The sequence below is a fragment of the Erythrolamprus reginae genome, chromosome 1, assembly GCF_031021105.1.
Source record: "Erythrolamprus reginae isolate rEryReg1 chromosome 1, rEryReg1.hap1, whole genome shotgun sequence".
NCBI lineage: Eukaryota > Metazoa > Chordata > Lepidosauria > Squamata > Dipsadidae > Erythrolamprus > Erythrolamprus reginae.
In genome coordinates, this window is record NC_091950.1 from 83,268,880 (window position 1) to 83,413,058 (window position 144,179).

Below are 144,179 nucleotides of genomic sequence, written 5' to 3' on the forward strand. Positions count from 1 at the left end.
TCACTTTTTAAGACCTCAACGTGCAAGATGTCAGTCTGTTGCTGGAGGGCAAATAAAATTTAAAGCAAAGGGTTTTCTCTATCTAAGCTCCATTAATTTACCATTCATGTTGACAGCTGGAACCACCATTCTTTTTGGACAATTGATTGTAAAAAAAAATATGGTGGTTAACGCTAGCTTCTATCTGAAGTAATGAAAGAATGAAAGCAAGAGCAAGAATGCAATGCTTCTGTATGCATCTCTTGCATACAGAAGCACTGTATCCTGGCAAAATTATGTCCACTGGTTCAAAAAAAAAAAGGTGGAGAAGGGTGAATAACTGGACAAAAGGAATGGTTCCACTAGCTGACTCGACATTTAAAGTTAGGCACCTTCGTTGACCAGGAATTCTAGATTCTAGAAGTGTGTCCCAAAAGTTTTTTTTCAAGAGGAAACTGAACTTTCAATTTTGAACAGTCCTCTCTCAACAGAGGGAGATGGATATTTATTTATTATTTATTAATTTATTAGATTTGTATGCCGCCCCTCTCCGCAGACTCGGGGCAGCTAACAGCAGTAAAAAAGACAATATAACAAATCTAATATTAAAAGTAATTTTAAAAACCCCAATTTAAGAAACCAATCATACATACAGACATACCATACATAAATTTTATAAGCCTAGGGGGAAGGGAATATCTCAATTCCCCCATACCTGACAGAGGTGAGTTTTAAGGAGCTTATGAAAGGCAAGGAGGGTGGGGGCAACTCTGATATCTGGGTGGAGTTGGTTCCAGAGGGTCGGGGCCGCCACAGAGAAGGCTCTTCCCCTGGATCCCACCAAACGACATTGTTCATGGATTTGAAATCATGTAACTCCGGTCAACAGCACAGTCTTATCAGCCGTTCCAAGAAGGCTCCACATCCATTTGCACTACTTGGCTGACCCTGAGGACACAGATAAATCTCCAAATGGCCTCAACAGGGCTCTCTAAAAGTATGCAAATGACCAGCTGTCTGCAAGGAATACAAATCCTTCCATTCCCCTCCATCCAGTCAGAGCTGAAGAAGCTTCTTGGATGAGAAGGAAAACGTCTTCAAAGAAAAAACAAGAAAGTCCAGTTGCCTCCTGAAAAAAGCACCTTTGGGACAACTATGACCTGGATGATTGAGCATCTCCATAGAGATTCTAGAAGTACCATAGCAACTCCCCTTTTATGACTCTCTAACCCTTTAATTCAGGGTAGAGTCTGGGCGACTGCAACTAAAAAAACAAAAACTGTTGTTATTCTGTTGCCAGATGTTCTTCGAGTACTGCATAACAGCAAGAAAGCCTGTAGGACAAATGATTATTTCAGTCCTTATATTTGTAATGGAGTGTTTATTCTTCTTATTTTTGTACAACTTGTTTTATTAAGGATCAAATCCCAGGTATAGTACAAGTCAAAAAAACTTTCTCAAATTGGGACACATAATTTGGATAGGAACTGGTGAGGTCGTTCTAGTCTTCTCCACCTGAATCCTTTGCTGTCATGGAGCACAAAAATATAAAATAACAAAAATTTGGATTGCCAACTACAATCTACTACAAGCTCTAGACTACAAGCTCTTGAGAGAGCCACTTTAGTATTGTTTTAAAGCATCAGGCTAGAAACCGAAAATCCCGTTTAGGCACTAAGGCAGCTTGCTTGGTGACCTTGGGTCAGTCACTTTGTCTTACCATTAGCTACCTTAAAGGTCCTACAGATAGAAGAAGAATATACTGAAACAATAAATTAGTAAAGGAGATAAATGAAGCTAACCAGACTAATAAAGTTTTACTCCTAACTTTCCCATCATTTATAACTCACTAGTTAAATGTTAATAATTTGAACTAGTTTTAGCCTCACTAGTTAAATATAATAGATTTGACCATCCAAGTGTGGATAAAGATAAATGAGCTAAATATATGCTATCTCTTATTCCAACTGCAATCTCATTAATCCTTACCTGGAAGTAACATTGTACTCAATAGAAGCCGCTTCTCAGGAAATAGCTGATGCATTCAAACGGAATAAAAAAGGACAAATGCCATTCAAAGCTAGTAACTTCAGGAATAAACACCCCCCCACACACACCAGAAGATTTAGCTTGTAGGGACCCACCTGCGCCAGGTACATTGCAGACAAAACATCTGCCAAATTTTTCATCCTTCCCTACCAAGGGCTGGATTTATGCCAGAAGAACCGGAGCAACCCGAAAGGACTAAGGGCGGCTTACAGCAGTATAAAAATTACAAAAACAATAAAAAGAAATCGAATATAAAAACTGAACTATAAAATCTTAATGAAAAACCATAATAACTAACCCATCAACATGCATACATAACCTTCATACAATTCATTCATGCATTTCCAGACAAAAGATTTCGTGAAGGTTTTTTTGGGAGGGGGGTGTTGGTCAAACCATCCCATCTCTCTTACTTTCTCTGGCCGGGCGCTCGCCATTTAAATAATTAGGAATCTAAATACACTGCTCAAAAAAATAAAGGGAACATTAAACAACAGAACATAACTCCAAGTAAATCAAACTTTTGTGAAATCAAACTGTCCACTTAGACAAACAATTTCACGTGCTGTTGTGCACATTCAACTTTGTACAGAACAAAGTATTCAATGAGAATAGTATTTCATTCCTTCAGATCTAGAATGTGTTGAGTGTTCGGCTGCTCTCCCCTCATCCCCTCGTCCTCAGACGCTTCCCTTCCCCTCCCCATCTTTCGCTTCAGAGCTGCAAGTCCCCCGCTGGGAAGTGAAGGCTGCACGTAGCCAGATTACGGAGCGAAGGGGAAAAGAGCGGAGAGGCGCGCGCGGGGGCGGGAGGGCGCGTTCCAAAAAAGCGCGCCCGGTGGAAAGCCGGGGACGAAACGGCCTCTCCGTCCCTCCCACCTACCCCACGGGCTCTGCCGGGCTCCCACCCCCCCACCCCCATCCCGGCGTCGGGGTTACGTCCGCTCTCTGTTGGTCTTTTTAAGGCGCGGGCGGGAGCTCCTGTGTCCCCCCCCCTTCTCTCTCTCTCTCTCTCACACACACACGCGCGCGCGCTTCGGGGTCCCCCCTCCTTTATCAGCTCCCGCTGCATCGCCCCTTTAAACAGCCGCTCGCTCACTCGCCGGTCCCTTCTCTCCTCGCGCCTTGCTGCCGCGAGACGGAGAGGCGCGGGCAGAGAGCGACGTCCCCGGGAAACAGCCAGGAGACGAGGAGGAAGGTTAGGAGAGCCGGGGCCGGTTGACGAGCTCAGCCGCAGCTGCTACGGCCGCCTCTGGGAGCTGTTGCTGCCGCCGCCACCACCACCGCGGTTCTCTTTCCCCCGAGGCCCTCCCGCTGCGCATCTGCTCCGCCGCAGCAGCCTCGGGCAGGTCGTGATGTGATCGCCGGCGCGTCCCTTGGGGAGGGGAGGCCCATCCCCAGCGGGAGCCTCAGCACGACGGAGAGGGTGGTGGAGCAGCGGGCCAAGGGCCGCGCCCCCATGAAGGAGAAGGAGGCGGGGGCGGCTGGGGAGCGGGGCAAGCCGGCTACTTACACCGGGGACAAGAAGGCGCGCATGGCGGCCAAGACCAACAAGAAGTGGGTCCGCTTGGCCACCGTGCTGGCCTACGTGCTGTCCGTCTCCTTGGCCGCCATCGTGCTGGCCGTCTACTACAGCCTCATCTGGCAGCCCGTCAGAGGCGGCGGTCAGCCTCAGCCCCAGCCGCCCGAAGCGCCCCCCAGCCCCATCAACCCGGGAAACGGCGACGGAGAGCGTCCGGCGGCGCCCATCGAAGGCGGCGGAGGTGGTGGTGCCGGCGGCGGCGGCGGCGACACTTCTGGTTCGGTAAATCCCAGCGACGGCTCGAAGCCGTGAGGATTGGTTCCGGCCCAGGAGGCCCGGAGGCACAACTTCCCCCCATCCATCCCGACTTATCAGACAGCACCGGCGGCGTCGGAGCCCCCGATCACCGGAAGGCAGGAGGCCGCCATTGGGAGAACCGTGCAGCCGCCGCGGGAAACGGGACCCTGGACTCGGCCAGCGCTTTCTTGCAACCGGCCCCGTCACAGGACCTTTGCATCCGCTGTTGTGGACTCCCAGGGCCTGGGACTCAAGAGACAGACGCCTTTCGTTTTACCTCGCCCTCTTGGAAAGACTCGGGCAGGGAAGACTGTAACGGTGTTAGCTTTTTTCCCCCCCTCCCTCCCTCCCCCCCCCCTCTCTCTCTCTCTTCCAAATACGGTTTATTAATCAATAAATACTGGGGGACCCACGTGAAATGGAGCTCAGGTATGTCAGCCTCTCTGAAATGTACCCCATGCATTTCCTTTGTATTCTTGTGTATAAAGCCTTTGTATACAGATGCACTTAATGAATGCATTAGAAAAGAGCTATAGAGTCTATATTCTGTACACACATATATTGGCAGAGCAGATGTAGAATGGTATATTCAAAGGGCTATTGCAGGGGGAGAAACCTACTATGAGATTCACATCCAACCTGGGGTAGAAGTTTGAGGCCTCTTCTTGGCCAGTAATTCTCACTTGACCCAAAATTTTATTCCTGTTCACTTTCACATGTATTTTTTTTAAGACAAGGGTTTATTGATTTTAAACCGGAATGAACGCTGGATGTCATCTGCTGTAAAATATGGTCAGAAAATAATTTATTTCAGAAGTGTTAAATGTTCTCACTTACACCCCAATCTTATGTCTGAAGACAGGGGAGAGTAAATTTGTTCCTGATCATTCTTAACAAAGCTACATACGATTTGACGCTCCTTTAATTAATTGTGTGCTATTTCTGTTGTTGCTCCCTCTGTCTCAAATCTTGAGACCATAAATGGGGTTAACCCAAAGGTTTTAGACCTTCCGATATCATCATTTTCTATTTGGATCAACTTCACTCTTTCTTCCAGCAGTCAGTAAAAAAAGAGTTAAAAGATATCTCTCCCGAGTCCCCACATCTTTCTTTTTCATTCACCTTGGTGTTTGGGACAACTGCTGGAGCTTCTCTTCTTGGAACAAGTAAATTGGATATTTAATACTTTGCTGGTATATCTGTTGGGGCTGCAGACCAGAAGTGATGAAAGCCAGCCCTATTAGTAGTTCCAGCATTATATCAGTAGTAAATCAGCTATGCAACCTCCTTCATATGTAGTTCAGCCTTTCTCAACCTGGCGCCTTCAGGTGTGTTGGATAAAAATTCTTGTCATCCCCAGTCAATTGACGGGTTGGCTGGAATGACAGGGTTGGCTGGAGTGTCCTGGACAACTAGAGGTAATAGGCTGAATAAGGCTAGCCTACTGCTTCCCTTGAACTAGTTTTAGAAGCCTTGTTTTTTATATTTTTATCTTATATATTAGAAATTTAACTTACAGTATGAGCTGACACCTTTCATGATATAGCTGAAGGATTTAATGATGCTGAAAGGCTAAAGCCCACCATTCAGGCACGACTGATATTCAGGCTTATTTACAAATAAATCTTTTTCTTACAGAACTCATACTGTACATTTCGCTAGATTAATTTTCTAGTAATGGGAAAGATGGAAGTCCTTCTAAAGGCTACTTTGTGCAACGTTCTATGTAGGCAGATCAGCCTTAGCATCAAACACACACATATTTGCAGAATGAATCTTGTGACCAATTAAAGGTTCTTTGCTATTTTGGATCAAGCCACTAATATGGCTGCCCCGCTGGAGTGTATACACTTTTAATGTGTCACAGATATGTTTTACTGGTGCAAGTGTTCAAGTCAAATAGCAACTCTGAATGTCAGCAACTAATCTGTGGAATTCCAGCAGAAAAAAACATTCTTAGAAAAATATAACCTATGAAGTAGCCCTTAGTTCCCTGGGCATCAGTAAATAAGACAGTGAAAAAGCATTGTGCAATTCTATACATGTTTATTTAGAAGCAAGCTTGGGACTTTATTGGCACAAGGTTATAAGTTGCTTTCATTCAGTTTGTTGCCCGATGAAATCCAGGAACCTGTCTGGATATATGTCTGTGGGGTTGGTTTCTTGAATTCAGCTTATTACCCAAACTAGGAAATCCCCAAAAGCCAATATTGTGCAATGAAGAATATGCTAGTACATATTACAAAGGAAGACCAAAGGCTTTTAAGTGAAAATAAAAGACAAAAATGCTATCTTTATTCTAGTAAATAAAAATGTGCCCTTAAAGGAATTTCCACTATATTTTTTTATATGTTGTATATTTAAAACTGTTAGTCATGTATTTTAAACAAGCAAAGACACTTGACGCAATTTTGGGAATGATTACATTCTTGGAAAGAACAAAGCAAAATGTTGAGAAAATTGCTATAATATCTAAGCCATCCAGCCACTTTACTTTGTATTGTTATCACTGAAGATCAGATTTAAGTTTAAGGTTGTAAACATGCTCTAATGTTGTCTATATCTAATTCAGCCATGTAATCTATGTCTGCATTCAGAAGTTCTGTATATTTTTTAAAAAAATATTTTTAAGGTTAAAAAAATACATTGAAAGATTTCTGCCTAAAAAAAATCATGATTTTTGTTTTCTTTTTCTAATCTCATTCATTCAGAGAATGTTATGCACGTCAACTACAGTAAATGGGAGCACATTTTTGCACAAGGTGCAAATTTCTTTCAATTTTTTGAATCTGAAAAAACACATATACCATACTATACCCACATTAATATTGTCTATGTCTCTTAAACAAAAAGTGTTTCTGTTATTGTGGAGAGGACACACATGGCAAGGAGGGAGGCCCTCTCTTGTCCTGAGATTATACAAGGCCGGGGTAAAAAAAAAAAGTTGCACTTGAAAAGAAGAAGTTATATTTTTGTAGTTTGAATAAATCTACACCTGACCTGTAGGTTGTGGCCACAAGATTTAACATGCCTTACTTTGCAAGCATAATCAAAAGAATAATAAAGACCTTGCCCCTTAATTCCATTTACCATCCGAAAAATTCCCATGTTTTCACATGATACAATAAGTTGTAGAATTTATGTAGGAGCACATTGCTGCTTCCCAACACATATCTGAAGAGAACACATGAGAAGATTGCTGGGTGATGATCATGATAACAACAACAACAACAACAAAGAATCTCTGTGGTCTTCTAGTCCAATCCCTTGCTTAGGTAGGTCTACACTACTTCAGACATGGTTATCCAACATCTTAAAAACTTCCAGTGTTGGGGCATTGACAACTTCTGAGGCAAGTTGTTCCACTGATCAACCGTTCTGACTGTCAGGAAATTTCTCCTTAGTTCTAAGTTGCTTCTCTCCTTATTTAGTTTCCACCCATTGCTTCTTGTTCTACCCTCAGGTGCTTTGGAGAATAGGTTGACTCCTTCTTTGTGGCAACCTCTGAGATATTGGAACACTGCTATCATGATCTTGTGCCAGTTTCTGTCTCTCGATCCATCTTCCCTCTTAGGATTGTAATGAGGATAAAATGGAAAATGGAAAAGTTTGCTATCCCAGGCACTTTTGAGGAAAGGAGAAACACAAAAGATTATTCTTAAAAAAACCCGCAAAACATTATTAGGTCCTACAGAGTTGGCCTTCTCTGGGTCCCGTCAACTAAACAATGCCGTTTGGCGGGACCCAGGGGAAGAGCCTTCTCTGTGGCGGCCCCGGCCCTCTGGAACCAACTCCCCCCAGAGATTAGAATAGCCCCCACCCTTCTTGCCTTTCGCAAGCTTCTTAAAACCCACCTCTGTCATCAGGCATGGGGGAATTAAGATATTCTTTCCCCCTAGGCTTCCACAATTTATGTATGGTACGTTCGTATGTATAATTGGTTTTAAAATAAGGGTTTTTAGCTTCTTTAGTATTGGATTGTCACATGTTGTTTTTACTACTGTTGTTAGCCGCCCCGAGTCTACGGAGAGGGGCGGCATACAAATCCAATAAAATGAAAATGTAATGAAATTTCTTCAGCAAAAAAATGATATTGTACATAAACGGGGCCTTATTACGTATACTTATGTTCTAAGAGGGATTAGATCTTTGTACATTTCAAACCAGAATCCATTCTTGGGAAATTTTGCCTGAATGATCTGGAATTCATATCCTCTTGCTCTCAAAAGAGTGGGAAAGAAAGGAAATAGACTCACCAGGAGCCAGAAGGGGTCATCCCCATTGGAGCGTCAGTTTACAGGAAATGTACATTCCCAAGATCCCGTGGGAGAAGTCAGCTCTCCCAAGTAACAGCTTGCTTTATGCTCTTCCAATATGTTTTATGGGGAGTCTGCTAAAGTCTGCCGACGGATTCCATTGTGACCAGGAGTCCACAGAGGGAGTAGATATTCTGGGCAGAGGGAGCTGATAGGCATATTTCCTCTTAATAGGTGACAACTTGCTTTCTGAAGAGTTATCAACAAAGCAGTTAATGACAGAAAAGGAATTAAATGCAATTGATGCCACTTGCGACCCGTAGTTCCTGAGCTACAAACAGTTTGTTTAGCCACCATTCTACGACAGCACTGGGAAAAGTGATTGATATTCATTCATTCATTCATTCATTCATTCATTCATTCATTCATTCATTCGACTTCTAGGCCACCCAATCCCGAAGGATTCAGGGCGGCTTACAAAATAGAATACAAATACAAATGATACAAAGTAATAAGCAAAGTCGAATATAATATCTAAAAGTAATCCTATAACAAACCATTTAGTATAAAAAATACGGAAATATATGCATACACACCATTCATACAGTTTGGCCTTGAAGGGTGTACAATTAATGGCCCCCAGGCCTGCTGGCAGAGCCAGGTCTTCATGATCTTACAGAAGGTCAGTAGGGTGGAAGCAGTACGGACATCGGGGGGTAGTTGGTTCCATAGAGCTGGGGCATCCACAGAGAAGGCCCTTCCCCATGGTCCCGCCAACCTGCATTGCTTAGTCAACAGAACCTGGAGGAGGCCAACTCTGTGTGCTCTTATTGGTCTCTGGGAGGTGTGTGGCATTCTTGATTTATGTCTGGCTGTTTCTTCTACAACTGTTGCAACATCTCTATGGGAATGTGACTTAGATTTAGATGCTTAACAATTGACTCATGTTTATGATGGTCGGAGTGTCTGACCTTTTGCAGTGTCCCGGGATGATGTAATCATCTATTTGTAATCTGACAAGAAAAATTCATGGGGAAACCGGATAAACAATCATTTTACGAACTGAACAACTACAATGATTCGCTTAACAACCGTGACGAGGGTTGTAAAATGGGGCAAAGCTCACTGAATAAATGTCTTACTTAGCAACGGAAATGTTAGGCTCAACTGTGGTCATAAGACAAGGATTTCCCGTTTATACAGTCCATTTTAAAAACTACTCTGAAGCAAGATGGATGGAATCAGAAGCGAATATTTGCAGCTCAGGGTTGAGCTTTGGAGTCCTTCCTGCTCCCTGAGCTTGGATGCTTTCTTGTGGATGTTTTATTACCCAACTAGGTAACATCATGGAATATGTTCACTCTGAGATACTTCCAGAAAGGCTGATTGCTAGAGAAGAGCAATTTGACCCACTATAAACTGGGTCAAACCCATTGACAACTATAAACAACAATTGCATGTTTTAAACCAGAAACAAAGAGTGTTCCAGACATTCCTGAGCTCAATACATTCCAAATATATCTCCAAGCTATTTTCTCTTAATATAAAAACAAAACTCTGTTCCCATAATTTTGCATTGCTTCATGATGGAACTGCAATTGATGGTAACACTAATGATGGAAGTAGAGTTATGCGAATTGTTTTTAGAATGCCATTCAAATTGGAAGGGATTACCGTATCATAGTAAAATGGTTAAAATGGTTAAAATTGCATGTTAAGAAGGTGGAGAACTGGAATTCATTGTGATCATCATGTCTTTTCTGAAAGTTTTGCATTTTGTTGAGATGTTTGGTTGGAACATACCGATAGAAGTAATCATTCTTGATTCCTGTACTTTCTTCCCTTCCTTCATTTAATTCTAAGCAGTTGAATTGCCTTTATATCCATAAGGAATTGGGCGGCTTAGAAATTTAACTAACTAATTAACTAACAAATAAATTTAATCCCATTTAGACTGTTGAGCTATTTCAACAACATTTAATGGTTGTACCTCAAGTACCAAAATCCTGATAAAGTACAGTGGTACCGCTACTTAAGAACACCTCTACTTTTCAAGATAAGAACCGGGTGTTCAAGATTTTTTTGCCTCTACTTAAGAACCATTTTCTACTTAAGAACCTGAGCCCAGAAAAATTTCCCAAGAAATTTGACAGCGGCACGAAGGCCCGGCCAGTTTCCTGCCATTCCCCCTTTAATCCCGGCCATCTCGGACTTTTCTGGGCTGCCAGAGGAGCCTTTCGGTGGCGCTTAAGGAGGCTTTGGCAGTCCAAATGAAGCATTTTCCTTTCTCTGGGTGCTTGGACTGGGAATAAACCTCTGCCAGCGCCCAGAGAAAGGAAACGCTCCCTTCGCTTTGGGCAGCCGAGAAGTCACCACAGCAAAGGAAAAGCGTCAGCTACAAAGCGGGCAAGCGAGAGGAGAGGGGAGCCCTTCAGCATGCGTAGGAAGAGGCAGCAGGTAGCAGCAGCAGCAGCCAGTTTATGGGAGATAGTGTATGGGAGGCAGCCTCGCGCCAGGTGTATGGGAGGCGCGTGCTCCTCCTCGCCACCTCAGAGTCCCTCTTTTTTTTTAAGCCTTAAAGTTTTGGATTTTTTTGATTCCCCTCACCTCATCTTCTTCCTTCGGCAGCGACTGTCCTCTTCCTCTTCTTCCTCCTCCTCCTCCCACCCAAATTCCGAGCTTTTATTTCTTTCCTAGTGGGTTTGCACACATTGTTTGCTTTTACATTGATTCCTATGGGAAAAATTGTTTCTTCTTAAGAACATTTCTACTTAAGAACCTGGTCACGGAACGAATTAAGTTCTTAAGTAGAGGTACCACTGTACTTTACTTGCAACCACAGTACGATCCATTTTGAAATATCTTTTAAGAAATCAACTGTACTTTTTTTTTACCCTGTGAAATGCCATATCTGATATAACAACATGACACCAATTAGAGATGGAATGTCAGACATGTCTGAATGACAAACATCTCACTGAATTGTAGCCATGTAGGTAAATTTTCCAGGTTGTTCCTAACGATGCAATTATGTGAACGATGTTTTATGAGCTTGGCTACTTTTATACTAGACAGATTAAAGCAGAAGTTGAGGTATGTTGTGTTAGATATCCAAGACTGCTATGGTTCATTTCATGACCTTGAAATTACGTACCTTATTAAAACGTAATGTTAGAACCATCTTTTCTGCGCCCCCCCAGCCCCTCCCCAAACAGTGCTGTTATGCAAACATCTGGATTATGCCTCATCTTTTTTAGCAAATGGAGTGTTCATTGTTATTGTCTCAGCTGTTTCAAGCATGTTATAGCAATTCATGTGACTGAAATAGCCTGTCTGCTTATTAAATCTTTAACACATCCAAATGTTTCAGTTCATAGGAGATGAGCTAACTGTAAATTATAAAAGCTGAATGGAGAATTTTGGTAGCTCAAGAAACCCAACCCATGAATGGCCTGTTGAGATCAGAGAAAGGAGGGACCTGTGCAATGCTTCCTCTGATCCTGGACCCAGTCATCCAATCACACATTACTCCATTGATGCTTGTTTCATTATTTCCATTAATAATAACAAAACCCCATTTCTTTCACTTGTAAACAATTCAGAATTGGAGATAACCATGAATTGCAGAATCTTGTTGTTCTGGATTGTTGCAATTATAGCTAAAATCCCAAATAATTTGGTAAGTCTCTTGAGCAAGGTGTGTAGTCTGACGCCTCAAGACAAAAAGCTTAAATATTTCACTTTACTCCACCATAAGGAGACATTTAATATGAATAATCAAATTACTTATCTTTCAATTTATATACAATTTATATGCCCTTAAACCAATGGACATAAAGCCAATATGCCATTGGTTTAAGGGCATATAAATTAAATTACATGAAATAAAATGTGTTAGCAAAAATTTCAGAAGAGAAGGATTTCTGACAGTCTCAAAATGGGTGAACAGTGTGGTCGGGCAGTAGGAAAAGCAAGTAGGATGCTTGGCTGCATAGCTAGAGGTATAACGAGCAGGAAGAAGGAGATTGTGATCCCGCTATATAGAGCACTGCTGAGACCACATTTGGAATACTGTGTTCAGTTCTGGAGACCTCACCTACAAAAAGATATTGATAAAATTGAACGGGTCCAAAGATGGGCTACAAGAATGGTGGAAGGTCTTAAGCATAAAACGTATCAGGAAAGACTTAATGAACTCAATCTGTATAGTCTGGAGGACAGAAGGAAAAGGGGGGACATGATCGAAACATTTAAATATGTTAAAGGGTTAAATAAGGTTCAGGAGGGAAGTGTTTTTAATAGGAAAGTGAACACAAGAACAAGGGGACACAATCTGAAGTTAGTTGGGGGAAAGATCAAAAGCAACATGAGAAAATATTATTTTACTGAAAGAGTAGTAGATCCTTGGAACAAATTTCCAGCAGATGTGGTTGGTAAATCCACAGTAACTGAATTTAAATATGCCTTTGGATAAACATATATCCATCCTAAGATAAAATACAAAAAATAGTATAAGGGCAGACTAGATGGATCATGAGGTCTTTTTCTGCCGTCAGTCTTCTATGTTTCTAATGTAATCAAATCTGAAGTTGTATTTTTCCTTAGCCCCACTCTTCTTTTACCTGGGTTTGCCTACTTTTTTTTGTCCTGGGAGATGTAGTCTAAACAGATAATCCTTGAATTATGATCACACTCAGGACTGGAATCTTGATTGTTGAACAAAGCGATCAGATGACTGCCTATGTGGTTGTTTCGCTCCATGATCACAATCCCAGCATTCTCAGTTATGGTCATTAGGCGATCATGCATTCATCAACCAGACAGAAGAAATGTGAAGTGTCTTGCCCCTTGCGCCTGAGCACCAGGTCTGACCCATGCTTGCCAGGGCCTCCCTCATCTGCTTGAGACAACCTATCCTCCTTACCTTACCACACTGCCTCTCTGCTTGGATTTCATCTCCCTCTCATCTCTATGGGCTGGCTTGTAAAGCTGCCTGCCAAAGTAGTACACCTCCCATCCATACACAGAAAGGAACTCCTTTGGTGGGCTACAGGAACAGAGCCAAAATCTTACGGATTTCAATTCCATTTCTGCACCCTAGCCATAGGAGTTCAGCCCTATCTGGACTGGGACTCATTGCTCACAGTCACTCATGTCCTGATTGCCTTGAGGTTTGACTACTGCAACGCTCTCGACATGGGGCTACCTTTGAAGAGTGTTCGGAAACTTTGGATTGTACAGAATGTGGCCGCGCGAGCGATCATGAGCCTCCCTAGGTATGCCCGTATCTCGTCAACACTCTGCGGCTTGCAATGGCTACCCATCAGTTTACAGTCACAATTCAAAGTGTTGGTAATGACCTATAAAGCCCTACATGGCATCGGACCAGAATACCTATGGGACTGCCTTCTGCCACACGAATCCCAGCGGCCAATTGGGTCCCACAGAGTTGGCCTTCTCCGGGTCCCATTGACTAAACAATGTCGTCTGACAGGACCTAGGGGAAGAGCCTTCTCTGCGGCAGCCCCGGCCCACTGGAATCAACTCCCCCCAGAGATCCGAATTGCCCCCGCCCTCCTTGCCATCAGCAAGATGCTTAAGACCCATTTATGCCACCAAGCATGGGGGGATTAACTCCCTCCTCCCTACCTTCTGATTCAAGAATTTGTGAATGGTGTGATTGTGCTGACCTGTATGTTTTTTTTAGTAATTATGGGTTTTAATTTAGTTTCTTATCATTGGATTTGTATTTTATTGTATTGCTTTTGCTGTTGTGAGCCACTCTGAGTCCTCAGAGAGGGGCAGCATACAAATCTAATGTTATTATTATTATTATTATTATTATTATTATTATTATCATCAGTACAACACAGCAAACGAGATCACTATGTTGGATTTCGTATTTCATCACCAATTGGACGCTTCCCAAGCACCTAGGACTGCGTGATGTAGCAGCGAATTATGTTTGCCGATCCCAGAAAAGCGGCCTTTTGCAATTGACAGATGGAGATTTTGTCAATTCCAATGGTTTTCAAATGTCCACTGAGATCCTTTGGCACTGCACCCAGCGTGCCAAGTACCACTGGGACCACTTTCATTGGCTTATGCCAGAGTCGTTGCAGCTCGATTTTTAGATCTTCATATTTCACTAATTTCTCTAGCTGCTTCTCCTTAATTCTGCTGTCCCCTGGGATTGCGATGTCGATGATCCATTCTTTATTTTTCTCCACAATCAGGATGTCTGGTGTGTTATGCTTCAGAATTCGGTCAGTCGGAAGTTGGAAGTCCCACAGTAGTTTTGCTTGCTCATTTTCGACCACTTTTTCGGGCTTATGATCCCACCAGTTCTTTGCCCCACTGGTAAATGGTAGTTCCGGCATTATTATTATTATTATTATTATTATTATTATTATTATTATTATTACTACTATTACTATTACTATTACTATTACTATTACTATTATTACTATTCTGTCAGGAGGCAGCTCTTTCAGCCAGGGTCCCAAAATGAGAGGAAGTCTTCCTCGCTGGCTTTCTGGGGGAGCCAGCAGGTGAAGATTGCAAATGGCAATCACATGACCATTTGTTAACTGGTCATAAGTGCAAACAGGTTGCCAAATATCCAGATTGCAAGGATGATGATGGGTCTTAAATCCAGACTGTCGGTAAACAAATAAGGACTAGCTGTAGTTTGGAAAAACATTGAATTTGTAAGCAATGCTTTTCTCCACTTGCTCACCCACCCCTTTTCCTAGCTTCAAATGAGTATGACACATCAATGAAACACAGCATGGAATTTATCCTGCACCAATGTACCTGTACATTGAGCCTACAAAACTTTTGCCAGACCCATCCTTGAATACAGCTCATCTGTCTGGAACCCATACCACATCTCGGACATCAACACCCTTGAAAACGTCCAAAGATACTTCACCAGAAGAGCCCTTCACTCCTCCACTCGAAACAGAATATCCTACGAAAATAGACTAACAATCCTGGGTCTAGAAAGCTTAGAACTACGGCGCCTAAAACACGATTTAAGTATTGCCCACAAGATCATATGCTGCAACGTCCTACCGGTCAATGACTACTTCAGCTTCAATCGCAACAACACAAGAGCACGCAACAGATTCAAACTTAATATTAACCGCTCCAAACTTGACTGTAAAAAATATGACTTTAACAATCGAGTTGTCAAAGTATGGAACTCATTACCGGACTCAATAGTGTCAACCCCTAACCCCCAACATTTCTCCCTTAGACTCTCCATGATTGACCTCTCCAGGTTTCTAAGAGGTCAGTAAGGGGCGTACATAAGTGCACTAGTGTGCCTTTTGTCCCCTGTCCAATTGTCTTTCCTTTATTTCATATATCATATATATTTTCTTCCTTTCATATATCTTCTCCTCTATTTTTACATATTATCTTTATATATATTACTTCATGTCTATTCTCTTCCATATATATTGTGTATGGGACAAATGAATAAATTAAAAAATAAAAAATATTCTATGGATAAGCACCAAAATCTATGTTTCTAATAACATTATAATACTGGTACTGCTTTTTTAAATTAAACAAAATCAAAACATTGTGCAGAAGTATATTCAAGAGAGTCATGGTGCTTGTTGCTAATAATATCAAAAGTAATATCCAGTAAATGATTGTGTGCCTTATGCGTAAAGAATCTCTATCTGGCCGTTGCAATTGCCCTGGGTACCCTATTCATAATGCAATTCCAGGAGGAAAAAAATGTGTCTTCTCTGGTACCCAGTGTGGGAAATGGGGAGATTTCCTGCAATAGAAGAGCAGCTTTCAACAGAGATAATTAGATGATGTTGTGCACAAGTGAGGGATAAGATTATGGGATGCAGAAAATTATGTGATGTGAAATTCCTAATTATATATGCAGCTATGAGTAGTTTTTAGTTGCTATTTAGCTTGATTGAGACAGAATGCAAATTTGTGAACTAACCTCCCCAGAATTTCAGAGGCTGATTGTAGAAACTGAAATGCACTTACAACAGGGATGGCCACACTGCCTAGAAGTCTTAGTTTCAGAATCCGTCAAGAACCCGCAGGGCTGATGTGAAGATTCTGTAATACAAAGGCTTTTAGGTGATGTATTTCGATGCCCTGTGAGGCACATGTTCCAGCCCTTGCTCAATCAATCAAGAGAAACAGCTGACTAGGGAGAGCAAAGAACGAAAAAGATTAGGATTTTGGTAGGTTGCTTTTGAAATAGCTCAGCTTCGGATCAAAAATAAAATAGCTCAAAGTAGAAATAGTACATTTTCATCTTCCGGGATACATTGATCTCTTTGAATTGTTCAGAACTGATTCACTGTGCGGCATAGTGCTTAATATGCCCTTGTCTGGTCCATTTTTAACCAGAGAAGCTCAATAGGTAGTTTTCCATTATTGTCAACCTAACCTACTTCACAGGATTGTGGGGAAAATTAAGGGAGCAGGTGCAGTTTGCACACAAGGTTATTGAGTTAATTATGGGCTATTGTTGTCTAATCAACAAATACAGTGGTACCTCATCATACGAACTTAATTGGTTCCAGGAGGAGGTTCGTAAGGTGAAAAGTTCATAAGATGAAACAATGTTTCCCATAGGAATCAATGGAAAAGCAAATAATGCGTGCAAATCCTTCAGGAAAATCCCAAACTTTAGAAGGGAGGCGAACAGAGGGCAGGGAGGAGCAGCTAAAGGGGGCGGGTGGAAGAAGCAAGGCTAGGCTAAAGGGTGAGTGGGAAGGAAGAAAGGCAAGGGGGGCGCCCCTCCCTTTTCTGTCTTCAAAAGACACGTTTCAGTGCCTTTGCAAGCACGTTGTTCTCTGCAAAATCTTTCCTACCCCAAGCTGCCCCTCCCTCCTCCCTTATCTTTCTTAAAAAGGCACCCTTTCAGTGCCTTTGCAAGCACGTTGTTCTCTGCAAAATGTTTCCTACTCCAAGCAGCCCCTCCCTTTTCTTTCTTCAAAAAAGGGAGAAAAAAGAAACCCCTTCATCCCAGCAGCAGCTGCTTGGGTTCATAAGGTGAAAATAGTTCGGAAGAAGAGGCAAAAAAATCTTAAACAGTTCGTTAGAAGAGGCGTTCGTAAGATGAGGTACCACTGTAACTGTAAATGTAACCTATAGCATTCCAAATGTTTCAGTCCTACAGGAATAACTAGATGGACCTTCCCAGCATCCCTAGAAGGGAAAATCAGTGGTGCAGGATGCTAGGAGTTCTACAGTGTTCCCTCGATTTTCATGGGTTCGAACTTTGCGAATAGCTTATACCAAGGGTTTCCCGCCCGATGACATCATACGTCATCACCAAACTTTCATCTGTCATTGCTGATTGGCTGAAATCTCGGCCAATCAGTGTTGTTATCGCAAAAAAAAATATTGTTAATAAATAATTATGTTTATAAATATCGGGATCACTAAGTGTCTTATTCAATGGTGAGTATCAGTAATAATGGTGAGTAAATGGTTGTTAAAGGAATGGGAAATGGTAATTTAGGGGTTTAAAGTGTTAAGGGATGATTTGTGATACTGTCCATAGCCAAAAATGGTGTATTTACTTCCGCATCTCTACTTCGCGGAAATTCAACTTTCGCGGGCAGTCTCGGAACGCATTCCCCGAGAAAATCGAGGGAACACTGTATTGCTGGAAACATTCAAGGAGGAGGAATTGTGATGGCGTGAAGAAAAATCAATAGAGCGGTGCCTACATAGTGACACTGACTTATGAAAGAAGTCTCCAGCTAGAAACTGTCAGGATTAGCAATCCTGAGTGATATTTCATTGTATAAGGGAAAAGGTAGAATGTAAGCATGCTAATGCTGAGTCATAGGGTGTGAACTGCAATGTGATTGGGCCAGAGCTTTATAAGATGCAAATCAACTTCATCATCATCTTTTTTCTTCTGTCTGCTGTTGTTGCTGTTGATGGTGGTTGTTAGTTGGCTGGCTGGAGCAGTTTGAGCGTGAGTTAAATATTGAGTAGAGTAGTAATAGTGAAACGAAGAAACCTGGATTGGTTTAGTAGCTATTTGAAACCTGGATTGATTGAATATCTACTTGTAAGTAAGCTGAATATAGCTAATGTTACGTTCCTGCATATAGAAGACTGAAGCAGAAGATATTTTGCACTGAAGAGTAAAACCATTGTTTTCTACAAACGTGTCTTTATCATTTATCTGGTTCCTTAATTGCCACAATATATTCTGGTATCTTATCTAGTCCTCCTGCATATATATCTGTTCTGTCGAGCTCTCTGGCAGAATCCTCCCAAAAATGCACAGATACAATTTCAGACACACACACGTTTGAAAATTCAAAACAATGTTCTGTATACCGAAAATGCAAATAAACGAAGCCCTCTTTTTGTATAGCAAAGAGCACTAGTCTCCAAACAAATTGGTAATTTGTACAAGTCCCTTATCAGTTCTGTGATACTTAGCTTGCAGCTGTGAGGCAATTCACAGTCCTTCTTCTTTCACAAAGTGAAACACACTTTGCTCTGGGTTAGTTTCAAAGCGGGGAAAAATCAGCACACAAAGATCAAAGTCAGCAAAGCAGTCACGAAACACAAAGATCAGATAATCCTCCACAATGGCTATTTATAGCAGCCTAACTAATGACCACAGCCCCACCCAACCACAGGTGGCCTCATTTTCTTTGATAATAATCTCTCAGTTGTTGTTGCCTATGCATCGCTCTCCGCATGCGTGGCTGTATCATTAACTCTTGTTCTGAATCCAAGGATGAGCTGGATAATTGATCTCCTTCTGAGCTGTCTGCCACACTCTCCTCCTCCCTGTCACTCATGTCTTCTTGGTCAGAGGAGCCTTCATCAGCAGATTCCACCGGGGGCAAAACAGGCCTGCAGCATGTGGATGTCTCCCCCACATCCACAGTCCTTGGGGCAGGAGCAGGGCCAGAGCTAACCACAACATATATCCAGACAGAAACTGCCATTTATATTTCTGGCTATAAACTTATCTAGCCAGTGTCAGTTGCTAAATCGGGAATATAAATGTGACCAAAACCTGTTAATTGGAAAGCTGATTTTAAAGGGGGGCATCATCTGAATGACAAAGACTGGTACTTAAAGAATCATCAGTTGTGATTTTGGTTTTGCTTTGGAAATTGTGTTAATTCCAAGCATGTTGACTTAGGGGGAAAAAACAATATTGTAACCAGGTGACATGTAATAGCAATGTTGCCATGGTTGTTTTAAGAATAAAACAAAGGCCACTAATTGCTAATTACATTGTTAAATCAAACATTTTGTCTACCCTTTTCCAAAATATTTTTTTTCCTCTAAAACAAATGTTTTCCTTTAGTTTTGTAATTTTGCATTTGCTCCTACTCTTACAGCCAGGCACTCCTGCAAATATTTTGTTCCAGTTCCAAATGATGTTCTGTCTATAAAAGGATCCCACTTCAAAGGACAACTTCGCTCTCGATACGGTACTACTGTAATACTATACACCAGTACTACACCATATAATACTGAGCCACAGTGGCACAGTGGTTGAAGTGCAGTACTACAGGCTAGTTCTGCTGCCTGCCAAGATGGCAGTTCAAATCTCACCAGGCTCAAGGTTGACTCAGCCTTCCATCCTTCGGAGGTGGGTAAAAAGAGGACCCAGATTGTTGGGGGCAATATGCTGACTCCGCAAATTGTCAAGAGTGGGCTGTAAAGCACTGTAAAGCAGTATGTCAGTCTAAGTGCTATTGCTATTGCTAATAATTGCTTACTTAACTTTCATACAGTCCTCTGTCATGAAAAATGAAAAGGCTAAGGGGACTCTCTTCCAAATCGGTTTTGGAAGATAATGCAATTGGGTGGCATATAATTAAATTAAATTAAATTAAATTAAATTAAATTAAATTAAATTAAATTAAATTAAATTAAATTAAATTAAATTAAATTAAATTAAATTAAATTAAATTAAATTAAATTAAATTAAATTAAATTAAATTAAATTAAATTAAATTAAATTAAATTAAATTAAATTAAATTAAATTAAATTAAATTAAATTAAATTAAATTAAATTAAATTAAATTAAATTAAATTAAATTAAATTAAATTAAATTAAATTAAATTAAATTAAATTAAATTAAATTAAATTAAATTAAATTAAATTAAATTAAATTAAATTAAATTAAATTAAATTAAATTAAATTAAATTAAATTAAATTAAATTAAATTAAATTAAATTAAATTAAATTAAATTAAATTAAATTAAATTAAATTAAATTAAATTAAATTAAATTAAATTAAATTAAATTAAATTAAATTAAATTAAATTAAATTAAATTAAATTAAATTAAATTAAATTAAATTAAATTAAATTAAATTAAATTAAATTAAATTAAATTAAATTAAATTAAATTAAATTAAATTAAATTAAATTAAATTAAATTAAATTAAATTAAATTAAATTAAATTAAATTAAATTAAATTAAATTAAATTAAATTAAATTAAATTAAATTAAATTAAATTAAATTAAATTAAATTAAATTATTAAAATGAATTTTTAGATATGAAGTTCAGACATTATCCAATGTTGCAAACATTATAGCTGAATTTAAAAGTTCTAAATCAGTGCTGCTCGACCTTGGGGAATTTAAGACATGTGGATTTCAACTCTCAGAATTTCCCAGCCATCATAATTAATTCTTACTTATTGCAACTGTTGGCCTACCAATTAAGATTGCTACCAATCTTTCCTTCCCTCTAAGCATTTAAAAATATTTTTAATTCTTATTTTTCCTGAGATTTAGACACAGGGCTTGGCCTTATGGAGTAACCATAAAGCAGCACTAACATTCCTTTAAGTCAGGGGTTGGCAAAGTTGACTCTTCTATGACTTGTGGACTTCAACTCCCAGAATTCCTGAGCCAATCGTGCTAACTCAGGAATTCTGGGAGTTGAAGTCCACATTTCATAGAACAGCCAACTTTGCCTACCCCTGCTTTAAGTTAATGGTGTTCTGGGTTTTATTCAGGACCCCAAAAACAAGGGTCATGCAGAAAGTAATGCACCACATTTTTTTTCTTCAACAATTATTTATTGAACACAATGAAACTAACACACAAGAAAGAATGATGTTTCTTCTACACTCCTTATTTTTCTGCGTAATCTCTCTCCCGTTCTATGGACTTCTTCCAGTGAGACACAAGGGTGTTTAGGCCCTATCGATACCACACCTTGTTGTGGTCACGAAGCCATTGCTGCACTGTGCGAATCACCTCTTCTCCTCACACTCTGTGCCCAGCGACTAACCGTACTTCTGTCGACTGCAGATTCTCTATAAACTGTACACAAACATTTGTGAATGTTCCCAACAGTATCTTTCTCCTCAGTGAGAAATTCATTGACGACACGCTGCTTGTAACGTACATCACTTCCAGACGCCATTTCAAAACATTGCTGCAGCTATGCCATCTGTCTGAAAAAACACAAAATTTACATACGCACTCCTGACAATTCAAGTAATGTACAGTGATACCTTGTCTTACGAACTTAATTGGTTCTGGGACGAGGTTTGTAAGGTGAAAAGTTTGTAAGACAAAACAATGTTTCCCATAGGAATCAATGGAAAAGCAATTAATGCGTGCAAGCCCAAAACTCACCCCTCTTGCCAGCCGAAGCGCCCGTTTTTGCACTGTTGGGATTCCCCTGAGGCTCCCCTCCATGGGAAACCCCACCTCTGGACTTCCGTGTTTTTGTGATGCTGCAGGGGAATCCCAGCAGGGAAATCCCAGCAGTGCAAAAATGGGTGCTTCGCTGGCAACGGAAGTCCAGAGGTGGGGTTTCCCAGCGAGGGGAGCCTCAGCGAAATTGCAGCATCGCAAAAACACGGAAGTCCTTGAAACCCCACCTCCGGACTTCCGTTGCCAGCGAAGTGCCCGTTTTTGCACTGCTAGGATTCCCCTGCAGCATCGCAAAAACACAGAAGTCCAGAACCACAGGGGAATCCCAGCAGTGCAAAAATGGGCGCTTCGCTGGCAACAGAAGTCTGGAGGTGGGGCATCACAGTGGCGGTGGCTTGGGTTGGGTAAGGTGAAAATAGTTTGGAAGAAGAGTCAAAAAAAATTTAAACCCCGGGTTTGTATCTCAAAAAGTTTGTATGATGAGGGGTTTGTAACACAAGGTATCACTGTATATCTAAAGTTTCACATTCGTACCATTACTGTAGGCTGAGGGGAAAAAATGTGATGCATTACTTTCTGGGCGGCCCTCATACAGCTGTTCATTGTCAACGGTGGCAAAAATTCTAGATTTATCTTTTCCTGTCTACTGTGGTTATGGGGGTTGAGAGGGGTAAGGGGGAGAATGCAGAAAGAAATATATAATACCTACTGCATGTGTGCATTTTTATATTCTGCAGTTTATATTAAATCGCGAAAAAGAAATCCGCCCTGAGTACTACTTGTCTACATTCCTCTCTGAGTTGCTGTCTACTTTCCTGAAGGTCAGCATGACAAATAGAGTAGCCATGCCTTATAGGAGCATTGTGCTGCGTTCTCGGCTTTCAATAGCCCTCCCTGTCTTTTATTTAAGGTTTGCATTTTGGCATTTAAATACTGAAGTGCTCCTTAATTAGAGGCTTTCTGGGTTTCTTCAGGCTAGCAAACCAATTAGTGTCAGTTTGTCCAAGGAGGAATTGATGTGTAAAAAAAAATGATTTAATATCACAGTTGCAGGGAAATTGATGCAACGAAATTGCAATTTTACAACACAACTCTACTGAGGCGTCATGCTGTAAAAGTGCCCTAAAAGGGCCCTAATTCTGCAATAGTTCACATTTAGATAAATTGAACGTAAAGCATAGCAACCAAGAGTTTCAAAATAAGATTTTGCCAAATGTGCTATCACTGTGTAACTGTAATTGAAACAGTATTGATCTGCTTGTTTTTTGAACTAAGCCTAGCATCCCATCTTCTTTTTAGCTGGTGCATCAGAATTGGATTTCCTGCTCATCTGTTAATTTATGGAGTCACCTTTGTTGTAAAAGAGGCCAGCTCAGATATTAGATGCCCCTAGACATAGTCACAGTTTATGACTAGAGGATGGGAGTCTGCAGGTTAGGGTGTGTGTTCTGCCCGGCTCTCTGATAGGAGCCTCCGGAAAATTCAAGGGTACAAATTTCAGACACACACACATTTGAAAATTCAAAACAATGTTCTTTATCACAAAATTCAAAATAAACAAAGCACTCTTTTTGTATTGCAAAGAGCACTCGTCCCAAAACAACCGGGTAGTCTGTACAGTTTCCCTTAAGCAGTCATTAAGTACTTAGCTAGCAGCTGTGAAGAAACTTCACACCCCTTCTTCTTCCAATGAAGTGAGACACACACACACGTTTCTGCTTTGGTTTCAAAGGCATGAAAAAGCAACAAAGTCCAGCAACAAGATTCCTGACGAACTCCGATCAGATATTCTTCCACAACGGCCAAACCCACATGCTGCTATTTATAGCAGCAGCCCTAATTACTGGAGCCCCACCCAAACACAGGTGGCCTCCCTTATTTCCTGTAATATGTTCTTACTTGGTCTCTTCTACACATAATTCTGCACTTGCATGGGTCCAAAACATCATCATCTAAATCAAAGGAAGATAAGGGAGATTGACTGCCTGGGCTGTGTGCCAAGCCCACCTCTGCCGAGTTACTCCCACCTTCTTCTTCGTCCGAGGAAACTAAACTCTGAACTGATTCTGTCGGCAATAACACAGGCCTGTGACATGTTGAATTTTCCCCTGCATCCACCTCCCCATTCCCTGGGACAGGAGCTGGGCCAGAGCCAATCACAACAGGGTGGGAGTTTTCTAGAAACTGCATTTTTCATGACTGATGTGCAATTGTTTATTACTGGGGATGATACTTCTTTTACTGCACATTAGATGGAGCAATGTTTCTCATGTAAGGCAGTCAAACCTCTCTTATTTTGGAGATTTCAGAGAACTGTACTTTATAACTGTTCTTTCAGTCTTTGCTGTAGCAAAAAGCTGTCTTTGGGAATTGGCTCAGGTTTTTATTCTTGTATTAGATTTTGATCTGCTAAAATGTTTGAAAAAGAAGAGGGAAAAAGATTCTGCCGAATAACTAAAACATGTAGTAACCATTCCTTCATCTTGTCTTAGCCTGGAAAATAAATAGGAATGGATTGGCTAATGCTCAGGTGGCAGGTCACCTTAATTTAGCTGATTAGAAAGTATAATAATAATGATCATCAACCTATTTCATACAGTCATTAGAAAAAACTAAATGAACGTGAAGCAAGCAGGAGTTGAAGTTAACTTGAATCAGAATTAAAATACAGCCGGAAGGGACCTTGGAGGTCTTGTAATTCAGCCCCATGCTCAAGCAAGAAATCCTAGACCAGTGATGGCAAACCTATGTCACGGGTGCCACACGAGCCTTGCCCTAGCTCACCTCCATCACACATGTGCACACTGGCCAGCTGATTTTTGGCTTACATGGAGGCTCTGGGAGGGCATTTTCAGCTTCCAGGAAGCCTCTGGAGCCTGGGGAAGGTGAAAAACCGGCTTAGCAGGCCCACCAGAAGTTGGGAAACAGGCTGTTTTTAATTATTTTATTTTATTTTTTTCGAAAGGCAACTGGACTTTCTTGGGGGGGGGGGGGGTTCTTTGAAAAAAGAAGGAATCCCTCCCCAAGAAAGTCCAGCTACCTCTTAGAAAAAGCACCTTTGGAACAATTGTGACCTGGATGGTTGAAAATATCTATAGATATCCACCGACAGATCGTTTTTTGCTCTTCCCTTTTGGAGGTCTTCTGGGAGGGTCTGTGCTTTCCCAGGCGGACTTTGGAGCAATTATAAGGAACTTAATGAAGAGCAGTTGCAGTAGTCACTTATCATTTTGTGTCTGGATTCATCAAAAAATGGTAGGAAAACAGGGCATTCTTTTTTCTTGACCCAACTGCTTTGGACTGCTAAAAAAGAATGGTGTGTTTTGAACTTTTGTGGCCAGAAAAACCACAGAGGCAGATGTGGGGTCTCCTGCATGGGCAGCAGGTTGGACTAGATGACCTACAAAGACCCGTCCAACTGTTAATTTGTTACTGAATTGCCTCTGATACTTCAGAGAAAACCCCCAAATGGGACCGCATATTTCTTTTCAAGGGAAGAGAAAGGATTTTGGGCAGTAGAGGGTTGAGATAGAGCACCATTAGCGAAAATTGCACTACGCCCGCAGCTTCTGTTCCCCTGTGTGCATTTGCGGTGTCCCAGTGTGTTTTTGCTTCTGCGCATGTGCAGAAAACAAAATCTTGCGAAGGGACGCACGCAAGACATTTCGGCAATATTTTGCTTCTGCGAATGCACAGAAGCAACAAAATAACAGAAATCTCTCATGCACGCAGCGTTCCAGTAGCAGCAGGAATGGGAATCTGCCCCTGATTTCGGGATGAAGAACTACAGGGCCACTACACTATTTATGTATCTGTGAGCATGAAGAAGACAAAGAACGCCACTCAACAAGTTAAGCTTGCTGTTAATTTCATGAAACTTTATATTTATTCATTAATTGAACGTGGTAAACTTTGCTAATCTCACATTTATTTATTTATTCATTCATTCATTCATTCATTCATTCATTCATTCATTCATTTGTCCAATACACAATACATATGGAAGAGAATAGACATGAAGTAATACAGTGATACCTCATCTTACAAACGCCTCGTCATACAAACTTTTCGAGATACAAACCCAATGTTTAAGATTTTTTTGCCTCTTCTTACAAACTATTTTCACCTTACAAACCCACCGCCGCCACTGGGATGCCCTGCCTCCGGACTTCCGTTGCCAGCAAAGCACCCGTTTTTGCTCTCCTGAGGCTCCCTTCCATGGGAAACCCCACCTCCGGACTTCCGTGTTTTTGCGATGCTGCAGGGGAATCCCTGCAGCGCAAAAAACGGGTGCTTTGCTGGCAACGGAAGTCTGGAGGTGGGGTTTCCCAGTGAGGGGAGCCTCAGTGAAATCGCAGCATCACAAAAACACAGAGGTCCAGAGGTGGGAGGGGAGCCTCAGGGGAATCCTAGCAGTGCAAAAATGGGCGCTTCGGCTGGCAAAAGGGGTGAATTTTGGGCTTGCACACATTAATCACTTTTCCATTGATTCCTATGGGAAACATTGTTTCGTCTTACAAACTTTTCACCTTACAAACCTCGTCCCGGAACCAATTAAGTTTGTAAGACAAGGTATCACTGTATATATAAAGATAATATGTAAAAATAGATAAGATATATGAAAAGAAGAAAATATATATGATGTTTGTTTGTTTGTTTGTTTATTTATTTATTTATTTGTATGCCACCCCTCTCCGAAGACTCGGGGCGGCTCACAACAATAAAAACAATATTATAGCAAAACAAATCTAATATTAAAAGAAGCATATAACACCCTATCATATATTTAAAAACCAAACAGCACATTCATACCAAACATGAAACAAAATATAAAGAAGCCTGGGGAAAAAGTGTCTCAACTCCCCCATTCCTGGAGGTATAAATGAGTCTTGAGTAATTTACGAAAGACAAGGAGGGTGGGGGCAGTTCTAATCTCCGGGGGAAGTTGATTCCAGAAGGAAAGACAATTGGACAGGGGACGAAAGGCACACTAGTGCACTTATGTGCGCCCCTTACTGACCTCTTAGGAACCTGGAGAGGTCAATCGTGGAGAAATGTTGGGGGTTAGGGGTTGACACTATAGAGTCCGGTAATGAGTTCCACGCTTCGACAACTCGATTGTTAAAGTCATATTTTTACAGTCAAGTTTGGAGCGGTTAATATTAAGTTTGAATCTGTTGTGTGCTCTTGTGTTGTTGCGGTTGAAGCTGAAGTAGTCATTGACCGGTAGGACATTGCAGCATATGATCTTGTGGGCAATACTTAAATCATGTTTTAGGCGCCGTAGTTCTAAGCTTTGTAGACCCAGGATTGTTAGTCTATTTTCCTAGGGTATTCTGTTTCGAGTGGAGGAGTGAAAAGCTCTTCTGGTGAAATATCTTTGGACGTTTTCAAGGGTGTTGATGTCCGAGATGTGGTATGGGTTCCAGACAGATGAGCTGTATTCAAGGATGGGTCTGGCAAAAGTTTTGTAGGCTCTTGTGAGTAGTGTGAGATTGCCGGAGCAGAAGCTACGTAGGATCAGGTTAACTCTAGAAGCCTTTTTGGCGATATTGTTGCAGTGGGCTTTAGCACTTAGGTCATTTGATATTAGTATTCCGAGGTCTTTTACTAAACTTTTTTTAAAAAGCCATAACACTTCATTTGTCAAACAGTATTCGGGCAAACCGATCTGACCTGGGAGGTACCCACCTCTGCTCCACTTAGGGCAGGGGTGAAATGGTCCTGGTTCACTTGTGCTTGTCGGTTGTTGGAGAGCTGGTCACGAAGGGAGCGTGAGGCATGCGCATAATGCTTCATGCATACGCAGAGGGTAAAAGAACCCAAATGGGGGTGCCTGGGCAGGTGGGTGGAGCTTCGCGCTCCCTTCGTAACCAGCTCTCTGACGACAGCCAGGCACAAGCAAACGGGGAGCATTTCACTCTTGACTTACTTAGAGTAAAATCAAACTTGAAGGAAGATGACTTGCTTTATTCCAAGGCTCCTGGGATAATTTCCAACAGCCTAATCTAATGAAGCAATTTGGCTGGTTCAAGCCTTTTATAAAACATGATTAATATACTTTAATGTATTGTTGGAAGAGCAAATGAATTATGCTTAGGATTGCAATAAGTGGTCACTACTTATGCCTCTTCCTGGCACAGATATATGCTCTGGGGAATGTTGCCCAAGTTGAATAGACAATTTCAGGACATTCTCCAGTGGACTTCCCTGAAGAAGGCGGGCTGACTGGAATCAGAAAAGTGCAGTCAAACGCAGAAGGCTAGCATTGAGGAGGGATATAATCTTCTGTAACCAGACTTGCTTTATCAATTTTTAATCCAAATTTTAATACATTATTGTTTCTAATAAATATAATATAATATTTTTTGATTTGATTTGGTTTGATTTGGTTTGGTTTGATTTGATTTGATTTGATTTGATTTGATTTGATTTGATTTGATTTGATTTGATTTGATTTGATTTGAATGCCTCCCCTCTCCGAAGACTCGGGGTGGCTCTCAACAACAAAAACAGTACAAATCCAAAATTGAAACCCATTAATATAAAAACAATCATACATCTCATACAAACCATACATAAAGCAGAAACCACTCAGGGGAATCAATTTCCCCATGCCTGATGACAGAGGTGGGTTTTAAGGAGTTTGCGAAAGGCAAGGAGGGGGCAGTCCTAATCTCCGGGGGGAGTTGATTCCAGAGGGTCGGGGCCACCACAGAGAAGGCTCTTCCCCTGGGTCCTGCCAGACGACATTGTTTCGTTGACGGGACCTGGAGAAGGCCAACTCTGTGGGACCTAACTGGTTGCTGGGATTTGTGTGGCAGAAGGCGGTCCTGGAGATATTCTGGTCCGATGCCATGAAGGGCTTTATAGGTCATAACTAATATACAATGCATAGGGTAATTACCTCCCTTAAACCATCCTCTCCCTCTCCCCCTCCCCCTCCCCCCTCCTTACAGATATTTCTAACATTTTGGGGAGGGGGGGAAGGACAGGGCAATGCAGACAATAGTACAGAGGGGGCAAAGTCATGTCACACACATCATTGAAGACAGGATTCTTCCTTTAGGGCAGTGTTTCTCAAATAGGGTGCGGAGTAATGCCCGGGGGGGGGGGGCATGTGACACTGGGGAATGTGCTTTTTTTGGTGCAAGGAGTAGGGGGTTTTGCATCAAACAATAGCACATAACACAGAGCAGGAGATATGAAGTGCATATAACAAACCCTTAAGAGACACCATGGAAAAATATTTAACAGGGATGAAAAGAAAGGAGGAGAGAGACGGAGATAAGGAGACAAACATAAGTCTCCTGAAAGCTAAGACAAATGTATATGATCACTTGGCTTCACTGTGACTACAATGGAAGGCAAGGAAAGACTGGTATGTTTATTGCGTCTAAAAATGTTGGCAGCGGACAGCATGAAACCAAATAAATTAAGGTGTCACTTAAACACATTACACCCCAATCACGCTGATAAGCCACTTGAGTTTTTTCAGTGAAAACATGTTGAATATTATAAACAATTGTCCCAGTGGAGAGTTGGGGGGGGGTCACAAAATGTTTACTTCTTCTTGGGGGGGGGCATAACAGAAAATAATTGAGAAACACTGCTTTAGGGGAATTGGTCATTTGAACATCTTTTTTAAACTGCCCAAGAGCGTGCTAAAACCTATGTGATGCATTTGCTTGCAATTCTTGAAAAAGTCCAGATCAGTGTGTTTTTCAAACAAGGTAACTTTAGTTTTCCCCCAGAAATGCTGATACTGCTTTTCTTGGAATGCACATGTCTTTTTGCATCAACATCAAAGCCACCCACAAAGTAAATATAAAACGTATCTGATTGATCAATCAATTATATGATATGGCTAAGAACTAAACTGTCTGTCCCCTGGAGTGTATCCGACCATAAATTTACTCTGATGAGATGCCAAGTGAGGAACATTTATTCACGTTTAACAGTATTGCTTCCCTTATTGAATTAGGAAGTTTAATTATAAATCACAAGCACAAGACCAGGGGGGGTTAAAGAGGATTAAGTATTATGGGAAAACCTTAATGAACTATACTCCTAAATTTGCTCTGCTCACCGCTGTCCATTCCAGTAATTCAATTCAATTCAATTCAATTCAATTTATTAGATTTGTATGCCGCGCCTCTCCGAAGACTCGGGGCGGCTCACAACAATAATAAAAACAATATTCAAGTGAAAACAAATCTAATATTAAAAAGCACATAAAACCCTATCATATTTAAAAAAGCAAACAACATATACACACCCAAACATAAATATAAAAAAGCCTGGGGGAAAGGTGTCTCAATTCCCCCATGCCTGGCGGTATAGATGGGTCTTGAGTAATTTACGAAAGACAAGGAGTGTGGGGCAGTTCTAATCTCCAAGGGGAGTTGATTCCAGAGGGCTGGGGCTGTCACAGAGAAGGCTCTTCCCCTGGGGCCCGCCAAACGACATTGTTTGGTCGACAGGACCTGGAGAAGGCCAACTCTGTGGGACCTTATCCGTCGCTGGGATTCGTGCGGTGGCAGGCAGTTCCGGAGGTACTCTGGTCCAATGCCATGCAGGGCTTTAAAGATCATAACCAACACTTTGAATTGTGACCGGAAACTGATCGGCAGCCAATGCAGGCCACGGAGTGTTGCAGAAACGTGAGCGAATCTAGGAAGCCCCACAATGGCTCTAGTGGCCGCATTCTGCACGATCTGAAGTTTTCCAACACTTTTCAGAGGTAGCCCCATGTAGAGAGCATTGCAATAATCGAACCTCGAGGTGATGAGGGCATGAGCGACTGTGAGCAGTGACTCACTGTCCAAATAGGGCCGCAACTGGTGCACCAGGCAGACCTGGGCAAACGCCTTCCTCGCCACAGCCCAAAGATGATGTTCCAATGTCAGCTGTGGATCGAGGAGGACGCCCAAGTTGCGAACGCTCTCTGAGGGGGTCAATAGTTCCTCCCCCAGGGTAATGGGTTCTGTGCAGATGAGATTTCGGCAATTATTTGCTTCTGAGCATTTTATTGCAAGGTTATAAAACTTGCAAAGCTGATAGCAGAAATCTCCTCCTATCTCTCTTGGTAAGTTGTAACTGTTATTACAGTTTGGTAAGTAAAGGAAGTTCCTTTCCAAGACTTTCTTTCTCTGCCTGTTATGCAACTGTGGGCTATGCTGCCTCTTATCGGATCCTCTTCCTCCCTGCCCCTTTCATCTTTCAAAGTTATTCTGTTATATCTGTCACGGTTTCCTCTTCTTTTTTTGGAGGGCCCTGTTGCCCACCGCCCATCCTCCTGCTGCCAGAGATGTGTGCTACGGAATGCTGCTAAAATTGAACAAGCAATTTCAGGATATGTGGCAGGCCTGTGGATCGAGTGCCCAAGATGGCTTCTATGCTTGAATGATGAACATTGCCTACAGTGGGAAAGGGGGAAATTGTGTTCTTGTCCTTTTGTAAAAAGACTTGCTTTATCAATTCTTTGTTCTAGAAATCAAAAGAGACCATTAGAATGATCTGTCTATAAAAGACTGCTGAATGATAAATGAAAACAACAGTCGGGTGTTTTCCCCATCCAGAATGCAGAAGTATTATAGATTCTTATCACTGCCTTTTCTCTATCTTGGTGGCCTTCAGATGGCTTGGACTTCGACTCCCATTGTACCCAGCTAGTGCAATGGATTATGATATGTATAGAGGACCAACTCTAGTTGGGGAAAGCTGACTTAGAAATCCCAATATTGTGATAAATATGCTGTAAGTGGCCCCTAGTAGAAGAAGATCTGAAACCTTTTCTATTCCTCTTACCACCCATCCACCCAAAACTAAGCCAGTTACTAGCCAAATGAAACAATTGTCCAGAACCAGGTTTTATAGCCCTGATTCTGATGTGCTAGCCCTTCAAGGCACCGGACCAGAATATTTCCGGGACCGCCTTCTGCCGCATGAATCCCAGCAACCGATTAGGTCTCACAGAGTTGTCCTTCTCTGGGTCCCGTCGACAAAACAATGTCGTCTGGCGGGACCCAAGGGAAGAGCCTTCTCTGTGGCGGCCCCAACCCTCTGGAATCAACTCCCCCCGGAGATCAGGACTGCCCCCACCCTCCACTAGAATGGAGATTTTTGTCTTGGTCCGTACAATGTCTCTCAGTTTACTAGATGATATTGTTGAAGTTCCCTTCTGACTAACATGATCCATGCAGTCTTATGTTCTCTTTCCAAATAGGAAGGATTTTCTGTTCTATTTTCTTTTCTATTTTCTATTTACCTTTACCTTTACCTCTCTTACCCGCTTACCCTATGCTATTCCTCCCTAAGAGAATTCTGTAACTTCATAATTGTCCAATTAGTATAACCACAGGCAAGACAATCTTGAAAATATGGATAGGACTGCAAGAGCTCTAAAAATTTCTTAACATGGTACTGGGAAAAGGCGTAAGGGATAAGATGTCAATGTGATGATGAATTGTATCCTGACAGTTTCAAATTTACCAAGTCTGAGACATTACAAGGAAACTCATTTTGCTACTGTAGATAAGGTCACCCTAGACTCATAAATGTGACATGATGATGTGTGTTTGCTCTGCCTTACGAATTGGTTGTCTATCAATTATAAGAAAAGGGGGAAATATTATTCCACGTGGCCAAAGTTTGCTATATTATAGGTTGAACTTTGCCCCCTTCATATCTAACAGACATTCATTTCTTTCTTCCTGTTTATATATTTTTCCCTCTGTATTCTACTACTTGTATCTCTTGAGGCAAATAAAAATTATTTAAAACTGAAGGGTGCTTGACTAGTTTTTTGTGTGCTTTCAAGGAAAATTTAGTTTTTCAGGCCTATCATTTAATTACTTTTAAAAGTACTATTATAAGAAGAGAGAAACATTTCAAAGCTATATTAACCAGGAGGCTAATGCATTATAGGCTCCAGGGTCAGCTGCCCATCAGCTGTCTAGTAGAAGGCTCAGTGATTAAATACGTTTGGTATTTTGAATGGATCCATCACCTTGCTAGGTCCCAAACTTCGAACAGGCCTCATTCCAAGGACCAATCTCTCTGATACCTTTTCGATTAAGTTAGTTACTTAATTACTTAAATAATTAAATTTAGAGGCTGTCCAACCCCTAACAATTCCAAATGGCTTACACTTAAAAAAAAATAGGGGGAAAAAATCATGTACTTCTGTTCTGTCGAGCTTTCTGGTAGAATCCTCCTGAAAATTCACAGATACAAATTTCAGACACACACACATTTGAAAATTCAAAACAATGTTCTTTATACCGAAAATGCAAATGAACTAAGCCCTCTTTTTGTATAGCAAAGAGCACTCGTCTCCAAACAAACTGGTAATTTGTTCAAGTCCCTTATCAGTTCTGTGATACTTAGCTTGCAGCTGTGAGGCAATTCACAGTCCTTCTTCTTTCACAAAGTGAAACACACTTGGCTCTGGTTTAGTTTCAAAGTGGGGAAAAATCAGCACACAAAAGGTCAAAGTCAGTAAAGCAGTCACGAAACACAACGATCAGATAATCCTCCACAATGGCCAAACCCACAGGCTGCTATTTATAGCAGCCTCACTAATTACCACAGCCCCACCCAACCACAGGTGGCCTCATTTTCTTTGATAATAACCTCTCAGTTGTTGCTGCCTATGCATCGCTCTCTGCATGCGTGGCTGTATCATTAACTCTTGTTCTGAATCCAAGGAGGAGCTAGATAATTGATGTCCTTCTGAGCTGTCTGCCCCACTCTCCTCCTCCCTGTCGCTCATGTCTTCTTGGTCAGAGGAGCCTTCATCAGCAGATTCCACTGGGAGCAAAACAGGCCTGCGGCATGTGGATATCTCCCCCACATCCACAGTCCTTGGGGCAGGAGCTGGGCCAGAGCTAACCACAACTTCCAGAGAGCAGAAAAACATCTATAGCACCTCAACACTAGAGAGAATAGTTAGGACTTTAAAATATTGTCAGTATGGGGGCCTTATGGCTCTCTGGAGGGGATGTTATTCCAGGGGGCAGGTCTCCCGATAGAGAAACCCTATCATTGTTGTTATAATCTTACCCCAGACTCATATAACCATGGCCTAACGATGGGCATTTATTGTCTCTTATGAATTGGCATCTTAGTCCAATGCAAAATAATACGGAAACAGTCCAAATCTGCAGGCCAGAAATATCACTAACTGTTTTCCAGCACAAAATGTCACAGGGATAAATAAATCGTAATTCAGGAGAATGAAAAGGAAAACAAATGGGATCTTCAAAGCAAACGGCAGGACCCCAAACATCATTTTACTTTTCCCTCAAAGGACTTCTTCACTTGTATTTGTTAATGCTATTGCCTTTATTTATTTATTTTTTATTTATTTTATTTATTTTGTCTGTATACTGCACAAATCAAAAAGAGGGATGTGAAAATATTTACTGACCCCTTGCATCCTGGACATAAACTGTTTCAACTCCTACCCTCAAAATGTCCCTACAGAGCACTGCACACCAAGACAACTAGGCACAAGAACAGTTTTTTCCCCTTGTACACCATCATTCTGCTGAATAAATAATCCTCTCAACACTGTCAAATTATTTGCTAAGTCTGCACTATTATTACTGCTAGTTTTTTCTCATCATTCCTATCATCCATTTCCTCCCACTTATTACCGTATGACTGTAACTTGTTGCTTGTATCCTTAAGATTTTTATTAATATTAATTGTTTCCACATTATTTATTTGACCCCTATGACAATCATTAAATGTTGCAATCCATGGTTTTTGACAAATGTATATTTTCTTTTATGTACGCTGAGAGCATATGCACCAAAGACAAATTCCTTGTGTGTCCAATCACACTTGGCCAATCAAGAATTCTATTCTATTCTAAGAACATATTTGTAATGTGCATAGATATAATTTTGTTTATATACATAAGATAGATACTGATAAGAGGGAACAATGGGACAGGGACAGTAGGCATGCTGGTGTAAGTCAGATGATTTAAAGGTTAGACAGACTGGAATGGAAGCACAAAGTTCTTTGAAGTTCCAAAATTTTAAGTGAAAGGTTTAATTTTAAAGATTAAAAACCCCCAGCTTTCATACTCTCAGTGATATAAGAAACCACTGTCTGGTTTACATCAAAATGAAGGCAGTGACGTTCTAAGCTTGCTGAACGTTCTGAACTACCTTTAAAGGCAATCCTATGTAACAGAAATTGCAGCGGCCAAGTCTGGAGATTATTCTAAATGAGAGGAGATCAAATTTTGCTGGATTGGTTCCAAGTGACATACAGTAAGTATTATTGGTGAAAAGTATTATTGTTAATCTACACTCTGAAACAAAAGACACAGAATCATAGGGCTGGAAGCAGTGAAGGGCTACCAAAATTTTTACTACCACACTGTGGGCGTGGTTTATGCATTTTTTTTCAACATATTTTGATTGTTTTTTCTTTTTTCCCCCTTCTGGGCTCTGGGTAAGTTTTTCCTATCACAGTAAATGAGGCTGAATGTGTATAATTTTAGAAGAGCTCTGTGTGTGTGTACATACACTTTATATAGTAGATAGTCAGGGATGGGCTACTGCCCGGATGGGGGGAACACAGAGGGGTGGCAAAAATGGAGCTCCATCCCAGAACACCCAATTTTATTTATTTATTTTTTATTTTATTTATTCATTTGTCCAATACACAATACATATGGAAGAGAATAGACATGAAGTAATATATATAAAGATAATATGTAAAATAGAGGAGAAGATATATGAAAGGAAGAAAATATATATGATATATATTGGACAGGTGACGAAAGGCACACTAGTGCACTTATGTACGCCCCTTACTGATCTCTTAGGAACCTGGAGAGGTCAATCGTTGCACTGAAAGATGTTGAAACAAAATGCATAAGCCACGCCCACAGTGTGGTAGTAAAAATCTTGGTAGCCCATAACTGGTAGTAGCCCATCCCTGGCTGGAAGGGACCTGCGAGGTCTTGGAGACCTTATACCAGTGATGGTGAACCTTTTCAGCACCAGGTGCCGAAAAGGGAGTCTCCACACAAACATGCGCTTGTTTGGGCCGCAACCTGGAAGAGGACCTGCTCAGGGGGCAGGCGCACACCAGAAAATGAACTTCCGGTTTCCACCCTGTGCAGGCAAGCCAGACAGCTAGTCTTCCAGTTACTGGCGTACATGTGTGCATGACCATCAGCTGGCCAACATACATGTTCATGCCAGGAAACAGAAGACCAGCTCTTCCAGTTTCCGGCCCTGCTGAACGTAGGAAGGCCAGCTGATTGTTGCGTGCGCATGAGTACCAGAAACCCAGAAGAGAAACAGGTGATGCCATGCGTGCTAGGCAACATGGCTCCATGTGCCACTTTGGGAGTGCCATACGTTTGCCATCACAGCCTTACACCATCCCTGGTTGTCCAAGAGTTATGCAATAAGCCAGCTACTGTGGCAATTTTTCTTTACCTATATCTAAAAACAGGTAAATAAAATTAAAGTAATTAGGGTAGCCTGCTGTATAATTGAACAATTGAGGGTAAAAGAAGAAGGGGAAGATAGAGCATGAGGTGGATGGATGGAGTCTATCTTTAGTAGTTGTTCATACAACTACCAGAATGTAAAATAACAAAATATATTTTTTTCACATAGGTATTAAAAGCATCTGAGCCAGATTATTCCTCATTTGGGACAGAATTTCACTGGAGTATATCCCTTGACAAGTCCTCAGTCAACAAAACTGAATCTTTTAAGCAGTCCCATGCTTATACTGCAAAACATTCGATGCTGTAGCATCACAAGGAGAATTTGTTTAAAGTGCTACATCAGTGCTTCTCAACTCAGCCTCTAAATGTGTGGATTTCACTTCCCAGAATTCCCCAACTAGGATGCTGGCATCTCAGAGAAAGGGAGACAATTCCCATTTCCAAATCCAGTGAATTCAGTGAAGATTAGGAGTCCAGAGAACCAGATAGGGAAGATTAAACTTTGTCTCTTGCAACAGTCCTTATCACAAATATGAGTTTTCAAATATTTATTATTATTATTATTATTATTATTATTATTATTATTATTATTATTATTATTTATTAGATTTGTATGCCGCCCCTCTCCGAAGACTCTAGAGAATGTTTTATATTAAAATAAAACATATCTAAAACCCCAACAATTTAAAACCATACAACACATACATACTAAACATAAAATATAAAAGCCTGGGGGAGGATGTCTCAGTTCCCCCATGCCTGGCGATAAAGGTGGGTCTTGAGTAATTTGTGAAAGACAAGGATGGTGGGGGCTGTTCTAATCTCCGGGGGGAGTTGATTCTAGAGGGACGGGGCCGCCACAAAGAAGGCTCTTCCCCTGGGGCCCGCCAAATGACATTGTTTGGTCAACGGGACCCGGAGAAGGCTAACTCTGTGGGACCTTATCGGCCGCTGGGATTCGTGTGGTAGAAGGCGGTTCCGGAGGTATTCTGGTCCAATGCCATGTAGGGCTTTAAAGGTCATTACCAACACTTTGAATTGTGGCCAGTGCCGGCCACAAAGTGTTGCAGCAACGTGGGCGAATCTAGGGAGCCCCACGATGGCTCTCGTGGCCACGTTCTGCATGATCTGAAGTTTCCGAACACTTTTCAAGGGTAGCCCCATGTAGAGAGCGTTGCAGTAATCGAACCTTGAGGTGATGGCTTATTATTGGAATAAAATTTCTTATTCCCAACTAAATAACATTGATAAGATAATTTAAACATGAAATCTTCAGAGAGGGGTGGCATACAAATCTAAATAATAATAATAATAATAATAATAATAATAATAATAATAAACAACTAGGACTCCAATCAAGATCAAACCCACCACATTTCCTGTTTACTTATATGAACCATTAAAACAATTGTTAATTACTTGGTTAACTACTTGGTTTATGTATGGTTTGATTGGGTTGTGTGATTGTTTCATTAATAAGGGTTTTTAAATTGTGTTTTTAAATATTGGATTTGTACATTGTTTATTATTGTTGTGAGCCGCCCCGAGTTCTCGGAGAGCGGCGGCATACAAATCTAATAAATTATTATTATTATTATTATTATTATTATTATTATTATTATTATTATTATGGGAATATTGTCTTGGCATTGGTGAAATGGTTAACCAAATGATCCCCATGCATGCAGCAATACTAAAGAAAGGGAAACCACTAACCTGAAACATATATTCCTTGAATGATCATCTATTCCATTTTACCATTTTCTTCCCTATTACAGATGGGTCTTGTTCGAAGAAGGAACACGTATCATGTTGGAGGGAAGAAAAGATCTTAAAATAACTCTTGAGAAGAGTCACCTCATGAGCTTTCTACCATTAAACAGGATGGAACATCAATACAAATATATTTGACATATTTGACATCTGTTCTGCAAGTAGATCACCCTATATTCTATCTTCTAGTCCAGTGACCACTTTCCTCAAGTGCCGAAATAGCGTGCATGCATGCTATTGTGCATGCGCGAGTGCCCACATCCATAATTCAACGCCTGGGGAGGGCAAAAACAGCTTCCCACACCCCTGGAGGCCCTCTGTAGGCTGGAAATGGCCTGTTTCCCAACTTGTGGCAAGCCCAATAGGTTCATGTTTTGCCCTCCCCAGGCTCCAAGGTCTTCCCTGGAGCCAGGAGAGGGTAAAAACACCCTCTCCCATCTCCCCAGAGGCTCTCTGGAAGCAAAAAATGCAATCCAAGAGCCTCTGTGCAAGCCAAAAATCAGTTGGCTAGCACACATTTGCACATTGGAGCTGAGCTAGGACAACAGCTTGTGTGCCATCAGATATGGCTCCACATGCCACCTGTGGCACCCATGCCATAGGTTCTCCATCACTGTCCTACACACAGAAAATGCAGCCTTTAAATCCAAAACAGCCTTTAAGAATCAGAACCTCCAAGTGGTTGTATTGCCAGTTGTTCTATGAATGTAATTGTCTGCGAATCAGTGTTGAGTCAATATTGTTCTTTGCTCTCATTACCCTAAGTTTCTTGACTTTCTCCCCACCCCCTCACCACCATATATGATCGTTGGAAGAACTTAAAATGCTTATAAATATACAGTGATACCTCATCTTACAAACCCTTCGTCATACAAACTTTTCGAGATACAAACCCAGGGTTTAAGATCTTTTTGCGTCTTCCTCCAAACTATTTTCACCTTACAAAACCAAGCTGCCGCCACTGGGATGCCCCACCTCCAGACTTCTGTTACCAGCGAAGCGCCCATTTTTGTGCTGCTGGGATTCCCCTGAGGCTCCCCTCCATGGGAAACACCATCTCTGGACTTCTGTGTTTTCGCAATGCTGCAAGGGAATCCCAGCAGCGCAAAAACAGGCGCTTTGCTGACAACGGAAGTCCAGAGGTGGGGTTTCCCAATGAGGGGAGCCCCAGCGAAATTGCAGCATTGCAAAAACACAGAAGTCCGGAGATGGTGTTTCCCATGGAGGGGAGCCTCAGAGGAATCCCAGCAGCGCAAAAACGGGTGCTTCGGCTGGCAAAAGGGGTGAGTTTTGGGCTTGCACGCATTTATCACTTTTCCATTAATTCCTATGGGAAACATTGTTTCATCTTACAAAGTTTTCACCTTACAAACCTCGTCCCGGAACCAATTAAGTTTGTAAGACGTGGTATCACTGTACTTGTAAAAGAACTTATAAATCATGGGTATCCAACCTTTTGGCTTGCCTGAACTGCACTGAGTGAAGAGAAATTGTCCTGGGCTGCATATGGAATACACTGCCCCAAAAATAAAGGGGAAACTTAAACAACCCAATAAAACTCCAAGTAAATCAAACTTCTGTGAAATCAAACTGCCCACTTAGGAAGCAACACTGATTGACAATCAATTCCACATGCTGTTGTGCACATTCAACTTTGTACAAAACAAAGTTTTCAATGAGAATATTTCATTCATTCAAATCTAGGATATGTTCTTTGAGTGTTCCTTTTATTTTTTTGAGCAGTGTATATAATCAATGTATATAAATCACCTAATAATGTTAAAAGTTTATGATCTTGTGGGGCTGCATTATTAGCAGTCCAGGGCCGCATATAGCATGTAGTCCGTGGGTTGGATGTGCCTGTTATAAATGGCCAGATTTTTCTTGTTCTCTGTTCTTACATTTGCACAGCTGGAACACGAGAGTTACAGAACATAGTTATTTAGAACATTATGCTACAACTGTGCAAATGTACTTCAAGAAGGTATTAACTTGGAAATTGCATTCCCGAGAATAATTATTTATTTCAAGCTGTAAAGTTACCAGCAGCTTCTAAGCTTTTTTTATATAAGGAGGGAAGATCAACTGTCTCTGCTTTGCTGTTTATGTGTGCACAAGAGCTGTTTGGCAGAATACCAGAAACGGAGAGACGGTAGGAAAATGGATTTCTCTTCAGAATACCGCACATTGCCTTTTCAGAATTGCTGAATTAGCACTTGGCAGTATTTATGCTTCAAATGTAAGAGCTCGCATCTTGCTGACAGAAGTTTAATGCTCAGTAATCACAAAGCAAAGCTAGATGAAATGCCAGATGGGCCAAAACCAGCATTTGTTAATAGAAATCAATACAAAATTTAACAATCATGTCTTTGGGAGGGGTTTTTTTTTTTGTGTGTATAAATTTCCAACTAACTATGATGAAAAATCAGTAGAACATTTGGAGAAGCACAGTTGGAGTTGTGTTTCTTGTTTCAGAAGGTTTTTTCTTTGAATTATTCAGTCATTTTCTAACATTCTTTGGTCAAATCAGATCACACTTGTTTCTCCAGCTAAATTCTCCAAAATTAAAATGGAAGCTCATTGGGAAGAGGCAAAACAACAAGCATAAAACGTGTCAGGAAAGACTTAATGAACTCAATCTGTATAGTCTGGAAGACAGAAGGAAAAGGGGGGACATGATCGAAACATTTAAATATGTTAAAGGGTTAAATAGGGTTCAGGAGGGAAGTGTTTTTAACAGGAAAGTGAACACAAGAACAAGGGGACACAATCTGAAGTTAGTTGGGGGAAAGATCAAAAGCAACATGAGAAAACACTATTTCACTGAAAGAGTAGTAGATCCTTGGAACAAACTTCCAGCAGACGTGGTTGGTAAATCCACAGTAACTGAATTTAAACATGCCTGGGATAAACATATATCCATTGTAAGATAAAATACAGGAAATATTATAAGGGCAGACTAGATGGACCATGAGGTCTTTTTCTGCTGTCAGTCTTCTATGTCTATGTTTCTAATTTCTGGTATTTATTGATACAAATAATTTGTGTTGCTCAATCATGATACCCTTTTATGTTTTCCCATTATAGTAAAGCTGATCTTGTACATTTATCCTTACATCAATTCTGCACAAGGCTTTGGCTGTCTTGTTCTTACTTCCACCAGGAAAGAGGGCTGGAGTCAATTCCAGGGTATTTGGATATTTCCCCAGCTGTTTTGGCTGGTTCTTGACGTTACGGTAATCATTTTGAGAAAAATGAATGGCAAAATGGTTTTCCCCCCCTCTTTATAAATTCTCAGCAGTCCTTTGAAGTTCTTGAAAAAGATTCTAGGTTTCCATTTTGGATAAAAGCATATTTTTTGTCAATCTGAAGCAGAAGATGAGGAGAACGACGGGGATATTATTTCTGGGAGAAAAATGCTGGTGGAAAAACTGAAGATAGTGACATTATGTGTTTCTGAGCAAGGAATTCACCCAATGCCCCAGGAGAAGCAGAGATTCCTTAAAGTTAAAGGTAAAAATAAAGGTTCCCTTCACACGCATGTTGGTTGTTCCCAACTCTAGGGGGCAGTGCTCATCTCCATTTCTAAGCCTTGTGAGGTTGGTAAAATGAGGACTCAGATTGTTGGGGGAATATGCTGACTCTGTAAACCACTTAGAGAGAGCTGTAAAGCACTGTGAAGCAGCGTATACCATATTTTTCGGTGTATAAGATGCACCTTTTTCCTCCCTAAAAAGACTGATAATTAGGGTGCATCTTATACTCTGAATGTAGCTTTTTTTCCAGCCCTAGCTAGCTGCTAACGATCTTCCCAGCGCTGTTTTCCAGAATGTTTTCCAAGCTCTAAGTCTTTGCAGGGTTTTTGTTTTCATTACTTTAACTTGCTCTGAGTAAGTTTTTTCCAGCCCTAACCAGGTGCTAATGATTTTTGAAGGTCTTACCAGCTTGCAAGCTCTTTCATTGTTACTCTCTGCCAAGAATGTTTTCCAAGCCCTAAATCAAAATTAATGTTTAGGTGCTTCAGCATCGTTTTTTCTTGGGGGGGAAATATTTTTGGGGGGAATCAGAAAAAACAAAAACAAAAAAAGATGGTGGCATCCATGGACCAGCACCGACAGAACAAGTTCTGTGATGTCGTCATGAAGTTGCTACCAGTCCAATCCAAACTGGGAGGAACCCACCTCTGATGGAAGCAAATGATTACACATATATCATGATATTATCCCCCATATGCTCCAACTTTTGAATTTGTATCAGATCCTATGACACAGATACAGTATATAATCACATCTCATCATTATGTTGATGTTATCACGGTTATGGTACCTACTGATACAAAATCAATAGAAAAAACTTAACTAGATATAAGCAAATCTATCAGTTTCATTTTTTTTCTTGGTTACTTCTTATTAATCTGTGAATTTCAGCTTGTATCTGTCCCTTGTTTTTACAAATATATGAATTTCTGTTGAATTTGAGATTTTTCTAAGGCTACACAAAAATGTTTGACTCCAAAACATATACTCTTTTTCTCTATTTTTTTTCCATTTTATTTCACTTTATTGTATATATTTTATTTCTTAAAAGACCTCTTTTGAGTTGTTTTGTCTACAGGGTAGTTTAAACATTTAAATAAATAAATAAGTAGAAGTGAGCATTTTATATGGAGACTCTTGAGATTTTTAAACAAAATTTGGTATGACCTCTTGTGGGTGGAAGAACTGAAAGTTAAGCAAATGTGCATTTAGTCCTCTAGGAAATGAAGTAGAGGCCTTAGCTTTATGAGCCCAGGGGTACAACATGCCAGCTAGGCAACTTACTAGACTTCATAATTTTCTGAAAAAAATTAAACTAATGAATTAGGCTCAAGAATGAAAGCATTACATTTTTCTACTTTAAAAACAAACCACTTTTAATAGTTATGCATATGAAATCTTATGCAAGAACTCTACTGATGGATCTCAGTTTGAAGAGAAATGGCCATCTTATGTGGAAACATGTAAAATAAAAAATAAGCTAGACATTCTATCTAAAATTCTAATAATAAAATACTAAGTGATTTCTGAGTGGTCAACAAAATATTGCCTTCTTTTCTCCAAAATAAAATATCCCCTGATAATAAGCCCAATCAGGCTTTTGAGTGCATGGCAATAAGGCCAAGTGCTTATTTCAGGCTTCAAAGAAATGTAAAACAGGGTCATATTTTTAGGGAAATACGGGTAATTTAATCTAGGTTTAAAACAAATTAAAGGAAAGCATTTTTCTTTTGATTGTCACATCTGATTCTTTTTCATGGAATAGTTTCCTTCTGCAAATAAGCAGAATAGGCCAAATATAAAAGCTTTTTTTAAAAAAATCATTTATTTAAACAATCCCAAGTTTGAAGGAAAACTAAAAAAATCAACTAATGCAATCTTCACCAAAGCAAAAAGTATTTAACAAGAACTCTGACAGAAAGGCAGCCAAACTTTGCTGAAAAATCTCTTGAAATTTTCATTTCCACTTCCATCAGGAAGATCTTCCTAATATTTGCCCAGTAGTCTGCAGACTTCCATAACTTGTCTCCCAGACTTCCATAACTTGAAGTAATTGTCTTATCACGTCTTGATATGTTCTCTAGGATAAGCATGTACATCTTTTTCAAACATTCCTCCTAAGTTTTGATCTCTACGTCTTCATCATTGTTGCTGCCTTCTTGTAGACATGGCCTTCATCAAACTTGGCATATTCTTTAGTATTTTGAATCTGTAAGCCATATCACCTCATTTTAAACTAATAGCATACTTCCTCATCCCTCAAATCTCGGTGTTCTTACAATAGACATATTTACTCAGACCTTGCATTTTGATAATTCATATCAATAGGGCTTTGGAAAGAACATTGTGGGGGGCTGTACCCCATATCTTTTAGGTGTCAGTAGGTTGCCTTTCCTGAGCCTTAAGATAGTATACACTAATGATATCTATATAAATGAACAAAATGCCATATGCTAAACTTCAGCTTGCTAGGCGCTTAAATCATCCTTAGATTAGTTATGTGCTTCCTTATTGCATGACTCAAGGTTTTCTTGTTTCAAGTTGCACATTTTTGTTCCTTCTGATGCACATTCATTCATTTTCCTTTGAATTTCTCCAATGGAAGTCTTGTTTTCCTCCCCATGTTCAAGGGAATTATTCTTTTCTGTCCCAAGAGCTACCTGCTTCTCCAGGCTTCTAATATGGATTTCCCCTCTTAGTCTCATTATTGAAAACTCCTGGCCTATGCTACCTGCTTCCATCACATCTGGCAGCTTGTTAAAATTGTCAGCAGAATTCTCCTCAGGGTGCCTTTCGGAACATGTGTTTTTATAGAAGGGATTTTCATGGATTTCTCGAATTGCATCCCTAGAAGCCTTCACTCTGGAAACTTCCTGACAGCTATTCTTATAGTTAGTCTTAGGAGACAAATCGTGGCTGGATATTGCCTTATTGAGTTTGAGAGTTACCTCAGTCTCATCTCTACTGGCATCCTGGATAAGACCCTGTCTGGTTTTTTCATTCGGGCTTTGGGCTTCCCTTGAAGCTGTATCCATTTCGCTTCTTTTGGTCTGTGGCACGGGAACATTAGGTTCTTTTAGCTTTATACAATTCTCTAGACTGGGTAGGTGCTCTTTCTTTGCTTCACCAACCAGGGTTGGATCCTTTTGTTCTTCCACGTTAATTGATCTCTAAAATCACAGGAGAAAAAAAAATAATTTGAATTAAGTCTTTTTGTGCTATTTACTGAACCTTCTCAAAACTATTGGTGTCAGCTGAAATGATCTACCAGAAGTGAAGTTCGCTTTTATTACTGATGTGAAAAACTCAAGTAGAGCACTAAAATTCCCTTACATCAAAGTGCAAATGATGATCATTATCATATTGAATCTCCTTATTCTCCAACACAGTGTGCTAAATAACATTGGGGAACAATTTGTAACACAATTTCTGTTGAGTTTAATTTTTGAGCATTTTTTATAGTTAATTAGGCATGCTGGTTTCAAAACTGTAGTTAGTTTTCTTTTACCACGTCAGGTTTTTCTCTACACCTTATTGTTGTGGTTAGCTCTGGCCCAGCTCCTGCCCCAAGGAATGTGGAGGTGCAGGCCTGTTTTGCTTCCAGTAGAATCTGTCTCCTCTGACCAAGGAAGCATGAGTGACAGGGAAGAGGGGAGTTTGGCAGACAGCCCAGGAGGAGATCAGTCATTTGTATCATCCCTGGATTCTGAACAAGAATTAATGACACATCCACGCATGCGTAGAGTGATTAATAAAAGACAACAACTGAAGGATTATTACAAGAGAAAATGAGGCCACCTATGGTTGGGTGGGGCTGCTGTAATTAGTGCTACAGATAAAAGTGCAGCCTGGTGTTTTAGCCTCATGGCAGTTTATCTGATTCATTGTTTCGTCAAGATCGTGATTTTTGCTGTTTTTGCAGGATTGTGTGTGTGGACTCTCTGGAGTTTAGAATTGGACTCAATTTCCCAGTTATTGGGTGAGTAATTGGACTGCATTTAACCTGTGCCTTGTGTGTACCAGAAAATCCCTTTGACATTTAAAAAGGGAGCTGATTCTGTTTTTCTGTTTATAAAAACTTTTGGGTTTTCCTTTTATCGTGTGGTGTGTGTCTTCCTGGACTAATTAGGTACTCTGTAATTACAGGCAGTTGAGACACGCTGGCAGAACACCTTATATATATAATATAGTTAATTAGGCAACATGAGCATCAAATTGCATTTTTTACATAGCCATCTTGCTAACTTCCCAGAAAATCTTGGTGCAGTCAGTGATGAACAGGGTGAACAACTCCACCAAGATTTGAAGGTCATAGAGGCACAGTATCAAGGTAGATGGGATGTACATATGATGGATGACTATTGTTGGAACATCAAGCGAGAATGTCCACAGGTTAAACACTTCAGAAAAAGCTATAAGTAAAAATTTTACCCTAATATGTATAATTACCGTTTGATTAAAAAACAACTATTTGTATGAACACAATTTAGCTTGCAGTCACTATTATAGCTTTTGTATGAATAAAATTATTCTTTATAAACAGTATATTTGGTAAGTTTTTACTTTACTTTCCTTTATATGCACAATTTGTATGACTTTTGAGGGTATCCTATAGCTTAAAATGTTGACGCTATAGACAAAAACTGTGGTTATTTTGGGATCCAGAGGCCAAATGTTAGTTGAAAACAAGTCACAGATTTAAGACAATGAAATTGCTGTTCCCCAATGTAATTTATTTGGAAATTTTATTTTTAAAATTTATTTAGAAATAAAAATGATTCAATTCAATTCAATTCAATTTATTAGATTTGTATGGCGCCCCTCTCCGAAGACTCGGGGCAGCTCACAACAATAATAAAAACAATATTCCAGCGAAAACAAATCTAATATTAAAATAAATATAGTTTCCCATCTTAAGATGGGAACTCGATGGTGAACAATACATTCAGATCATGCAGAATGCAGCTGCGAGAGCAATCATGGGCTTCCCTAGGTATGCCCATGTATCCAGAGGCCAAATGTTAGTTGAAAACAAGTCACAGATTTAAGACAATGAAATTGCTGTTCCCCAATGCATTGGTTGCCGATCAGTTTCCGGTCACAATTCAAAGTGTTGGTTATGACCTATAAAGCCCTTCATGGCATCGGACCAGAATATCTCTGGGACCGCCTTCTGCCACACGAATCCCAGCGACCAGTCAGGTCCCACAGAGTTGGCCTTCTCTCGGTCCCGTCGACTAAACAATGTCGTCTGGCGGGACCCGGGGGAAGAGCCTTCTTTGTGGCGGCCCCGACCCCCTGGAACCAACTCCCCCCAGAGATTAGGATTGCCCCCACCCTCCTTGCCTTTTGTAAACTTCTTAAAACCCACCTCTGCCGTCAGGCATGGGGGAACTGAGATATCTTCCCCAGGCCTATATAGTTTATGTATGGTATGTTTGTGTGCATGTTTTTTAAATTATGGGTTTTTAACTTTGTAATATTAGATTTGTATTGTACATTGTTTTCTATTGCTGCTGTGAGCCGCCCCGAGTCTGCGGAGAGGGGCGGCATACAAATTTAATAAATAATAATAATAATAGTAATAACATGTGGAGAAGAACAGTGATCATAGCAACTTACCTCAAAATACTTATGCAGAATTAACTAATATGGTTTAATCATGTCTTCACATCAGCTGCAATTACTGGCGCTATTCCATAGCACTATGGCAGAGTAGACACTGGTGTCCCATGACTTCACCAGTTACAACAGATGTCCTCAAGTTATTTGAAAAGAGTGAGAATATTATTTGCTTTACATCAGCCACTTTTTCTGATCTAGGGTCAAGTATCTGGAGCAGCAATTTGTCATCACCTCCTCAATGACAAAGATGGCAATGGTTTCCGATGCTTTAATGTCTTATTTGCTGCATTGTACTCCACATGGAGCTATCCTTGAAGAAAACCCAGAAATTTTAATTTTTTGCAAAAGGCAACTAACTGCTAACTAATATATGAATTCAGAACCAATGTTTCACATATTTATCTATCCTGCTTTCCAGGCCCTATTTTATAAGTTCTTTTTATTCTTAAAACAATAAAGTGTTTAAAACCTAACTGCCTAAATCATTGCCTTGATACATTAAAGTCCAGATGTTAAGGTTAGCGGGAATCTTAAAGATGTCTTAGTTTTTGAGATCTCTTTTTCAGATTCAGAGAGAGCAATCTTCTGCTGTATTGCTTCCAAACTGTGCAATTCCCTGAGGACTTTCCACTTTTACTGGGGCTATTAAGATTGATACAATATGTATGACTTTATCCATTTTTAATCATGTGTAATATGTGCTTTATATATTTTTACTAACATTTTATTATCATCTAAAAGATGTTATAGAAGACGAACATATTTTACCAGACACATTTTTGACTGATCTATTTCCATACCAGTCCTGACATTTCCCAGTGTTCTGTTTTCACTCATTTCATTATTTATTCATTCCATTTATATGCCAACTTTATGCCAAAACCTCTGTGCTGTATTGTACCACCTATGAAATATATTTCCACAAAAATATTGGGATAAAGAAACAATTGTGATTGTGTCAATAAAATATATGAACCCAGACAAGAGACCAAGACTTATAGTTTAGCATTATATGTGAACAAGCTATTATGGACTGTTCAAACAAAAAGGAGAGAAAAGGAGGAATGCTGATACTTTCACAAATTATGCCTTTGCTGCATGAATGTTTCAACAATTTTTTAATAATTTAAATTGAAATGTAATGCTTCATACCTTAGTGATTAAGACCAGGACCAAGTACCCTTATGATTGCTACCATATTTTTCAGAGTATAAGACACACCTCCCTCCCTTCCCCCCCAAAAGGTGGAAATGTCAATAGAAACCAAATACAGCCATTTTTAGCCTCCTGAAGCCCTGCCCCCATGTTTCATTTTTGCAAAAAATGAGCATTCAAAAAATGGAGTGGGCAGAGAATCTGGGAAGCCTGCAGAGAGCGCCTGGGAGCTGGGGGAAGGCAAAAACACCTCTGTGTTTTGCGGGAAAACGGGCAAAAAACAGGTCTATTTTTGCAGAAACCAGGAGGTGCAGAGGGTTTGGGAGGCTGGGGAGGACAAAAACTTTTTATCTTACTTATCTCTTTGAAATCTTGGTGCGTCTTATACACTGGTGCATCTTAGAGTCCAAAAAATACTGCAATGTTATTGACAAAAACTTCATAGCTCCAGCAACTGTCTTTATCCTGAATTTTGCCTAGATAACCTTTAAAATAAGTTTTCTTTGATGGAGTCAAACTGCACTAAGTATCTTGGGTTCATAACATGTTGGTTTAATTACGTTTTGTATGAATCCAGCTACTCCAGTTTATTCAATGCAATATGACTCAAAACAAACCATACCCTAACTCAATTATGAATACAGTTCAAGTATTATATTGTCTGGGAAAATATTTCATTAACTCACCAGATAATCAAGTTCATCTTTTAGAAAGGGCATTTCATCACCTTCCTTAAAATCCCACCTGTAAAAGAGTAAAATAAAATAGGGGACCCTGTTCAGTTTTCACAAAGTCAAATACAAATTCTGGTCTTTATTGGAAGGTTTTGCTTAGCTTAACTGGACTGTCCCTAAGTGAAAAAAAATGTTCATTGTAGCATAGCTGAAACCTCACAAGTTGACTCTCTTTACTTGGTCAGTAGTTATCCACTCATCTACATAAAGTTCTACCTTGCCTTCGCTTTATCTAACCCATGATTAATAAGGAAGTCAAAATAACAGGAGAGAAACACTGGGGTAGATCACTCTTCTAGGAGAATAATGACAATTTTATTTTTTAAATTATTAAAATTATATGCCACCCATCTTACTCTGCAAAGTGACTCTGAACAGCTCCTATTTAGCTATAGTATTTAATTAGGTAAACCCTAATTAATTTTAATTAGGTAAAACCTGAGAGCATATGCATCAAGACAAATTCCTTGTGTATCCAACCACACTTGGCCAATAAAAAGTTCTATTCTATTGTGCATGGATTAAAAATTGAATCAATTTCCGGTCACAATTCAAAGTGTTGGTTATGACCTTTAAAGCCCTTCATGGCATCGGACCAGAATACCTCCGAGACCGCCTCCTGCCGCACGAATCCCAGCGACCGATTAGGTCCCACAGAGTGGGCCTTCTCTGGGTCCCGTCAACTAAACAGTGTCGGTTGGCGGGCCCCAGGGGAAGAGCCTTCTCTGTGGTGGCACCGGCTCTCTGGAACCAACTCCCCCCAGAGATTAGAACTGCCCCTACTCTACCTGCCTTCCGTAAACTCCTTAAAACCCACCTTTGCCGTCAGGCATGGGGGAACTAAGACATCTCCCCCTGGGCATGTTTAAATTGTGTATGGTATGCTTGTGAGTGTGTATGTATTATATGGGGTTTTCTTTTTAAATCTTAAATGTTTTAAATGTATTCAGATTATTTATGATTTGTTTTTCTCTGCTGTGAGCCGCCCCGAGTCTTCGGAGAGGGGCGGCATACAAATCTAAATAATAAATAAATAAATAAATAAATAAATAAATAAATAAATAAATAAACAAACAAACAAACAAACATACATACATACATACATACATACATATATATATACATATATAAGTCTGAGCAAACATCATCTAGAGCAGTGGTTCTCAACCTGGGAGTTAGGACCCCTTGGGGGGGGGGTCGAATGACTGTTTCACAGGGGTCGCCTAAGACCCTGAGAAAAGACAAATTTCCCATGGTGTTAGGAATTAAAGCTTCTATTCTGGTGCCTTGGAACATTTTTACAATCCAACCAATCAGGCATTTACAATAGGGGTGTCCCTCTGACCTTCCTGCCAATCAGCTTAAAGGTCTGTTGGGAGAATTGGCACTAGACTTACGGTTGGGGGGCCACCACTTCATGAGGAAGTGTATTAAAGGGTCACAGCTTTAGAAAGGTTGAAAACCACTGGTCTGGAGCATCTAGTTACCATTTGTTGACAAGATAACTATATCCTACCCTCCTGTGCACTCTGTCTTTGTACCCTAAGCTTTAGAGAAACATTGTTTTCAGAAAATGAAACAAATCCAGCTGAAACAAAATAATTTTTTTCCCTGAGATTGTACAGAAGCCAGATGAACAATAATGGGGGTGGGGTGGGAAATTAACTATTTGAAGGATTTTCAGTCCGTATCATGTGAATCACCCTGCATGATCCAAGGCATCTTTTTGTCTTTGCTTCAAAGTCCTGCAGAGTCCTACTGTGAAATCCACCTTAGACTGCATTCATTCAAACAGCAGAAAAGGTGCTAAAACTGTTCTTAAACCCATCTCACCTCATACTGCTAGTGAGTCATTATTTTGCAATTAAAGTCTGGATGGGGCACTTTCATCATTGCGTGTGTTCTTCCAGTGAGCTACGTCTTAAAAAGCCGGATGATTTATGGACCCACAAAAAGAAAAATTAATCACTCTAAGCTCCCCCATTCAAAGAGAGTAATGATACCTGCTACTCAAAATAAAAACCTTTATACTATAATCTAAAGCAGAGGTGGGATGCTAAGGTGGAGCGGTGATGTGTGCTTGCCCCCGTGGCTCTGAGTGCTAGCGGAGTCCAGTGCAATTACACTACTGCATGTCCTGCCTGCGTGTCTCAACTGCCCGTAATTACAGGGTAATTAGTCCAGGAAGACACACCCCACACGATAAAAGGAAAACCCAAAAGTTTTTATAAACAGAAAAACAGAAACAGCTCCCTTTTTAAATGTCAAAGGGATTTTCTGGTACACACAAGGCACAGATTAAATGCAGTCCAAGTGCTCACCCAATAACTGGGAAATTGAGTCCAATTCTAAAATCCAGAGAGTCCACACACACAATCCTGAACAGCAAAAACCACGATCTAGATGAAACAATGAATCAGATAAACTGCCATGAGGCTAAAACACCAGGCTGCACTTTTATCTGTAGCACTAATTACAGCAGTCCCACCCAACCACAGGTGGCCTCATTTTCTCTTGTAATAATCCTTCAGTTGTTGTCTCCTATGCATCACTCTACACATGCGTGGATGTGTCATTAACTCTTGTTCAGAATCCAGGGATGATACAGATGATTGATCTCCTCCTGGGCTGTCTGCCCAACTGCCCTCTTCCTTGTCACTCATGCTTCCTTGGTCAGAGGAGACTTCGTCAGCAGATTCTACTGGGAGAAAAACAGGCCTGCGGCATGTGGATGTCTCCCCCACATCCACCTCCACATTCCTTGGGGCAGGAGCTGGGCCAGAGCTAACCACAACACTGCACCTGGGCAGGTAGCAAAATCGTGCACAGAGACGCAGGGGCACCCCGTGTTTCAGCGTGGTTACATGGGGTGCCCCTGCCTGTCCATGTGCAATTTCCCTACCTGCCCAAGTGCAGTAGCATAACTGTGCTGGACTCCACTAGCACTCAGAGCCACAGGGGTGAGCACACGTCACCGCTCCACCTTAGCAGCCCACCTCTGTCTAAAAGCATACAGAAAAAGAATAAATGAAGACTTAAACATAAGGGCCCTTCTTCTTCCTAAAATTGTCCTGTTTGGTTGTCTTCCTCGCTGCAGTTCTTAGAAAGCGGAGAACAAGCAAGGAACACTATGTGCCAATCAATATTCTCTCAACATCTGATCAATAGGGAAGTGCAAACACCATCATTCAGTCAGTTGGGTTGCCTAAGGGACTGCAATTTCTGGAGTAATACAATTCCTCTCATAGGGAAGGGAAAGGAAAGGAAAGGAGAGGAGAGGAGAGGAGAGGAGAGGAAAGGAAAGGAAAGGAAGGAAAGGAAAGGAGGAATATGCTCCTTCCATATTTCTAGAACATAGCATGCATTTGTGTATAGAATAGAGTAGAATTCTTTATTGGCCAAGTGTAATTGGAATTTGTCTTTGAAATTTAGAAATTTCAGAGCTATTGATAAAATGTCAGAGATGGAACCTCCACAGTTGTACTGAAAATCCTACTACTAGTGAAAGGCTAGCATGCCAACAGTTTTGCACCTAAGTGCCTTTTCTAATAGGTGTAACCATGGCTGCACATTGCTAGAATGAAGGGAAGTGAAATAGATATACTGTATATGCTAAACAATGCTTACAAACAAGGCTTATGGACAGAATGAAGGGTGCCTATGAAGGGAGTGTAGAAAAGCCAACTGTCCTGGAACTACACAAATTCCAGAGCCCAGGCCAAAAGAAGGAGAGGAATAAAGTAAAAAAAACCTCCCCATCTACAAGGCAAACAGCAACAAAAGATGCAGGAACTGGGTGAACACCTATCTCCCCTTCCTTTCCTTGGAGTATCGCAACAGAGGGGAAGCAGCTATAAGAATTTGCAGACTCAGACCAACTAAATCCTCCTTTAAAGTTCTAAAATGGAATTTAAAGACCTCTATATTCCAGAAGATCATCTGTATTCGTTAACCTTAAGCTGGCTTCAAATTCTATACTGTATAGAATTTAGTTTTTTCCAGTTCCATTCATCTTATGCATTAAGATTATGCTTGATGGGTTGCAAAAACCTGGATCACAGGGTGGCAGCGTGGAGTTAGACTGTTCTGTTTCTCTTTGTTGCCATCTGGGGGTAGTTCAGATTTTTGCAACCCAGTCTGAAGAAGCTGAAGAAGAGGAATGTGATTCAGAATATTTTCTATTACACATGTGTCAATGTATAACGAGACAAAATTGGCAACTGAATTCACACTTCCTGTCCTGACAGATAACCGTCAATAATTGCTATGTATGATTATGTAGTTATGTAAGTGTTATGTAATAGTCAACTATGCTTCCACTTAAATGGTATAAGATAACAACAAACCAGGAAAGCATAAACCTCAATTTAGCAGAACAGGAGAAGTAAGTGTCTGTTAAATCCAAAGTTTCCCTTTCCTCAGTGGTATCTGCAGAAGGTAACTAAAGTAACGTTGAAACAGGGTGACTGGAGCCCTGCTCTTTTTCTATGTTTGAGGCCATTAGAGTTGGGCAGTTTATACATTGAAATAAATATATATTGTGTTGTGATGCGATGCACACAAACAGAGCAGAGTTTGCATCACAGTGGCACAATGCTGCTTTCATTGTTATGACAAAAGCAGGGAGATCTGGTATGATATGAGTACTCCAAGGTCCTTGACAGAGTGAGGGTCATCTATAAGGTTGTGTCCTCCAAGTTTGTACTTTGTGTTCTGATTCTTTTTGCCGATGTGTAAGAGAGAGCATTTATTGGTTGAGATTTGAAGTTGCCAGTTGTTTGATCATTCTGATACATGGCCAAGGTCTTTTTGAAGGGTAGCAGCATTGTCAATGGTATTAAATAATTTAACCTCATGAGCAAAGAGGACGCAGTTGCTTGTAATATGATCACAGAGGTTGTTTATGTAAAGTATGAATAGTGTTGGTTGTAGAACGCTGCCTTGAGGGACACCACTGTTGACAGATGCAGGATTTGATAGGGCACTCCCTATTTTAACCACTTGTTGTCTGTTTGACAATCACTTATCCAATCATGAAGGGAACCTGGGATGCCGTAGTATTTGCGTTTCAGAAGAGGTTTGTCATGTACCACTGAGCCAAAGGCTTTACAGAAGTCTATGTAATTTGTGTCTATTGCTCTACCCTGACCAAGATGTGTAGTCCATATGTTTTTGCAGTGTAGGAGTTGCAGGTTACGGGATAATTTTTTTCTGAAACCAAATTGTTGGTTAGAGAGTAGGTTGTTGGTATCTATGTGGACAGTAATGGATTGGTTTATGAATGATTCTATGACTTTGCAGGTTTCCCCAATAATAGAAGAGTCACTGCTTCCAGAAAAGCTGTCTGGATGAAAATTATGTCCATTGTAGATAAAGTTTAATTTAAAATTTGCTCGATTTAAAGTAGAACAAAGTAGTACAAAATAGTATGAAGTCCTACTGTGAAATTCACTTTATAGACTGCATTCATTCAACGGGGCAGAAGAGGTGTTGTTTGGATGGGCCATATTCTATCCTCTAATTTATAAGACAGACCTGGACGAAATTTGACAGATCAAGATATTCCTGGTATGCAGCTTCATCTTTTAAATTTTTGCTTTCTAAAAATTTCCTCGAGGCAAAGAATTTAAGGAATTATAACAGCAATGCTACACAATTTTTAAAGATTCTGTATCCTAGATCAAATACAGTACAGTAGTCCCTCGCTATATCGCGCTTCACCTACTGCGGCTTCACTTCATCGCGGGTTTTCAAGAAATATTAATGAGAAAAATCATTCGCGGATCTTCGCTGGTTCGTGGGTTTCTGAGGAAGTCGATCGGCAGATTTAAACAGCCCGTGGAACTCGATCGGCAGGTTTTTTAAAAAAATATATATCTAAAATTGTAAATACTGTATTTAAATACTGTATCTAAAATAAATACTGTGTGGGAAGTGTTTATAAACACTTAAAACAATGAAAACTTACCAAACAATAACAATATAAATACTTAAATAAGTACTATCAGTCGATAAATTCCCCATCGCGGATTTCACCTATTGCGGCCAGGTCTGGAACGTAACACCAGCGATAGGTGAGGGCTTACTGTATAGCAACAGTCTCAAACCTTTCTGGCTCCATGGACCAGCAGAGGCAGTGGCAGGTTGAAGTGGGGTAGAGGAAATGGTTTTGCATTTTCACAAATGTTCATGTGCTCGCCAACAAACCTCTGCAGTCCAGTTGCAAACTGGCTATGGCCTAGCACTGTGTCACAGGCTGCAGGTTGGGCACCACTGCAGTTTAGCATTGTTTTTAGGCATTATCACATAGAACAGTGTTTCCCAACCGTGGCAACTTGAAGATATCTGGACTTCAACTCCCAGAACCCTCCAGCCAGCATTCGCTGGCTGGGGAATTCTGTGAGTTGAAGTCCAAATATCTTCAAGTTGCCAAGGCTGGGAAACATTGACATAGAAGATGCCAACTAAAGGTAGTAGACATAGTTGGTGTGTCATATTACCTTCTCTGTACCCAAATTCACTTGAAGACAAATATATTATCACCTGGGTAGAGTTATACTAAGCTGACCATCAGCCTTTATATATAGAATAGTTTGTTCATTTCAGAAAGGATGATCTTTTAGAATATGCAAAGATAATATCCCAAGTAAGGATCTTCTAATCCATTGAATTTGGTTTCTAAATTATATTTACATTACTGCTCAAGTATATTCAGATAACAGTCTATTAAAACGTATTCCCAGATAAATGTGTTAGGATAGTAGCCCTAATCTCAATTTTGCTCTTTTAAAAGATGCCGATCTTTGGTGACAAGCCAATTTCCGGAAGACAGAAACTTGTCTGCTTAGAAACATAGAAACATAGAAGACTGACGTCAGAAAAAGACCTCATGGTTCATCTAGTCTGCCCTTATACTATTTTCTGTATTTTATCTTAGGATGGATATATGTTTATCCCAGGCATGTTTAAATTCAGTTACTGTGGATTTACCAACCACGTCTGCTGGAAGTTTGTTCCAAGGATCTACTACTCTTTCAGTAAAATAATATTTTCTCATGTTGCTTTTGATCTTTCCCCCAACTAACTTCAGATTGTGTCCCCTTGTCCTTTATTCACTTTCCTATTAAAAACACTTCCCTCCTGAACCTTATTTAACCCTTTAACATGTTTTTTTCTTGTTGTTCATCATTCAGTATGCTACATTGAAAAGCATATTTTTTGTTTACTCAGTTGATAAAGCTCATCCTCCAATTATTAACTAGATTAAGCTGTTACAGAACAATTAGATTCTAGCTAGCTAACTTTCCTATTTTCTTGCATGGTCAGCAGCTGGCTTTTCTTCCACTCCTTGGGGGGGGGGGCACGTGCAGAGCTATTTTTATAATAATTTAAATACCAATGTTAGCTAGCTGCAACTGAGGATTATTAGCATTTATACTCCCTTAATATAAACAGAAGCACTGTTTGGAATAAGGGGGGGGAGAATTTTCAAATAGGATTCCAGCTGTGCAACCCACTGAAAATTCCTCCGTTGCAATGAAATTGATTTTAAAAATGCTTTGTTAAAAGTGTTTAATGTAACAAAAACAATCTCCCACTTATTGGTCACCTCTGAGTATATTATAATCATTGTAGCAGTAATTTGGAACTTGGAGCAATAGCTCACATGGGAATTGCAGCAAACTAGGAAAAATTGACAAGTTTATTTCCACAAACTAAGATGTCATGTGTTAATTGTTTGGTCCAAATAAATAGCAGCAGTACTGAAACTGAGATTGTCACCTAATTTTATGGACCGGGTCGTTAATTTTTGTAGCCCATCTTTGGACCCATTCATTTTTTATTGATAAAATTGAACGGCTCCAAATACAGGTTACAAAAATGGTGGAAGGTCTTAAGCATAAAACTTATCAGGAAAGACTTAATGAACTCAGTTTGTATAGTCTGCAAGACAGAAGGAAAAGGGGAGACATGATCAAAACATTTAAATATGTTAAAGGGTGAAATAAGGTTCAGGAGGGAAGTATCTTTAATAGGAATTGAACACAAGAACAAGGGGGCACAATCTGAGGTTAGTTGGGGGAAAGATCAGAAGCAACGTGACAAAATATTATTTTACTGAAAGAGTAGTAGATGCTTGGAACAAACTTCCAGCAGACGTGGTTGGCAAATCCACAGTAGCTGAATTTAAACATGCCTGGGATAAACATATATCCATCCTAAGATATAATACAGGAAATAGTATAAGGGCAGACTAGATGGACCATGAGGTCTTTTTCTGACGTCAATCTTCTATGTTTCTATGTTTAACCTACATGGTAAATGAACTTAAGAGCAACTAACAGAAATTATAAGTGGTAGTTTTTATGTGAAGGTGGCTTCTTATAAACTGGTCATTTAAAAAAGCAGAGGCCAATGCCGCGGCCACCCCTGCAGCTTCCTTTTCTAAAGAGAAATGCTATAATTCTGCAGGACTCCTATTAATTCAGATCTAGATGGATATTCTAAATGGGGTGATCAATGGTATGTGCCCTGGAGAATTTACATGTTGAAGAGGAACTGTCCTTAACCATATAGCAATCACTCATAGCTTATTACTCTTCTTGGACAGATTCAAAATCAATTGCTGCCTAGACAGTAATCTCCTGCTAGCTTTAAATCTTCAGCCTTTGAGTCAGGAATTATTTCTATTTGTGGACAATCTGTTCCAGCCAAACTTAGATATAAGATATTAGATTTCCCTATATAAAGTAGTTGAGAAAAATTAATTCTTTATTTATGGTGAGACTAAACTCTTTCTGGCAATCAAAGCAGCTACAACTGCATGCTTTACCAGGCCAGGATATCTCTAAATAAATAGGCAATAATAAAATGCCCCCACTCCATTTCAATATTTTGTTTATGAATGCAATTAAACAAAGAAAGGCATTGCTTTCTGTCATGCCTACTAGTTCTTTATATAAAGATTGTGTGCAGTTTAATCTAAGAAGGCTCCAGGCAGTAAAATAAAAGCAAAGAAAATGAAGTAATATATGCCTTGAGAGTAATTTGTAAGTTTCATACAAATTAAAAGGCAATATTATAGTTTTCAACAAAAAGAGTAATGTTTTAAAGGAGGAATGGATAAAATAAAGTTAAAACTACTCCAACACCTAATCACTTACGTAGTTTAATCAATCCAACACTTAAAAACTGGAAAAATGTTCAATTTGAGGGTTCAGTTTTTCTAAAGGATCTCTGAAGTTCACAAAATATAAATTTGCAGTATTGTACTTTAGTTGTAGTAAATATGATCAGATAGATATCCATCTGGATTTTCTAATCGTTTCAAAATTAAAATTTGTATTTGGGAATCATTAATTTAACTTATTTTTTATTTATGAAAATTAATTTTTAATCTAACTTTAACTATATTTAAATAACTAAGCAGATTTGATACCAAATACTTTTTCAGGAATAGCAAAGTAATTTACCTGGACATGTTTTTATTCAATTTTTATAGATTTTTAGCATTCATTGGTCTTCTTATAGGGGCAATGTGAAAAACAATTAGAAATGCATTAAGTAACTCAAAACTTTATTCTTATTAAAAAGTATTTATTTTATGTATTTATTTACATAAAAGTATGTATTGGTAGTATACATAGATATAATGCTGTTTGTATACATGAGATGAGTACTAATAAGAGAGAAACATTAGGACAGGGATGGTAGGCACGCTGGTGTTCTAAGCTTTCTAAGCCTAGGATTTCAAGTCTGGTTGCGTAAGATATTTTGTTGCGAGTAGAGGAGTGGAAGACTCCTCTAGTCTTCTGGTAAAGTATCTCTGGACACTTTCTAATGTATTTATGTCCAAAATGTAGTGTGGGTTCCAGACAGATGAGCTGTACTCAAAGATTGGTCTGGCAAAAGTTTTTTATGCTCTGGTTAGTAATGTGATATTACCAGAGAAGAAGCTACGTAAGATTAGATTAACTTGAAGCCTTTTTGGCGATGTTGTTGCAGTGGGCTTTGGCACTTAGGTGATTTGATATCAGTATCCCAGAGGTTTTTACAGAGGGGGGTAATGTGTGCAATGTCTTGTCTACTCAGCTTGTATTTGGTGTTCTGATTTTTTTTGCCAATATGTAGGACAGAGCATTTGTTGGTTGAGGTTTTGAGTTGCCAGATGTTTAACAATTCTGATACAAAGTCAAGGTCTTTTAGGAGTGCAGCAGTGTTATTGATGGTGTTGAAGAGTTTCACATCATTGGCGAAGAGAATGCAGTTGCTTGTAATGTGATCGCAAAGGTCATTTATATCGGGTATGAAGAGTGTTGGTCCTAGTACACTGCCTTGGGGTACACCGCTGTTAACAGGTACAGGATTGGACAGGGCACTTCCTGTTTTGATCATTTGTTGTCTGTTTGATAGGAACATACTTATCCAGTCATGTAGGCTGGGTGGGCAGAAGGCAGGAGGGGGTGGAACGCCGTTCCACCAGCGGAAATGAAGCTGTGTGCCCAGCTCCAGGTGACCATCCCCCCTCCCATCTGTTGAGGTTAGCTCTGGCCCAGCTCCTGCCCCAAGCAATGTGGAGGTGGATGTGGGGGAGACATCCACATGCCGCAGGCCTGTTTTGCTTCCAGTAGAATCTGTCTCCTCTGACCAAGGAAGCATGAGTGACAGGGAAGAGGAGAGTTTGGCAGACAGCCCAGGAGGAGATCAAACATCTGTATCATCCCTGGATTCTGAAGAAGAATTAATGACACATCCACACATGCATCGAGTGATGCATATGAGACAACAACTGAAGGATTATTACAAGAGAAAATGAGGCCACCTGTGGTTGGGTGGGGCTGGTGTAATTAATGCTACAGATAAAAGTGCAGCCTGGTGTGTTAGCCTCATGGTAGTTTATCTGATTCATTGTTTCATCAAGATCGTGGTTTTTTGCTGTTCAGGATTGTGTGTGTGGACTCTCTGGACTTTAGAATTGGACTCAATTTCCCAGTTATTGGGTGAGCAATTAGATTGCATTTCACCTGTGCCTTGTGGGTACCAGAAAATCCCTTTGACATTTAAAAAGGGAGCTGTTTCTGATTTTCTGTTTATAAAAACTTTTGGTTTTCCTTTTATCGTGTGGTGTGTGTGTTCCTGGACTTACGGGTGGTTGAAACACGCCGGCAGAAAACCATCCTCCTCCTCCTCCTCGGAAAGCGGCAGGGCCCCCTGCACCTCCACAACTGGCAGGAGATGCAGGGGGGGCATTTCCTACCCTTTCTTTTCTCAACAGCTGATTGGCACCCATTCACCCAGCTACCCAGCCTGAGGCTGGGGGCGACCCAGGAAGGAGAACACAGGAAACGTGAAGCAAATTGTCACCATAGATAGCGACACTGGGGAGGTTGTAAGTTGAGGACTTAACAGTTCACTTGCATGATGATGATCAGCCAAGCTATTGCCACCTGGTCACATGGCCAGCAAGCCTCTCCTACCCAGTCACATGACGATCAAGTCACCCACAAAATAAATCACAGTGTGGCAGTAAAAATTTTGGCTGCCCATTACTGCATGTAGGGGTCCAGAGATGTCATTGGATTTCAGTAGTTTTTTGTGAACCATTGAGTTGAAGGCTTTACAGAAATCTATGTAAATTGCATCTATTGATTGAGATGTGTAGTCAATATGTTTTTGCAGTGTATGAGTTGCAAGTTACAGGATAATTTTTTTCTGAAACCAATTTTTTTGTTAGAGAGAAGGTTGTTAGTTTCTAGATGGAGGGTAATGGATTGGTTTATAATTGATTCCATGATTTTGCATGTGACGCAGCATAGAGAGATGGGTCTGTAGTTTTCTACTAGACCGGGACATCCTTTTTTGAAGATGGGGATGTGGTTAGTGATCATAGGTAGTAGGGAACTGGTCCTGAAGGATATTTCAATGATTATGCTTAGCGGTTCTGCTATGGCTGTGGAGAGCTTTTTTAGGAAGTATGCACATAGTCTATCCGGCCTTTGGTATTTGGTATCAAATCTGCTTAGTACTTGGATGGGAGACTACAGGAAATTTCAGATCTGTAGGCTAAATTGGGAAATCCACCCACCCATCCATCCAGGTCATGACGAACTGCTTCCATGGTGAAGGAAGTTGCATGGATATTTAGGAAAAAAAATATTATACCGCTCTAAGCAAGTGAGTTGTACATTTACAAAGCTGAACATTTAAAATGTAAAATACATGCATGAAAATATTTGCAACTGAAATACCATTCTGAAATGGATAATTGATTCCTTTAAAAGAGGACGCGTGTGAAATCTTTTTTAAAGTTACTCTCTTACCTTCTGGCTCTGCCTGTCAACCTGTCTTTCCCTCTGGCTTGACTGCTCACTACCAACAGTGTTCTGGATACTGATTCAGTGCTACTCTTCCTGCGTTGCCCTCCACCTGAAAAATAGGCCACATGGACAGATTAAAAGAAACAAACAGTTCAGAAACCCACTAGGCATGCTTTATCCTGCAATAATAGCCTGCACAGGATCATTCAACCCTGCAGTGATAGGAGAATCATGTTGAATCCAATGAAAAATGTCAACTTTCATCAGATTTTTCAGGGGAGAGCTAATTTTCTGGGAAACAGGGTATATTGTATTTTGTAAATGATTTGGAGTCAGTTTTGCAGTGCAGTGGTATTTAGGACAGGGGTGTGTGCCAAAAATTTTACTGCCACACTGTGGGTGTGGTTTAATGGTCATGTGACTGGGTAGGAGTGGCTTGCTGGCCATGTGACCAGGGGGGAGTGGCTTGAATGATTATCATCGTTCAAGTGAACTGTTAAGTTCTCAACTTACAAACTTACCAGTGTCGCTCGCTGGGGTGACAATTTGCTTCTCATTTCCCATGCTCTCCTTCGTGGGTCACCTCCCACCACACCTCAGGCTGGGTAGCTATGTGAACAGGTGCTGCCAGAAGCATAAATGCTTGCACCTCAGGTGGGAGGTGGCCGCGTAAGGCTGGAGGGGAGCCAAGCAGGAGAGATGGAAGCTTCTCCGAGGCAGTAGGAAGGAAAGAGGAAAAAAGCAAGGAGCACAGACACAGGGAAAAAAAGGAGAACTGAGCTGAGACCAGTAATCCAGGAAGTGACAGCTGCCGATCAGCTGGAGCTGCGCACGCATCTTCATTTCCACCGGTGGAACTGCGTTCCACCCCATCCTTCCTGCTGCCCACTCCTGTGTGTGTGTGTGAGTGAGTGAAAGAGAGAGGGAGGGAGGGAGAGAGAGAGAGAGAGAGAGAAACAAACAAACTCTAATCCTTATCTCCCTTTCTGATGGTAGCATCTGCTCTACCATTACAATTCCTGCATTCCTGGTCTGTTGTTTGTCTGCCATTTCTCCAGCTACCTATACAGTTATGCCTTCACAGGGAGAAAAAAGAGTCTAAATAGGAGTGATACTGTACATCTTTCTGGGAAAGAAAAAAAAACCACTCTCTTTTTTTTTATAGCAGTGGCACAAACATCCTTCAATAATGATGAAGTCAAAGTGCAGTAAACAAAGCGCCAATGGCAGCTGCGTTATAGCATTGGAAGAGAAAAGAAATTACAGATCTACTGGCTTTTATACAAGTAGCAGTTGATAGGTTTTCCTGGAATCATCCAGGAATTGAATAATGGTTTTAGGATAAAATGTCCTCTGTTGTGTGTATCTACAACACTCCGTGGCCTGCATTGGCTGCCGATCAGTTTCCGGTCACAATTCAAAGTGTTGGTCATGACCTTTAAAGCCCTACATGGCATTGGACCAGAGTACCTCCGGAACCGCCTGCTACCGCACGAATCCCAGCGGCTGATAAGGTCCCACAGAGTTGGCCTTCTCCGGGTCCTGTCAACTAAACAATGTCATCTGGCGGGCCCCAGGGGAAGAGCCTTCTCTGTGGCGGCCCCGGCCCTCTGGAATCAACTCCCCCCGGAGAGTAGAACTGCTCCCACCCTCCTTGTCTTCCGTAAACTACTTAAGACCCACCTATACCGCCAGGCATGGGGGATTTGAGACACCTTTCCCCCAGGCTTATTATAATTTATGTTTGGTATGTATGTGCTGTTTGGTTTTTAATTATGATAGGGTTTTTAGTTTTTTTTAATATTACATTTGTGCCATTGTAATATTGTTTTTTATCGTTGTTGTGAGCCACCCCAAGTCTTCGGAGAGGGGCGGCATACAAATCTAATAAATTATTATTATTATTATTATTATTATTATTATTATTATTATTAATTATTATTATATAATTCTTTTTCAATATAAGCTGGGAAAAACAGCCACCTTTGGTAGTATGTCTGAACAGCACTCAAACTTGCTTCTTGGATCTACTCACCTTTCCCATCAGAAGGTAGAGCTCGTAGCTGGGACTTCTTGACACTTTTCCCCCCTTGAAAGCACAAAGCATGAACAGTATAAAAAATTGTACACTTGGGCAAGGTGAGAAAGAGCTGTGATAATAGTGAATAAACAAAGGGAATATTTTTGCTTGACAATACAATATGCTTATATACAGAGTAAAAACCTCAATTTTTTCTCAAGGAGTATCTTTTATGAATTAGAATATATACTTTAATTTTCAGATGCCACATTTAGTATTCAGCGTAAGCTCTGTAAACTATGTCTTCAACTCTTCTCTGTCAAACTAAACAGCTAAATTCTATTCTGTGAAAACAGGCTGATTTATGCTAGCAACCAAAGTGCAAAGCTGCAATATCTCTTTGGAAATCAGGGTTTTTGTATTCTAAGACAACACGGAAATAGGAGATTCCATCTGATGCTACTTTATTTTCTAAAACACTGGATACATTACTAAATTCCAAAATTAAAGTTATTCAGGTCTTTAAACTGTAATAAACACTGGTTTAAGATTCTCTTAAATTCTTAAAATTTAAGAAATCTTAAAGTTTCTCTTATATTTATTTTCTGCAAAACCACATATAGGCATAACTGCATTCAGAATTGGGGCATGTCCCATCGTTGCCTTCTACTCTTTATTTTGGACATTTTGTGAGTTTTAATTCATATAAAAATATTAAACATGACAATTCATTACATTAAAACAACAGGACTTTTTAAAAAGTAGAATCAGAACTACACAGACAGTAGCCAAAGATTAGACAGCAAACAAAGTAGACATTCAAGAAGTGAAATGTTTATGATTTCAATATATTTAAATCAGTACTCAACTCAAGTCATTTTGCTAACCTTTTTTATTCTGTGGACAGTCCAAAACTGTTTTTCCATCCCTTATATCCTCAAACCTGAAAAGTAAAAATATACTTCATATGTCAATCTGAACTTTGACAGGATGATATTTTCAAAGTATTTCAAAGTCATCTATGGCAGTGTTTCCCAACCTTGGCAACTTGAAGATATTTGGACTTCATCTCCCAGAATTCCCCAGCCAGCATTTGCTGGCTGGGGAATTCTGGGAGTTGAAGTCCAAATATCTTCAAGTTGCCAAGGTTGGGAAACACTGATCTATGGCAATGGCATTACAGGACTGTGATGATCTGAATTAAGACGAGTTTCATAATACAATGTTCTGTGCAGATTGTTGTGAACTATTCCAATCAATTTTATTTAGCCTCCATAAGTAATAATTGCTTAGGAAAACCCCTTACTGTTATGATTTCTAGTTTGCCATAATCTATATACCAAAAATTCATTGTTTGCATTGGAGAGAAATGTTTCTTAATAAGAGAACCAGAGAGATTTACAAATTGTATAGAAAATACAACACCTTGTTTCTAAATATGCTGAAATATCCTTTTCCTCATTCTATTATACACTGCTCAAAAAAATAAAGGGAACACTTAAACAACACAATATTACTCCAAGTAAATCAAACTTCTGTGACATCAAACTGTCCACTTAGGAAGCAACACTGATTGACAATCAATTTCACTATGCTGTTGTGCACATTCAACTTTGTACAGAACAAAGTATTCATTCATTCAGATCTAGGATGTGTTATTTGAGTGTTCCCTTTATTTTTTTGAGCAGTATCAGCGGTGGGCTACGAGCCAGAACACTAAATTGCGCTTGCCACCACGACTCATAAGTTCTTGCGGGACCAGTGCGATTTTGCTGCTGCACCTGTGAAGATAGCAAAATTGCGCCTGTGTTTCGGCGAGGTTTTACCTACAGCTCTGTGTGCGATTTTGCTACTTCCACAGTCCCTCTTTCTGGGTATACTGTTCCATGACAGAGAACCCTACGAGACTAGACTTTCAATCCTGGGCCTAGAAAGTTTAGAACTAAGACGCCTTAAATATGATCTAAGTATTGCCCACAAGATCATATGCTGCAACGTCCTGCCTGTCGGCGACTACTTCAGCTTCAACCACAACAACACAAGAGCACACAACAGATTTAAACTTAATATTAACCGCTCCAAACTTGACTGTAAAAAATATGACTTCAGTAACCGAGTTGTCGAAGCGTGGAACTCATTACCGGATTCCATAGTGTCATCCCCAAACCCCCAACACTTTACCCTTAGATTATGTACAGTTGACCTCTTCAGATTCCTAAGAGGTCAGTAAGGGGCGAGTACAAGTGCACTAGAGTGCCTTCCGTCCCCTCTCCTATTGCTCTCCTATATCTCCTATACCTTTCTTCCATTCCTATATCTCTTCTTCTATTCTTTCATTGATACGTTCTATTACTATATCTTCTTTTCTATTCTTTCTTAGATATATTTTACTATGAGTATCTCCTCTATAACCTTCTTCATGTATTTTACTATGTGTATATAGATATATACCCACTAAAACCCTCATTGTGTATTAGAATAAATAAATAAATAAATAAATAAATAAATAAACAAGCAAGCAAACAATCAATCAATCAATCAATCAATCAATCAATCAAGGCATGCTTTCTTGGTCCTATAAAATGCCAACACTTAATAGAGCAGACATGGAGCACATCCATTCTACCAGAACATCCTAGACAAGCAGAAACAGTTGGAGATAGGTGGTCCTTCAGATCTCCAGGACCTGTGCCATAAAGTGAGATATCATGAAGATAACCTACATGCCCTTGGTTTTCTCTACATCCCAAGCCCGTCGCCATTCACCCTTTGCATTCTTGTGGCGGGTGAGTCGCTCAAGATCAATCTGATCCCGTTCTTTCTTCCATTGCATGTACTCTGACCGTTCTCTCCCAGTCAGGCTGCAGTTTTTCTCTACTGGGCTCTTCTGAGGGGAATTCTCGCTTTCCTAATAGGGGGAAAAAAGAATGACTAATTAATATGAAAGCATTCCCTGGATGTGACAAATACAATGTGTAAGAGTAGTTTATTGGAATAATTTTTAGTAGTACTAGGAATTTTTAAGTACAGTGATACCTCATCTTACGAATTCCTCGTCATACAAACTTTTTGAGATACGAACCCGGGGTTTAAGATTTTTTGCCTCTTCTTCCAAACTATTTTCACCTTATGAACCCACTGCCACCGCTGGGATGCCCCCGCCTCCAGACTTCCATTGCCAGGCGAAGGCTCCCCTCATTGGGAAACCCCATTCCCGACTTCCACGTTTTTGCGATGCTGCAGGAGAATCCCAGCAGCGCAAAAATGGGTGCTTCGCTGGCAATGGAAGTCCAGAGGTGGGGTTTCCCAGAGAGGGAAGCCTCAGGGAAACCCCAGCAGCGCAAAAACAGGCACTTCGGCTGGCAAAAGGGGTGAATTTTGGGCTTGCACACATTAATCGCTTTTCCATTGATTCCTATGGGAAACATTGTTTCATCTTACAAACGTTTCACCTTACGAACCTTGTCCTGGAACCAATTAAGTTCGTAAGACAAGGTATTACTGTACTTTTTGCATGTATACACCTTTCTATTGAGTCATCCATGTAGCATGTGGAAATTTTCCCCAGTTTTATCATCAAAGAAGCCCTGTGGTAAGGCTGAGGTAAGAGAAAATGAAAATGATTACACAAAGAACTCCATAGTTGAATAAGGACTTGAACCTGAGCTTTCTCACTGTAACTCCAAACTTTAACCTCCATGATACATAGAATAAGGTCCCCTGACTGAAATGTAATTTCTTCCTTCCCTCTTTCCTCCCTCCATCCCTCCTTCCCTCACTCATTCACTCACTCACTCACTCACTCACTCACTCACTTATTTATATAGCAATCTAGCTATACAAAGTGAAAGGAAAAGAAAGGGAATGCTTGCCAATAAATAGGCAATGCTAGATTTGGATCCTTTTCATATCAGTTTTGAATGGTCTCCCCCAGTAAGGCATTCTCTAGTTCTGTGTTTCTCAACCTTGGTAACATTTATTTAAAAAAAAAACATATAGCCCCTCCCTGGTACAATGCTTAAGGGATCAGATCCTGTGGCCTAGAGGTTAAGAAGCTCATTGCAGAACATAAAAATGCAGTCAAAAAAGAAGAAAAAACTTCCCTTGTCCAGCACATTAAAAAAAACAGGACATGAAATTGACTTTGAAAAAACTAAATTACTTTCCAAAACAGAACACGTATATAAAAGAATAATCATGGAAGCCATAGAGATAGAAAAACACCCCCTCAGCATGAATAAATGTGATGACACGTCCTGCCTACCAGAAATTTGGAAACCAGCCTTAAACAAAGAAACATATCATAATCAGCACCATGTCAATCCTTCAACTAAATGTGATTCCACCAACCAATCAAATCATTAAAACATAGCCACCCAATCTACTTGCTACATTCAAACCAAATCTCCACCCCCGCCACTATTTATAAGGAACAAATGGCAGTTGCAAACAAACTATATCTACAGCAGCACGAAGCTTACAACTTCCGCCTGATGATGGTGAATGTGATTTCACCGAAATGTTGCATAGACATGCAAAATATTACACAGGGCAAAACCCAAACTCAGAACAATCTACATACATGTACCCGTGAAAATCTACGAAAACAAATATATATATATATATATTGGAACCCCAAAATAAGCACTTGACCTTATTACTCAAAAACCCGATTGGGCTTATTATCAGGGGATGTCTTATTTGACGGGAAACAGAGTACAAACAGAAACTAAGACAGAAGAGAGAAAAGGGAAGAAAAATAAAAGAAATAAAAGAAAAATATAAAAAGTGCAATAAGAAAATAAGTAGAAGTAGATAAAAAGAGAAAAATACAAAGAAGCAGATTCTTAATATCTTCACATCAGTTATAATTACAATTATATTTGAACTTTTCTTTCTAAAGTTATTCTTTCTAAAATTTATCCTTTTTAATCATCAAAATCTGCTTTTCATTTTGTTCATTTTTATGCAAAAAGTCTGTCAGGGGATTCCAGTAACCGATAAAAGTAAACATTGTCCTTTCTCTAATCAAAGAAGTCAGTTTGTCGAACTGAGCATCATTCAGTTTGTCTTCTGTTGATCTTTTCCCCCCTTTATCCTCAATTTTTAGAACAGGGCCATTTGAAAATAAGACAAAATTCTTAAAATGAGGAACATTGAGTGCTCAGCAAATAAATAGTAATGGTTTTATAAAAGATCATTGCAATATGAAGTATATTTCATGGACATGCCAAGACAATATAATTTAGGAACTGCTGCTGTTATAAAATACACAAGCAGGTAGAGAAGTCAGATAGGATAGGGTCATTTCAAATTGTCATATACCTTAACATTCAGACACCAATTGCGTTTTGTTAGATATGTAGTCAGCTTATCAATAAACTTAGCAGAAGGTTGGATTAGATCAGTGTTTCCCAATCTTGGCAACTTGAAGATACAGTGATACCTTGTCTTACAAACGCCTCGTCATACAAACTTTTCGAGATACAAACCCGGGGTTTAAGATTTTTTTGCCTCTTCTTACAAACTATTTTCACCTTACAAACCCACCGCCGCCACTGGGATGCCCCACCTCCGGACTTCCGTTGCCAGCAAAGTGCCCATTTTTGCACTGCTGGGATTCTCCTGAGGCTCCCCTCCATGGGAAATCCCACCTCCGGACTTCCATGTTTTTGTGATGCTGCAGGGGAATCCCAGTAGCACAAAAATGGGCGCTTCGCTGGCAACGGAAGTCCAGAGGTGGGGTTTCCCAGCGAGGGGAGCCTCAGTGAAATCGCAGCATCGCAAAAACACAGAAGTCCGGAGGTGGGGTTTCCCATGGAGGGTATCCCAGCAGCACAAAAACGGGCGCTTCAGCTGGCAAAAGGGGTGAATTTTGGGCTTGCACGCATTAATCGCTTTTCCATTGATTCCTATGGGAAACATTGTTTCATCTTACAAACTTTTCACCTTAAGAACCTTGTCCCGGAACCAATTAAGTTTGTAAGACAAGGTATCACTGTATTTGGACTTCAACTCCCAGAATTCTCCAGCCAGCGAATGCTGACTGGGGAATTCTGGGAGTTGAAGTCCAGATATCTTCAAATTGCCAAGGTTGGGAAACACTGGATTAGATGACCTCTGCAGTACTTTCTGTATGATTCCCTAGTCTTTCTTCAAACAAAAATGTAGTTAAAAAGCAAACATTTAAAAAAATAATTTTAAGAGACACACTGAGAGAGTTTCCTTTTTATAGTTTCTAATCGCAATTAAATTCACTGTTTGGATGAATTCAATAAATGCTTTTTAATTCCCAAATTGGATCACTGAGTAGTAATAGTTACTTAACTCACTGAGAATTCATCATAGGGAGGCTCTAAGGTAGAGAAATATGTTTCATGGTTTTTCAAAATTAGGAGCCTAGCCTACCTTTCCTATCCTGGTGACATTCAATTATTTATCTATCTATCTATCTATCTATCTATCTATCTATCTATCATTTATTTATTTATTTATTTATTTATTTATTTATTTATTTATTTATTATTTAGATTTGTATGCCGCCCCTCTCCGAAGACTTATATTGCATTACAATCCTCATCTCTCAAAGGAATTGGTAAAGATGGGAATTTTAGCATATCTATAATATACTGCGTCATATCTGAACATTTTCAAATTGGAAAACCGTATCCTAAAGTAATGAGAAAAAAATAGTTTTGTTGCCTGAGTTATCTATGATGACTATTCAAAGTATTATATAAGTGGGAGTTAACTTGCACTTCCAAAATGCACATGTACAAAACTAGAAACACTTCTTATGATATCAAAATGGTAAACTTAAAAGTCTAAATGTCTGGGTCTACTTTGGAAATGTTTCAGATCTTGCACATGACACATCCAAGGACAGGGGTAATTAAAGTAGATTTCCCAAACCTTTCGGAAAAAAATACTTTCAGCCAGATACTTTAGCCTCAGTGATGCCATTTGAACCAGGAACTTCACACACATCTAGCTATTCTATGGCACTCCTAATATTTTTATTAATAGTGATTGTTTCTTCATTGATTATTTGACCCCTATGACAGTCATTAAGTGTTGTAACAGCTCACCTGTTTGGAACCCATATCGCATCACAGACATTAACACCTTTGAAAATGTTCAAAGATACTGCACAAGAAGATCCCTTCATTCCTCCACTCGAAACAGAACACCCTACGAAATTAGACTTACAATCCTGGGTCTTGAAAGCTTAGAACTACGACGCCTTAAACATGATCTAAATATTGCCCACAAGATCATATGCTGCAATGTCCTGCCTGTCAAAGACTACTTCCGCTTCAACCACAACAACACAAGAGCACACAACAGATTCAAGCTTAATATTAACCGCTCCAAACTTGACTATAAAAAATATCACTTTAGTAATCAGGTTGTCAAAGTGTGGAACTCATTACCGGACTCTGTAGTGTCATCCCCTAACCCCCCAACATTTTACCCTTAGACTATCCACGGTTGATCTCTCCAGATTCCTAAGAGGTCAGTAAGGGGCGTACATAAGCGCACTAGAGTGCCTTCCATCCCATCCTATAGTCTCTCCTATATCTCGTATTTCTTCTCTACTATATCCTCTATAACCTTCATTGTGTATTATTGTGTATGGGACAAAATAAATAAATAAATTAAATAAAAATAAATTATTCTTGACAAATGTATCTTTTTTTTTATGTACGCTGAGAGCATTTGCACCAAGACAAATTCCTTGTGTGTCCAATCACACTTGGCCAATAAAAATTCTATTCCATACTATTCTTAAATGCACACAGCCAACTTCTTCCACTGTGGGGAGCTCAGCTGGCCCTGTGTACTAAACACCATCAAGAACACAAGTACACAAGCCAGGGCAATGTTCCTCGAAGAGACAATTATTTGCCAGCCTCCAGTGCCTTGTGATTTATTGTTGTAATAGCTGGCCTTCAGCTAGTTTTGCTGAAATGTTTAAAGACTTTAACAACATCAAAAGGTAAAAAAATGCAACTCAAAACAAAGAAAAAGAATGTATCTGAAGAAAAAAACATCAACACAGCAAGAATTTGCTGTGATCCAGGGGTTGGGGCCAACCAGCGATTTTCTTCTCCACCAAGTCAAGAATATCCAGTAGAGAGCCAAATACAACATTATTTTCCCGTGGGGGTAATTCAATAACCCATCTCTTTCTCCTTCAAAGTTGCCACCCCCACTTTTCCTCCAAACAAGAATTAATCTCCTTCTATTTCATTGCAGATCAAAATAAAAAGGGAGGAAAATTAAAGACCAGGAAACCTGTTTCCAAGGAAACTCACCTGTGTGGGTGGGCCAAGGGGAAAGGAACTAGAAGGCTTCACTTCGGTACCAAAAAGACAGAGCAGTGCCTGACAACTGAGCCAGGTGTAGGTGGGAAGGAAGAAGTTTAAGAGCTCCTTTTGAACTATTGGGGGGAAAAACACTGGCTTTACAAGCCCCAAGATAAGTTTATAATAAGACTCCCTCTGGCACCTTGATTTCTGTCTGCTTCCTTATTGTTTCTCATAATCTACAATGTCTTACCTATCAGACTTGGGAGTTTAGGGAGTAAGCAAGCAGCATGAGAAATAAGAGGTGTATTTATAGCATAGGGTCAAATTTTCGTTGCAGAGGAATATTTTGGGTATGAAGACCCACCTGGGAAGAGTCAGTTTGGAGATTTGCAGTCTGAAAAAAACCCCATGAAGCAGCACAAGGGACTTTTCTGTCTTAATGGCTACAAACTCAGGCAGTAACTTGACCAAGCTAGATTAAAAGGGTTCATTTTGTAGGCACTCGTGGCCATTCTTCAAGGGAAAAAAACCCCTTGTTGCTAGCCATCCTATGGAAAATCCATAGTTGAATTATACTTATGCTTTAGTAATATTTCTTGGCACAGGTTATTCCCTTTTGGATTCCCAACAAAAGGAGGAGACAAGAAGAGTGTCAGTCAGCCAGGTTCATGGTTCTCTCCTGTTCTGCCGGGCTCTCTGGTAGGAGCCTCCCGAAAATTCAAGGGTACAAATTGCAGACACACACACATTTGAAAATTCAAAACAATGTCTTTTATCACAAAAGTCAAAATAAACTAAGCACTCTTTTTGTATTGTAAAGAGCACTCGTCCCAAAACAACCGGGGAATCACACCCCTTCTTCCTTCAACGAAGTAAGACACACACACACACACAAACACACGTTGCTCTGCTGTGGTTTGAAAGGCGTGAAAAATCAACAAAGTCCAGAAAACAGCAACACACGATTCCTGAAGATCTGCGATCAGAAACTCTTTCACAACGGCTAAACCCACACGCTGCTATTTATAGCAGCAGCCCTAATTACGGGAGCCCCATCCAACCACAGGTGGCCTCATTTTCTCTTGTAATAATCCTTCAGTTGTTGTCTCCTATGCATCCCTCTACGCATGCGTGGATGTGTCATTAATTCTTGTTCAGAATCCAAGGATGATATAGATGATTGATCTCCTCCTGGGCTCTCTGCCAAACTCCCCTCTTCCCTGTCACTCATGCTTCCTTGGTCAGAGGAAGCTTCATCGGCAGATTCCGTCGGGAGCAAAACAGGCCTGCAGCATATGGATGTCTCCCCCACATCCACCTGCACATTCCTTGGGGCAGGAGCTGGGCCAGAGCTAACCACAACATCTCCAATGTACTTTTTCAAAAGGCAGCTGGGTTTTGTTTTGGTTGGTTTTTTTCTTGCAGAAGCTTCTTAAGTTCTTATTGAAGCTTCAGCTCTGAAAGTTCAGAACTGAAGAAATTTCTTGCCTTGTCTTCCTCAAGGGAAAAAAAACAAAGTCCAGTTGCTTTTTGAAAAAGCCACTTTGAGAGGAGGCTGAAAAAGACATTAGCTATGTTTGTCAACTTGGGTTACATATTACATACATATGCCTGGAACTCACTACCTGACTCTGTAGTTTTGTCACCTAACTCCCAAAAACTTTCCCCTTAGACTATCCACTGTTGACCTCACCAGATTCCTAAGAGGTCAGTAAGGGGCGTGCATAAATGCACCATCATGCCTTCCGTCCCCTGTCCTAATCTTTCTCTCTTATTAGTATCAGGTACATAAACAGCGTTATATCTATCTATACTATCGATATGTACGAGTACTTGACTAAACAAACAAACAAATAAGGCAAGATAAAAAAATATCTGATAAAATAATACAAAAGACACTCGGTCCCATGTCACTCCAAGTCAGGGCTGTCAAACTCACAGCTCATGGACCGGATGCATCACACACTGGCCACGTCCACGCCCGGTTTAGTGAAGGGGGAGGGTTCCCAATATGTCACATGATGTTGCCATGATGATGCAAGTTTGACACCCTTGCTTTAAGTCAGTGGTTCTCAATCTTTCTAATGCCGTGATACCTTAATAGAGTTCCTCATGTTGTGGTGACTCCCAACCATAAGTCTGGTGCCAATTCTCCCAACAGAGCTTTAAGCTGATGGGCAAGAAGGTCAGAGGGACACCCCCACTGTAAACACCTGATTGGTCAGATTGTAAAAATATGTTCCAAGGCACCAGAATAGAAGCTTTAACTCCTAACACCATGGGAAATTTGTCTTTTTCCATGGTCTTAGGCAACCCCTGTGAAACGGTCGTTCGACACCCCCCCCCCAAAGGACCCCCAAGTTGAGAACCACTGTTTTTAGTGCTGGGGATAATAGAATAAAGTGCTCCCTTCCCACAATAGGTCAAGGATTAGGAAACATTTCCTTTAAATTGTGACAATTGCAACCATTTCTGATGGTTTCCATTTTCTTTGTATTTATATTTGAACTGCACTGCTGTAACTTTTCATTGAAAAATGAAAAGCTGTGCCCAGGGTGGGCAGCAGGCAGGACCGGGTGGAACGCAGTTCCACCGGCAGAAATGAAGCTGATGCGCAGCTCCAGCTGATCGGCGGCAGTAACTTCCTGGATTGAGTTGATTTGATTTGATTTTGATTGGATTGGATTTGTATGCCGCCCCTCTCCGTAGACTCGGGGCGGCTAACAACAGTAGTAAACATCATATGACAATCCAATATAAACAGTTAAAAACCCCTATTGTAAAACCAAACATACATACAGACATACCATGCATAAAATTGTAAAGGCCTAGAGGGAAAGAATATCTTAATTCCCCCATGCCTGGTGGCAGAGGTGGGTTTTAAGAAGCTTACGAAAGGCAAGGAGGGTGGGAGCAATTCTAATGTCTGGGGGGAGTTGGTTCCAGAGGGTCGGGGCTGCCACAGAGAAGGCTCTTCCCCTGGGTCCCGCCAAACGACATTGTTTAGTTGACGGGACCCGTAGAAGACCCACTCTGTGGGACCTAACTGGTCGCTGGGATTCGTGCAGCAGAAGGCGGTCCCTGAGATAATCTGGTCCGGTGCCATGAAGGGCTTTATAGGTCATAACCAATACTTTGAATTGTGACCGGAAACTGGTCTCAGCTCATCTCTCCTTTTTTTCCCTGCTGCTGCTGTTGTGTGCTCCTCGCTTTTTTCCTCTTTCCTCCTTCCTGGCCTCAGACGAGCTTCCCTCTCGCCTGCCCGACTCCCCTCCAGCCTCATGCAGTCACCTCCCAAAGCCAGGAGAGCTGCGCCACGCCGAAGCAGTTTGGGCTGCGGTCTTTTTCCCCCTGCGAAGCCCTCACTCTGCTCACAGCTGAGATAAAAAGGCATTGTGCGGCAATAACAGTTCACTTGAACAATGATGATCATTCAAGCCACTCCCACCTGGTCACATGACCCGCAAGCCACTCCTACCCAGTCACATGACCATCAAGCCACACCCGCAAAATAAACCACACCCACAGTGTGGCAGTAAAAATTTTGCAGCCTTTCACTGCCTGCAAGGTCCCTTCCAACTCTGTTATAATCTGTCTGTTTACTGGAAGGAGGCCTCTGACAATGATGGGAACCGGAGAGTATCACTGTCAGGAAAGGAGTTGTTTATCTTTCAAGCTCAGCTTGGCCACAGCTGTGCCTGCTAGGCCATAAGGGAGTGAAATTAACCAGCTTCATTGTACTCCTTTGTCTTCTGCTGGGACAGGCAAAGGAGCACATCTGTGCTGGCTTAATGAGTCACCATCTCTAGGAAAGGGAGGCTGATTCAATTTCTGCTCAGTTAATTAAGAGCATTGCTTGGCTCAAAGGAGGCAGGCTCTCCCTCTGGGTTCATAGGCCATAGACCTTGCGTGCTGAATCCGGTTTTCTTTGTTGAGTCGACCCCGGCTTGCCAGATCCAAGAAAGCAACTTATCATAGCTATAAAGCCTACAAAGCCCTACATGACATCGGACCAGACTTATGGGACTGCCTTCTGTTGCATGAGTCCCAGCAACCAGCCAGGTCCTCCAGGTCCCGTCAACTAGACCAGAGGTCCCCAACCGCCGGTCCGCGGACCAGGACCGGGCCGTTGGGGGTTTTCAGCCGGTCCGCGGCGCCGCTGCCCTCCCGGCAGAGAACATGCAGGACGGGGTGGGGCGTCGGGCGGTGACGCAGCCCTCCACACTTCTCCACAGGGCGGGGAGAATCAGGAGGCTCCTTTGGCGGCTGGGGGCTGCCTGGCTTTGTGATTTTGGCTGGGGGGGGGGAGTTAGGAAGGTCCTACTTCTCCTCCCCCAGCCAAAAATTCAAAGCCTATCTGCTGGATATGGGCGATGAGTGGGACAGAGCGGCGCAGAAGCCTCTTGCAGCAGCTGCCACAGCCACTGGCTTCGGCGCCGCTCGTCCCGCCCATCGCCCGTATCCAGCAGAAGCTACTACCCGAGTGCTCTTGGCCGGCGGGATTCAAAGTGCTGGGGTGGGGGGTGTCCTGACAGCCCCCCCACCCCAGTGCTTCGCCTCCCGCTGGGCGGGCTAGAGGCGGGCAGCGGCGGGGGGGCGCGATGGATGAAGGTGCGCCGCTCCCCCGAGAAGCGCATTCGGCAGAGGAAGACTCCGCGAATCCCTCGCGGCTCTGTCGCGAGCGCGTCCTCCTGAGGAGGAAATGGAAGCGAGGGCAACGGAACGGCTGTTCGTCGCGGCCCCTGGTGAGTTATGCAGGGCAGGTCAGGGGCGTCGTTTGCCCGCAGTAAAGATGGTGGTGTTTCCTGTTTTGGGTTTTTTCCCCTCACTCATGAGAGAGAGGAGTCCCACGATTCTGGCCGCTCTTTACTCGCTGGCTTTTTGCCTGTCCCTGATCTCTCTCTCTCACACACACACACATACACCCCTTGCAGTGTCTTTGGGACACCTCTGTCTCTCCTTCCCCGAGCTGCTTCTCCTCCCCCCCCCCAAACCTGCTGCGTCACTAAGCTCCACCCCTCCATAACCCCACCCCCATATGACCAAAGCCCCCCCCCCCACCGGGCCGTGGAAAACTGGTTTAACTTAAAGCCGGTCCCTGGTGTAAAAAAGGTTGGGGACCTCTGAACTAGACAATGTCGCTTGGCGGAGCCTAGGGAAAGAGCCTTCTCTGTGGGGGCTCCAATCTTCTGGAATCAAGTCCCCCCAGAGATTCATACCTCCCCCACCCTCCTTGCCTCCCACAAGAGTTTGAAGACTCACTTGTGCCGACAGGCTTGGGGACATTAGACATTGTGCCGATGAATTGAATGTTTGTTTGGTTGTTAAGACTGAGAGTGACTGTTTTTTTTTAATAAATTGGGGTTTCAAATTAGTTTGCTTAGTTTTAAAAATTGGGTTTAGGATACTTTGTATTGTTTTTTATATGCTATAAGCCGACCCGAGTCCCTGGAGAGGGGCAGCATATAAATTAGATAGATAGATAGATAGATAGATAGATAGATAGATAGATAGATAGATAGATAGATAGATAGATAGATAGATAGATGATAGATAGATAGATGATAGATAGATAGACAGACAGACAGACAGACAGACAGACAGACAGACAGACAGACAGATAGATGATAGATAGATAGATAGATAGATAGATAGATGATAGATAGATAGATAATAGATAGATAGATAGATAGATAGATGATAGATAGATAGATAGATAGATAGATGATAGATAGATAGATAGATAGAAGATAGATAGATAGATAGATAGATAGATGATAGATAGATAGATAGATGATAGATAGATAGATAGATAGATAGACAGACAGACAGACAGACAGACAGACAGACAGACAGACAGACAGATGAGAGAGAGAGAGAAAGAGAGAGAGAGAGAGAGCTGTGAGAAGGAATGGTTTGCATCAGGGGTGTCAAACTCAAGGCTCATGGGTCAGATCCGGTCTGCAGGGTGCTGTGGTCTGGAAATAGTGAAAGACTGGGTTGCAGTGTCTCTGCCGGTTAAAACGGAGCTTGGGAGCCTGATCTCACTGGCAGAGCACTCGGGCCGCCTCAGGCAGCCTGACTTGACTGATATCAATCTGGCCACGCACACCCTGGTCACACTCACCTCCAGCCCCCAAGGTCAAGCACAACCCTGATGCGGCCCTCGGTGAAATAGTTTGACACCCCTGGTTTGCATGGTTTGATGGCATTAGGAAAGCTGTTCTGCTAGTTGTACAAAGAGTCTCAGCCTGCACAAAATCTCACAGATGAGCCTTTTGTGGTCCTTCAAATAGCACGGTGAATCAAACCTTTCCAATCTCAGGCAAATGAAGTGGATCCTTCCCTGCCTGGCACATCTTGGCTGCAGCGTGGTTAAGTTAAAGAGATTTGGCAAACATCACAAGTAGGTGATGTGATCTGGGAGTGTGCAGAAATTCAGAAATTCTGGAATGTAGTCCAGAATGAAATTAATAAAATGTTAAACATTAACTGGACTATTACAAAAGAAATAGCAATTTTAATCAAATATAGAGAACTAGGAGAATTTAAGGAAATTAAAACCGCAGCATTGGAAAGTGCTCAAGCGGTGATGGTATTAGGATGGAAAGATTCTACAAAATGGACACTACAAAATTGGTACTGGTATATGGTGGATCACATACATTTTGAAATTATGGAAATAAGATTAAATAATTTTGATAAGAATAAATTGGAGAAGCTGATGGTGCGATGGAACAAGGTAAAAGACTACAGTAATCCCCCGGGTATTGCGCTCCCGATCATTGCGAAACGGCTATATGGCGATTTTTGAACCCGGAAGTAAAAACACCATCTGCGCATGCGCGCCCTTTTTTTCTATGGGCACGCATGCGTAGATGGCGCCGGGCAGATCAGCTGCTGGGCGGCTTCCCTGGGTCTTCCCCCTCTTGCTGGCAGGAGGGCGAAGCCCCCCCCCAGCACCCGCTCGCCCGCCGTTCACCCGGCCACCCGCCGTTCGCCGCTCGCCCGCCGTTCGCCCGGCCACCCGCCGTTTGCCCGCCGTTCGCCTGGCTCGCCCGCCGTTCGCCCGGCCACCCGCCGTTCGCCCGCCGTTCGCCCGGCTCGCCCGCCCTTCGCCCGGCCACCCGCCGTTCACTCGCTGCCGCGCGGTTTACCAACTGAGTCCTGAAGTTCGCCTTTGACTTCGGGACTCAGTTGGTAAACCGCGCAGCTGTTTTAAAACGTCGCCGCCGGCATGTCCCGAAGCCAAACGAACCCGGGTGGCCGGGCGAGCAGCGAGCCCGCCCTTCGCCCGGCCACCCGCCATTCGTTCGCCGGGTTGGGGGTCCGGGGGGTGCTGGCAAGCCCCCCCATGCTGGCGGCGACGTTTTAAAACAGCCGCGCGGCTTCCCAATGCGTCCCGAAGACAAATTCGCCTTTGACGTTTGTCTTCGGGACTCAGTTGGCAAGCCTCGCGGCTGTTTTAAAACGTCGCCGCCAGCATGGGGGGCTTCCTAGCAGCCCCCCAAACCCGGGTTGGGGGTCCGGGGGGTGCTGGCAAGCCCCCCATGCCGGCGGCGACGTTTTAAAACAGCCGCGCGGCCCCCAATCTTCGGCTCCTCGCTAGCGCTACGGAAGTAAAAACACCATCTGCGCATGCGCAGATGGTGTTTTTACTTCCGCAGCACTACTTCGCTAAAACCCGATCATTGCTAGGGGTCCTGGAACGGAACCCTCGCAATGATCGGGGGATCACTGTATATGTTAAGTAGAATCTGTGATGTAAATATGAAAAATAAATTACAATCACTCTTTCAGTAATATTTGTTCAAGATAGAGCCAAGGATCAATAGATAGATAAATAAGTTAAAAAAAATTTTTTTTGAATCCTCTTATAGGGGTGGTGGGGGTGATGGGGGGTGAGTCTTGTTAGGTGATGGGCACATGCACAGTGCACTGTTATATGTTTGTTTTATGTAAACCTATAAAAACCAATAAAAAATTTTTTTTTTTAAAAAACCAAGTAGGTTCTTCCCCCAACCCCAAAAAATCCTTAAACTTAGACTATCTACAGTCACCCCATTCCTAATAGGTCTTAAAGGGGAACACTAATGTGCCCACTGTCCCTGTCCTACTGCCTAATTTACCTGTACCTACTTTGCTAATGTTTATATTTATACCAATACTACTACCTTGTACATGCTTGACAAATAAATAAGTGACCTGTGACACTCAGCTAAGGATACCTTATTGATGGCCATACTGTGCCTTTTGCACCCTCTAGTGGACTTGTACTGAATGGCATTGTGACGAGAACTGATGTGGTGAAAGAAACCATGAGCAGACCTGTAATATGCTCAGAAGCCATCTCAGTCTAGGCTGAATTCTATCACAATCACTTAGACCAGGGGTAGGCAAAGTTGGCTCTTCCATGACATGTGGACTTCAACTCCCAGAATTCCTGACTTAGTATGATTGGCTCAGAAATTCTGGGAATTGAAGTTCACAAGTCATAGAAGAGCCAACTTTGCCTACCCCTGACTTAGACTATAGATTTTTCTTCTCATTCATTTCTCACTAGCATAATTATTATGTGTAATTACTAACTACACCGGTTTCATTTGTGCCTCTTTTTTTGTAGGAAATAGAACGAATGCATCATTTGTTATTTCATTCGTTGGATGTGGGTGTATATGAACGTATATAAATGCTTTTCCCCCTTCTGTCCATTTGTTCCAATTCTAGGAAACTGCCTGATTAAGTATGGGTTTTTTGGCAAGATCTGTAGTTTGCCATTGCCTCCTTCTTAGGGCTGAGAGAAAGTGACTGGCTCAAGATCACCCAGCTGGTTTGTGACTAAGGCATGGCTAGAATTCAAACTCTCCCAGTTTATAGCCCAATGCCTTAATCAATACTAATGAGTTTTTTTTAAAGGTGGGTTTTTTTAAACATATAAAATGGAAATGTTAAAATCCATAACATGAACATTTCAGATTGACAAATGTAGTCACCTTGACATCAATGAGGTTTGACAGGCTGTGCAGTACTGTCCAACTCATTAATTGACTACCTGTCAATTAAGCTGCCAGAGTAAAGAAAGTTAATGGAATAGGACAGGGGAGGTTCAGATTCAAGCCTACCTTCAATGATAAAAATTTATCGCATAACTTTGGGACAGTCATTCTCAGCTCAACCTGCCTTATAGTTTTGTCAGGATAAAATGATACAATATGACATGCCTAAGCAAAAATAATAATAGTAATAGTAATAATAATAATTTATTACATTTGTATGCCGCCCTTCTCCGCAGACTCAGGGCGGCTCACAACAACAATAATAACAATGTGATAATGTAACAAATCTTAATATTTAAAAGAAAGCACCTAAAACTCCATCATTTTAAAAAACCATACAACACAAGCATACCATACATACAACCCTATAAGCCTGGGGGAGATGATGATGATAATTCTGTAAACTGTCATTTGCCCATCAAAAACAATATCTCATAATCAAATCTAACTGGATGTAAACTAATGGATGGACTATCTCAGTGTTTCTTGGTAACTTTCAGATGCTTGGGCGTCAACTTCCAGAATTCCCCAGCCAGTAGGCAATAGGTTGTCTAGGGCAGTGATTTTCAACCTTTTTTGAGCTGCGGCACATTTTATACATATACAAAATCATGGGGCACATTGACCGGGGGGGAGTGGGGGGGCTAAAAAAAGTTTGGACAAATTTTTTTATCTCTCTCTCTCTTCCTCCCTTTCGCTCTATTTCTCTCCCTCTTTCTCTCTCTTCCTTCCTTCCCCTCTCTGTCCACACCTCTTTCTTTCTCTCTTTCTTCCTCTCTTTTTTGCTCTCTTTCTATCTCTCCCTCCTTCTCTGCCTCTCTTTCTCTTGCTTTCTCTCTTTCTCTTTCTCTTTCTCTCTTTCTTTCTTTCTCTCTCTCTCTCTCTTTCTCTCTTGCTTTCTTTCCCTCTCTCTTGCTTTCTTTCTCTCTTGCTTTCTCTCTCTTTCTCTCTTTCTTTCTTTCTCTCTCTCTCTCTTTCTCTCTTGCCTTCTCTCTCTTGCTTTCTTTCTCTCTCTCTCTTGCTTTCTTTCTCTCTCTCTCTTTCTCTCTTGCCTTCTCTCTCTCTTGCTTTCTCTCTCTTTCTCTCTTGCTTTCTTTCTCTCTCTCTCTTTCTCTCTTGCCTTCTCTCTCTTGCTTTCTTTCTCTCTCTCTCTTGCTTTCTTTCTCTCTCTCTCTTTCTCTCTTGCCTTCTCTCTCTCTTGCTTTCTCTCTCTTTCTCTCTTGCTTTCTTTCTCTCTCTTGCCTTCTCTCTCTCTTGCTTGCTTTCTCTCTCTCTCTTGCTTTCTTTCTCTCTCTCTCTTTCTCTCTTGCCTTCTCTCTCTCTTGCTTTCTCTCTCTTTCTCTCTTGCCTTCTCTCTCTCTTGCTTTCTTTCTCTCTCTCTCTTGCTTTCTTTCTCTCTCTCTCTTTCTCTCTTGCCTTCTCTCTCTCTTGCTTTCTCTCTCTTTCTCTCTTGCTTTCTTTTTCTCTCTCTCTCTTTCTCTCTTGCCTTCTCTCTCTCTTGCTTTCTTTCTCTCTCTCTCTTGCTTTCTTTCTCTCTTTCTCTCTTGCCTTCTCTCTCTCTTGCTTTCTCTCTCTTTCTCTCTTGCTTTCTTTCTCTCTCTCTCTCTTTCTCTCTTGCCTTCTCTCTCTCTTGCTTTCTCTCTCTCTCTCTCTTGCTTTCTCTCTCTCTCTCTCTTGCTGAGCTTCGCGGCACACCTGACCATGTCTCACGGCACACTAGTGTGCCACGGCACACTGGTTGAAAAACACTGGCCTAGGAAATTCTGGAAATTGAAGTCAGGTTGAGAAATACTGGTTTATCTATTCGCTGTCTGATCTGATACTGGCCACAATTACACATGATTTATAAAGTGAAAACTTCAGTGGCACAACAACAGAAGTGAAATAAAATGGGCAAACTGAAAAACAAGTGAACACTTTCACATTCAGGTGTTCACATGTAGAAAAGAAAAATTATCACCGGTTACTACCGGTTCGACATGGTACGGCGAACTGGTAGCAATGGCAGCAGGAGGCTCCACCCACCCACCTGGATGTCATCAAAGAATCTTCTGCACATGTGCAGAACCATTGCGCCCATTCCCATTCAAAAACTGGTAGCAAAGATAAGTAAATTCCACTACTGTTGTGACCTTCAATTTACCTTCCACCAGTACATCAAAACAGAAACATTTTGGTTGAATTCATGGTTGTGTAGCTGAGAATCAAGAAACCCCCAAATAAGATGCTTTTTAAATAAATCCTGTTTATAATGCATATGTGTATGAGAGTAAACAAAACTGAATGTGGGGCTCAACCCTCACCTTTCTGAGGTGCGCAGTCTTCGGATGGTTATCTTCGCCAGACCACTTCCTCTCTGTGGTTTTCCTTTCATCTGTCTAAAGAAATAAAGAAGGAAGGTCTCATTTATTTTTTTCAGAAACAAAGAGGCTTCCATAGAGATGGGAAATGCCCACAGAGCTTGCAAGAAAAAACTCAAGTGTTTTTTTTTAATTAGGAATGGATAGAACTAAAAGGGACCATGGAGGGTTTTTTATGAACTTATCCAATGGAGAAGAAAGTCATATAAGAAGAAAACGAGCAAAGTTCTTGTAAATCCCTTCTACTCCAGTCTGCTGGGAGAAAGGAAGAGCAGGGCTGTAACTAAAAGCGTGGCCTTTATCTATACCAGCACATTTATTAAAAATGCATAGAAAGGGCTTCCGCGTGGCATTAAGGCATTTCCATTTTATTTGATTCACTAATTGAAAGACACTTATAACGGTATAAGTTGTTTTATTATTCTTAGAGGTTATGTAGTGCAGTTGTATGGTATTGTAGAATAGAATAGAATAGAATAGAATAGAATTTTTATTGGCCAAGTGTGATTGGACACACAAGGAATTTGTCTTGGTGCATATGCTCTCAGCGTACATAAAATAAAATATACATTTGTCAAGAATCATGTGGTACAACATTTAATGATTGTCATAGGGGTCAAATAAGCAACAGAGAAGCAATATTAATAAAAATCTTAGGATATAAGCAACAAGTTACAGTCATACAGTCAACATGGGAGGAAATGGGTGATAGGAATGATGAGAAAAACTAGTAGAATAGAAGTGCAGATTTAGTAGAAAGTCTGACAGTGTTGAGGAAATTATTTGTATTGTTTTGTTTTGTCTATTTTTGTATATATGTCATCTTTTTTATTTTAAATGTAAATAAAAACTATTTTAAAAAAGATAAAAGAATGAAAGAAAGACGGAAGGAAGGAAGGAAGGAAGGAAGACAGATAGAAAGAAAGGAAGGAAGGAAGAAAGAAAGAAAGAAAGAAAGAAAGAAAGAAAGAAAGAAAGAAAAGAAACTTTTAAAAACATAGAATCTCTCTACATTCTTCACGAAGCCAAATTGTATGTCCAGGTATGGACCACCAGGGCCAAATGAGGAATTCTAGAATTTGGAAGGCTTCCCAATATATCCCAGATAGTCAATGATGGCGACAGTATCAAAGACAGCACTGTGATATCTTTGTCAATTGAAACTCTACACATATGCCATTAGATAGGCTGAATGGAAGAGGCAGACAGAAGTGGCTTCAAAATATCATATCTTTATTTGGCAACTGTGTACAGCCCAGCAAATGCTCTGTCTGGCAGCCACCCCTTTAATACGGAGCTAGCAGACATTCTAGACAATTTTCCCTCCAGAATGGAGGACCTGACTGAAGCCTATGTGCTTCAGTCTGAGAATGTAACATATGCCATTTCACAGTCTGCTATAATATTGTTGATTATTCTTGGGTGGCTATTATTGCTATTGATGATGGCCATTGTCCTGATTCATATACAGAGTCGGGAAGCTATAGAAATATAAATATTTCTAAATATTTTATCTTTTTGATAAGACAGTTGAACAAATGCGAAAAGAATGTTGAGACTCTAGAAAGAGTGCAGAGAAGAGCAACAAACATGATTAGGGGACTGGAGGCTAAAACATATGAAGAACGGTTGCAGAACCTGGGCATGGCTAGTCTAATGAAAAGAAGGACCAGGGGAAACATGATAGCAGTGTTCCAATATCTCAGGGGTTGCCACAAAGAAGAGGGAGTCAGGCTATTCTCCAAAGCACCTGAGGGTAGAACAAAAAGCAATGGGTGGAAACTAAACAAGGAGAGAAGCAACTTAGAACTAAGGAGAAATTTCCTGACAATTAGAACAATTAATCAGTGGGACACCTTGCCTCCAGAAGTTGTGAATGCTCCAACACTGGAAGTTTTTAAGGAGATATTGGATAAATGTAGGGTTTCCTGTCTAAGCAGGGGGTTGGACTAGAAGACCTCCAAACTCCCTTCCAACTCTGTTGTTGTTATTATTAAATCAACTGTTACTTGGAGGCTGCACAGCCAATAAGGAAATTAAAATGCCATCATTGGCCATATCTTTCCAACACAATGATTAATTAGTTCATCACTGCTAAGCTAGAGAAAAACACCAGTTTTAAAGGGATACATAGCTGCACCCTCAGAGATCTGAATGGCAGGAAAGGAAGGTTATTTCTGTGTGATAGCTGACTGGCTGGCTAGCAGGCAATAGCAGCAGTGAAGAAAGGGCAGAAGCAGTTTTGTTGACAGATGCTGAGCCAGAATAAACAGGTTGAACATGCAGGGTGGGACAATGACAGCCAAGAAAAGGGATTTATGGACTCAGGATGTCCTTACATCTCACTGGACCTCTGCAAACCTGTTCCATCCTGATATTTCTCTAGCAATGTTGGGAATATTCATTTGCAAAGGTAAAACCTAGTCAGTGCATTGCCAGCTGGTGGTGAAGACATCTCATTTCCCATGCTATGGGTCTGCAGTGTAATTGTAATCCCTGCTCCTGGATGGCTGAGCTGCTGAGCAGGTAGTACATTTTGTGCCATGCAAGAGACAAAAAGAATGAAACCCCCCCCCCCCACCTACCCTCAAATTGATTAATCAATATACCAAGCCGGGTCAAAACCCTCTATATAAAAATATTTCTAATTTTACATCTTTCTTATCATTTTAACACCCTGGTTGAAAGCTGTATATGGGTGAAATCAATCCCTCCTTTATATTTGAAAATATATATTTAAAAAAACCCTCAAGACAAGATGCTGAGAAGCTGAGCAAAACAAAGAAGTTTTACTCCTGCTAACTGCCTGGGATCCTTTTATCTGAACATCAAAGTTCTTACATCGATAAAGACACAGAGCAATTGCACAATGGAAACGCCATTTCAGGGTTACATCCTACCTCTCTCTTTCATAAAGTATGGATTTACATCAGAGGGGGTTTTCAGCTGATTAGGACCGGTTCGCCCGTACCGTTGGTGGAAATTTGGCCAAGGTCACAGAACCAGTTCTACGGTTGCTTCAACTGGCAAAAGAACCCTATGTATACGCGCAGAAGCTTCTGCTCATGTGCAGAGGGTTTTTTGCACAATGTGACGGGACAAAGCACGCACTTCCATCACAATGCACACTGGTAGCGAAGGTAAGTGGAACCCACCCCTGGTTTACATAATGCTTCATTTTATTGTACCATTTTCTTACATTTGCAGCAAAACTACATCACAACATCCAAAATGTTAGAAGGGCAACAAAAAGGAGGGGAAACAAAGAAGCTAGATTGGATATGATTTGCTTATTTGCTTGCTTGCTTGCTTGCTTGCTTGCTTGCTTGCTTGCTTGCTTGCTTGCTTGCTTGCTTGCTTGCTTGCTTGCTTGCTTGCTTGCTTGCTTGCTTGCTTGCTTGCTTGCTTGCTTGCTTGCTTGCTTGCTTGTTTATTTATTTAACTAGCTGATTCCAATGAACCAATATGCCTATTCAGTCCCTTGTTCAGATTATTATTAATTTGAGTTTAGAGAAACAAAGTGCTCCTTGTTTCCATCCAGGATGTCAGCAGATGGCCAGTTTGTAACCTACTTCTTCTGCCGCCGCCCCCCTCCCCCAGTAACAGCATCAGATGCTAGATGTCTGTGCTAAATTTGTGGTTTGCTAGATTCTGTGGTTTCCTTAGAGTACCATGATTCTGGATTAAAAGAATAGGTTGCCAATTCACTAAAAACATCATGTTCTTTTAATAACAAACATGGGATCCTCAGCTGATGGTTTTTGACCACAGAGAGATCAGCCTTGTTAAGCTACCAAGTCTGTGATTATAAAGATGGCAGAACTTTTGAAATGGTGAAACTGAACTCTTTGATCTTGGAGGAAGCAATATGAAAATGGATCAAAATGAATGGGTGAGAGAGAAGATACGAATGAGATGGCTTGGATTCTGTATAAATGGTGTTACGGGCGATGAGTGGTTAGCATCCCTCAGTGTTTTCTGGATTTCATTTTGACTTCTTAGTTCCAAGGAAGAAGATAATGCAATGTGATAGATGATGTCTATCCAGGGGTGGGCTACTGCCTGGACAGGGGGAGGAATGCAGTGGGGTAGCGAAAATGTAACTCCACCCCAGAGCACCCAATTTGCACTGAAAGATGTTGTAAGTAGTAATGGGCAAACTGAATCCGCACAATTCGGGTCCATACCAAATTTTGCGGTGTTCGGTATGCCGAAAACGAACACGGAAATTTTTCAAACTTTGGGCAAAGTTTGGGGTCATGTTCGGTGTTCAGAGCTTTGATGTCACCGGCAGGTTGCTAAGGACGCCAAGGTGATCACTTCCTGGATTCCATGGAATCCAGGAAGTGATCACCTTGGCGTCCTTAGCAACCTGCCGGTGATGTCAAAGCTCCGCCCACAGAATCTCTTTGTGGGAGGGATTCCCCGATCGGGTTTGAGTTCAAGTTCGGCCAAATTTTGTGTAAAGTTCGTCTGAACTTGCTGAATCCGAACACCGTTGGGTTCGCCCATCACTAGTTGTAAGAAAATGCAGGGCGTCCTGCATAAGCCATGGCCACAGTGTGGTAGTCAAAATTTTGGTAGCCCTTCACTGTGTTTATCCCACATAGGCTAAATCCATGTCTTATTTGGCTCCTTTGTAAAATACAAGAACTGGGGAGGCGGTCTATTCTATACCATCTCAGGATAGGAGAAACCTTGCAGAAGGTGGCTTAATATATCTTTTGAATGAGAACTTCCTCCTGTATCCAATTAATTAGGCAACTGTTGCCCAGTCTCTGACCTTCTCCATTTATGGAAAAGGCTTTTTGGGAAAGAGGGGAAAGAATTGCCTTCTAGCAAGATGGGTCAGAATTTAATGAATTGATTAATTGTCAAAGTATGAACAGAGAATCCTGTTGAAGAGAAAACAAATTATTTAAACCACTTTCAGTCAGGCCTGGATATTCAGCTAATGGTCATCCTATGGATGATCTCTGTCAGGAACTTAATGGAACAATGTACCTCTCCTGGATCTCTTTTGTCTTTCCTATCACCAATTATGGTGTCCTTTAGCATGCCTATGAGCATTAGAAATTAAGGACACTGTTTTGCAGCAGTTTCTTTCCTTCCTGAATAAGCGATAGAAGTTGTAAGGGGAAGATGTCAACCTCATTGGATAGATTAGAGCATGAAATCAACTTCATAGGATGATTAAAGCAGATTTTATTGAGCGTGGTTATTATAACAGAATCTTACAAGTCGGACCGTTCTGATTTTTGAATATTACCATTCGTCATGGCCGAATTGTGCTGATAACATAGGTATGTATGTTTCGGTTGATTGGATTGTTGTGGGTTTAAAATGGGATTTTATTGTTTTTTTATCATTTAATGCATTTAGTATAATATTGAATTCTTCTATTATTGTATTATATTGTGTTTTTATATTTTATTACTTCTACTATTGTATTTTATTGTGTTTTTATATGTTGTAAGCCACCTTGAATCCCAAGGGATTGGGTGACATAGAAGTCAAATAAACAAATAAACAAATAAATACATACATACAGACAGACAGACAGACAGACAGACAGACAGACAGACAGACAGACAGACATTTTTATAAATAATGACTTCAGCACTTAGGCAAAACTGCAGTAAAAATGTTCAGTAAATGAGTTGGCACTAATTAATCAACAGCTGTTGATTAACAGCTGTAGTTACCAGCTGTTTACTTTAAGAAAAAATAACACTGCATCATGCAGACACAAAATTTCAAGTCTTGAGATTCAGGTTCTGAAGACAATGTCCCCCTTGCAGATCAGGGACATATTACTATTATTTATCAATCAGAAAAATTCCATGTTGTTCCAACAATTCAAACAAATAATTCACTGCAGCCAACTTGCCATGGCCAACTTGCCATGGGGAGGGACAAAATAAAATGCGAGTGACAAAAAATTAAAATAATTTTTAAATTATGTTAAATACATTGGTACCTCTACCTAAGAACGCCTCTACTTATGAACTTTTCTAAATAAGAACCGAGTGGTCAAGATTTTTTTGCCTCTTCTCAAAAACCATTTTCTACTTACAAACCTGAGCCTCCAAAACTGTAACCAGAAAAGGCAAAAGGCAGGGAGAAGCCTCCGTGGGGCCTCTCTAGGAATCTCCTGGGAGGAAACAGGGCCAGAAAAGGTGGGGAAAGCCTCTGTGGGGCCTCTCTAGGGATCTCCTGGGAGGAAACAGAGCCAGAAAAGGCAAGAAGCTCCAGGGGGCTTCTCTAGGAATCTCCTGGGAGGAAACAGGGCCAGAAAAGGCAGGAAGAAGCCTCTGCGGGGCCTCTCTAGGAATCTCTCGGAAGGAAACAGGGCCTCAACCCTCCCTGTGGTTTCCCCAATCGCACGCATTATTTGCTTTTACATTGATTCCTATGGGGAAAATTGCTTCTCATTACAAACTTTTCTACTTAAGAACCTGGTTGTGGAATGAATTAAGTTCATAAGTAGAAGTACCACTGTAATTAAATTAAATTAAATTGAATTGTCCTGCAGGAAGTTGTCCTGTGGCAAGTTGGCTGCATCCCATTCCGACCTAGACGGTATCAAGAATACCAGTTTTTGTGAAGCGTCTTTTACTGTGTAAAACCGTAGACGCAGCAAGCCCAATTAGAAACAAGGCCTTCTGTGCCTCTTCACTTTTCTCTCTGCCAGCTTTGTGTTGTTTATCTAACATATTGCAATCGTCTGGCAGAGTCTGTACGGCACTAGGTTACACACAGCCTTACATCAAAAGGCAGTCGATGCCAAATGCCCTGTTTATATCCCCCTTAAAATGCCAGGATCAAATGTTTGTGTTCTTCCCTCCAGGAGCCCTGGGCTCAGGGACAATGGTGCACCGTTGCTGGGAAAGTGCTGGCCATCAGAGAGAACCCTGAGCCGGCTCTGTTAGCTGTCTCTCCCAGCATGATTTACACTCTTTGATTCAGTGTGTCCATTTGATTCCCAGCAGGCCCATCAGACATCTTGCCTGGAAAAAAAGAAATAGTCTGGGTCCATCTAGGGTTGCACAGCTCGGCAGGCCTCCCCATTCAGCAAGGAACATTTTTTTTCCTCCCTTTTCAGACAAAAGCGAGGCCCGGGCACTTCACACACACACCCCACGCTGCCATTGCGTTGCACCCCGCGGAGCATAAAGGACACACACAAACTGTGCTGTTCTTGGGTTAATCTTCTCTGTCAGCAGCACATCACTCAGAAACATAGAAACATAGAAGATTGACGGCAGAAAAAGACCTCATGGTCCATCTAGTCTGCCCTTATGCTATTTCCTGTATTTTATCTTAGGATGGATATATGTTGATCCCAGGCATAGTTTAAATTCAGTTACGGTGGATTTACCAACCACATCAGCTGGAAGTTTGTTCCAAGCATCTACTACTCTTTCAATAAAATAATATTTTCTCAGGTTGCTTCTGATCGTTCCCCCAACTAACCTCAGATTGTGCCCCCTTGTTCTTGTGTTCACTTTTCTATGAAAAACACTTCCTTCCTGAACCTTATTTAACCCTTTTAACATATTTAAATGTTTTGATCATCTCCCCCTTCATCAGTTTCAAGCGGTCTTAAATGTGTTTGGAAATCTTGGCCCAGGAAGTATAAATAGCATTTAGCATTTAGACTTATATACCACTTCACAGTGCTTTACAGCCCTCTCTAAGTGGTTTGCAGAGTCAGCATATATTGCCCCCAACAATCTGGGTCCTCATTTTACCCATCTTGGAAGGATGGAAGGCTGAGTCAACCTTGAGCCTAGAACTGTGTCTCCTGATAATAACCACAAAATGCCATTTAGAACAATGCTAAAAGAATTGCTTGGTTATATGAGCTACATCTGGGCTCCAAAACTCCAGCTGACCAAGGAACAATAGAAACCACTTAGTAAGGTAAAATCTTCCATAATGCAAGTTTCGTTTCTATGTTTTGGTTGGGAGCAATTTCAAAATAATTTTTTCACAACCTTGTTCTGGGTTTTTATTGCTGTTGTCATTTCCCAAGCTGGGCTCCCAATGGTGACAGTTCAAAACCCTGGCCTGATATAACCCCGTTTAGGTTCTGAGCCCATTCAAGGATAGTCAGGTGCTGCTACCTGCTGATATTAGGTATAATAAACTTCATAAAATGGAATCAAACCTGCTGATTGCCTCCTTTTGCAATAATTATGACATTTTGTAGCAGTTAAGTTTTAAGCTTTTACAAACTTGAGGATGGAGATAGTGGAAAATATCAAATCTGTTGTTGCAGATTATTCTCTCTTATCACAAACACTCCAAAGCATTTCTATATAGAGGCACAAGCTACATATGTATAAAGAAACTCATTCTGTCTACTTGCTCACAATGCAGTAGTGATATGCCTTTTAAGTATGACAACATATGCATCTCTTACTTTCAGTAAAATAATATTTTCTCACGTTGCTTCTGATCTTTCCCCCAGTTAATCTCATATTGTGTCCCCTTGTTCTTGTGTTCACTTTCCTATTAAAAACACTTCCCTCCTGAGCCTTATTTAACCCTTTAACATATTTAAATGTTTCGATCATGGTTTTGTGCATGCCAGGGGGAGTTGGGACAGCATTGAATTATGGGTGTGGAAATGCACACATGCAACCCCCTCTACACTCACCCCCCAAACCTTTGGCATGCCACAGCAAAAAGGTTATCCATCACTGCTCTAGACTGAGCCCTTGTCATCTTGCCCATTACCCATCTCAGGAAAACTGGGTGTGGAAAAAAACTGGAGTGACCAGGAACAGCTACAAAGTTTAATCCAACAGGACTGGAGAGAGGAAGGTTGGCTGATGTATGAATTCTTTTTAACCAAAGAGGGACGAAATTGTGCAGCACAGCAACAAGAGGAACAAAGTTAGGTCTGCTAAAATGTCTCAGGGAAAAAAGCAAGGAGTCTCTATGGCAGTGATGGTGAACCGAGGGCACAGATGCCACAGGTGGCACACTGAGCCATATCTGCTGGCACGCGAGCCATTGCCCTAGCTCAGCTCCAACGTGCATATGTGTGTAGATCAGCTGATTTTTGGCTTGCACAGAGGCTCTGGGAGGAGCCGAACAAAAAGATGATGATTTTTTATGCTGCTTTCCAAGTAAGCCAAGTATTCTGTGTGATTAACTGTCCGTCTGCTGTTTTTTAGTGATCATGCTTTTACGAAATAAATCTTGTCTAGCAGAGCAGGAGAAGGAATGTAATGAATGCAATTAAGAGAGATAACGCAGCCAGGAAAGATACGCCAGTATGAAATGTGTGTGTAGCCGGAAGAGAAAAGAATAAAATGGAGTTTCTTTGTTTATGAAATAATGTGTTTGATAAAAGTTATTTGTACTTGCTGAATTTCTACCAGAAACCAGACCACTAGTCTTATCAGAAGTTGGGAAACAGGCCATTTCCTGCCACCAGAGGACCTCCAGGGGACGGGGGAAGCTGTTTTTCCCCCTCTCTAGGCATTGAATTATGGGTGTGGACACTTGCACATGCGCAATAGCATGTACACACACTTTTTTGGTACCCAAGGAGAAAAGAGGTTGCCGTCACTGCTCTATGGTGTGCTGTTTTTAGTAGCGCCCTTGTTTTTCTCACTCCAAAGAGGATTTATTTATTTATTTATTTTGTCCAATACACAATGAGGGTTTTTAGTGTACAGTGGAACCCCGACATAACAGCTGCTCTACTTAAGAGCAACTCGAGATAAGAGCTGGGAGGGGAGAGATATTTTTGTTCTACTTACAAGCCCAAATTCGAGATACAAGCGCCAAGGAGCTGTCTCCTGAAGCCAAACGCTAACTTCCGCGTTCGGCTTCAGGAGACAGCTGCGAAGCGGCGCGCGTGTTTTAAAAGGTTGCAGCCGGCCTGGGGGGCTCGGGGGGGTGCTTGCAGCTTTCTTTCTTGCTCTTTTTCTTTCTCTCTTTTACCTTCCCTTCCTCTATTTCTTCTTTTCTTTCTCCTTCCCACCTTCTTCCCTCCCTCCCTCCCTTCACTCATTCCTCTCTTACTCTCCCCTTTCATAAGTTTCCTTGCTTCCTTCCTCTGTTCCTGTCCCTTCCCCCTTTCTTTCTTTCTTTCTTGCTCTTTTTCTTTCTCTCTTTTACCTTCCCTTCCTCTATTTCTTCTTTTCTTTCTCCTTCCCACCTTCTTCCCTCCCTCCCTCCCTTCACTCATTCCTCTCTTACTCTCCCCTTTCATAAGTTTCCTTGCTTCCTTCCTCTGTTCCTGTCCCTTCCCTCTTTCCTTCCTTCCTTCCCACCCTCCGTCCATTCATTCACCCATTCCTCTCTTGATCGCTTAAAGCCGGTCCCTGGTGCAAAAAGGGTTGGGGACCTCTGTCCTACAGGATTGGGTGGCAGAGAAGTTGAACATATGTAAATTTAAAAGTTTAAGAAAGTTTACAAGTTAAGTGAAAGAAACTTCATTATTCATTTATATGTACATGTACATTTCTTCATTAAAAACATGTCTTTCTGCATAATTTAGACTAACTTTGTGAGTTTTTTGAGGGCTGGAACCAATTAAAATTATTTACATTAATTCCTATGGGGAAAAGTTGTTCGAGATAAGAGCTGCTCGACTTAAGAGCCCAGGTCCGGAACGAATTAAACTCGTATCTCGAGGTACCACTGTATATATATTCAATACACCAGGGTGATTCGACACAAAAATATGTAACCCTTCCCTGGTGCAGAGCTGAAGGGATTGGATACTGTAGCCTAGAGGATAATTCTCTGCCTTACAAGGCAAAGGTTGCAGGTTCAGGACCCAGTGGGTATGACTAGCTGATGAGGCCAAAATAAGGCCAAAATAGATCTATCCTAGTCTCCCTTAATTTTCTAATTCAGCAAAAAAAACATGTGACACATATAGATAGAATTGTCGGCTATCAATAAAATTAACTGCCTTGGAAATGGCCCTGGGTTGGGCTGAGAGGCAAATAAGGAGCTGTGATGTTCCTTCAATACACCAGGGTGATTCGACACAAAAATATATAACCCTTCCCTGGTGCAGAGCCGAAGGGATTGGATACTGTAGCCTAGAGGATAATTCTCTGTCTTACAAGGCAAAGGTTGCAGGTTCAAGTCCCAGTGGGTATGACTAGCTGATGAGGCCAAAATAAGGCCGAAATAGATCTATCCTAGTCTCACTTAATTTTCAAATTCAGCAAAAAAACATGTGATATATATATATATATATATATATATATATATATATATATATATATACACACACACACACACACACACACACACATAGTAAAATATATGATGAAGGTTATAGAGGAGATCCTCATAGTAAAATATATCTATGAAAGAATAGAAAAGAAGATATAGGAATAGAACATATCAATGAAAGAATAGAAGAAGAGATATAGGAATAGAAGGAATTTAACCAGTCGCCATCATTAAAAATGATAACCAAGTGTCCCTGGCAGCAAAACGCTCCCTCCCCTTTCCCCTTGCACAGCTGCTATAAAGCTGGACATCAATTCTGTCCTACTATACAGGAGAGAAGCAACTATCCAAGTGGATTATTTCCATTTACATGCAGAATCTGTTCCAAAGGTTTCCCTTCCCAGAAGCTGCTAAGAGAACAGCCGCGGTCTCTACATCAGAAATTGACAGCCCTGTCAACATACATTAAAATTAGCACAAAAATTCTAGACAAGAACCGAAGCTTTTGGGAGGCATTTGGAAAGCGCTCACCCTGCCTTTGTTTTCCATTGTAATAGCAATCTGCATTCTTCCTCTACAGAAAGCAAGCCGCTCATCCCTCTCTTCTTCGCTGATATCTGGGACCTCTGCTGGATTCTCAGGATCCTCAGATCCCCATTTCTCTCGGACAACTCGCTTTCCCTGCAAAGGGACGAATGAGAATTACATATTCTTCCCGACAGACAAGTCCACACTTCCTTTCACATCTCTTGTAATCGGTGTGAAGTGTGGTGGTTTAGAAAATGAGCGTAATACTTCTAAATTTTCTATATTTTCAATCAAATAATAATTATTTAGAGGTATTAAATATAAAGTGTTGTGGTTAGCTCTGGCCCAGCTCCTGCCCCAAGGAATGTGCAGGTGGATGTAGGGGAGACATCCACATGCCGCAGGCCTGTTTTGCTCCCGATGGAATCTGCCGATGAAGCCTCCTCTGACCAAGGCAGCATGAGTGACAGGGAAGAGGGGAGTTTGGCGGACAGTCCAGGAGGAGATCAATCATCCGTATCATATTTGGATTCTGAACAAGAATTAATGACACATCCATGCATGCATAGAGTAATGCATAGGAGACAACAACTAAAGGATTATTACAAGAGAAAATGAGGCCACCTATGGTTGGGTGGGGCTCTAGTAATTAGGGCTGCTGCTATAAATAGCAGTGTTTGGGTTTTGCCATTGTGAAAGAGTATCTGATCGCAGTTCTTCAGGAATCGCGTGTTGCTGTTTTCTGGACTTTGTTGATTTTTTCACGCCTTTGAAACCAAAGCAGAGCAACGTGTGTGTGTGTGTGTGTGTGTGTGTCTCACTTCGTTGGAAGAAGAAGGGGTGTGAAGTTTCCTCACAGCTGCTAGCTAAGTACTTAATGACTGCTTAAGGGAAATTGTACAGATTACCCAGTTGTTTTGGGACGAGTGCTCTTTGCAATACAAAAAGAGTGCTTAGTTTATTTTGAATTTTGTGATAAAGAACATTGTTTTGGATTTTCAAACGTGTGTGTGTCTGCAATTTGTACCCTTGAATTTTTGGGAGGCTCCTACCAGAGAGCCTGGCAGAACATAAAGTAAGAAATATAGATATGTATTAATAATTGTTATTTGTTAATTGGCTGAATGTTAATTGGGTTTGGAATAAATTTAAAAATTTGTGATTATTAAATATGTATCACTAAGAGGGAGATGAAAAAATTTGAAATTTGTTTGTTCTTATTTGTTTTTAATTTTTAACACTAGATAGGCTATATAGGGGTTTTTAGAAAAATGTGTAAAGAGAGGTAGGGGGCACTATAGCTTAGTACTTAATATGTTAGAAATATAGTTGGTACCATAGTTCCCTCTAAGCTGAGCAGTGAGCAATCGCTCACTTAAAAATTATCATCAACTCAGAGTTTACCAAACCTGCCCAGAAGCCGAGAGGGAAAGAGTGAGAGGGAAGGAGAGAGAGAGGAGGAGAGGAAGAGAGAGAAACAGATAGAAAAAAGAGAGGAAGGAAAAGAGAAAGAAAAAGAATGGGAGTAAGGAAGAGAGAAAGAAAATCAAAATCTAGTTTGAAACTAGCTCAACTATTTAAGTGGCATTTTGATATTGATAGAGTTGCCCTATTATGAGCTCACTGTTATAGACACACAGTACAGTATTTTATTTTGAAATTCTCTGAGGCAAAACAGGGTGGGTTTTTTATTTGTTTGTTTGTTTGTTTGTTTGTTTATTATTTCTGTGCCGCCCAGTCCCGAAGGGACTGCCGCTCAGACACGATACTTTTCCGCCCACCCCCACCCCCAAAAATAGAGGGAACACTGGTTGGTACTATACATTTGAAGGGACAACAAGGAGGAAATTTATTTAGAAGATAATTGGTGTAGCTGGATGACAAAATTAGAAAATTTTGCAATGAGGAAAAATGATTTATACCGAAATTAAATAGGCATGAACTAAGAATTGTTTTGTGATTATATATGAGTTACTAACAAAATATTGCATTTTATTGTATTGGAAATAAAAGGTATATTGCACTGTATATGAAGAGAAAAAAATTATTCAGAAAATAAGATTGACTTTGGTGCCAAGCATAAGTAGAACATTTACTTGGAGAGGTTTTGAACAAAAGCTCAATCACAATAACCGAGGGAGGGGGAACTCAAGGTGTTTATCTATCAATCTACATCAAACACATGGTGCTGTTAGGACATTGTCATTTGGGTCCATCTTTTATTAACGGTACTCTGTTTTGGGCAGCTGCCTATCAACAATAAAATAAGCAGCTTGAATTTAATATTTGCTACAAATATTCTCTAATAGACTAAAATTATATATTGCATAGATGGAAACGCAGATTTGGGACTCTGACATCAACTTCGTTTTACTAAAATTCTGGGGTTTATGAACTTCTGCTGGGTGGCAAAGAATAACTTAGGAAAATGGATATGAGGCTGTGAAGTAAAATGGAATGCGAAAGCCAGGAAATTGATTTCAGTCTCACAGTTTGCCACAACAAATTCGCTACAGAAATCTATTCTCTCTAATCAGCCTCATTACTACGGCAGATCTTTCATTTTTACTGTTAAGTCATCAAGCTACAAACCCTTTTTTGATCTCACAAATGAAGTTAACTTTGCATGTCCCAGGATAAGATTGCAGAGTCCAATTTGAGTAGTCACCAGGATAAGAGGTTTAATCTTCAGAGCTTTGGGACTTGTGCTGGAGGCCATCCTTGTCTCACCAGCATGTGTGTGAGAGAAGTTTACATTCAGGTGAGAGAGAAGTTTCCTGAGGATGGGTTCTAGCACGAGTCCGAAAGCTTGGAAGAATAAGCCTCTGGTCACAGATTGGATCCTTTTTGTTCTAATGACGAAATCTACTAATAGATCCTAATCTACAGTATATCTTCCTCCGTTGAATAAGTGGAATATTCTCAGATAAAGATCACCACTAATAGGTTATTTATCAACAGTAATTATAGGATCTCTAATAATTATATAGATTCCACATTATGACTCAAATTCATTGTTATAAAGTTTGTTGGGTCACGTTCTAAATAATGTTGGGAAATTAGATTTAGAAGTTGTTGAAATGAGATGCTCGAGTGAATCTTTCTTAGCAGAAATGCTGAAAAACTAAATGAAACTATACAGAAGGATGCTAAATCTGCTTACATATCAAACTCATTGGAGGTCTTTAGATGTAGAAAGTAAGGAATATGACCTTGGCAGAAATACTGTCATTGTTAGAACAATGACATAACATTTGGAAGCATCTCAGATAAACACACACACACACCTTAATTCATTGGAGCAAAACAAGGGAGAGGAGGTACAGTCAATCAAATTTGTAAGATTCTGTTATTGTAACCAATCTCAGCAAAAGTAGTCTTAGCCTTCCTGTCAAATTGATTTCCAGGTCTGGTTTATCTAGAGGCTTAAGCTCCATGGTTGAGTGAGGACTTGAATATGGTCTTCTTGGTGTAGCCTTCCTCAACCACTATTGTTTAAACCAGTGTTTTTCAACCAGTGTGCCGTGGAACAAGGTCAGGTGTGCCGCAAGAGGGAGAGAGAAAGAGAAAGAAAGCAAGAGAGAGAGAGAAAGAAAGCAAGAAAGAAAGAGAGAAAGAGAGTGAGAGAGAGAGAGAGAAAGAGATAAAGAAAGCAAGAGAGAAAGGAAGCAAGAGAGAGAGAGAGAATGAGACACAGAGGGAGGGAGAGCAAAAGAGAGAGAGAAAGAGAGAGGGGGAGAGAGAAAGAGAGAGAAAGAAAGAGAGAGAGAAAGAGAGAAGAAAGCGAGAGAGAGAGAGAAAGCAAGAGAGAGAGTGTGTGAGAGAGAGAGAAAGAGAGAGAGAGAAAGAAAGCAAGAGAGAGAAAGAGTGAGAGAGAGAGAGAAAGAAAGAAAGCAAGAGAGAGAGAGAGAAGGAGAGGAAGGGAGAGAGAGAGAGAAATGAGAGAGAAAAGGGGAGAAAAAAGATAAATGAGAAAATGATTGAGGCAGAGAATGAAAGGAAAGAGAGAAACAAAAGAGAGAAGTGACTCTTGATTTAAAGCATATGATAAAAAGCACCCAAAGAATAAGAGAGGAAAACCCCCCAGCCCTCACCTGTTTTTGGAAATGGTTCAAGAGTGTATACACACACACACACACACACAAGGGGGAGATAATATGTATAATATGTACTGTCTTAGAGTGTCATTTTGTGTCATTTTGGTTGGTGGTGTGCCCCAGGATTTTGTAAATGTAAAAAATGTGCCGTGGCTCAAAAAAGGTTGAAAATCACTGGTTTAAACAAGATATAATGTTTTAATCAAAGGTCATGCAGGGATGGAGAGCATTTTTTTCTAGATTTGATGAGATTTGTAGTTATATTTCCATGTGATCCACAGTGCCCAGAACCTCACCTTTTCCCCTCAGTCCTGGTCACCATACAATGTGCTGCCAAGAATTGGCCAAATAGAGACATGAACTGGGAGGTAGATATGAATGACGTGATCTAGATTTTAAAAGTATGTATTCCATTATGCCTTCAGCACTAATTTAGCTAGTGGATAAGCAACATGTAGGAATCATGTTGTTGATTATTATTTTAATTTTTGATTTTTATTGTATAATTCCCAGAGTCACTAGCACCGTAATAATTAAAGTTGAGGAGGTAATTAATCTAGTATGATACAGTACATCTATGAATGGAAATTAATTCCCAGGTGGTAGCTACTGAAGAAAACCAGGCATTGCTGAAGTATTTATGGCATAATCTAAGCAAGGGTAGGGAATGTTGGCTCTTCTATGACATGTGGACTTCAACTCCCAGAATTCCTGAGCTAGCATGATTGGTTCAGGAATTCTGGGAGTTGAAGTCCACAAGTCATAGAAGAGCCAACATTCCCTACCCCTGAATGTGTTGATATCTATTCTTGAATTTGTGAAATAGCTATTTTTTTAACTGAATAATAATATAGTATCTTTAAAATTAACACAAAATCCAAGAGAACTGGAAAAACAGGAAAAAATACTACAGTCAAGGTGGGCAGAGTTTTGTTCATAGAAAAGCAAGCAAGAAACTTTTAGAGGCAATGCCACCTCTAATGATTCAACCGTGTTTTGGTGGTTTCTTTAGACCCACCTTGCCTTTATTGTCCATGGTCACAGCCAACTGAACTCGTTTCCCCATTCTGAATGTGAAGACGTGATCATTTTCTTCCTCGTCTTCTTCGCTACCAACCCCAAAGCTTGAGGCAGAAGAGCAACTGCTTCCCCACTTCTCGTTCACAATCCTTTTCTCCTGCGAATGGAAGGGGGTGTGGTTACAAAAATTAGGAGCGTTACTATTTTTCACTTTTTATTTTTATTTTTAATAAAATATAAACTTATCTAAGGAGAATCTGTCCTAACATTTTCTTTGCCAGTAATATAAACACCGTGTTCTGTCTGGGTCCCTCCAGAAGCCAACACCAACCCAAAAAAGAAGCCAGACACACTGGTAAAAAGCAAAGGCAGTTTATATAAGTCAAAGCAAACACTGGTAACAAAAACTGCCCTTCCAAATAGGAACATGCTGGAACTTCACAGATGTTTCACGAAGGCCATGAAATAAGACAGGATACTTGCTGTCAAAAGCAACTCTGGAGATAACAAACTTACGCCTCCCCCAAGTCTTCCAGATTTCTAGGCCACGAGCCAAGATCAGAGACGCCGAGATACAGAGCAGGGTCACAGGACTTCCATTCGATAACGCTCCACAAGGCTGTAAGGGCTGGCCTGCCTTTTTCAACCCTGCTGAGGAGAACCACACCCAAACCCAGCTGTTGCCAATTCAATGATGCAAATACCTTTCTAATTGGTCCCGTCTCTGAGCAGCACGTCACTGTCTCATGTCTATTATGGCCTGTGCTTCCTCATCCAGTGAGTCCAGGCTACTGGCTGGGGAGAGCCCTCCCCCGGGGCTCTCAGGCTGCTCCCCCTCCTCCTCTTCCTGACTTTCCTCTCCCCCGTCTGCCTGTTCCTCCCCCTCCTGTTCACTGTCCTCCTCCTCTGGGCATGGATCCAGCAGAGACGCAGCCGGTCCCTGAGGAGCCTCAGGCTGAATCACAACACACCGTGGGGATTTTTTTTAGATTGAAGAATAGCCCCAAATATGGAAAAAGAAATAACAAAATGATACCACGTTTACCAATTCAAATTATAAATGATACCACATTTACCAATGCTAAATGTATTGGAGTGATAAGGAAATAAATTGAATTGTGGCCATTCGATTATGTTGAATGGATTGTATAGCCCAGGATAGGCAAAGTTGGTTCTTCTATGACTTATAGACTTCAACTCCCAGAATTCCTGAGCCAATCATGCTAGCTCAGGAATTCTGGGAGTTGAAGTCCACATGTCATAGAAGAGCCAACTTTGCCTACCCCTGGTATAGCCTCTTGGTCTCATAAAACCATGAGCCATGGTAATGCAGTGGTTAGAATTTAGCATTGCAGGTTAATTCTACCGACTGCTAGGGGTTTGAGATTGACTCAGACTTCCATCTTTCCGAGGTCAGTAAAATAAGAACAGAAATTGCTGGGGGCGATATGATGACTCTGGAAACAGCTTAGAGAGGGCTCTGTGAAATTGTATATAAGTCTAAGTGCTATTACTATCTTGACAAGCAAGTGGTAAACAAATAAATACCTAAATAAACTAAAGAAATAAATAAGGCAGTAGAAGGGATAGAGTGTTATAAGGTTTAACTAGGGGATTTGAAACCATATTAAGAGAGCAGTGGTTAGAATGCAGAATTGCAGAGTATTTCTACCGACTGCTAGGAGTTTGGTCCTGATTGGTTCAAGGTCAAGACTCAGCCTCCCATCCTTCCAAGTCAGTAAAATGATGACCCAGATTGTTAGGGGCAATATGCTGACTCTGTAAACTGCTTAGAGAGGTTGTAAAGCACTATGAAGTAATATATAAGTCTAAGTGCTACTGCTATTTAAATGTGCTATGTAATTTGAAAGCCTTTCTTTAGTGGGGACAAGTCTAAAGTATAATTAGTGGAGACAATATGTATGTCTTTGCATTTACTTTGCAGGTTTTCTTATACTGCAACATTCTATTAGGGAAGGAGGTTTAAATAATTATCAGGACTGCAGTAGCTCTGGAGATAGTTTAGAACCACAGTTCCAGAGTTAGAAGGAGCCACTTAGGCCCGAAGCTCAATCTTCTGTTCAGGCAGAAACCCAATGGAAAAAGTCCTGAGAGATGGCTGCCCTACTCCTGCTTGAACACATCTGGAAAAGAAGCTCTCATCGCCTCATTTAATATTTCATTGTCCCATCAACTTGCTGTTATTGATAGGTCATTTTGATAGGTCACCCTCCTTTTTGAAATTTAAGGTTACAAAAAATGTTACTCTGAGGCAATGGAATTCAGTTCTGTATGCCAGTGATTTTCAACCTTTTTTGAGCTGTGGCACATTTTTTACATATACAAAATCATGGGGCACATTGAGCAGGGGGCAGAACGGGGGGGAGGGGTAAAAAAAGTTTGGACAAAAAAATTCTCTTCCTCCCTTTCACTCTATTTCTCTCCCTCTTTCTCTCTCTTCCTTCCTTCCTCTCTCTCCATCCCTTTTTCTTTCTCCCTTCCTTCCTCTCTTTTTTGCTCTTTCTCTCTCCCTCCTTCCCTCCCTCTATGTCTTTCTCTCTCCCTCCGTCCCCCCTCTTGCTCTCTCTCTTGCTTTCTTTCTCTCTCTCTCTTTTTCTCTCTCTTTCTTTCTCTCTCTCTCTGTCTCTCTATCTTTCTTTCTTTCTCTCTCTCTCTTTCTTTCTCTCTCCTCTCTCTCTTGCTTTCTTTCGCTCTCTTGCTTTCTTTCTCTCTCCTCTCTCTCTTGCTTTCTTTCGCTCTCTTGCTTTCTTTCGCTCTCTCTCTTTCTCTCTCTTGCTGAGCTTCGCGGCACACCTGACCATGTCTCGCGGCACACTAGTGTGCCATGGCACACTGGTTGAAAAACACTGCTGTATGCTACCCCTTCAGATACAGTGGTGCCTCTACTTACGAACGCCTCCACTTACGAACTTTTCTAGATAAGAACCAGATGTTCAAGATTTCTTTTGCCTCTTCTCAAGTACATTTTCCACTTACAAACCCAAGCCTCTGAAACTGTAACCGGAAAAGGCAGAGAGAAGCCTCCGTGGGGCCTCTCTAGGAATCTCCTGGGAGGAATCGACACCTCTACTCTCTCTGTGGTTTCTCCAATCACACGCATTATTTGCTTTTACATTGATTCCTATGGGAAAAATTGCTTCTTTTTACAAACTTTGCTACTTAAGAACCTGGTCACGGAACGAGTTAAGTTCGTAAGTAGAGGTACCACTGTATTTGTAATGATTATCAGGTTCCTACCTTTTACAAGTCACACTGCGCACCGGTAGTAAAATGGGAGATGCACGCATAGCTTCAGGTCGCGGGTGTGTGAGCATGCACATCCCAATGAGATTTTGTTTCTGTGCATGTGCAAGAAGCAAAATCTTGTGAGGTGATGCGTGCGTGGGATTTCAGCGATGTTTTGCTTTTGCGCATGCCCAGAAGCAAAAAAAATAGCCAAAATCTATCTCTCTCTCTCTGTCTCTCTCTGTCTCTCTCTCTCTCATGTGTCCTCTTGCAGGAGTTTGCTTCTCAGTCATCTGTCTTCTGTCTGGGCCCTGACCTTATGCAGAAAATGAGAAAGGAGAATTGTGTGCTCATTATGAATTGCTGTTATATTAAAAAAATAATATCCTAAGAGACTGACCTAAAACGTGCTGCTTTATATGTTTTTTACTACAATTTAAGCTACCCACAACTTGGTGCTTTGTTGCTCTACAACTTCTTCCATCCCTACTTAAAAGGAATGTCAAGTCATCCTCAACTACTGATAGCTTCATATACACATCGATATAGGGTTTTTTGGCAGCATTAGGAGAAAAACTTTCCGCTGTCGGACTCTGTAATTTATTTAATTTACCCTCTCCGAGGACTAATATAGGGGTGGGCTTCAAAAACCTTTAGCAAAGGGTTCTCTGCCTGGTTGCTGGGTGGGCGTGGCCATAGTGGATGTGGTCTAATCAGTCTCCTGCACCACAGTGGCATGGGAGCATTTTTTGCCCACCTTGAGCATTTTTTGCCCACCTTGAGCCTCTGCCCTGCATTTTATCTGGCATCCAAAATAGGCTGCGTGGAGGCTCCTGTGAGGGTTGGGGCAGAGTGGGTGAGGCCAGCCAGGAGTGAGAATTAGGGGTTCTGCACTGAATCTTACCTAGAGGTTCTCCTGAACCCCTGCAAACCCCCAGCAGCCCACCCCTCCTGTAATGCTTTTTCCTACTTTCTACCCTGTTTCTCTCCCAAGACCAGTATTGGGTTGCTAGCCGGTACGGGCCCCACTGCGTACAGGTAGTGATAATGGAACTGCATGCACACTCTGGATCTCCGGCATGCGCCCCAGCAAGATTTTGCTTCTGCGCTTGTGCAAGAAATAAAATCTGTGTGTGAGATTTCAGCAATACTTTTGCATGCGCAAAAGCAAAAAAATTGCTAAAATCTCACGCACACATGCGTTCTCTCACAAAATTTTGTTTCCTGTGCATGCATAGAAGTAGTGATGGGCAAACCCAACGGTGTTCGGGTTTGGCAAGTTTGGACGAACCTCACGCAAAATTTGGCCAAACCTGAACGTATTTTTATTTTATTTTTATGTGAAAGGACCTCCCTTTGCTTGCGGCGCTGCTGCGGCGTCCTTTAAATAAAAATAAAGAATCCGTAAAAATAAAAAACAATGGGATTCCGGGGGTGGAGCTTTGACGTCACGTATACCGGCAGGTTGCTAAGGACGCCAAGGTGATCACTTCCTGGATTCCGGGGGCGGCACTAGAATAATGGAGGGAGGATGGAATCCAGGAAGTGATCACCTTGGCGTCCTTAGCAACCTGCCGGTATACGTGACATCAAAGCTCTGCCCCCGGAATCTCTTCATGGGATTCCCCAGCTCCTTTTGTGCCTCCCTCCCAGCCTCCTGACCAGCCAACAGCTCCCCGGTGTTCGCCTTTCTCCGCTGCCACCGGCACCCGGTTCCTCCTCCTCTTCTCAGCAGATGACAGCCGGGCGGTGGCTTTCGCGGTGTTCACCACAAACACCAAACCGGAGCACGAATTTTTTTAAAAAATTCAGATTTGGGTCCAGCATGCCGAACACCACAAAATTTGATACGGACCCGAATTGTGCGGGTTCGGTTCACCCAACACTACACAGAAGCAAAATCTCACTGGGGCGCACGCTGGAGATGCAGTACTTTGTGTGCACCTCCATTTTCGCTACCGGTACATGGGTGGACATCAGCGAGGCAGAGCTGCGTGTGCATCGTATCAGTAGCAATGGTAAGTAGCAGCCCCTGCCTGCCCAAGACCAACCTGGTTGTTCAGGTTTTCTACCTTCTCTGGTCAGTTTCTTCCACCTTTACATATATGGAAGCTGGTGAAGTATGATATAAATAGTTAATCCATCACACCTATCAGGCACTAGATTGGGAAATGTGAGCAAGTAAAGTTGTCATTGCAGCCTGTACTTTGGAAAAGTAGCTGCAGTCACCAGAAATATATTCTTTGCCTTTCCCACATTCATCCAGATGTTCACGCCTCTTATTTTCTCAGGAGTATTCCAGCTGCTTGGCTAATTGAGCCGCACCCTGATGTTTTCAAGGATGTACTGATGTCCAGAGGCAGCCTCACCCCATCCAGTCTTTTGACTTTACAAAAGCAAATGCAAAGACAAAATAGAAAAAGGGGTGTGTGGAGCAGGAAATGAAAAAACAAACAACCTGCAGATGAAGAAGCGGAGGTGACATCTGTAGATTGGCAGCTGTTGACAAGCAGGCATTCAGCAAGCAGGATCACAAGCTAGTGGGAGTCCAGCTTGGAGCCCAGCAGTAACTAGAAAAGGAGCAACTACGCTGAAACACCATCACATCCCAACAGTGCAAGAATGTTTGGGAAAAGGCAAAGGTTGCCTGTTACTACTACCGGTAGCTAGAAACTCCTATACCAGAGGTCTCCAACCTTGGCAACTTTAAGACTTATGGACTTCAACTCCCAGAATTCCTCAGCAAAGCAAAGCTGGGAGTTAAATTCCACAAGTGTTAAAGTTGCCAAGATTGGAGACCCCGGTCCTATACCAGTGTTGGCAAACCTTTTCAGCACTGAGTACCGAAATGGGGCATGCATGTAGATGTGTGTGCCGGAAATGAGAAAGGCAGCTACCTGGGGCACATGTGCACACCAGGAAAAATATATTTTGGTTTCTGGTGCACGCATGCACCATAAACCTCCTGGTCTTCCGGTTTCTGGTGCGCATGCACATGTGAAGACCAACTAGCTGGCGTGCATGCATGCACTGGAAACCAGGTCATCTTTCCGATCCGTGCGAGTGGTTGTTCTTCCAGTTTCCATCACTCCCATGCACATGAAGACCAACTGGCCGGCGTGCCAGATCCCAGAAGAACAACGGGCGATGACTCGTGTGCCCAGAAAGATGGCTCTGCATGCTACTTCCAGCACATGTGCCTTAGGTTTGCCATCATGGTCCTATACCAGTGGTTCCCAACCTCTTTTTCGCCATGTCCCACCTAAGCATCTCTAAAACCCTGATGCCCCGCATGACATATAATTCTTACTATTCAAAAAATGAATTCTATACATGCAGAGGTTATGAAACCAGGTTGCAACGCCTTGGTCTCTTCAGCCTTGAAAGACGGCGTTTAAGAGGTGACTTGATCGAAGTGTATGAAATCATGTATGGGATAGAAAAGGTGGATAGGGAAAAATTATCTTCTCTATCATGCAATACTAGGAGGAAGGGGCACTCCCTAAAGCTCATAGGTAAGAAAGTGAGGACAAATAAAGGGAAATATTTCTTCACCCAGAGGGTTGTTGGTTTATGGAATTCACTTCCAGAAGAGGTCGGACAGCTGTCAGCCTTGATAGCTTCAAGGCAGGATTAGACAGATTCATGGATGCCAAGTGTATCGGTGGTTATTGAAACGGATGTCCAAGTGCTGCCTCTATGTTGGTTGAGGCAGGCAGGATTCCCTTGAGTACCACCTGTTGGGGGTCAAGGGAAAGGGAGGGTCTTGCCTTCTCTTTCTGCTCAAGATCCCCATGGACAATTGGTGGGCCACTGTGTGACACAGAATGCTGGACTCCATGGGCTTTGGCCTGATTCAGCATGGCTCTTCTTATGTTCTTATGCAAAAGGTCACTAACTACGTTTAAACAAGGTTCCAATTGCCCCCATTAAAAATCAAATTGCCCCCCTATGGGGCGTGGGCCCCACGTTGCTATACTAATCTGACATTTCTTTTTCAGCAAAAATAAAGGGTGAGCGTGTGTTTACATGATGTGGTTTGGTGATGGTGATGGTAAGGCCATCTGGCCGAGCCTTCCTTGAAGTGACAGCCATTCCTTCTCGTTCTGCTTGTTTCTTGTCTTCCTCTATTTCCTGAAAAAGTGACATTTAAATATTTTACCAGGTCAGTTTCCAATAGTAAAACAAGGGGACATTAGAAAGGGCATTGTAAAAGGAAGAAACATAAAGAAGCTGTAAGAAATTATACGTTCCCCATAAAGAGTTCTTGCATAAACATCAAGGCTTTGCTATTGTATTATCTCGTGAAGTTGGATGTAAAATCATAAAAAGCTGTATTTTCACAATCATGCTCAGCTAACGTGTGGTTAGCTGTTTTGTAGTTCAGTGTATTGGGGATGTGTATTTGTGGGCTCTGGGCATGCTCTTCTCTCTATAACATGGTATCCGCATAATGTTTGTGGCTAGTGGAACATCTATCCTGGTCCTGAAACAATAGACTTACAGCTATATATTCTGAATATTCTTCTAATTAAGGTCAGTAGACTATTGTTACCTTTGCTTTTACCTAACTGTTTACAGGCACCAGCAAAACTCACATTATTTTTGTTTCATTTCCCCCATATTATAATTGGTTGAATATCCTGGATACCATTTTGTTGAACAAATTGCACTTGAATCAATGCGTATAAAATGTTAAACCCAAAACAATGTGGTTTAGTGTAATCTATGAATCTGGACCCTAGACATTCTCTTGCAGAGTAGCTGTTCCAGAATTTGTTCCAAAATTTTTAGAATAGAATAAAATAACTGAGTTGGAAGGGACCTTGGAGGTCTTCTAGTCCAACCTCCTGCTCAGGCAGGAAACCCTATGCCGCTGCAGACAAATGGTTAACCAATATCTTAAAAACTTCCAACATTGGAGCATTTACAACTTCTGGAGGCAAATTATTCCACTGATTAATTGTTCTAAATTGTTCTATTTCCTGAAGATAACTACAGCAATTAAGAGTTGATATTAAGAGGAATAAGACAGTAGCAGTGAAACCTGTGAATCTGTTTGCTTTGGTTCTTTAAAATGTGGTTTTTATATACTCTTAATATTTTTTTCAGTTCTGTTGTAAAGAACTATTGTTTTAAAAAGGTAATTTGAAATTCCAATCTCAGTAATAACTATGCTGCCACCAACTGAGCTGTAAAGTATTTGTGGTAATTGAACAGATACAACTTTCAAATCAACCTGTTATAAATTGAATCAAAGGCTTAATTAAAGGATTTGAAACCACATTAAGAGCGCAATGGTTGGACTGCAGTATTGCCGGCTAATTCTGCCAAAGGCTAGGAGTTTGATCCTGACTCTGCTCAAGGTTGACTCTGGCTTCCATCCTTCCAAGGTCAGTAAAATGAGGACCCAGATTGCTAGGGCAATATTGCTGACTCTGTAAAACTGCTTAGAGAGGGCTGTAAAACACCCTGGAATGGTATATAAGTCTAAGTACTTAGTGCGATATTAAGCAACACATTAGAAAGGAGAAGCTAGAGTTCATACATACTTGATATCTTCTCATGAGAGCTTCGTTCTTCTTCCTCAGAGCTAGAATTTTTTTATCCAGTTCGACATCTTTCTCTTCTTTTTTCTGCAGCACTGCATCATCCATAGCCACATCCTAAAATACAAAGAGAATCTTTAGTGGCATTCCATCAATGGACAATAATACAGAATATTATTTATTCTGTTAATCATTGTATGACCATTGCAACATTTGTCATTCTGCTGAGACCATGTCAATAACAAGTACTTGTTAGTACTTCGTTAATTTAGTTAATTACTTTATTTATTTATTTATTTGTTTATTTATTCATTCATTCATTCATTCATTCGTTCGTTCATTCATTCATTCATTTGTCCAATACATAAATACATAGGAAGAAAAATAGACATATAAGGGTAAAAGTGAACTTATAGGAGAGGATATATGAAAGGAAGAAAATATATATTTATTTTATTTATTTATTTATTTACTTATTATTTAGATTTGTATGCCACCCCTCTCCGCAGACTCGGGGCGGCTCACAGCAGGATACAACAATTCATGACAAATTTAAATATAATTTAAAATATTTTTAAAAACCCATATTTCTAAACAAACATACACACAAACATACCATGCATAAATTGTACATGCCCGGGGGAGGTGATTCAGTTCCCCCATGCCTGACGACAAAGGTGGGTTTTAAGGAGTTTACGAAAGGCAGGGAGAGTAGGGGCAGTTCTAATCTCTGGGGGGAGTTGATTTCAGAGAGTCGGGGCCGCCACAGAGAAGGCTCTTCCCCTGGGGCCCGTCAACCGACATTGTTTAGTTGACGGGACCCGGAGAAGGCCCATTCTGTGGGACCTAATCGGTCGCTGGGATTCGTGCGGCAGAAGGCGGTCTTGGAGATATTCTGGTCCAGTGCCATGAGCGAGAGGAAGGAAAGACAATTGGACAGGGGACGAAAGGCACACCGGTGCACTTATGTATGCCCCGTACTGGCCTCTTAGGAACCTGGAGAGGTCAACCGTGGATAGTCTAAGTATTGCTAACAATACTTAGTGAGACCCAGTGATGGGCTACCAAAATTTTGGGCGTGGCTTATGCATTATCTAGGTCCCCAGCAGTCGGGTTTCAGGCCCGGTTACAGCATGGAAACCGCTTTGGTCGCGTTGATGGATGATCTCTGGCGGGCCCGGGACAGGGGTTTATCCTCTGTCCTGATGCTCCTCGACCTCTCAGCGGCTTTCGATACCATCGACCATGGTATCCTTCTGCACCGGCTGGAGGGGTTGGGGGTGGGAGGCACTGTTCTTCAGTGGTTCTCCTCCTACCTCTCTGGCCGGTCGCAGTCGGTGTTAGTGGGGGGTCAGAGGTCGGCTCCGAGGTCTCTCCCTTGTGGGGTGCCTCAGGGGTTGGTCCTCTCCCCCCTACTATTCAACATCTACATGAAACCGCTGGGTGAGATAATCCAAGGACATGGGGTGAGGTATCATCAATATGCTGATGATACCCAGCTTTACATCTCCACCCCATGCCCAGTCAACGAAGCAGTGGAAGTGATGTGCCGGTGCCTGGAGGCTGTTGGGGCCTGGATGGGTGTCAACAGACTCAAACTCAACCCGGATAAGACGGAGTGGCTGTGGGCTTTGCCTCCCAAGGACAATCCCACCTGTCCGTCCATTACCCTGGGGGGGGAATTATTGACCCCCTCAGAGAGGGTCCGCAACTTGGGTGTCCTCCTCGATCCACAGCTCACATTAGAAAACCATCTCTCAGCTGTGGCGAGGGGGGCATTTGCCCAGGTTCGCCTGGTGCACCAGTTGCGGCCCTATCTGGACCGGGACTCATTGCTCACAGTCACTCATGCCCTCATCACCTCGAGGTTCGACTATTGTAATGCTCTATACATGGGGTTACCTTTGAAAAGTGTTCGGAAACTTCAGATCGTGCAGAATGCAGCTGCGAGAGCAGTCATGGGCTTACCTAGGTATGCCCATGTTTCACCATCACTCCGCAGTCTGCATTGGCTGCCGATCAATTTCCGGTCACAATTCAAAGTGTTGGTTATGACCTTTAAAGCCCTTCATGGCATTGGACCAGAATATCTCCAAGACCGCCTCCTGCCGCACGAATCCCAGCGACCGATTAGGTCCCATAGAGTGGGCCTTCTCCGGGTCCCGTCAACTAAACAATGTCGGTTGGCGGGCCCCAGGGGAAGAGCCTTCTCTGTGGCGGCACCGGCTCTCTGGAACCAACTCCCCCCGGAGATTAGAACTGCCCCTACTCTCCTTGCCTTCCGTAAACTCCTTAAAACCCACCTTTGCCGTCAGGCATGGGGGAATTGAAACATCTCCCCCTGGGCATGTTTAATTTATACATGGTATGCTTGTGTGTGTGTTTGTTAGTATATGGGGTTTTTTAAATCTTTAAATATTTTAATTAATTGGATTACTTATGATTTGTTTCACTTGTTGTGAGCCGCCCCGAGTCTTCGGAGAGGGGCGGCATACAAATCCAAATAATAAATAAATAAATAATAAATTTTGTTTCAACATCTTTCAGTACAAATTGAGTGCTCTGGGGTGAAGCTCCATTTTCGCTACCCCACTGCGTCGTTCCCCCCCCCCGTCCGAGCAGTAGCCCACCCCTGATTATCTATTATATAAACTGTATGTACACACACGCACGCACAGCTCTTCTAAAATTATACACATTCAACCTCATTTACTGCGATAGGAAAAACATACCCAGAGCCCAGAAGGGAAAAAAAGAAAAAAATCAAAAGTTTGCTACTGGTACTGTGTACCTGACCGTACCCATAGAAGCCCATCACTGGTTAGACCACACCTAAAATACTGCATCCACTTTTGGTCAGCACACTACAAAAAGGACATTGAAACACTGGGGAAAGTGCAGAGGAGAGCAACCAAGATGATTAGGGGACTGGAGACTATAGCATATGGAGAGTGGTTGCAGGAACTGAGCATGGCGGAATGGTGGAAGGTCTTAAGCATAAAACGTATCAGGAAAGACTTAATGAACACAATCTGTATAGTCTGGAGGACAGAAGGAAAAGGGGGGGACATGATCAAAGCATTTAAATATGTTAAAGGGTTAAATAAGGTTCAGGAGGGAAGTGTTTTTAATAGGAAAGTGAACACAAGAACAAGGGGACACAATCTGAAGTTAGTTGGGGGAAAGATCAAAAGCAACATGACAAAATATTATTTTACTGAAAGACTAGTAGATCCTTGGAACAAACTTCCAGCAGACGTGGTAGATAAATCCACAGTAACTGAATTTAAACATGCCTGGGATAAACATATATCCATCCTAAGATAAAATACAGAAAATAGTATAAGGGCAGACTAGATGGACCGTGAGGTCTTTTTCTGCCGTCAGACATCTATGTTTCTATGTTTCTATGGCCAGTCTGGCAAAGAAAAGGACCAGGGGAGACATGATAACAGTCTTCCAATACTTGAGGGGCTGCCACAGAGAGGAATGGGGTGCCAGGCTGATTTCTAAGGCACCAGAAGGCCAGACTAGGAATAACGGATAGAAGCTGACCAAGGAGAGATTCAACCTGGAAATAAGGAGGAACTTTCTGACGGTGAGAGCGATCAGCCAATGGAACAGCTTGCCTGCAGAGATTGTGAGAACTCCAACATTTGAGACTTTCAAGAGGAGGTTGGATTGTCATTTGTCTGAAATTGTGTAGGGATTCATGCTTGAGTGGGGGGTTGGGCTAGATGACCTACAAAATCTCTTCCAACTGTAGTAATCTAATCTAATTCATTCTGAACAAAATTAAACATTGGTTTTTTTTAAAAAAAAATGTATAAAAATACCATTATAGAAGAAACCTTCCATTGTTATCCCCCAGCAGCATTGTAATTACAATTAATCCTCAACTTAGCAACCACAATTGAGCCTCAAATTTTTTTTATTATTATTATTATTATTATTATTATTATTATTATTATTATTATTATTTAGATTTGTATGCCGTAAAGAAAGGTTAGATTGAAGCAATAAACCAGGACAAGAGACGACCAGGGGATTTATGGAGCCAAGCTGGTTACAGCCAGGTAGGCTTAGGGGCTGCAAGGAGGCCCTTCCTAACTTACAGAGTTGGAAAAACATTGTTGGTCAGTAAAAATTTCACATTCATATTTTTCATTTAATCTGGCTCTTAATAAAAAAAGATACATAAATTGAGGGTGACAGACTTTCAGCTTAGCATGCAAATTTTATTTCTGCTGAATAATTTTCCCTGCAGGAGAATGAAATACAAGATTCTAATATTATCTTCCATCAGGCTGGCAAGAAGAGTGAATTGGTCACTTCTGCAAACCGATGAATTTTCATGACCATTTTTGTGCAACTGCTTCAAACATGATTTGAATACTACTTGGTCAGATACTTTTTAAATCTGTTGTATATTCATTATGTGGATAAGCTCCAGGCAATGCATCATGAAATGGGAGTATTAGGTATGTACATATGCAGAATGGAACTGAAGCAATGTTCATTGTGAAGGTGCTTTTTTAATGCCGCATAATGCAAAAAATATGGGGTGGCCCAACCACATTCCATAAGAGTGAAAAATACCAAGACACTGTGCGGAGGTAGTTATTATAGTTATATGGAAAGCTGTCTGTAATATATTATATAGGAAGGTCTTGGTATTTGTCTACAATGGATAGGATGTTCAATTTGCATGCTACTGCAGACTTACCTAATTTGAATTTTTGGAATCTATTCACAACCGTAGATGAAGTTACAACCCTAAATCAACATTTTCCCTTTAGTTTTGCAAACCAATTTCATAATTAGAAATCTATATGAAATGTATACATCATATAAGGACCAAATACTAACAAAGATTGTAGAGAAAATGTGTATGAAATTCATTAAATTAATCCTATTTGTATCCTATGTCAATCATTAAGTGTTGTACCTTATGATTCTTGAGAAATGTATATTTTCTTTTATGTACACTGAGAGCATATGCACCAAAGACAAATTCCTTGTGTGTCCAATCAGGCCTGGCCAATAAAGAATTCTAGTCTAGACCAGTTAGTCTAGTCTAGTCTAGTCTAGTCTAGTCTAGTCTAGTCTAGTCTAGTCTAGTCTAATCTAGGTCTAGTCTTGTCTAGTCTAGTCTACTCTAGTCTACTCTAGTCTACTCTAGTCTAGGTCTAGGTCTAGTCTAGTCTAGTCTAGTCTAGGTCTAGTCTACTCTAGTCTAGTCTAGTCTAGTCTAGTCTAGGTCTAGTCTTGTCTAGTCTAGTCTAGTCTACTCTAGTCTAGGTCTAGTCTAGGTCAAGTCTTGTCTAGTCTAGTCTAGTGAAATATATTTACTAGAGGCTACATATTTTTGAATATTATGTGTTCAAGAATATAAGGAAAAGCCTGCTGCTATGCTCATGTTTTGTTTGGGTTATTTTCTTAAATCTTATCTGTTCATACGATTCCTGTTGGTCTTCGAGACTGTACTGTACACAAACTAACTACCAGAAACAGCAGGTCATCTTCACTGGGTATGGTCAGGGACAGAGTAGATATCAAGGGAAACACTAGAAGAAATGCAGGTCTGGAGGTTCCTGCTGGTTCAGACCGGTTCTATAGAACTGTTAGTAACACGGCAGCCTGGGTCGCTGGAATTGGCAGTGACCTAGGCTTGCAACGCCCCTGAGCCGTTTCTCTCAGGATGCCTATGGTGCCACTATCTTGTTTTTGCTTCTGTGCATGCACAGAAGCATTTTTAAGTACTGTGCTTGGGTGCAAATGCTCGCCCCGCGCAGCACATCCCTAAATAAACCAGCAGTACCTGAACCCAGAACTCACCCCTAGTGTAGTGATGTGGTTTGATCATACAGGGAGGAAGATGGAAAATCAAACTGCATTTTAATTTTGTTTCTTTGTCTAGTAGCTGTGAGTATTTTAACAGTTTTGGTGGACTTAAGGTGTTTGGATAGATTATTGCCTCAATACTCGAGAACCGCAGCGGTATTTTAGTGTAGTGTTGTTTCCTGATTAGGTGCCACGTGTCTAATAGTGATTTCCTAATCAAATGGTGTTTGAAATACGAACACAATTAGAAGAGGAAGGAATTATAATAGATTGGTGGTCATACTACCAAATAAAATCCAGACTAAGAACAGATATAGTAAAATATGGAATATAGAAAAGCGATACACCACTAGACAAAATCTTATTAGGAATAAATAAAAAATCAATTACTAATATATATATAAAATATTATTAGAATATCAAAATGTTGAATAAATTGTTAAAGGTAATATGTTAGCTTGGGCTAAAAACATTGGCCATACAATCCAACTAGATCAATGGGAAAAAACATGGCACACCAACTATAAAATTACGAAGTCCACTTCATACAAAGAAAACACAGTTAAAATGTTCTACAGGTGGCATATACCACCAGCAAGACTAGCAAAAATGTATACTAATCTGAAACCCAATTGTTGGAAATGTGGAGAGAAAGATGGCTCATACTTTCACATGTGGTGGACCTGTAGACAAGTTAAAGGAATTTGGTCGAAACTCCAAAAATGGATAAAAGAAATAATTGGCATAGAATTAGGAAATATTTTTGCTTGGTATTATTGAAAAACAGATGAAAAAGGAACAGTACTATCTTATACAACATTTAATAACAGCAACAAGAATAACCATAGCCCAATTCTGAAAAAATGAAGTTATGCCGAACGAACGCAACTTAATTAAAAAAAAATTTGGACTGTGCTGAATCAGACAAGCTCACAATGGAGCTTAAAGAACAAGATAACTCAAAATACTATCAAATATGGAATGACTTTTATACATGGTTGAATAAAAGAATAACTACTAGTAGCACTGCGTGACAATAAACGTTACAAATAAACACAAACAACTTAAGAATTAAACCTTAATATAACTCTTTTCTATGTTTAATCAATGGAATATAAGATTTCAAATAGTAAAACAAAAACCAAAGAATGTAATATTGCATACTATGCACTATTGAACACTGGTTATAATACCGCTAAGAATTAAATTAAGGAGGCTGTCAATTAAACCAGCCTCAGGAGGAGAGTGGAGATATATTACATACTCGTCTTTTAATTTTTTGTCTGTACTGTAAGTAATGTACTGTAAGTTGTAGTTCAATTGTTTACATGTAAATAAAATTTTTTTTTTAAAGGAAAATCAAGCTGCAAATCAAAGCTACAAAGTGAACAAATTTAGAGAAAAGAAAAATCTGAGAAAATTATCGTTCAGTGGAATTTATTGAAAAATTCCTTCCTTGGCAAATTGTTATTGTCTTGAATCCTTTTTTTAAAATCTTGTGAAGATGGAGTTTTGAAAGTTGGACACTAGAGGGAAACAGAAGGAACTAAAGGTTACAATTAAAAGAGAAGTACACTTAAATTTGACTTACTAGAATGGAGCAAAATATACACTGCCCAAAAAAATAAAGGGAACACTTAAACAACACAATATAACTCCAAGTAAATCAAACTTCTGTGAAATCAAACTGTCCACTTAGGAAGCAACACTGATTGACAATAAATTTCACATGCTGTTGTGCACATTCAACTTTGTACAGAAGAAAGTATTCAATGAGAATATTTCATTCATTCAGATCTAGGATGTGTTCTTTGAGTGTTCCCTTTATTTTTTTTGAGCAGTATATTAACATTCAATGTACTGAAGTAAATTTTTTGAACAGTCGACCAGAAATTAATTTTAAAAGTTTCTGCCTCTATGGATGCAGTGAATTTAAATAATGTTATGGAAGAGGAAGAAGACTGAGACAGGCTGCAAGAATTATATGGGAAGACTACACTGATTATTTATTTTTATAGCCTATCCATAATCACTCATTCATGCATGACCCTCTCTTCTTATTTCACCATACAGTTCTTAAACATAGGCAATCCTCTACTTACAACAATTCATTTAGTGACGATTTGAAGTTACAACAACATGGAAAAAACTGACTTAAGACAATGACATAATCATTGCAGTGTCCCACGGTCACATGATCAAAATTCAAATGTTTGACAACTGATGCATATGTATGATGATTGCAATGTCCCGGAGTCATGCAATCAACTTTTGCAATCTTCTGACAAGCAAAGTCCGTGGGGAAGCCATGGATTCACACAACAACTGTCTTACTTGCTTTACAACTGCAGTGATTCATTTAACGGCTTTGGCAAAAAAAAAACAGGTCATAAAATGGGGCAAAACTCACTTAACCCTGTTGCACAGCAACATAAATTTTGGGCTCAGTGGTTGTCATAAGTCGAGGATTACCTGCACCCTATTCCCATTGCGTTTACCTTATGTTATTTCCCAGGTATCCAATTCTCATTCTATGTATCAGGATTGGCGAAGTATATTTTAGTATATACTATTTTTACTTCTTTCAACATTCATTCCTCATAACAAACTACTATATCTCCTATCCATTACCTCTGCAGACATTTTTCTAAGCAGATACTCGCCAGTCATCTTTTTCATGTATTCTTGATTCTCGCAATAGTTCATTCTTCCTGTGTTTGTCTCAGTCCCACCTACGTATTTATGTCACCCTTGCAAATCACTTGTTCTCTCCAGGTTGCATTAATTCAGATTATTGCACAATATTTCCAAAAAAACATATCTGGCTTTTTCTTTATTGTTACTGAAGTGTAACACTCGGCTATAATTAACCTACAGATTTCTACTTTCATAAATACCTACAACATCCTAGACAAAACAAATTCATTTTTTTCTGACACACATTTTCATTCACAAATAATTCTACGCCTTCGCTTCAAGATGAGACAACACACATTCAAGTCTTTTATATGCTTTTCCTTACACCTCATTTCACACACACACACACACACAAAGCATATTTGTTCATTAATTGATGAATTCAGATTTATATTTATCCCTTTGCATTCCAAACTTTTTTGATATCATGGTAATCACTAAATTAACCTTTAAGATATTGACCACATTGCTCACCGTATTGGTCAATTGAGGCTTTCAGATAAAACCTTTTAATAAGATGGAGAAGATGTAGCCCAGCTTATGAGCCTTAACCATGAAAATGATACCTCTATCACAGACATTTCCTACTAATAATGATGATGGCACTAGCTACTGTTGGCCTGCTGTAGCCAGTACAACGCAAGTGCAACTAAAAACCAGTTTTACCTCAAGGATTCTCACAGTTTTCTGCCCAAACTAGACTCTACAATCCAGGGACTACCTTGTAAGAAAAGTACTGTTTTCGCATCTAACCAGCTAGGAGATAGAGAGAAGGAGATGGAGAGATAGAGGGATAGAGAGAGGGATAGAGAGATAGAGGGATAGAGGGATAGAGAGATAGAGAGAGGGTTAGAGAGATAGAGGGATAGAGGGATAGAGGGATAGAGAGATAGAGAGATAGATGGATAGAGGGATAGAGAGAGGGGGATAGAGAGATAGAGAGGGATAGAGAGATAGAGAGAGAGGGATAGAGAGGTAGAGAAATATAGGGATGGAGGGATAGAGAGATAAAGGGATAGAGAGAGAGGGGGATAGAGAGAGAGAGGGATAGAGAGAGGGAGAATAGAGAGAGTGGGGATAAAGGGATAGAGAAAGAGAGGAACAGAGAGATAGAGGGATATAGTGATAGATAGAGAGGGGGGAGGGATAGAGAGATAGAGAGATAGAGAGATAGAGTTATAGAGAGATAAACAGAGAGGGATAGAGAGATAGAGGGATAGAGAGATAGAGAGAGGAATAGAGAGGTAGAGAGGTAGAGAGATAGAGGGATAGATAGATGATAGATAGATAGATAGATAGATAGATAGATAGATAGATACATACATACATACATACATACATACATACATACATACATACATACATAATTATAATATAATGCCACATTTATAATTAGATGATTACCGTAACATTGAACAAGAGTATTTCTAATCGGGAAAGAAGGATATATAGTATTAGAACCTGAGATCACATGTCTCATCATTTATTTATTTGTTTGTTTTTCACTTGTGCCAATGAATGGAGAGTCACAGAGAGATAGCAGCATCAGGAGCCAAAATAATGAGAACAAGGACTCAAACGAAATGCCCCAGAATTTGAGGCCCTGTACTCTAAACCCGGCTACTCGTTGATTGGGTGCACACTGATCCAGGCTTCGCCTCACACAGTCAGCATTTTTTCTTTCTTTCTTTCTGTCTGTTTGTTGCTGTGTTGCAGTCAGGGGATATTCTCGCTGCCAAGCTACTGGAAAGAACATTGGCTTGGTGGGCACTGGAAATGGAAGGTGACACCCCCTTTTGCCCTCGCCGGCAGAAAGCCGCATGGTACAGTGATTCAGGCAGGGAGTTATAAATGGCTCTAGCAGCACAAACGTGCTGTGGCTGTGAATGAGAAAGCTTGTTTGCTGGCTCCCTGCGGGCGGGGGAAACAAAAAACCCAGAGGCCACTGGAAGACGAAGAGGGGGAGAGAATCTATCAGGCAGAGATATCTTCATTAATATCAGACAAAGTTTGAAGGGATCGGGAAGGGAGTCAAAACCAAGCAGGCGGGCTACAAAAAGGGTGGAAGGTCTTAAGCATAAAACCTATCAGGAAAGATTTAATGATCTCCATCTGTATAGTCTGGAGCAGTGTTTCCCAACCTTGGCAACTTGAAGATATCTGGACTTCAACTCCCAGAAGTCCCCAGCCAGCATTCGCTGGCTGGGGAATTCTGGGAGTTGAAGTCCAAATATCTTCAAGTTGCCAAGGTTGGGAAACACTGGTCTGGAGGACAGAAGGGAAAGGGGGGACATGATCAAAACATTTAAATATGTTAAAGGGTTAAATAAGGTTCAGGAAGGAAGTGTTTTTAATAGGAAAGGGAACACAAGAACAAGGAGACACAATCTGAGGTTAGTTGGGGAAATATCAGAAGCAACGTTAGACAATATTATTTCACTGAAAGAGTAGTAGATGCTTGGAACAAACTTCCAGCAGACGTGGTTGGTCAATCCACAGTAACTGAATTTAAACATGCCTGGGATAAACATATATCCATCCTAAGATAAAATACAAGAAATATTATAAGATGGACCAGGAGGTCTTTTTCTGGCATCAATCTTCTATGTTTCTATGTTTTCTGCCGTCAATCTTCTATGTTTCTAGGTAAGCATGAGGTGGGAAAGGAAAAGTTTCACAGAAATTTTGCCCTACCCACTGATTCTATACTATCGAAAGTCACCGAATGTTTTCCTCAGATTATGGCTCCTGCTAGGATTTCAGAGCCTAGAATGACCCTCATGCCACGAATCATCTGTTTGTGGTATGAGGGTGAAAGAGAGATACTGGGGGGGGGACACCACTAGGGGTTGGGAAGTGATAGGATTGGGCCTCAGTCCAGCACTTCACAGGGTCAGGCAGAGCACTGCGAGTCTTTGCATAGATGGGTACATCCACTCCAGCCTCCTAGTCTCTGGGAAGCGTCTTTCATTCCCCAGGATTCTGTTTTGTTTTTATTTCTGCTAAAAATACATCTTCCCTCTCTTTGGGGAGAAGAAGGGGGGAGTAGGGAATCTAACTGGACTCCCCATAACAATCTCCTGCAGGAAAGCCACCTTGGGGGGTGTTTCTTTTGCCCTCCCCAGTCATCAAGCTAACAATCTGCTGGCTGACAACAAAAGACTCTGAGACAACAATGCAAATTTTTGTTTTAAGGAAAAGAAAAAGCAGAGGAAAATATAGTCACTTCTTGGGTTTTTTCAGAATGCAAGAATGGCTCCCCCACCACCCTCCCAGGTTACAACAAAGGCGGCACTCACAGAACGGTGCATTTTGGACATCAGAGGCGAAGCTCGGCAGATTCCACAGCAGGGCTAAAAGAGGAGAGCCATCCGTCGGCCTGTCTCAGTACTGGTTGCACCGCATACAGGATCATGTTTTGATTACAAAAGCCCGGCCTGGGCTGCCAGCCAAAAGCACCGGCTGCCTCATATACGAAAGCAGAGGCAGGCAATCAAAGCGCTCGTTGTGTCCTCCTCTCCATTCGCCTTTCAGTGAGAATTTGCTTCTCCTGTGATTACCTTTACAATTCTGCTTGTCAGAGTCCCCACATGGCGCATCCGACTAGCAGGAACTGGAAAAACGAGGAGGGTGAGGTGTCCTTGACCCTCAAGAGCTAGATTCTACATTCTTGGCAGTCGTTTGCATCGTGGGCTAAACGTACAAACGTACAAATGATGGTTAGGTGAATGCTCACAACGGATGAGTCTGTCAACCTGAGATCTGGATATTTGTTGTTGTTGTTATTGTTGTTGTTATTGTTGTTGTTGTTCCTTGATAAAAGTTTATGTCAGCAGAGAGGGTTAAGGTGCTGGAAGCCTAGAGAGAAAAAACAGAATCCTACTTTCAATCTACATTCAAAAAGAGGAAGGAGGAGGATCAATGAAACGGCAGGCCAGCTATATTTGGCACGGCACCGGTACCTATTGTTATGGCTCACGTTTGCAAGCCTTTTATAAAGAATGCTATTGTTATTAAGTGCCAGCCCAGCTTTCAAGAGCATGTCGTGTCACACTAACCAGATCTTTTTTTTTTATGACGGAAGGACTAACTAACTAAGTAGACCAAAGAAATGCAGCAGATGATGTACACATTGTTTTTAGTGAAGCATCTGGCAGGAACGCTGGGAAGAGTATGGGGCAGAATAAATAACATTCAGCCATATGGGTTTGCAACTGGCTCAGCAAGCACCTCCAAAGAGTTCTGCAAATTAGTGGGGTAGACGGGTCCGTCCTGCCTGGATGCAAGTAGTAGCAGGTGGCTGAGGAGACTATCCAGATGTTCAATGGTGGGTGTGGACTTGAACATCAGGTCTTTGGTAGTTAGCATCAGGATCAGTTTAGTTTGGTTTGGTTTGGTTTGGTTTGGTTTGGTTTGGTTTGGTTTGGTTTAGTTTAGTTTAGTTTAGTTTAGTTTAGTTAAGTTTAGTTAAGTTTAGTTTAGTTAAGTTTAGTTTAGTTTAGTTTAGTTTAGTTAAGTTTAGTTTAGTTTAGTTAAGTTTAGTTTACTTAAGTTTAGTTTAGTTTAGTTTAGTTTAGTTAAGTTTAGTTTAGTTTAGTTTAGTTTAGTTTAGTTTAGTTTAGTTTAGTTTAGTTTAGTTTAGTTTAGTTTAGTTTAGTTTAGTTTAGTTAAGTTTAGTTAAGTTTAGTTTAGTTTAGTTTAGTTGGATTTGTATGCCGCCCTTCTCCGAGAACTTGGGGAAACTCAAAGCATATGTAAAAGACATAATAATACAATTGATGCAATTAATATAATTAAAAATCTTTTAAAAATTCTAACTTTAAAACATTCATTAACATTCACTCAATAAATCACACTAAAAACACTCGTTGGTCGGGGGAAAGATCTAATGACCCCAGGCCTGGCGACAAAGATGAGTTTTTAAACTCTTTCGGAAGGCAAGGAGGGTGGGGCCAGTGCGAATCTCCGGGGGGAAGCTGATTGCAGAGGGCCGGGGTCCCCACAGAGAAGGCTCTTCCATGGAATCCAGGAAGTGATCACCTTGGCGTCCTTAGCAACCTGCCGGTGACGTCAAGGCTCCGCCCCCAGAATCTCTTCGTGGGAGGGATTCCCTAGCTCCTTCAAAGGGAGGTCCTCACGTAAAAATAAACATTGTTATTTTTACGTGAATGGATGCCGCAGCGGCACTGCAAGCAAAGGGTGGTTCTTTCACGTAAAAATAAACATCTGTATGAAGGTCAGTTACATGCAAGAGTCATAGATGATATAGACGTTTCCCTAGTTATCCTAACACCCTAAGACAATGTTTCCCAACCTTGGCAACTTGAAGATATCTGGACTTCAATTCCCAAAATTCCCCAGCCAGCATTCGCTGGCTGGGGAATTCTGGGAGTTAAAGTCCAAATATCTTTAAGTCGCCAAGGTTGGGAAACATTGCCCTAATGCAATGGTTGTCAATCTGTGGATCGTGACATCTTTGGGGGATGAATGACCCTTTCATATGGGTCTCCTAACACTGATCCTATTTACAGTCACACTGACTTTCATTTTATTATAGAATGACACTTTGTCACTTTCTAGTAGCTAAAAGGACTGGAGGATGGTAGCAGAAATGTTGAATTTCAACTCTGCAGAAGCAACCCGGTGTTCAAATTCAGACCCAAGGTTAGACCCCCTTACTGCTCTCCTCTCCCCTCCATCTAATGTATTGGCAGAAACAGGTGCAGGGAGTCAGTGTGTTCGTTCTTCAATCCTGCAGGGGACGGAGGAGTAGGCTCGTATTACATTTCACATGGAGCGAGTATTTGAATGGAAGTGTCGGCTCTAATTTTCAAGCAAAATTTTAAAATGTTACTTCATGTCCCCAAATGTATAGTCTCACTCGAGGTCTATTTGAATACCGTGTTTTTCAGAATATAAGATGCACCTTTCTCGCACTAAAAAATGGTGAAACTGTCAGTGCATCTTATATACTGAATGCAGCCATTTTTGCTGTCCTTTTTTTTTTTTTTTTTTTTTTATGGGTTCAGGTATTCAAAGCCTCCCTTCCCTTTTTTTCCTATCCCAATTCCTTTAAATATTTTTATTTTATTTTATATGACTTACAAACATTTAGACATCAAACAATACAACATTAAACATTTACACTTAATATATTTACAAGATTTATTTTTTAACAATTCTATTTACTATACCTTTTTCTTGATTTCCACCCAGTTGTAAATTTTTTCCCACACTTTGTAATAGTCCTTATTTTGTTGGTTTTGAATTTCGTATGTTAATTTGCTAAATTTGGCGCAGTCTAATATTTTTTTAATTACCGTTTCTTTGTTTGGAATCTTATCCTGTTTCCAGACTTGTGCATATGCTAATCTTGCAGCAGTAAGTAAGTGATTTATTAAGTAGTAATTTTCTTTGCTATGTTTGCCTCTAATTATGCCCAATAAATACATTTCCGGTTTTATTTCAATTTTATAGCCCAATATTTCTTCCATCCATGCCCTAATTTGAATCCAAAAATTTTTTGCTTCGTTACATTGCCACCATATGTGGTAGTATGTTCCCACTTCTTTTTTACACTTCCAACATTTGTTACTAATGTTTACATTCATTTTGGCTAGGCGTGCTGGCGCATAATGCCATCGGAAGAACATTTTATAAAGATTTTCTTTATATGGTGTTGACAAAGTCATCTTATAATTAACTGACCATAGTTTTTCCCAGTCTTCTAGCTGAATTGCATATCCAAAGTTGGTCATCCAAGATATCATGTTAGGTTTAACAATTTCTTCAATGTTTTCATAGTTTGATAGATAAATATACATTTTAGTTATAAATTTTTTGTCAGATCCTGTCAATATTTTGTCTATTTCATTTTGTTTATTACATATTCCAAATTGTACCAAGTCCCTTTTATATCTGCTTTGAATTTGATAATATGGAAGCCAATCTATTACTATACCTTCCTCTTTAAGTCTTTCTCTAGTTTTAAGACTTCCTTTAGTGTTTAATAGGGCTTCGTAGGTTATTTTTTGTTCTTGGCTTATTATGTTTGGATGAATTTGAGCTTCTAGAGTGGATAGCCATCTGGGAATTTCATTATAGTATTTTTTCCTGACTTTCCGCCAGTATGTCAATAGTGTATTCCGAATTTGGTGTTGTTTAAAGTGAGAATGTTTTGAGTGTTCTTTTTCCCACAAATGTGCGTGCCATCCTTCATTTATATCGTGGCCTTCTATTGTTAGAATTCTAGGATTTTCAAGGTTGACCCATTCTTTAATCCACAGTAATTTAGTGGCTTGGTAGTATATTTCTAAGTTGGGTAAACCGAATCCTCCTCTTGTTCTTAAATCTTGTAGGGCTTTCATGTTTATTCTAGGTTTTTTATTGCACCAGATAAATTTAGAAATTATTTTATTTATTTTAGCAAAGAACGATTTGTTTAGTTGTATTGGTGCTGTTTGGAAGAGATAGAGCCACCTTGGAAGTATATTAGACTTTATTGTATTGATCCTTCCCATTAAGGATAGATTTAACTTTGACCATTTTTCTAAATCTTCTTTTGTTTTTGTTAATAATTTTGTATAATTTAGTTCTTTCAGTGAAGAATACCTTGTCGTAAACCAAATCCCTAGATATTTAATTTTCTTTTCTATTTGAAAACCTGTTTCTTTTATTAATAATTTGTTTAAATCTTGATTACAATTCTTGGTTAATATTTTAGTTTTGTTCCTATTTATTTTTAAGCCGGCCACTTTCCCATAGTTCTCTAATTCTTTTACTAAATATATCATTGAGCTAACTGGATTCTCTAAGAAGAAGACCAGATCATCAGCGAAGGCCTGTGTTTTATAAATTTGTTGTTTAATTTGGGTGCCCTGTATTGATGATTCCCCTCTAATTTGGTTTAATAGTATTTCTATAGACATTATATATATTAAGGGAGATAGTGGACAGCCTTGTCTCACTCCTTTTTTAATATCGAATGTATTGGTTAAATCTCCATTTATAATTATCCTTGCCTTTTGTTTGGAGTATATTTTATTTATTGTATTTTCAAAGTTCTCTCCAAAATCCATAGTATTTATTAATTTTTTGAAAAAGTTCCAATTGAGGTTATCGAAGGCTTTCTCAGCATCTAGAAATAGCATTGCAAACTCCTTATCATTATGGCTTTCATAATATTCTAGCATATTTAATGTAATTCTTATATTATTTCTAATTTGTCTGTTAGGTAAGAAGCCATTCTGATCAGAGTGTATTATTTTGTTTAATATTTTTTTTAAATCTGTCTGCTATTATTGCCATATAAATTTTGTAGTCTACGTTTAACAGAGATATTGGTCTATAATTCTTAATATACTTTGGATCTGTGTCTTCTTTATGTATCAGCGTTATGTTAGCTTCTTGCCATGATACCGGGCATTCTCCGTTCGTTAACATTTTATTATAAATTTCTAATAATAATTCTCCCGTTACATGGAATGTTGCTTTATAGAATTCAATTGGGAAGCCATCTGGGCCTGGTGTTTTATTATTATTCTGTTTCATAATTGTTCTTTCCAATTCTTCTTTTGTTATTTCTTTGTTTAATATTTCTTTATCTTCTTTACTTATTAAATTGATTTTACATGTCTCTAAATATTTTAATATATCTTCTTCCTTAATATTTTCTTCACTATACAATTCTTTATAGTATTCTAATGCAATTTCTTTCTTTTTTTTTAACTGGTAATGTGTTATTTCTTTTTTATCTGTTAATTGTTGGATTAATTTCTTCTCTCTTTCTTTCCTCAATTTATACGATAGCCATCTGCCAGGTTTATTTGCGTGCTCAAATTGATTTTGTTTTACTTCTCTTAGTTTCTTAGTTACTTCTTCTATCTCTATTAATTCTAGTTTGTGTTTTATCAGCATAATTTGTTGCCTTATATTTGGGTTTCCTGGGTCTTTTTGGGATTCTTTTTCTAATTTTCCTAATTTAAATATCCACTCTTTTTGATTTTGTCTTTTTTCCTTGTTTTTTCTTGATTTATAGGCTATTGTTAAGCCTCTTTGATAGGCTTTTGCTGTATCCCATAAATTCTGGAGGGAGGTATCTGGATTGTTATTTTCTTTTAAAAATAATTTCATTTCTCTTTCAATCCAATCTATATATTCTTGTTCTTTTAATAATTGTAGATCTAATCTCCAACTCCTATTTTTTTTCTCCTCCTCATTCCATATAATTTTTATTGGGTTATGATCAGCCCAATCGTTTTTTTGCTGTCCTGAAGCCCTGCCCTCGCATCCCATTTTTGCGAAAATGGGCTGCTTTTGCAAAAATGGGGTGGGCAAAGGCTCTGGGAAGCCTGCAAATAGCTCCTGGGGAATCGGGGAAGGAAAAATGCCCCCATCTTTGTGAAAAAAATGGGCAAAAAGTGGCATGTTTTTCTCAAAAATGGGGGCATTTTTGCCACCCCCAGCACCCAGGCATTCTCTGCAGGCTTCCCAGATCCTTTGCCCTCCCCGATTTTGTGAAAAAATGCATGAAAAACACCCTGGTTTGGGTTAAAAAAAGGGGGGGCATTTTTGCCATTCCCCCATTCTACAGGAGCTCCCTGCAGGCTTCCCAGACACTAGGCCTACCCCATTTTTGCGGGGAGAAATGGACAAAAAACAACCAATTTTTCACAAAAATTGAGGTGTTTTTGTCTTCTAATTACCCCATATAAGCATGACTGGAGGAGGAATTCTGAGAGTTGAAGTCCCCTAGTCTTAAAGGTGTCAAGTTTGAAGACCCTGAGTTAGGGGTAGGAGTGCAAGGGTCTTCAAACTTGACAAGTTTAAGACATGTGGACCTCAACTCCCATTCCTGAGGTAGCATGACTGGAGGAGGAATTCTGGGAGTTGAAGTCCACAGGTCTTAAAGCTGTCAAGTTTGAAGTTTGTAAAAAGTGTACATGGTTGTAAAAGGTATTCTGCTACACTGGTATTTTATTAAATAATATATTACTACACCATTTGGTTCAGAATACATTTTTCCTTGTTTTCCACCTCTAAAATCTAGATGCGTCATATAATCCAGTGTGTCTTATACTCCGAAAAATACGGTACGTTATTTATAAAACTCTATCCTTTCCACTGCCTTATTTATTTATTTATTAGTTCAGTTTATTTGTTCACCCACTTGCCTGGTAGTTCCCCACAGTCATGGTGATGATGGTGGTAATAGCAATAGCAACAGAATTTAGACTTATAAACCTCTTCATAGTGCTTTAGAGCCTTCTCTAAGCGGTTTACAGAGTCAGCATGTTGCCCCCAACAAATACCGATCTCAGAAGGATGGAAGGCTGAGTCAACCTTGAGCTGGTGAGACGCGAACTGCCAAACTGCTGGCAGCCGACAGTCAGCAGAATTAGCCTGCAATACTGCATCCTTCTTTTTTTAAAAAAATATTTTTAATTGAACATTTTTAAAAGTTAAAAACAAACATAGAAATTTATACAATTTCCTTCTTTTCAACAATTTTGTGTCATTAAACATTTTAAATTATATACATTTTTCCTTTTCAATTTTCCAATGTATCTCCGAAAAGTGTTCGGAGACAGCAAATAGTCCTGAATGCAGTTGCGAGAGCTGTCATGGGTATACCTCCATATGCCCATATAACACCTACACTCCGCAAGCTGCACTAGCTTCCGGGCACAATTCAAGGTACAGTGGTACCTCGAGATACGAGTTTAATTCGTTCCGGACCTGGGCTCTTAAGTCGAGCAGCTCTTATCTCGAACGACTTTTCCCCATAGGAATTAATGTAAATAATTTTAATTGGTTCCAGCCCTCAAAAAACTCACAAAGTTAGTCTAAATTATGCAGAAAGACATGTTTTTAATGAAGAAATGTACATGTACATATAAATGAATAATGAAGTTTCTTTCACTTAACTTGTAAACTTTCTTAAACTTTTAAATTTACATATGTTCAACTTCTCTGCCACCCAATCCTGTAGGACAGAGGTCCCCAGCCCTTTTTGCACCAGGGACCGGCTTTAAGCGATCAAGAGAGGAATGGGTGAATGAATGGATGGAGGGTGGGAAGGAAGGAAGGAAAGAGGGAAGGGACAGGAACAGAGGAAGGAAGCAAGGAAACTTATGAAAGGGGAGAGTAAGAGAGGAATGAGTGAAGGGAGGGAGGGAGGGAAGAAGGTGGGAAGGAGAAAGAAAAGAAGAAATAGAGGAAGGGAAGGTAAAAGAGAGAAAGAAAAAGAGCAAGAAAGAAAGCTGCAAGCCCCCCCCCCCGAGCCCCCCAGGCCGGCTGCAACCTTTTAAAACACGCGCGCCGCTTCGCAGCTGTCTCCTGAAGCCGAACGCGGAAGTTAGCGTTTGGCTTCAGGAGACAGCTCCTTGGCGCTTGTATCTCGAATTTGGGCTTGTAAGTAGAACAAAAATATCTCTCCCCTCCCAGCTCTTATCTCGAGTTGCTCTTAAGTAGAGCAGCTCTTATGTCGGGGTTCCACTGTATTGGTTATTACCTATAAAGCTCTACATGGCTCAGGGCCAGACTATTTACGGGACTGCCTCTTGCCACATAACTCCCAGAGACCAATAAGAACACAAAGCAAAAACCCGTCAACAAAGCAATGCAGTTTGTCAGAACCAAGGGGGAGGGCCTTCTCTGTGGCCGCCCCAGCTCTATGGAACCAACTACCCCCCGATGTCCGTACTGCTTCCACCGTACTGGCCTTCCGTAAGGCCATGAAGACCTGGCTTTGCCAGCAGGCCTGGAGAACATGAACTAACAACTGACAGGGCCACACTGTATGAATGGTATATATGTATGGGATTATGACTGCTTTATATTAATGGGGGGGGGGGTTCAATACAGAGTTTTACATAGTTTAGATCAGTGTTTCCCAACCTTGGCAATTTGAAGACTTCTGGACTTCAACTCCCAGAATTCCCCAGCCAACAAATGCTGGCTGGGGAATTCTGGGAGTTGAAGTCCAGATGTCTTCAAGTTGCCAAGGTTGGGAAACACTGGTTTAGATTATATTCAACTTCTTTTATTGCTCTGTATTTATTGTATTTCTATTTATATTATTATTGTAAACCGCCTTAAGTCCTTTGGAATTGGGTGGCATAGAAGTCGAATAAATAAATAAATTTTATACCTATACGGTATTTCACAATTCTATTTGTATACATCATATAATAGTGTACTTTATATCTACCTTATTCTCTATTTCCCTTCTACCTATTTATATTTAATACCATCTCTTAACCCCATTAGTCTCTTTTATGGTTATTCTCTTATCAGTTCTTGGAGAGGGGTGGCATATAAATTTTAATAATAATAATAATAATAATAATAATAATAATAATAATGATGATAATAATAATAATAATAATAATAATAATAATAATAATAATAATAATAATAATAATAATAATAATCTGACTCTCTTCTCTAATCACTCATATTATTTTTCCTATGCTTTGTAATATTCTGCTTCTGCTTTTTCTTGTAGTTCTTTTGTAAGTTCATGCATTTTGGCCTTCTCTGAAACTTTTCTAACCAAAATTTTCTTCTGTTGGTGTATATTTTCTTTTTCCAGTTTTGATCATATATTCTTCTTGCAACTGTTATCTCATGTATTATTAGGTATTGTGTTTCTTTTTTATAGGTTTCTGGCAATATTCCCAATAAAAACAATTCAGGTTTCATCTCTAATTGTTCTTTTGGTGATCTATTCTAATTGTATTTTAATGTTATTCCGATATTGTTTTGCTTTGGGGCAGGTCCACCACATGTGATAATATGTTCCTTGGCTTTGATTGCCTTTCCAACAATTTGACGTTGTATTTGGGAACATCTTAGCCAACTGTGCATTCTAGTATTCAATACTGCATTCTAACCACTATAGCCATCATCATAGCTTCTGGCGGTGATAGCATATGTACCTCATTTTTAGAAAAAATAAAAGGAGATTCATTAAACTTCAGATCGTGCAGAATGCAGCTGTGAGAGCAATCATGGGCTTTCCCAAAAATGCCCATATAACACCAACACTCCGCAGTCTGCATTGGTTGCTGATCAGTTTCCAGTCACAATTCAAAGTGTTGGTTATGACCTGTAAAGCCCTCCATGGCACCGGACCAGATTATCTCAGGGACCGCCTTCTGCTGCACGAATCCCAGCAACCAGTTAGGTCCCACAGAGTGGGCCTTCTCCGGGTCCCGTCAACTAAACAATGTCGCTTGGTGGGGCCCAGGGGAAGAGCCTTCTCTGTGGCTGCCCCGGCCCTCTGGAACCAACTCCCCCCGGAGATTAGAATTGCCCCCACCCTCCTCGCCTTTCATAAGCTCCTTAAAACCCACCTCTGCCATCTGGCATGGGGGAACTGAGATACTCTTTCCCCCTAGGCCTTTACAATTTATGCATGGTATGTTTGCTTGTAGGTATGATTGGTTTTAAAATAAGGGTTTTTTAGTTGTAGTAGTAGTATTGGATTTACATGCTGTTTTTATTGTTGTTGTTAGCCGCCCCGAGTCTACGGAGAGGGACGGCATACAAATCCAATAGATAGATAGATAGATAGATAGATAGATAGATAGATAGATAGATAGATAGATAGATAGATAGATAGATAGATAAATTTTTTTTTAAAAAAAAGCACACCAGCCCTTTTGAAACTGTGGAATAAAAAAAATGTACTCCAATATTGCTATAACTCTGATGCAACTTTGGAAGGCAATTTATGTCATTGCCATGATTTTAAATCAGAGAGAGAGAAAAAAACCCACAATTCTTCTAGTGTCCCCAAAAAAAGGCATTGGCAACTAAGAATACAACTCCAGTTATGGCTATTCTCCTTTTGTGTTGATGCTTTATTCCTTGTAAGTTGTCAAATGCTTCCAGTTACTCAATGCTAATTGCAAAAGAAAATGGGAATGACAAGGGGAGGGAAAAAACCCTTAAATTGTTTTTCTTGTAGCTGCTGCTTGTTCCTTGCCTGACTTTGCTTCATTTAAGTAGCTAAGCTGTAGTTAGCTTCTTCTGCCAATTCGACTGGTTGTAGTTAATTAAGATTCCAGTCCTACATACGTTCTACTGAATAAGATATAGCTCTAATTACCCTGGAGCAAAAATACCAACCACTAAATGTATTCAGGAGAAGATCCAGAAAGTCTAGTTCCAACCTTAAGAGCCTGGCTTTAATTATACATATTTCAAATGAAAGGTGGGAGAGATACATCCACCCATTTTAAAAATGACATCACTTTATCCTATAGAATGCAGGCAGAAGGGGAACAGCAAATTTTAAATACTGTAGGACACACTACGTTTCACAACAACACTGTTATTATTTTGGAGTTGATTCCTGCTTGCTTGTATTAAATGCAGTGAAAAAGCTCTTGTGGTAAATCAGAAATGGAGAATCCATCCCAGGACCTCAGAAATACAATCAGGGCCAAACTCTAAAACAAGGATCCTCAAACTTTTTAAACAGGGGGTCAATTCATACTCCTTCAGACTATTGGGGGGATAGTCCAGCTAGGTCGGCATGGCTAGGTGGGCATGTCACTGGGTGGTTGTGACCAGTTCATGTGACTAGGTGGACATGGGCAATTTAACAATCTATTAAACAATGCATACAAATTAAACTTGAATTTGTTTTGCTCCTGGGGGTATTTTATTTGCTTTTGTTTGCATGTTGCTCTTTTGGTTGACTTTTTAAAAAAAAAACTTTTTTCAATTGTTTAGGAGTCTAGTGGTCCACTTCAGGAAACTCAGTTTTGTAGCATTTTTTCTCAGCACCAAGGAGCTTGAGAACTCTCTCTCTCTCACTCTCTCTCTCTCTCTCTCTCTCTCTCTCTCTCTCTCTCTCCTTTCCCTCCCTCTCTCCCTCTCTCTTTCTCTCTCACTTTCCCTCTGTCCCTAACTTTCTGTCTCTGTCTCTCTCCCTCTCTCTCTCTCTTTATCTATCTCCTGGAGGTGGGGGATATGAAAACCAGGAAGATTTTGGCCTTTTTTGGCCTCCTGGGACATCTGTGCTCCCCATTTTTCATCTCCCCCACTTCCAGCAGCATTCTGCAGGCAAAAACAGCTCGCTCTCTTTTTGCCTCCTGGAGCATCCGTGAGCCCTGTTTTTCACCTCCCCTGCCTTCAGAACATTTCTGCAGGCCAAAATTGTTTGCCTTACCTTTCAGTTCTGGCCCTTGGGGCTTGCAAAGGTAAGTCTTGTGCTCGTCTGAAGGGTGGGTGGTTGATGTGCGTGGGGAAGCCTCATGTTCCTGCATAGGCTAGATCAATGTTTCCCAACCTTGGCAACTTGAAAATATTTGAACTTCAACTCCCAGAATTCCCCAGCCAGCAAATGCTGGCTGGGGAATTCTGGGAGTTGAAGTCCAGATATCTTCAAGTTGCCAAGGTTGAGAAACACTGGACTAGATCAATAGCTTCGGCAGACCGCATGTGGCCCATTGGCTGTAGTTTGAGGACCCGTGCTCAAAAACCTTAGAAATAAAATCAGGTTCAATCCCTAGCTTTGCATAATCCCATCAGACCTGAAGACACTATTCCCATCCTAAAGCAAAGCTATAAAACTAGAAAAGAAGCACAGGTAATCCCCACTTATTGATTGCAATCATGGTTATTATGCTCAATATCATGTGACCACAACTCATGACTTCCTGCCAGCTTCCCCATTGATTTTGCTCATCTACTGTGAAGGTCACAAATATGATCACCTGATCATGGGATGCTGTGACTGTTGTAAATGCGCGCCAGGTGCCAAGCAAATGTGCAGGTGTTAGATAGTCTCAAAATGGGTGAACAGTGCAGTCAGGCAATAGGGAAAGTAAGTAGGATGCTTGGCTGCGTAGCTGGAGGTATAACAAGCAGGAAGAGGGAGATTGTGATCCCGCTATATAGAGCGCTGGTGAGACCACATTTGGAATACTGTGTTCAGTTCTGGAGACCTCACCTACAAAATATTATTAACAAAATTGAATGGGTCCAAAGATGGGCTACAAGAATGGTGGAAGGTCTTAAGCATAAAACGTATTGGGAAAGACTTAATGAACTCAATATGTATAGTCTGGAGGACAGAAGGAAAAGGGGGGACATGATCAAAACATTTAAATATGTTAAAGGGTTAAATAAGGTCCAGGAGGGAAGTGTTTTTAATAGGAAAGTGCACACAAGAACAAGGGGACACAATCTGAAGTTAGTTGGGCGAAAGATCAAAAGGAACATGAGAAAATATTATTTTACTGAAAGAGTAGTAGATCCTTGGAACAAACTTCCAGCAGACGTGGTAGATAAATCCACAGTAACTGAATTTAAACATGCCTGGGATAAACATATATACATCCTAAGATAAAATACAGAAAATAGTATAAGGGCAGACTAGATGGACCATGAGGTCTTTTTCTGCCGTCAGACTTCTATGTTTCTATGTTTCTATGACTGCCATAAGTTCAGAGAATGATAAAAATAAATCTCCTTTTTCAGTGCTATTATTACTTTGAATGTACGTCAAACAAACAGCCGGTAAATGAGGACTACCTATATCACTCACCAGGACAAAACAAAGGAAAGACAGTGAAGAATCAACCTCTACAGTTACCCAGCAAAAGAACCAACTAAGAAAATTGCAACAATGTGCAAGCTGGAAAATAACAAGTTTTGTTATTCTAGTTTAAGGTGCGTCCTAACCACACATCTAATCTCCCACCATTGGGAAACAAAGGGTATTTCCAAATACTGCTCTCTCCTTTGAAAAGGTGCAAAATAAATATAATTTGACCCACCCTCTGTGGCCATAGAAACCAAAGCCTGAGAATTTCCCTCTCCTCTCCTATAAGTGTCTTTCTCCTTCTTCTGTTCTTGTTCCCCTTTCTTTATGACTCGATGATTGTTGCTTGTGATAAAGTGTGATCTTTTCTCTCGGTGTTGCACTCCATCTTCTGAATCTACAACATAGCTTCTAAAGCAAATCCCCTGCTGAGTCCTTTGCCAGTCTAGCAACAAAGTACAAACAGCATTTTCCTATTGAAATGGTCTTTTGCAGAAGAAATTGTTCGTCGCAATTTCTCACCCAGGTAAAGATATGTGGGAGTTTTGCCTGAAAGATTTGAGTTTATGAAGGCTGAAATTTCTGGGGGACATTAAACCGAAAAAGGTTGGATTAAAGTGTATAGTAGCAATTTCTAATGCCATCCTGTCATGACCTGTCTTCTGCAGGTAAATGTGTTTCTACTGTGTAATAAGACACTTTGAAGACAGCCAAAGAATGCTATTAGGGAAGGCAAACTTCATCTAATTCCTCTCCTCTTGCAGTCCCCTGCATCTTCTTTAAAATCTGCTCCAGAGATTTGAAAGACTTTTCAGAATAGCAGGAGCCTCAATCCCAAGGCCTACATAACAGTGGGAATACACAGCACGCCCAATAACACCTGGAAATAATTGTGTGCACAATGCTGAGCATCTCAGGCTCTTTGTATGGTTGCTTCTTTGTAGTTTAAATCAGTGTTTCCCAACCTTGGCAACTTGAAGATATTTGGACTTCAACTCCCAGAATTCCCCAGCCAGCGAATGCTGGCTGGGAAATTCTGGGAGTTGAAGTCCAAATATCTTCAAGTTGCCAAGGTTGGGAAACACTGGTTTAAATCATTCACATCAGACCATGCATCACATTAGAAGCTCTGAACGATATATACACTGCTGTTTTGTTATTTTATGGCACCATGAGAAATAAAGCTAATAGGCTTTCAGTTGTAAGGGATTTAATTATGAGGTTCCAGAAGTCTGATGTTTGTCCACCGTGTTCGAAGAGGACCTTGACATCTAACAGGTTGCGGGCTGTCCATGATGTGTCTGGTAAGGCCTATATGGGCATGAAATGTTCTGACACATGTTGGGCGATAAAATTAGAGAGAGACCAGTCATTTGAACTTTGTAGCAAGGCTTATTCCATGGCCATCAGGGTTGTAAGGGATTTAATTATGGGGTTCCAGAAGACATGCTAGTTAGCCTCCCCAGTTTTGAAGAAGCTGAAGAAGCTTCTGGGATGAGAAGTGAAACATCTTCAGAGAAAAACAAGAAAGTTATGTTGCCTCTTGAAAAAAGCACCTTTGGGACAACCATCACCTGGATAACTGAGACTCTCCATAGACATTTAGCTTCACAGTTTTGCTTTGCTTTATTTTTGCCTGGGACACATTAAGGGAAAAAAATAGCACAACTCATATCCTGATTGATGATTCATTTTATTGCTTGATGGAAAGAAGATCCCAGTAAACTCTCTTTCTCTTCAGTGACTGAACATAATAACATTACTCTGGGAATAATTCCAAGCTGAGCTTTTCACTGCAGAGGCTCCAAGATGCTATATAAAGCAGAGGACTGTAAGTCAATTAGGTTGATGGGTTTTCTCATTGGCTCATCCATTCATTCCTTATTGAATTTACCCTATTTTTCGGAGTATAAGTATAAGATGCACCTTAGTTTTTGGGAGGGAAATAGGGAAAGGAATCTGCTTACCAGGTATTCATCTGGCTAGCGTCCTTAGTCTGGTCAGCTTCAGCACATTATTTTATCCATTGATTAGGGCTTTAAAAAAAAACTTTATTCAGAGAGAGTAACAATGAAAGAGCTTGCAAGCCAGTAAGAGCTGGGAAAATCATTAGCACCTGGAAGAAAACATTCGGAGCAAGTAGAACAATGGAAAACCCCCTGCAAAGACTTAGGACTTGGAAAACATTCTTTGCCGAGTAACAATGAAAGAGCTTGCAAGCCGGTAAGAACTGGGAACCTTGTTAGCACCTGGTTAGGGCTGGAAAGAAACATTCGGAGCAAGTTAGAGAAATGAAAATTTATGCAAAGACTTCGGGTTTGGAAAACACCCTTCGCAGAGAGAAACAGTGAAAGAGCCTACAAGAAAAGAGCTGGGAAGATCGTTAGCAGCTAGTTAGGGCTGAAAAAAAAGCTACATTCACAGTATAAGATGCACCCTAATTATCAGCCTCTTTTAGGGAAGAAAAAGGTGTGTCTTATACTCTGAAAAATACGGTATATCCTGCCTTTTGTCTCAAAAGTTCAAAAAAGTCTCCCTTCATTTTATCCTTATCAGATACCTTGCACTGAAAAGTGTCTGGCCCAAAGTCATCCTGGGAACTCCTTGGCCAAGGAGGGAACTGAATGCGGATGTCCCTTTGATGCTCTTTGTAGAGATGCACAATGCCTCCCTGCAGAAGGCAGACAAATGATCTAAAAGAGGACTGAAGAGAGATTTGATATCTTTCTTTTGGGAGAGAAAAACTTTTGGGAGAGAGAAAAATGTACGGAGTGGCTCTTGAAGTTCAGACAACTTGCCTAGAACTGCAGAGATTTTAATTTTGATGGAATCAAAACCTGCAAACAAACATTGCTGGCCCGTAGTTAGCTGGTTATCCACCAAAACTCCAAGATCCCTTTCACAGTCACTTATGGTGAGTGTGGTTTCACCCAGTTTGTATGTAAATTTTGGGGGGGTTTTACCTAGGTGCAGGATTTTACTTTTCTCTACATTGAACTTCATTTTGTTTGTTTCGGCCCACTGCACAAGTCTGTCTAGATCTTTCTGTATCCTGAGCCTATCCTCTGGGGTATTGGCCACTCCCGCCAGCCTGGTGTCATCTGCAAATTTAATTAATTCCCCCTCTATTCCCTCATCTAGGTCATTGATAAATATGTTAAAGTGTACTGGGCCTAAGTACTAGTCTAAGTATATTAATTCCATTGCGTTTCTCTGGTCAATTGATTTGGTCACAGTGTCGAAGAATGAAATGAGGTTGGTTTGGCATGATTTGTTTCTGATGAATCCGTGTTGGCTGGTGGTTATTACGTTGTTCGACTCAAGGTGGTGACAGATCTGTTTCTTGGTTATCTTTTCTAGTATTTTCTCAGGAATATTTATTTATTTATTTATTTATTTATTTAATTGGATTTGTATGCCACCCTTCTCTGAGGACTCGGGGCGGCTCACAGCATATACAAAAATAGGACAATAATATAAATCCAATTAATACTACATTAAAAAACAATAGATGTTAGGCTGATTGGTGTGTAGTTTCCTGTGTCTGTTTTTTTGCCTTTTTTGTAAATAGGAACCACATCAGCTCGTTTCCAATCATCTGGTAGGTCTCCTGTGATCCAGGATTTTTGAAAGATCTGGTACAGAGGTTCAGTGATGACATCAGCTAGCTCCTTTAGGACTCTGGGGTACAGTCCATCTGGTCCTGGTGATTTATTTATTTATTTATTTTATTTATTCATTTGTCCAATACACAAATACATAGGAAGAAAAATAGACATGTAGTAATATATATATAAGGGTAAAGTGAACTTAGAGGAGAGGATATATGAAAAAAAGAAAATATATATGATAAGTGAGAGAAAGGAAAGACAATTGGACAGGGGACGAAAGGCACACCAGTGCACTTATGTATGCCCCTTACTGGCCTCTTAGGAACCTGGAGAGGTCAATCATGGAGAGTCTAAGGGAGAAATGTTGGGAGTTAGGGGTTGACACAATTGAGTCCGGCAATGAGTTCCACGCTTCGATAACTCGATTGTTGAAATCATATTTTTTACAGTCAAGTTTGGAGCGGTTCGTATTAAGTTTGAATCTGTTGCGTGCTCTTGTGTTGTTGCGGTTGAAACTGAAGTAGTCATTGACCGGTAGGATCTTGCAGCATATGATCTTGTGGGCAATTTTTATTAAATTAGAGTTTTGTTCCAGTTTTGATTTCTGCAGCTGTGATACAAATTCGTTGTTTTGTTGTTTCCTCTATCCTGAAATGACATATTACAGCCACAAGAGGGAACCCAATTGAAGGGAATTATAAATAGAATTTACATTTGGCTCCACCTCCTATTTATTAGAAAACAAACAACATTCATGTGCTTATCAGGTTTTTCAGTTCGGATTGTGCTTTCTGGCATAAAATTAATGAACTTGCATTGTTCTGAATGTGTGTGTGGAATCTCAATGCCAGTGTGTTTACATATTTCTTCCTACATTCAGATTGATTAGATTGCAGCTCAAGATGATTTTCTGCAGTGTTCGTTTCTGTTAAATATTTGAAATGAGAATGTATAAGAAAACTAGCTTAGAGAGGTCGTGTTTTGAATGCAGACTATTCTATGCTCAATTTCTAGAATCTCTACTTTAAAGGATCAGGATGCAGAAGATGGTACCAATATCTTTCCTAGTCAACCAAGACTGGAATCCACAGTTCAGAGTAGTGTTGGCTGGGGAATTCTGGGAGTTGAAGCAGTGGTGGGTTCCATCCGGTTCGGACCGAGTCTATAGAACTGGTAGTAACATGGCAGCCTGAGTCATTTGGAACCGGCAGCGACCCAGGCTTGCCACGCCCCCAAGCTACAGTAGTTCTGTCGGTGGCGCCATAGGCACCGCCATCTTGTTTTTTTAATACCTACCATGCACGAAGCTATGCCCACCTGTGTGGAATGTCCCTGAGCGAACTGGCAGTAGCAGAATCAGAGCCCACCCCTGAACTGAAGCCCACACATCTTAAAGTGGCCAGAAATGTACTCTGTACACAGGCACAAAGTGATGTGAACAGAGAGGCTGGGTTCTCACAATCGGCAAAATTATAAATATGATCTTTTTGACTGTGTGTTTTAGAAATTCAACTTTTTTTCCCCACCAGTTCTATGGGCGTGGCTTGGTGGGCGTGGCAGGGGAAGGCTCCTGCTAAATCCCCATTCCCTCCCCACTTTGGGACCAGCCAAATGTGGTATTTGCTGGTTCTCTGAACTACTCAAAATTCCCGCTACCGTTTCTCCGGAACCTGTCAAAATCTGCTGAATTTCACCCCTAATTTTCAGTTACCAGAGTAATGCCATCATTATTATTGATGATGTTCAGTTACGTGGGGGAGGGAAATCTATTCTGTACTCAGTAATAGGCAACTTGGTCTATAAAGCAATCTCATATTGGGAATCTACCTCTTCCATTCAAGTATGGCAGTTTCCCATCATATCTTGTTTTTGCATGTTTTTATCTGAAATTGGGGTTGGTGTCGTATGATTTTTTAAAAATGTATCTTGGCTAGTATATTCATTTTTGTTATTGTAATAGGTATCATTTGACCAGGAAAGTTTTAAATATTACTACCTTTGTTTTTTGGTTTTTGACAAAGGATTCTTTGTCAGATAGCAAATACTTTTTTTATGATCCTTGTTTTCTTTTCATTAGTTTTATATCCAGAAATTCAGTCAAAGTCTTTTATTACTTGCATTGACTATCATATGGAGCTTTGTTACTGCATAATTGTTAATACTGGTTAATCTGCATATCATTTCATATTGTATTCTTCTACTTGAATTTTTATCCCATTTTTGTCATTTTGGGTCTTATTTGCTGGGACTTCTAAAGCTATTATAAATAATAAAAGATACAATGGGCATTGTTGTCTTACATCTTTACATATTGGGAAGTTTGAAGAGTTCTATTTGTTGTAATAATTGCTTTTTGCTGATGATATACACCCTAAGTTTTAATATAGTGTTCTTATATGTTGAACATTTTATGGGTAGTCTTGATAATGATTTAATGTTGAAAACGTGTTGACAGTATGCTTTATATTCTCACTATGCTATTAATTGCAATAAATCCATTTTATGCCTCTGGGATTTATTATAGCTATAGATTATTGTAAGAGATTAAGATTTACAATTTCTCCAGAAATTGAGATTGCATGTCTGCCAATGTGTATCATGTTTGAATTAAATATGTCTGTCGTATATGACATTACATATGTTATAAATTTGGGTTTCTGCTTTAAGATTAATATCATTGAAATGAACATTACATTGACATTAATATATATCAGCTCAAAGAAATAAAGGGAAAGCTCAATACATACTATTCTCATTGAATACTTTCTTCTGTACAAAGTTGAATGTGCACAACAGCATGTGAAATTGATGATCAATCAGTGTTGCTTCCTAATTGGACAGTTTGATTTCACAGAAGTTTTGTTTACTTGGAGCTGTATTGTGCTGTTTAAGTGTTCCCTTTATTTTTTTGAGCAGTGTATATTTTACGTGGGATCACCATATTAATTCCTAGTAGATAGTTTATGCCAATGGAGCTTAGTGAGGTTTGCTGTTTTTTTCATCACAGAGTAAATCTCCTAGAACAGGAGTAGGCAAAGTTGGCTCTTCTATGACATGTGAACTTCAACTCCCAGAATTCCTGAACTAGCATGATTGTCTCGGGAATTCTGGGAGTTGAAGTCCATAGGTCATAGAAGAGCCAACTTTGCCTACCCCTGCCCTAGAATATCTTTGGCTGAGCAATGGTAGGGGCTTTAATCTACCAACTTTTTAGCTATAACACTGAGCCTTTATCCTCACTTCAATTTTTTTTAGAATGAGATTTATTATAACACTTAGTGTGTATTTCAGAGTATAAGATACACTGGAGTATAAGATGCACCTTAGCTTTGGGGGAGGGAAATTGGGGGGGATCTACCTACCAGGTATTCATCTGGCTAGCATCTTAGTCTTTTTAGCTTCAGCACATTGTTTTATCCCCTGGTTAAGGCTGAAAAAACACCTTTATCAGAGGGAGTAGGAATGAAAACAAGCCTGCAAAGACTTAGAGCTGGAAAAAAACTTATTTGGAAGGACTAGAAAGCCTGGAAGATAATTAACACTTCCTTAGGGCTGGAGAAAAAACTTTGAAAAAGTTACATTTGGAGTATAAGGCGCACTCAAATTTTCATCCTCTTTTAGGGAGGAAAAAGGTGCAACTTATACTCCGAAAAATACAGTAATCTTCTGACCCATCTGGAAAATCATGTTTTTGTTGAATGTACTCCCATTGACAACTTGTGTATGCACACCTTCAAGTTAAGAAGCCTGATGTAGTAACTAGTCATAGGAAGAAGATGCAGATGGATCTTCTGCTTGGCAGGAAATTGTGCCGGAGTGTTCCTGAACTTTCTGGAGAACCAAATGTGGCAAGAAGGAAGTGGCAAGGGGGAGAGAACCAAGGGGAAGCCAACTGCCAATTGTTGGGTCAAAGGTCAAATTTATTAGTACAGTCATAGACCAAAACAAATAAAAACACTTAGTGAATACACAATCAAAAGTTGTAGGATAAAATGATAAATAACAGATGAAATCCATGATAAAATCCAGTCTATCAATTATGCCTTGTCAATACTACTAAAATTACAATCCATAAACTGTGAGGTCTATATTCAGTTTGATACTATTAGGGAAAGGAATAAACAAGGTTGCCACATTTGTCGTATAAATTAGCTAAGGTGTATTAGGCACTTAAAATTGTTAGGTCATCAGAGAGTGGCCAACAGCCAGTGCTTTGCTAAGTGAGTCATGAGTGAGGAATGAGTAACAGGCTACAAACTGAGAGCTTGCCAGGAAAGAGTGAGTAATGTGACTTTGATTAGATTGCACATTTCTGGCATCCGTCAAAGTCAGAGAGCTGAGACATGACATAACTCTGGGCTGAGGAGCAGAGAAGATGGCGTATCTGCATCCGTTGATTCCTTCCACTCCCAGGTCTTTGGCGGCCGGCTGCTGTTTACAAAGGCTGCCACAGGCAGTCGTTAAACTGACATCCCTTGACAATGACGGATGCTAAGCAGCCAGCTACATTTGAGTTGCTCCTTTCCTCCCATGAAAGAATGTACATTGATGGCAATAACGACAGAGGGAGGACGCATATAATATTTGTTAAAGATATATGAGGTATATTAGGTATGGCAATACATTTTAGAGTAATCAGAACTGATATATATTTGATATACTCACTCATAATCCCTTCCAATAATACAGCAGTTTAAACAAAATATATTAAATCTGTATTTATTATACTTTACATTATATATTATATATTAAAAGCAATATGTAATTAAAATACTAGAACAGAAATATTTGGAAAAACTGGATAGAAATGTGAATTTAACACTGTTGAGTGATTTAAATGAAGCCTATTTAATCCCCCTCCATAATCCATAATTTGGAAGTTATAATCCACTCCAAAATCTTAATAATTAAGACAAGATACTGCTTGCCTAGCTGTGGAGCCTTCTTTAAAAGCTCCATACACAAGCCAACAGTCAGATCAGCTGTAGAATTAAGGGAGAAAAAAACCCACATCATTAACAGGAAAAGATACACTTGTTCTATTATGACCCTACATTGTTATAAGCACCACTACACTCCATCTTATAAAACATTGAATATCACCCATCTCCTATTTTTCCTATTGTTCCTATTTTTATTTAAGTTCAGTATATATTATAACTAACAGGAAGGCACTGTTTATTTGTGGGCGCTCCACAAATAAAGGTTTCTAAGAAAAGATTGGACAGCCATTTGTCCAAAATGATGGCGAACCATATCTGAGGTTCGCCATCATGAGAATCTGAGCAGAGCCGTATCTGCAGAGCCATAATTGAGGGCACGCAAGGGGTTGCCCTATGTCAGCTCTAGCAGCGCATGTTCATGCTGGCCAGCTGATTTCCGGCCTTCCGGAGGATGTGGGGCACTGATGGGCTACCAAAATTTTTACTACCACACTGTGGGCATGGCTTATGCATTTTGTTTTCACCATTTTTCAGTGCAAATTGGGTGCTCTGGGGTGGGGCTCCATTTTCGCTACCCCACTGTGTCCCCCCCATCTGGGCAGTAGCCCACCCCTGATTATCTACTACATAAAGTGTATGTACACACACAAAAGAATAGAAGAGATATAGGAATAAAATATAGGAATAAAGATAAAGGATATAGGAATAAGATATAGGTATAAAATATATCAATGAAAGAATAGAGAAAGGATATAAAGCCCTTCATGGCATCGGACCAGAATATCTCCTCGACCGCCTTCTACTGCACGAATCCCAGCGAGCAGTTAAGTCCCACAGAGTTGGCCTTCTCCGGGTCTCGTCGACTAAACAATGTCATCTGGCAGGACCCAGGGGAAGAGCCTTCTCTGTGGTGGCCCTGACCCTCTGGAACCAGCTCCCCCTGGAGATTAGGACTGCCCCCACCCTCCTTGCCTTTCGTAAACTCCTTAAAACTATGCGGAGAGGGGCGGCATACAAATCTAATAAATAATAATAATAATAAATAATATAGGAATAGAAGAAAAGATATAGGAGATATAGGAGAGATAATAGGACAGGGGACAGAAGGCACACTCTAGTTGCAACCAGCTCTCTCGCACATCAGCCAATTTCTTCTGCACCCTTTTCTGAAGGCCTCTCTAGCTGATAACAGAGCTCCAGATCGATCTGGAGCTCTGTTATCGGCTACACAGGCCTTCAGGAAAGCCTTTTCCCGGCTGCAGAAGAAATGGGCCAAGATGTGTGAGAGGCCTGGCTGCAACTGTCCAAAGCCAAAGAAGTTCCTAAAGACCTCTGACAGTGTAAAGGAAGGTGAGCACACAAGTAAACTTCAATTTCGCTGTGGGAAAAGCAAAAATGGATAAAAAGAAGGCCGAAAATCAGATGGCCAGTGCTGGAGCTGACATAGGGCAATTCCTCATGTGCCCTCAGATATGGTTCTGAGTGCCACCTGTGACACGCGTGCCATTGGTTCACCTTCACTGGAATAGGCCAAAACCCATCATAGGTACAGGAAGTAAATATGAAAATATTGTAGGGGGGGTTGTTACCTGTATCACCTTTTCTTATAATTGAAAGTTTTCACATGTATTCCATCTCAAGAGTAAAGTAATGGTTAAGGGGTTGTCTAGGAACAGGGAAAAATCTGTAGCTCAAAAAAGTCAGGAAAACATACTGAATTATTTTGAG

The 144,179-nt window shown here is 40.6% G+C and overlaps 1 protein-coding gene across 1 annotated transcript; it reads right to left on the reverse strand.

Annotated features, from left to right (window-relative positions):
- Positions 1-44,054: 44,054 nt before the first annotated feature.
- On the reverse strand, positions 44,055-117,345 carry CCDC9B (coiled-coil domain containing 9B). The gene is made up of 13 exons (XM_070740470.1): positions 117,271-117,345; positions 108,799-108,912; positions 107,276-107,380; positions 99,999-100,157; positions 94,887-95,036; positions 83,085-83,159; positions 66,137-66,321; positions 64,301-64,356; positions 63,429-63,482; positions 61,397-61,502; positions 49,029-49,086; positions 44,896-44,955; positions 44,055-44,732 (listed from the first exon to the last, which is right to left on the reverse strand). Exons 1-13 carry the CDS (start codon positions 117,343-117,345, stop codon positions 44,055-44,057), a joined length of 1,875 nt encoding a protein of 624 aa, XP_070596571.1.
- Positions 117,346-144,179: the final 26,834 nt, after the last annotated feature.

Coding starts and splice junctions, on each gene's coding strand:
- CCDC9B (XM_070740470.1), bottom strand. CDS start 117,345: ATGAACTATTGCGAGAATCAAGAATACATGAAAAAGATGACTGGCGAG. Junction 100,158..107,275: donor CCATCACCAAACCACATCAT/GTAAACACACGC, acceptor TTCCATTCGCAG/GAGAAAAGGATTGTGAACGA. Junction 49,087..61,396: donor TTGACAGGCAGAGCCAGAAG/GTAAGAGAGTAA, acceptor ACTCTTTTACAG/GTGGGATTTTAAGGAAGGTG.